Consider the following 140,665-nt stretch of genomic DNA (forward strand, 5'->3'; position numbering starts at 1 on the left):
GGCCAGGCCCGGAGACGCCGCCGCATGCAACACAGGCTCCCCAACACACACACACGCACACGGGCGCAAGAAGTTACCTTAAAATTAATCTCTTTACTGATAGAATTAAATTTGAAATCCTGAGAAGAAAACAGAGAAGGGAGGACGGCGCTGGGTGTCTGGCCACCAGCCCCCACCCACACCCCAGCTGACACGCCCACCCTGCCTGGCGCGGCCCAACCCTGGCTTCCTGCACCTTGCGGGGGGCGGGGGGGGGGGGGGGAGCAGACCAGCGCTCCCAGAGCCTCTGCCTGGGGGACAGCAAAGGGCTGGCAGCCAGCCCGAAGGGCAGGGCTTGTGTCCCAGCCACAGAGCAGCATGCCCTGGACCCCAGGATGGACGCCAGGACAGAGCAACGCCTGGCACGCCGACTGGCCTCCAGCACTAGCTCCGCGGGAGGGTGAGCAACGTGGCTGCCTCCCCAGGAGGACTCAGGCTCGACCCTCAGAGTTACTGCATATTCCCTGTACGCCACCGCACGGCCAGGGGCGCGGGCCGCCTGCAGAGACGGACGCCACTGTGTGCCCTGGCACCCCAGGGGAAGCCCGAGGCTCCCAGCTGCCCCATGCGGCCACTCAGCATGTGGTGACCTTGTGGACATTCCGCAAACAAGTCAGCAGTCGGTGATACGGGTTTCCTGGTGCCGCGACCACCTCGAACACAGACTGAAAGGCCCGGCGGTCCAGCTCCTCCTCTATCTGGTGTCTGTAAAAGTCTGTGGCGACCAGGCAGAAGAGGTTAACATCCACGTGTTCCAGCCTGCCCATCCTGCTGACGACGTGGGGAAGGCTGGCAGAGGAGTTAAGGGAGCAAGGCTACAAGGGAGGGGGGAACTGCCCCAGGAGTGTGTTGCTGGCGCCAACCTAGGAAGCCCTACTAGTCCCCACGCAGACCTCAGCACGGCTGCCAGGACGCAGTGCTCCCAGCTGGCTAGGGACAAGGGCAGGTTGGGCCAGGCAAGCTGGCCAAAGGAGCCGAAGCCCCGTAGGGATGCCGCCGTGCCGGGCGGCACTTACCTGGCCTGACTCCTCACACGGTGCTGGTGGCTGGTGCTTCCGCTGGCCCGGCTCCCAGGGACTGAGGGCAGAGCCATGGCCGCCCTGCCTAGGCATGCGGGGCGAGGCCTGCCGTCCGCACCAGGACGGCCATCTGCCCAAAGGCTCTGGGATGTGTTGTGGGGAAAGGCTACCAAGAGGGAACATCCCCTTTTGGCAGTTAGTGTTTCGGGGTGGGAACTGGCCTTTATGAAGTCTTTTACTCCAGACAATGGACAGGCACAATGGCGAGGGCTAATTAGAAGCAGCACTGGTGGAAAGCCCGGCTGCACAGAGCACAGAGCCCAGCCCCGGCCTCGAGTGAAATCCCAGACCAGCCTCTCAGGTGGGCCTGGTGAGGTACGTTTTCGGTTTCCTCTCTTGGGGTCTTGCCACCCAGGGCCCTCTGTGCAGAGCAGGGTCTTCAAACACTGACCCAGGACCAGCCCAGAGGTGACAGGGGAGCAGCAGGTGGAGCCTGGCCCCCGGAAGGATACATCGCCGACACCCAGGGGCTGGTGGAAGCACTGACAAAGAAGCAGGACAGGCTCCACACGGCCATGGCCACGGGGGTCCTCTGTGTGAAGTTGGAGAGGGACAGCATGACCCAGTCACGGACCATGGACGACTGCCCTGTGCTGTGCAGAGTCTGGAAAACCTGTGGAGAAGAGCTGTGTGTTGCAGGGAGCCTGGGGTCCCTAGCAAACCCCGCGGCTGATGGCCCAGGTGCCAGGGCCCCACCCACCTGGTACACGACGGTGGCCATGAACTGTGGGTATGGCTGCTGGTTGGACAGAAACTCCCCGATGACTTTGTTCATGACGTCCTGCGGTGGGAAGAAGTCGTCTAAAAACTGAGGAAGGATCCGCGCCACCACTCTGGCTTCACAGGGAAACCCTTTTCGGATCCTGAAAGGAAGGAGCCCCATGAGAGCTGCCTGACTCCCCTGGAGGCCTCTTGTCTGAATCAGCCTGATGTGAGACCTGGGCTGGAGGGGTCTCAACATTTAGGCTTTGCAAGCTGGCCACAGGCTGGATCCCCCACTTTGGGGGGGTGTGGGACAAACAACCCCAAGTCGTGAGAGTAAGGAGCAGAAGTGGTGAGGGTGGTGACGGCAGAGAAAAGAAACGCCTAACACCCTGTCCACATGCAGACACTGACCCCAGCCACACCATCCTCGGCAGGCGCCCCAGGCTGTTGCTCCTCCTGCCATAGACCCACCGCCTGCCCCTCGAGGAATGTTCCTCAGATGCTGCGCCAGCCCCGACTGTACCCTGTAGGGCACACGTACGTGCTTCATGTGGTGAGAAGCACCATGTGACCCAGCCCCCGCCCAGTGTGCCCGCCCACCCCAGCAGACGGCATCTGCTGCCCAGCACACCAAGGCTGGGGCTCTGGATGCCACCCACAACCCAAGTCCTCTTCTGTCAAACCCGCTCGGCAGGGCGCAGCCGCATGTGATGGCAGGGCCTGTAGCCCATTGCCGACCACAGGGAGGACTGCCCGCACTCACTTTACAGGTCACATGCAAATGGCATAGACTTGCAGACATCTTCTGCCAGCAGAGGAGGGCCCGCAGCGTGGGGGGCACTGAGCGGGACCCCCGAAGCTGTACGTTTTGCTAGTTGAGACCACCCTGGTCTCCGGAAGCTTAACGCTGCTCCAGGTCAGGCCCTGGCCCAGTGGGGGTGTGCCACTTTACCCCTGGGGCGCCTCTGGCCAAAGGCCCCAGGTCAGAGCAGGGCTCCCACCAGCCGGGGCAAGAGCCGGAGCAGAGCCCAGGTTGGGCAGGGCGAGCCCTGCGGCGGAGCGGAGGCAGGCGCTAGTGCTGTCAGCCCTCACCTGTCAAAGAGCACAGACACACGCTCCATGGCCACAATCACCGACTCGCTGTCAGGGGCAGTGGGATTGGGATCTGAGGTTCTGCCGGGGCTGATTTTCTCTTTTCCTGAAATAGAATCATGCAGCGCTGTCACTGGACGGGCTTTTTGCAAACGCCCTCAGGGAGGTTAAGGAAGCCCTCGAGATGGCCTGAAACTGGGGAATGAGAGCCCCCACCAGCCACAAGTGCCACCCAGACTCTGCCCCACAGGGTGCAGTGGCTGGTCTGCTCGGTCTAGACCCTGAGCCGTCACCCCAGCTCTCGGCGCTAGAATCTCGAGCGCCACAGAGCCCTGTGGCCAGTGTCTGTGAACAAGCACGCTTCTGTCCACCTGTCAGTGTGGAGCTTGGTGGCAGTGGCCGGCTGGGGCATAGGCAGGCCAGGGACGCCACAGGCCCCAGTACTCACCTGTGTACATGCAGGTGAGCATCAGGCCCAAGGCTGCCATGGAGCGGTGCGGGCTGTGCACATTCACCCTGTCCACACTCAGCTTGACCAGGGACTCTGTATCCAGCCGGGAGAGCTGCTCAGACAGCAGGAGGCGCTCCAGGCCTCTCAGGACGCAGTGGTAGATAATGGAAGGTGTGGCCTCCTCGCTGCCCGACAGCATCACACCACACATCTGCACAAGGAGGGAGGCTTCCAGGTCAGGTGCCATCTCGGTGCCCCATGGCTCCCAAGCCAGGGCCGGGAGCAGCGGCGCCTGCTCACCTGTATGACCGACGCCGAGAACTCCGGCCCCACGTCCAGAGGGTAGTTCTCTATCAGGTAGAAGGCAGTGGCGCACATCACCAGCACATGCTGCTGACTGTGGACGTTCACACAGCTGAAAACACCAACAAGGGCCTGCTGAGCGGCCAGCCACGCCATTGTCTCAGTGACCCTGGTCACCGTCCCGTGAGAAGGGCACCTGCCCACACCAGTGCCCTTCGGTGGGGTCAGCCAGGACCCAATGCACCCTGAGGTGGGCGAGCCCCCTGTCCCAAGGACCAGCCCGAGAGCCCCACTCACTGGGCCATCCCTTTGAGACTGGACAGGAGATAGTCGCTGAGCACGGGGATGAGCTGCTTGGCCGTGTCATCCAGCAGGTCGCACTCGAGCACGTAGAGTGCGCCATGCAGTGCCCCGATCTTGCTGGGCAGGTGGCCACTCCGCAGCGTGCTTTCCAGCAGTCGGCTGACCGGCTCGGCCACAGCTTTGTCCTAGAACAGGCGGGTGCGGAGACTTGTCCCTACGGGGCACCGGGCTGGGGCGCTGTCCACTGACGGGAACCCGGCCTGTCTGTGTGCATTGTGGGGCCTGCACAGACCTGCCCCCAACCCGGGGGACCTGCAGGCCGGGACGTACCAGGCAGAGGACAGTGTGACCAGCCCTAGGAGAGCCTGGATACGGTCCAGGGGCCCCCATGGACAGCACCTCACAGGGGGTCACATGGGACGTCCCAGAGCTGGCACTGGCTCCTCTCGACCCCGCCATGGGTGCTGTTTTGTGTCCTCTCACTGCGCCGCATCACAGCTGTGAGCTCGACTGTATGTGAGCCCGAACGCCCTCCAGGCAGAGTCCCAAGGAGGCCCACACTGGCATCTGCTGACCAGGGTCAAAGTGTCATCAGCTCATTTAACTCCTGTACCAGTGGGGCTGAGTGGGAACCTGCACTCTCAGCACCATGCTCTCATTTACTAGGGAGGAGGCCCCCCAAGAGCACAGTGGAGGAAGGGGCCTCCAAAAAGTCCATGAGAGGCTGCCCGCCACATGGGCAACGGCTCCTAAGGCCACTGCCCACGCCTCCAGGGTCTGCCAGGGGGTGGGCCAGCGAAGAAATCTCTCAAAAGGAAAAGACAAGTGTGGTCCGCAGACAGGCCCGGGCGCTCAGGCGGGGGGCAAACGCGGAGGCGCAAGGGCACATGGGGACAGGGTGCATCCCTGAGCCCTGCCTACCCGGGGAGCTTTATAAAAACTCTCCTTACTTAGTTGACTCACTGACAACACAACAGCCGCCTGCGGGGTCTGGGCCGAGTGGAAAAACAATGACAATGAACATCAACCCGGCAGCAGGAGCTGCCCACAGAGAAGAAAGGGGCCCTTCAAGTCTCGCTGTGGCAGCCAGAGGCAGAGCACTTTGAAGGGGTGGGTTCAGGAGAACACCCGCGTCCTCACTGTGCCTGTCCCTGGAAGACGGCAGCAGGGTGAGGACCACCCAGAATGGACGGGACCTGCTCTGGCTTGGAGGGACAGTTCTACACGGAACATGGGGGAAGGGGCGGGAGCCACACCCCACCTCCGCCACACCCTGGGTGACCTGGAGCAAGTGGCTTAACCTGTGGCCTCAGCCTCCTTGGGGGCAGACAGATTGAGAGGGGCCTGACTCCCAGCAGAGGGAGGTGGGTGATGAGGGGAGGGCCCAGCCGACATCAGTGGCTGTGGCAGGACGGGTTGGAACATGGCAGGCACCCATGGTTACGGCTGTCCCCGGCCCCAAGAGCCCGGCACATAGCAGCCATTTGCGGTTTGCTGAACATAGGACTCTGGACCATTACAAGGGCTCCAGGGACATGGAGGCAAGCAACACACCCCCGACTTGAGTGGTGCAGGCACGGGCACAGCCGTGCACACCAGAGCCCAGAGCATCCTCTAGCTTGCAGGCCACACGCAAGCACCCTCATGTGTCTGTGGTGACGTTTTAGAAAGGGAACGCCACGCAGCATGGCACTGCTCTGACCCAGGGGTTGCTGAGCAGGAGGAATTCGCAGAGGAACTATCTGGCCCCTATATTCAACAAAGACACGGTGTCCAGACCCCCAGGTAGAGGCCGGGTGGCTCAGGGTCTGGAACACTCGGCAGGCAGGCAGGGAGGAAGGCTGAGCCTGTGGAGGGCTCAGCCCACACTGCACACACCTGCCTTGGTCGGGAGGGGCTGCCGCGGGACCTGAGGCTCTAGGCGCCCCACTCCAGGCTCATAGCTGCTACAAAGACCAGGTAGACCTGCCAAACTGGGCTGCTCCCACACCCCAACAGCAGCAGCGCCAGCCTGAGGGGGTCTCGTGGCGCCGGGCCCACCCCTCCTTACCATGCCAAGGACAGCAGCTGCCTTGCAGGTGGCGGGCACCAGGTACTGAAGGAGAATCTCGTCCTCTGAAGGGTGCACCCGCCGCAGCTCTGTCAGCGTGAGGTACATCATCTCAAACTGGTTGCGCTCAGTGAACAAGTCTGAGACCACGAGAAGCTGGAGGCACAGACACAGGACGGGGAGGGGAATGTCACACGTGGGGACAGCAAGGCCCCCCTGAGGTGCAGGCAAACACCTGCGATGCAGGAGGGCGAACACGCAGCACCCTGACTGGGCGGAAACCTGCTGCCACCGGGAACCAAGACATGGCGTGAACATGGAGAGGGTGGGCCACCCGGTCTTCTCCAAAACGGCGCATGCACCGCAGGCTGGGGGGATCAGCTTGGCCGAAGCCCGTGTGGGGATTGGGGTAGAGTCATGCCGTGTGGGGAGCTGCAGCCACCGACAGGGCTGGAGCCGCTAGAAGGCCAGGCCACCCCTAGCGTGGAAGCCCCGGCACAGACGAGCCGCCGAGGGCCACAGAAACGACTGCTTTGGTGAAGATTTTTTGGCCTCCCCAAGATGTTCAGGCGTCCGTGATCTTCACACCACCCCGCAGAGCAAACGTCACGGGGGCGCACGCATGTCCGCGGAGGCCAGAGCAGGTGGAGTCCGGCGGGCCAGCACGGGGCCCAGTGAGCAGCTCTGCAGGGGCCAAGGTGCTTCCGCAGTGACACAGAGCCCGGGTTTGTGCACCCTCCTCCCCAGAGCTGGCTGGCTGGACACAGGGGCGTCCAGCTGTCCTCTCAAGAGCAAGTGACTGAAGAAATGGGCAGCAAAATTCATGCAAGGCTCTTTCCACCGGTTAAAGAAAATGCTACTTTAAAAAAAAAAAAAAGTGCTATCACTTATTTTTAAATGGACTAATGAGTAACCTTTTTCAGAAACACTAAGACTTTCCTGAAAAAACAAGACAGCTAAAACTTTCAACTGAAAATGAGGTTTTTACAAGCCTCAACTTACCAGATATGAAACAACTTAAAAAGCCTTAAAGGCATGTTGAGAAAAACCAAGTTAAAAGGAACAGAACAAGTCGTCCTTGCCAGAGGAGATGCCTTCAGGTAAAGAGAAAGGCCCGGGCTGCGGAGGCGGCGCCGCGCTCCCGGGTCCGCGCACAGGCAGGCCCGTGTCCCACGACCCTAGCCGCCGGGCAGGCGGCAGGGGTGGCGCAATGGCACTCAGTAAGCAGTGACTGAGAGTGCTCGGGCTCGGGCTGCCTGTCACGGCCCCTGAGGACAGAGACGGGGATGGGGAGGGGTACCCAGAAGGCAGAGAGCGCTGGGACTCCCACGATGCTGCCCTGGACCCGAGCGGAGCGCCGGCAGGGCGGGAGAGGACCCGCTGGCTTGAGAGACGGGTCTCTGCGTCCTCTGACCCCCAGAGCTTGCTCGCTCACTGGAAGGCCCTAGGGGGGTGTGTGCGCACGTGCACCTGGGCACGGCTCCCCGCCCCAGCCCCCGCCCCGGCACGAGGGGCAGGCGGATGGACTCACAGACCGCACGACTTCGCTGATCAGGATGACGGGCATCCTCCGGGCTGGGCCCGACGGCAGGACCCAGCGGCTGTACAGCTCAAGCAGAAACTGCGAACAGGAGTGGATGTCAACGCCGGCCCGGTGTTTCCTGCAGAGCATGTGGGACGGTGACCCCTGGCATAAGGTCGTGTGAGAGGCCCCCGGACCCATCACGTGAAAGGAAGACATTTCAGATGCTTTAAACAGAGCCCGGCGGCGACCTGGAATTGACTGGAGACGTGGGCGGTGACGACGGCGCGGGCGCGTCGGCCTCCTCCTCCTCCTCCTCATCCCACTCCTCCTCGCGCAGGGGGGTGATGCTGTTCCCCAGCCACACGGAGTGGATGGACACCTTGGACAGACGTACACGCGGTTTCACACTCGGGGCCCAGCAGGCTGCTTCAGAGCTGCCAGCCCACAGGCAGAAGCGCAGGACCCCGAGCCCGGACACAGAAAACCCCAGCTTTCGGGCCAAAGCCAGGAGTGAGGGGTGGTCAACTAGCGGGGGGCAGCTGAGGGGGGAATTGAAGGGCCCCTCGATAGGACTTGAGGTCCCAGGGCAAATTTCTTTTCAAAACGGGTCATTTGTGCTGAGTCCCTGGATTACTTGAAAATGCAAGAGAGGGTCTGCGCGTGTTCTGAAGCTCTGCCAGGGGCGGCGGGGAGCTGGAGGGTGCCTCCCGTGGAGGCAGTTAACCCACTGTCCCGCCATCCCCCAGAGCCCCAAGACGCCCTTCCTTGGCGGCCTGTCCATGGGAAACGCGGCGAGTCAACAGGGCTGTGCAGCTGTGCCCTCCAGCAAGCAGCTCGGCCCTCCTCCCTCTGCACAAACACCCGGCCTCGGCTGCAGTGGGCAGGCAGGGGGAGCGGCCCTGGATCTGCTGGACTGCAGAGAAATGGACTCCCTATTTGCTACCCTCAGGCCCTGCAGGAGTGACACCCCACTCCCTGTTTCAACCCCCTCCCCAAACCCAGTGGTGGCTTAGCACAGAGGGGATCCCCGACAGGGCAGGGGTGGCGCCCTAGCTCAGCCCTGTCAAAACCCTCTACGCGCAGATCTCACAGCTAGTGGGAGCGCGGACCGGCAAAGGCCAGCAGTCCCCAGAACAGGAACCGTGGTCCCAGCCAGCCCCAGGCTCCTCCCTCAGCCTGCCCCTCAAAAACACACGTCCGTAAGACGGCATCCGATTCTCCCAGTGCACTGGCTCTCGCACAGGTGGAGAGCTCGCTGAGGGACCAAGAACGGGGGCGTCCATCTGTGGCGTGGCGCTCACAGGGGACGACGTGGGAGGACAGACTGTGACACGCGGTCCCCAGACTTCGAGGGGGCGCGGCCTGTGCTGCTCGCGGTGGCCTCAAGCTAATCCCGACACTGCTCTGATCAGCTTCTTCCTGGAAGGCCCATGTGGCCGCGTCTAAGTAACCAGCACCACGGGCAGAGAGGGCACAAGGCAACAGTGCGGCCCAGCCCGGCCCACGCCACCGCATCGCGGCTGTCCCGGGGCTGCGTGGTGGGTGCGTTCCTGGCGTCAGAGCGGGAGGTCTGGACCTGGTCGCCCCGCCATCTCCCCTAAGTCTAATTCACACAACTCGCATCAGGGTGTGTGTGCTGGGAGAACACAAGCAGATGAACAAAAGGGAAGGTCCTCTCCCACAGACGGTGCGTTCAGCTCTCATGGGGGGTGGGGGGCAGCTGTGGGGAGGGCAGGCAGTGGAGGCGGACGGGGCGGGCTCACCTGGCCCAGCTTGTAGCTCACGTCGCCCAGCTCCCGCTCGGGGTTGACCTGCAGCAGCAGCCTGTCGTGGCTGATGAGGGCGCCTGCAAGGACAGCGAGTGACTCACCTCCGGAGCTGCCTGGGCGTCACCCGCGGGCCTCGGGGCCCCTCTGTCACTATCGGCCCCCACGGGGCCGGCCGGCAGGGTGGAGTGGGATGAGGGCGAAGGCCACGGTGCTCTAGGCCCTCCCTCAGCTTCTGCGGCTACCAGGAGCCGGGGTGGGCTGAGCCAAAGAAGTGCTCAGGCCGGCCGCCGCGGGCCGGGCAGCAGGCAAGCCTCCGGGGCTCAGGAGACCACTTCGGCGGGCAGTGCCTCCCAGGACCCTGACTTGGCGGCTGCTCGTCCATTGTGCCAACGAGGCCCCAGTCCACCACCTTCCCCAACCCCCCGATTTTCACCCCTCCCACTCTTCCGCCCAGCACCCCTCTCCCTGCAGGGGTCAGCCCCTGGGCAGGTCTAGTGGCAACACACCCTCTTGGCAGAAGTCCCCCGAGTCCCTGGAAGCACCTGCTCCCCTCAGCTCCCGGAGGAGCGCTGGGTGCCTCTCTGGCCTACTCGCCCCTGCTCTGCGGCATCTTTCATGTCTCCAACTGGCCGTGAGCTCCCTGAGGGACCGGGCACCCATGCTCACAGCCCTCGTTTCACGCCAACAGCCTGGACGCGCCCGGGTGTGCAGCACACCGCACTCCACACAGAACCGTGCGCGGGCCAAGCTTTCAAGACACTGGTGTTCATAGGATCTCACAAAGTCTAAAACCCAAGGAATCAAGAAAAAGCTCTGGGCTGAAAGTAAACCAAACCTTTTTAACCCCTCTCTCATAGAAAACCAAGGGAAAAAAGAAATTGAAAAAATATATAATAAAGTAGAAAGAAAAAAGGAAAAAAGACACAAACTTTCGCAACACGACAATTCAGTCTGCAAACGCAATGTAACTGTACACATTTCCTACCTGTGTGGCTTGTCCCACAAAAACATGCACAATTAAAAAACCAAAACCCTTCCTTTAACCTGGGTGATGCCCTCCAGGCGCTCTGGGCCAGCAGCCGCGGCCAGTGTGCTGTGGGCCCTGCCCCACTGACACGCCCCACAGAGCCAGGGGGCTCCGCTGGCTCTCAACACAGGCACTGGGAAAGCTTCTGGAATCCCTCAGGCCTGCCAGCCTGGCTGAGGACCCCAGCGCCACAGACAGAGCCAGCTCAGCTCTGGACTGGACTGCTCAAGGCCTTTAGTCTCCCCGCCCCACGTGACTCAGCTTAGAATTCAGGGGGCACGGTCAGTGCCGCAGTCTCTGAAAAAAGCCCTGACTCAGGTCCTCTGCCACGCCCCTAGGCACACGTGGTTCGGGCCCAGGGACAGAAGGCCGTGCCCCACACGCACCTGTAGTGGCCGGAGACAGAGAGGGGACGGGGTCCCACGCCTGGTATGGGTGGTGGGAGGCGATGTTCTCTCTCTTTGACACCATGGCTTGGATCTCCTGCTCCACGATCCCTCTGATGATGCTCAACTTCCGCCCGAACCTGAAATTCAGAACAAATGAAATATTAAAAAACAATTTGCTTTCTTCAACACCATCCAAGCGAAGCACACCAGACGCGCCCGGGTTTTCTCAAGAGATACAGGCTCCCGCGCCAGCTCACCGCGCACGCTCTAGGGCCACGCCGCTGCCCACCTGGCCCGTGCAGGGGTTAAATCAGCCCAGCTCTCCCGCCAGGCTCCACGCACTCGTGGGCCTCGCCACTCTGCGCCTCACTGCAACTTGCCACGGGGTGGGGGTGGGGGGGGCCGGCAAGGTCCCTGCCGGATTTGTACCTCTCGCAGCCACGCAAGGCACATGGTGTTCTATTCAATTTTTGGCAACAAAGGGGAGGGTCCTGCTGAAGCTGTTGTCACCTGCCCAGGTGGGGTGAGGGTACCTCGCCGTTCCCTCCCCGCCATGTACGCTGGGAACTCAGGCCCACCTGGTGTCGAGAGCTTTCAGGGGCTTGTTCCGAGGCTGCTGCTCCAGGCAGCTCACAGCGGGGTTGCCTGCCACAGGCACGGTCATGGCACTCAGCACCAGAGAGGTGATGGCCTGCACGGCCAGGACATTGATCTGCGTCCGCTCCGTGTCCTCCTGCAAGAGCCCACATGTGCTCAGTCACAGGCAGCCAGGTATTGGCCACCAACCCTGCCTGGCACACAGCACCCCCACCCCCAGGGCCACCGCAGCCCACACGCAGTGGGATGGGCGGGCGGAGTGAAGGCGAGTATCTGCCCTCCCGAGCATGGCTCCTGCAGGCACAAACTCCAGACAGGAGTGGCTTTCTGAGCAGCCGTCCAAGAAAATCTCCCCAAGTTTAAGGCCTGAGCATATGACAACACGTTCGCTCCCAAGGGTGACCTGCGTGCGGTTCTGCACGTTCACACCGCAACTTCAATCAGAGCCAAGGACTTGCAGCCTGTGGTTTTCGCTCTGCCAGGCCTCACTAAGTCACCAGAGCACGGTGTGGTCGACATGGTTAACATGGCTGAGCACTTCAGGAGGCCTGATGAAATCCCGGCAAGACAACCAAGAGCAGGGGCGTGGAGCACAGGCGGGGCCACTTCACTGGGTCAGGCCTGCAACACGCCCGGAATGGACCCACAGCTGGAGCACGCCCTCAGGACCGGGGCGGCCCTGGATTGCTGGCATCCACTGACCGGAAAACGCACTCCAGCCCCAGCACCAGGATGCCCAGACCTGGGCCTGTGCTCCTGCTCTGGAACACCAGTCGGAACTCAGGTGGCTGCTGCCACAACTGGGCTGAGACAGGCCGCCATGATCTGCTGCCTCCTGCCTGCACGGGGGTCTTACTTCTGGCGGGCTCTCCTCCTGCTCCATCACCAGGGGCTGAGTCACCAGGACACCAAGGAGAGTGGCCCATGTCTCCTCAAACTGGGTCCGGCTGGTCCACCCTAGGAAGCACAGGGGAATGAGACAGGGTCCCTACTCAAACCCCCCACACAGTGGCCACCCAGAGAAGGGATGGGAACTGCCCAGGGGTACCAGCGCAGCCACACCAGGTCCATCAGGCGGCCACAGTGGCAGCCTCAGGTCGCCGGTGAGGACACAAAGCCCCCACGGCAGTGACGCAGGCGGTGGCGGAGCTGGCGGCGTTGGCACAGCAGAGAGTAGTCCAGTGGCAGCTCCTGCACGAGCGCAGAGCCGCAGCCACTTCTCTCCAGGGGCGCCCGTCCTCTGGAGGCCGTGACGTATACCCCACGGAGAAGCACAGCCCACCGACGGGCACCCTGAGTGGGTGTGGTGTGTGAACACTCCCCAACAGAGCAGGTCCAGACACAGGGAAAGCAATGCTTCCCCTGACCCCCTCTAGAAGCAAACCTATGAAAAACAGAGCTGTAAGCAGGAAGCACTGGGGACGGGCCGCTCCCCTGACAGCCAAGTCCAGGCTGTGCCGTGTCCACTCATGACCGTGGGCGTGGGGAGTGCGAGTCGTGCCCCTTGCACTACGACTCCAGGTGACAGGAGGGGGTTCAAGGACAGGAAAACCAAAGCACCAGGATCGCCTTGGTGAACGGGACAGAGGCAGAGAGACCAAGGGGCCCAGGCTGGGCGAAGCACCCGACACAGAGGGTCTGTAAGCGAGATCCAGGCGGACACGTGTGGCCATTTCCACGGGGAAGGAGAACGAGCACAGACAAGGGGGCACAGCAAAGGCAAACACGAGACAATGAACACTGTCTTGGCACCCAGGTTCGACCGACAATTCAAACAAGGAGCCCGCAGTCAGAGGCGGGGGCACGGCAGGGAGGAGCAGGCGCCGCGGGCAGACGCAGCGTGACCCTTCCCAGATGCGTGGGCTAGTGAGGCGTCAGCTGCCTGAGCCTCCCTTGGGCCCTCAGCACCTGCACTTGGCTGGGCGGGAGAGGGGCAGAGAGCGGCGCCATGCTGCTCTCACATGCAAGCCATGCCGGAACGCCCTGGGAGGCAAAGCCACGGGGATTTGCAAGAACAATCCTGCCACCTCCTCAGGCCTCCGGTCACGAGTGGGAAGAGACAGGGCCCCCGCAGGGGGGCCTCTGCAGGGACAGAGGCGAGTCCTGGGGAGAGACAGGCCTGCCGCGTCAGGGACCTGGTGCTGACACTTGGGGCTGCGTGTGCAGCATCCATGAGACAGGGCCCAACACTGAGGTCCAGAGGCTGAAAGGACCCGTGGGTTCTCCTGTGGAGTCACCCCTCGCCCCAAATGCCTGCTCTGGTCGGAGGAGAGGGGCGGCAGTGAGGGTTAGACACAGGTCCACTCCACCAGGTGTGTGCATTGCACGCAGCAAAGGCTGGACCGGCTTCACAGGGCCCACTGCAGGGGCACCTGCCCTGACCTTGGCCGACACTCAACCAGCCCCACCTGGGGCCGAGACTGGACACTGTGTGCACCTGGGCCTGAATCCACGTCGAGCCCCACAGTAATGGCTTCATGGACACTGCAGAACACACTCATGCACAGCTGCACCGTGCCCACACCCTCCATGACATGCGATTAGCGCCCGTGAGCACCACGAGGAGCCCCATCTGGCTGCGAGGGCCTGAGGAGTTGCACAGGGTCCAGTACCTAGAGTATTGATGCGGCAAATGAACTCCTTGAAGACTTCCTTCTCCTGCAGGAACTCCACAGGGATCTCGGGGAACACAGTGCCAAAGTCCCCTCCTGGCTTGGGTGACCATCCAAGCCTCCACACCTGAGAGGATGAGAAGAAAGTGTCCTCAGGTCAGCATGGCAGCTCGGCGAGGCCCAAGAGCACCGGCCTCTGCGGGGCAGGGACCAGCAGCACTTCCTGTCCTGGGAGTCTCTTCCAGGCAGCCAGCCCTGCGGCGTGGCACACCATCCAGTTTCTGATTTTGGGCCCTGGGGAGGGGACAGGTCAGTCCACCCTCCGTCCCCACCCCACCCCACACTCTCAGCAAACCTGCTTTGTGAGCTCCCAGTGCTGACGGACATGGCCTGCTGGAGGCCACAGGGGCTCTCCTGGAGCCCAGGCCCAAAGACACGGCAGAGGCCTCTGCAGACACCCTGTGCAACTGCACAACCACGCCTGCTAGAAGGGTGCGGTCGACTGTGATGCCAGTTCCTACTGGAGCCATCCCACAGTAAGATCTGCAGTGGATGGGGCATCTGACGCAATACAAAGCCTTGTCCGTTTTAGACATTCCCAGCCGTAGCCGGGCATCACGTCCAGAAGCCAAGCAGGTGCTAGGTCCTCCTGTGCAGATGCTGCCAGGGCCCGCCAGGCACCTGGCTTTCCTGATCCTCTGCAGAAGCGCGGTCAGACTCACCAGTGGGGGGATGCGTGTGTAGCTATTGACGAAGGGCAGGCGGGCCAGGCTGACCACGATGTTCCTGAGCACGGGCGTGAGGAAGGCGGGCATGCTGCTGTTCCTCTGATGGCCCAGAGCCAACACTGAGGGCAGGGCCTCCACCATCTCCGCCACCATCCCACAGGCTGCAGCCAGGTACTTGGGGGCTAAACGAGCACGTGGGTAAGGGAGGATTGCTTGGTCCAATCGTACCCAAACCCAGCACCTCTGGGCCTGTTCCCCCTGCCCGCCAGGTACAGAGGACACCCCTGGAGTTGGTGGCTCCAGTCTGAAACGTGGAGCCTCCACATCCACCTGCCAGGAAGGCAGCCATCCTCCTGGACCTAGTCTCCTGGCTCTGGTGCCAGCCCCAGCCACCTGCATGATGCAGTATTACCCGGGAGCCCCAAACCCCCCACAGGATGCCTGCCCCGCCCTCCCAACCACAGCCCATGCCTGGACTTTCTCTGGTTCTCCCAGGGCCTGTGCTTGGCTCTAAGTTGCACACAAAGAACCACGTTGCCACCCCACGGTTCACTCTTTCCCCAAGATCAGGGCTTCTGAGCTGGCTGAGTCCCCCAAACGTGGTTCTGGCAAAGGTGAGAAAAGGCACAGGCTGCAGGGTTGGACGGCTGCTAAGTCCCCAGAGTCTGGCATGGAGAAGGCCCAGGGAAGTGCTCGCAGGGCGGCCAGTATAACAATGATCAGCAAGCCTGGCCGGCCTGCATGTCCCCAGTACAAGGAGGCGCCCCCACTGGATTCAAGGCATCATGTCCCAAGCGGAGAGAGATGGAACTGTGTTTAATAATATTTACTGGACAATCTCGAAGTGGTAGTGAAACGATATTAAAAAAAGCAAGCTTCTTCCCTGCCCAGGACGAATCACCCTGCTAAGGGGAACGCCAGGGCAAACAAGCACAGTGGCACCAGCCTGCCAGCACGTGCCGCACAGGCCTCCCGCTCACTCTCCGGGGGGGCGGGGGGATGGCATGGGACGGGACGACACAACTGGCAACAAGGCTCCTTGCCAGGTGGGGCTGGTTCCAGGCCTTTGAGGGGGTGACTTTAGCCTCCTTCACCTACCCCAGCCCTCTCGGGACTGTTCTCCTCCCTGCGGAAGCACAGGGCGGAGGGGTGCGCCTGCCACCCCCACCAGAAAGTGGCTGCATGGGGAAGTGGGGATTGCACGGCCTCAGGGACCAACAACAGTCGGGAAACCACACACTCACACCACACGCACCGTCAAAAGAAACACTCAGCGGAGCTGGGACACTCTGGGCGGTCATGCAACTATCAAGCCCTGGGCAGGTTAACAAGAAAAAACTGCTATGCTGGCTTGATACTGAGGACAGGAAAACTCCACCCTTAACCGAACTGCAGAAAAGCTAGCCCCAAGCCCCAAAGCAGCTGTGTGCTTGTTACGGAAAAGGCATGCTTCTCAAGCCAGGCACACGGACAGCACTCGTGTTTCGGGTGAGAGAGTTCCCGAGGACTGGGGGGGCGGGGTGCTGGCTTCTGTCCATGGTTCGGGCCGTGGGCTGGCATCAGCAGGCGTGGCCGGGGGGCCCCGAGGCCCTGGTACAAAGTCACAGCCCACGGACCTCCCCCCACCCTGCCTCACCGCCCCCCCGCCATTAATGCACGAGAGCTGAAGCGGGAGAAGGACATAAAAATTAGGGTGCGTGTCTCAGTCCAGGAGAGGCCTGGGTGGGAGGTGGGCTGGGTTTTTTTGTACAAAGAGTAGGAATTTTCATTTAGAAATCCACCCAAAATAGATGGCACAAGCAGACACTGAGGGTGCCTATCATCACGTGGGGTGACCCCCAACGCTGAGTCCCAGCAGCTCCAGAGCATCTGCAGACACTCATCACGGCAGGAGATGGAGAGGGGCCCTCTCCACCTCCCCCGCGGCCCCCCAGCTCTCAGGGGAGGAACAGCAGGGAGCTCTGTGGGGCACGCCGGTGGCCAGGCAGGAGAGGGCACAGGGGCTGAGACCCACTGCTCTGAGACTGGGCGGGCAGAGCGCAGTACGCAGGCGAGGGAGGCGGACTCGCCCTGACCTCGGGGCAGGTCGTGGGAGGCAGCCAGGGCACAGCCCGCTGCCCAGCGTGCGTGCTTCCAACCTCTCTCTCTTGTGAGCGACTCTCTGCCCCCAGAGAGAGAAGGCAGAGAAGCTGACACTTACTCTGAGTGTTTGAATCTGCTCGGTTGTCCCTGGAGGCCTTTGGGGTATCTGTCCTTCTTTCCGGACTGAGCAACTGGTCCCCGGGCTGCACTACAACTAAAGGCATGTGGAGCAAAGAAAAGAAATCGCAAATGCTTTTACCCTCCCTTTTAACTCAGATCTTCACATCTGTCAAAGTGACAGACTGCCAAATGAGACCTAGATGTCCCAGAACCACCTTCAGACAGCAGGAGAAACAAGACAGGGCCCGATAGGGACCGAGGCTCTGGGTTGGTCCTGAGCACACAGGGCCAGGGCGCCGACTCCCCGAGGGCCAGTCCTCCCAGCTTGTGTGGCGCCTGCCCGCAGGCCCTGGACAGCGACGCCCCCTCCCGGCTCAAGGCGCGGCGCCCCAGCAGTCTGCTCAGAGACCGCTCCCCGGGTCCTCGTTCTTAAGCTGGCCACAAATGCACAGATGAAAACAATTTAAACAATGAGACTTCAAAACACCCCTCTATGTTTAATTTAAAAATACAAAACTTCCAAACACCCTCTAACATGTAACCTAAAATGTCCAACTTGAAAAAAAAATTGGCTCATGACCCTCGTTGAGGACACCATCCGTGAAAAGAACGTCACGTCGGCATTACAATGCATGAGTCTTACGACGAGGTATAGAAACAGTCGTCTCGGCTATAATAGAAAACAAGTAATCTTTTGATCGTAACCTTAGTAATCTTAAGGTCATTAAGGACTAAAAGCATGAAACAGCCAAGTAGGAGCAGAGCTCAAAGGAATATAAAACCCTAAGCACTGCTATGAGAGCGGAGCACCAAAATCTAAACAAAATGGCTACAAAAGCAAATTCCAACGAACGCGAATGTAGACTCCAAGGTACTGGAGGTGAAGGCAAAGCCCATATTTTATCCACCTTTTCTCCCCGGATTCCTCACTCAGCACCCAGCAAACAGAGGGCACAAAATCAAACAGCAACAAAACCCGTGACCTAGGTGTGTGCTGACGGCTGGGCAGGGCAGGGCAGTGGGCATGGACTCACTGGCTTCCAGGAGGAAGCGGACGCAGTGGATGAGGGAGCAGGCCTGGGTCACCAGTGCCGGGGAGGACAGTGTGCTCCAGAGGCCGGGCAGCTGCAGGGCCAGGCAGCAGCAGTCCAGGCCCGCCTGCAGGTCCAGACTCAGCGGGATTTGCTCGTGGACCAGACGCCACGCCAGCGCCTGTGGGGAAAGCCAGGTCTCAGGTGCTTCTGGGGCAGCCCCACGCCTGGTCGCTGCGGCCCTGCTCTCACAGTAATGACTCACCACCCACTCCCAGACGCCTGCTCCCCTCCGCTCTCGCTGCTCCCGATCTCAGCTCCTTGGGCTCCGCTAGAACCCTTCCTGCAACCCAACCCCAGGCCCTCCCGGGGCTCCCGAAGCACAGGCCTGGTGGCTTTCACTGCGCTCAGAGGCTGATTCTGTGGTTCCCGATGGCCAGAGGGACTACGTCCTAGTTGGGCGAGCCTGGGAAAGCAGCAAAGCCCTAAACCCCTTCCTCCTCAGCTGTTAGGTGGGGACAACAGCCCACTGGGCAGGGATGAAGCAGTACCACGTGTGTCCCGTGCATGGCAGGCACCCAAGGGAGCCATAACCACACGCTCTGCAGCTGCTTCCACCACCCTGGACCCCAACGGCCAGGCCCGAGAGCAATCTGCCTCGGCCCAGCCTCTGCTCACAAGTGGCTCCTGGCAGCTCCTCCCTCTCTCTGCTGCAGTGGGCCACGGCTCACTGCATCCCGGAGCTGGCCAGGGTACCAGTTCAGCTTTTTGGCGTTCAGGATGCAGACCAGACACTATTTTCCAGAAGATTTATATAGAAAGCCAGTGCGCCACAATGCCACAATCAGCTTTCAGGTTTATGCTCAATTTAAATATAATGAATTTCCCAGGTGTCTTAAGTATCCCAAATTGTAATTGTAATTGTGTTGCTTCTTTTTTTCTGGACAAAAATTTAAGGTGCTCTGTCCTAAAATCAAAGGCATCTCCGCATGAAGGGAACAGATGCCCACATCACGACGTGCCCCCCGACATGGCTCTCGCTTCTCAGGGGGAACCTCCTTCCTCGCACACAGAAACACTGGGTTCCGAGCTGCCTCTTACCTCCAGGGTCATGACCACAAACTGGACAGTGTCCTTTTCCTTGTCAGGAGGAAGGTGCAAATAGCTGGGCACTTTGGACAAGGCCAGCAGGTACTGGGCCAGGGCCCGGGCCAGTGTGGTCAGGGACCGATACAGCACAGCATCTCCTGAAAGAGAGTGGTGGTGGGCACAAGGCTAGCAGGGGCCGGGCAACTGAAGTCAACTCTCGGAACTTCTCCCAGAAGCTGAAAGCAGGCTCCTCAGAAGCACATCGGCACGTACCCCAAGCTGCCGCTCCTGAGGTCCGGCCCCAGCTTTCTCCAGGGCCTGGGACCCAGACTACCGCAACCGTGGCAGAGAGGCACACACACCCCACAGACATTAGACCTGAGAGCCCAGCTACCGGGAAACACTTTCCACTGATCAGAGCAACAGCGTTCGCTGCGCTTCGCTCAGCGCAAAGCACTGTGCTGGCTCCGCCGGATTTTAAAAGAGTAACAGCAGCTTTTGTTTTAATTACCAAACAGATGGCTCAGCTTGCTCCAGTAGGCAGTGGGCTCGGCAGGCAGGCCGGGCTGGAAAACCTGATGGGCGGCGGGGAGCTGCTGCACCGTGCCGCTCACGCGCTCCAGGGTCACCAGGCGCGCCGCCTCAAAAAGGGGGCTCTTCTGGCCGCCAGAAATTTCACGCAGGCCCAGGCCCAGGCACGGGGTTAACAGGCTGAGGTTGAACTCCTGAGTCAGGGCATTAAAGGCCCAACAACAATCGTCAGTTTTCAGTCGGGGAGAAGATCACAAAAGCAGGAAGGATAATGCAAACCTTTCTAAGAAAACACAGATTAGTAGCCCACAAAAATGTATTTTAGAATAAATCCCACTTCGGTTACAAATAATTGAGCAATGCCACTTGACGTATGCTTGGTGAAGAGATATTCCTGGTCTTTTGGGGGTTCTGTAATTTGAATTGAGTATTGTGATTTTTTTTTTTTTTTACATCTTCAGATTTGTTTGAAAATGTAACAAGGAAATTTTAATTGATGAAAACATAAAATTGAGCTGACAGGCCATGCAAGAAATCAGCGAATCACCAAACATTGCTGAAATTTGAAAAAGCTAAGTTATGTTCAGAAGCAGCTAAAATAAAACTGTGACAAAATGCCGAAGTGCTGGATGGAAGAGTACATTCTGCAGGATGTTTCAGTTAGTTTGCTTTGCCAACATTTGAAAAACCTCTGGAGGATTTTTTTGGGGTCAGCATCTCAGGTAGTTAATAGTTAACTTCATTTAGGTAATGGAAATGGCTGTTTCGCTGGCAGAGACTAAAATTGGAACTTTCGGTTACAGTCAGAGCCTTTAAAGCCTTAAAAGTCCAATTAAAGTCAATTTGGAAAATGCAATCAATGGGTCATTAAGCAAATCAGCTCCCCCTGAACGGGTTTTAAAATGGTTCGGCAAAGTGACTCAGGCCTCTGTTGTTCCCAAAGGAGCGCCTGTTTTCGGAGCGATGAAGACTCAGTCTGCGGAGCAGGCTCTGCAGGGCTGTCTTCGCCCACTCCGGAAGGCGCTCTCAACCGCTCGCTTTGCTCCCTGGCCCTGAACGTGGCCTCATAGGGAGGCGGGACCCCAAGCACGTCTGTGTCTTCATTTCCACCAGAAGTGGGCGGCCTCCTCGTGGGGGTGTGGGGGGTCGAGAGCACACCCTTGGCGCTAGCGGCTCACTGCTCCAGGCCTGCAGGGGAGGCCGGGGCAGGGCACCTCGCCAGCCTCACAGGGAAGAGGGCTCACCGCCTCCAGAGAGGGGGCTCGTTAAAGATCACTTTCCAGAATGCCACCGAGACAGCCGCGCGGCCCTCCCCAATGCCTTCCCTCCTCACCACGGCAAGAGGCCACTTCCCTGATGGCCACGCAAGGAGACATTTTCTTAAATGCATGAAAAATTGAATGAACAGAGCTTGCCTCCTTGGATTCTAATGTGGCTGAAAAGAACCTGTCCCCTCTGTTCTGGAGCCCCCACCACTAAAGCAGAAAGGGGAGCGGACCCCGGAGCAAGGCTGCATGACAGTGACCCCGCGCTGCGGCGTCAGCCACGGATCAAGGAGGGTCCCAGCGCCGCCTACCGAGTCCAGCATGAACGCACTCATGTCCCCGGAGGGGAGGCGGCTCAGCAGCTCCGCACCTTCCAGCAGCGCGGAGTCCGACCTGGTCCAGCACTGGGATCTGACCAGACGTAAGTACCAGTCCTGGGAAGGAGGAGAGGTGACCATGGAGGGCAGGCTCCCTACTGGACGTGACTGTTCCTCAGCCCTGTCCCTGAGGCCCAAAGTGCCAGACCCAAGCAAGAGGCGCCCCTGGACTTGGAACGCAGCTGTCATGAGGACTTTGGGGAGGCCACTCACCTCACCACATGCCCCTTCCCACCGGGCTTGGCACCGGCTGGCACAGGCCGGAGGGATACCCTGTCCTCCCTTCATGGGGCCAACGTCCGCCTGTCTTTCGAACTCAGCTGGAAGCACCAAGGGTCACGGGCCACGGGCCACCCTCCAGCCCAGCCCTCTCCTCTCCCTGTACTTGGCGTGACACTGCCTGCCCCCCGCCAGTGTCAGGGGCTGGTCTCCGCCCGGGAACAGTGCAGCGCAGGCGCCTAACGCAGGGAGCCTGAGAAGAGGCTGTAGTCTACACCTGGGGCGCTGGCTTTTGAGACCCCAGCTCATATTTAAGTGGAACTCACTCCAGAAAATTAGTGTACTAAGGCCTGCGGGGTCTCTTGGGCTGGGAGGTGAGTGGTGTGACTCAATAGAAAGCAACACCAGGACCCTTGGGGGGGCCTTTAGCAGAAGGTCGGCAGACACAGGAGAGGGAGATGGCCGGGCGATGTGCCCTCGAAGGTGACGGCAGCGGAAGCCCACAGGCCCAGGCCATCTCCTGACTTGCCCAGCACCTGTCCTGACCTTCCCGGCCAGCCACCAGTGCCCCAAGCCAGCATGTCCCTTGTCACGCCACACCCTGCCTAAAGCTGCTAACAACCTCAGGCCTCTGATCAGGGAGGTGGCCCTGCCCAGGCCAAAAACCAGGTCACCCTGCCGCCTGAGCCACCCAGCCACGCACTCTGGGTCTGCTGTGGAAGGAAAGAGGGGCTCAGTGCACAGTGGGCCCCACACAACACCTGTGGACACTTACTTTGTCCGGAGTCACTGTCTCCAGTGCCAGGGGCCCATCCCCGTCCAGCGGGTGGGACGTGAGTGGAGGAGAGGGGCCGCGTGACCCTGGCGCAGCAGCCAGACGAAGCCTGTCCAGCAGGGAGTAGAGCCGCTGGTGTCTGCAAGGCAAGCGCGGTGGGGTCAGAGCTGAGGGCAGAGCAGGAGGGCGGACTTCCTCTTCAGAGTTCCTCCTCACCCGCCTCGAAGCCAGTCAGAGGCAGCTTTAGACCCTGCTTTACTTTTAATGACCAGAGTCTGCACGCCATAAACATCTCTCAGAAGTTTCATCTACGCTCGAACACGACCACAGGCAGTCATGGTGCAACAGCTCACAAAAGCATCTTCATACACACAGGACAGATCATCTCCTCTAAGAGCCGAGTGCATGAAATGTCCTATTTAATCTCCCAACAAGACAATTTATACTAATTTATGTTCATTTCATGGAAGAATCACCTCGTCTGGCACAAGATAGTTATAATCTTCCCCATCTGGGCTGAATACTAAGCCGAGGGTCAAAAAATAATAGTTTGACCTCCCACCATCTGCTGCGCGAGTGACTACTTTACAATGCAAATGACAGGGCGCGCGCCGAGCCCGCAGCCCAAAGCACATGCGCTTGCCCACCACGCGCCTGCTGACGCCGCCGGCGGCTCTGGGAGCGGAGTCACAGCACCACAGGCCGGCTCCCGTCCCCCACGAAGGAGAGACGGCGACACCCTGTTTACTTTGTGGTCCTGGAACGACACTCACATAAGGTGTCGGTTTCCGACGAAGGCCTCTGAGAGGCTCTGAACCAGAGTGAGGTGCTAACTGGCTAGAAGACAGTGGCGACAGGAGGCAGAGAAAGCTCGCGTGCCGAGAACTGGGGCGCTCATCTCAGACTGGCCCACCAGTATTCAGCAACTGGACTGTAGGCGCCAAGATCTTGCTAAGATAAAGCTAGTAATTCCCGTTCCGCGCGATCACAGGATGAGAACAGAGCCTCACTGAACTGGCAGGCGTGCGGCACCCCCACACCCGGCGCCCCACCGCCCGAGGCCGCAGGTGGTACTGCCAGCGTGCTCCAGCGTTTTATACGGCAAGAGCTGACATTTTCATTTAAGAAGGCTTTCGACTCGCGCCTCCCTGCAGTAAAACCACTACCCAGCAGCCAGGCCCCTGTCCCGAATTCACCCCTAGAGACAGGCGGTCATCCCCACCCAGGAGCCGCGGCCCCCGTGTCACCTCTGGGCGAGCCCGCTGCTCTGCAGGTGCTCCTGGACCCTGCTCAGCTCCTCCACTGGCAACTGCGCCGCGCTGCTCTGGAGCGGAAGAGAGCGTGTTAGGGGCTGTAGGGATGGCCCGGCCAACCCCACGCTCAGCGACGCAGGGCAGGCACGAGGACGGCGGGGCCGCCTGGCCAGCACATAGGCGAGCCAGTGAGGATGGCCCTGCTCGGCCTGCCCTGCTAAGTTTTCAGTGAGAAGCAGCACCAGTGTATTTTCAGTACCTGTAAATTTGCGGCCAAAAGCATTTCTACCCGGCGACAAGCCAGGGTGTCCACCATGCGGGCCAACACACGGAAGGGGGTGCACAAGAGCTTGTCCACATACAACGTCAGCACGGCCCCCGACTGGCTGAGGTGGATCCCTTCCAGGCACTGCAGTGTCTTCTTCAGGATGGTGGGCTGATGAGTGAGGAAGGAAGGACAAGAGTAGGGCATTGTGCCAACCGGAGGCCAGCAGTTCAAAGATGCTAATTCTCCATTCTTAAGGCCGAGGGGACCGGCAAAAAGCGGCAGAGGGAGACTTACAGCCGAGAGGTTCTCACAACGAGATTGAATTGCCTGGATGAAAAGGCCGCTGGCAGCAGAATTGCGATGCACTGCGCTGATGAAGTCCTGCACGGGCGGCTCGTGGGACAGGCTGATCAGGTCCTGAATGTGATTCACGATGAGCCACGTCAAGTGCTCAGAGTCGTGCAGGTTCTGACACTGAGGAGGAGGAGGAGGAGGCGCGGACTCACCCTCCCGCAGACGGAGAGACCAGACATTGGTGCCACAGGAAGGCCGCGGTTGGGAGGAAAACAAGCTCCCAAGCACGCCCCTGCCGTACCGAGCCCCTGAACCCCATAACTGAGCAGCTGGGACGCTCACTTCATGGGGCCGACACCTCGCCCAGGTACTGTGGCCGGGGACTCCAGAAATCAGTCCTCACAAGGAAATGCGACACAGCTCAGAGGACATCAGCTATGGGCCAAAGACTAGAGCACAGGGCCCAGGGTCGTGACGCTCGGGCCTGCGCGCTGGCTCTCCCGGCGACAACCTGGCCTCCCCACAGGCGTTCTCCAGCACGCTCCTCCCACCCCGGCCTGCCTCCGGCAGTGGAGAAAAAAGCATTCCCCGTCACTGTCGGTTTTGATAGAATTCCTGAATCCAAAATATGAACGGATGCCACATATTAAATGGACAGAAGTATGAAAATTTTCAGATCAGTGAGCGAGTGGGAAATGCCGTTTAAGAGTAAGCAGCCCTCCATCTAACCCTACTCCTGCGCGGAAACCGTGACGTGTGCTCAATTCCGTGACCTCTGGTTCATGATTAATATTTTTTGTGTAAGATTATTTCACAGTATTAACTTATAAAATTACCTTTTCTTCTAATTTTGTGAAAATCAGCATATAGAATTAAATTACTCCTCAAAAGTGGAACAAGATAGAAGTACTATTTCACCATCAAGGCTATAAAGCAAAAACTGAGTGTTAATAAATCACTATCACAACAAAAAAATCTGCGATAACATCTAATTTAAAGAAGTTCACTTCTTTTTGATTCAGAAAGTTTAACAAACCATTATGGTGTAGAAGGCTTTATGCTAACACTGTTGTGTCCACTATGTCATAATAAAACTGGAAAAATAGGGCCTCCCCGGTGGCGCAGCGGTTGAGCGCTGGGTTGCAAAGCTGCCCGCGGCCTCTGCGACGCAGGTTCGATCCCTGGCTGCTCCCCGGCCACCAGAGGAGGGTCCCACATGGCGCGCAGACCTCTCCTGCCGCCCGCGGCTCCCCTCAGCAGTGTCCTTCGGTCCTTCTGCCTGCTCTGCTCCCCGCTCTGGCTCTGGTGAATTCTCTCACCCTCCCGCGCTTCTGACTGTACCCAGTGCATGTATAAACAAACAAACAAACAAACAAATAAATAAATAAATAAGCCTCTATTTAAAAAAAAAATAAATAAAACTGGAAAAATAAAGAGCGCAAGCCACAGCCACAGGCCAGGTGCTCCATGGCACACGCCGCGAAGCAGGGTGCAGGGGGCACCTGCCTGTGCCGGAGAAGGGCTGACCCAAGGACAGCAGGCAACACCACCGCAGGAGGTTTTCCTCTCTCCCCTTGCTTGTCTGGCTTTGTGGTTTTGACAGTTAGTATGTGATGCTAACTTCATGGTCAAAAACGCCACAAGTTATTTTTTAAAAAGAATGGCACTCAGTCAGGAACCCATCTCAAATGCAGCCACATGCAGCTAACCCTTCTCCACAGATTAAATTCTTAAAATCAGAGCCTGCTCCAGGCCGCACTTGGCTGGCTTTGGACCTCTGTCCCAAAGCCAGTGTGACGAAGGGACGGCTGCCACCGCCGACCTGCGACACATGGCAGCCACAAGCCTCCCACGGGCAGACTGACACCCGGCGGCCAGCGCTGGCTTCCAATCCCTTGTCAGGTCAGGACAGTGCCCTGCCTTTGGTTTTCCTTCTGACAGAGTGGCAGGAAGGCCAGGGCTGGGCAACAGAGTCTGCAGGAGCTCAAGCTCCTGGGTTGGCAAACTCACCACATAATCGCAGAAGAGAATGAGCGCCCCTCTCCGCACAATCTCTCTGTTGCACATCCCGAGTTTGGAGACCAAGGCAGCGTCCTCCTGCTCTCCAGACAGCTGGGGACTCAGGGACTTCGTGCTGGACAGACTGCGTCTTCTAGAAGGGGCAGCAGACACACAAAGTTTCTGGGATGGCAGAGACCTTATTTCAAAACACACAGGTTATGTTTAGTTCCAGTTCTAAGCAGACCATTATCTTAGATTCTGCTGCATCAGAAAGATGTGTGTGCATTACACTTAGTCATCTATCCCTGAGCTACGATAAAGTACATATGGAAAACCAAAGAAAACAGATTTTCCAGGCAGAAAATTACCACACTGAACCAAAGGGCAAATCCACAATGAGGTGAACACCCAGCGGCTCCCCACCTCAGAGCTCTCCCCGGTGACCGCCAGCAGGGCAGTGGCGGCACAGTGCCAGGCACACCAGCCGCGGACGCTGTCTACTGCCACAAAGAACACCTTCCCGCTGGCCGACAAGTTTACCATCCGGTGACCAAAGAAAGGCTGGTCCTCAGGCCACAGGCTGCGTAGGGACCCCACCTCAGAGGACCCACCTGCGCTGGACACGGCTCAGGCCACTCACTGTCCCCACTCATGCTGCCCTTCCTACGAAGCGGGCATTAGCCTCGGAGCCACGACCAAGCCACACAGCACCCTACACAACTGCCGCTCCTGGCAAACCACCCCGCTGGCATCAGTTCTGTCCCACAGCACGCCCTCCTGGCTGGGGGGCTGTGCCCCCGTGAACAGGTGTGGGGATGGTGGAAGGGCCCCGTCATCTCAACTCCTCACGCGACACCGCAGGGTCTACAAGAGGAACTGATAAAAAAATGCTACAGATATAGCAAGTTTTTAAACTGCCATTTGTTTATTTTCAATAGGTGAGTGTCTGGCCACTGCTCAGAGGTCGCTGGGCCCCACACTGGCCACAGCAACCAGCTGAACTCCAAAGAGGCGGTGCTGAAGGACGCCCACAGGCACCGTGCGGTGGGCGGGGGCCTGTAAAGGGACCGCAGGGAATTGGGAAGTGGCGGGTATCTGTATGTGGAGGGTGCTGGCGGTCACCTGAGTGTGCTGGCATCAAAGGGTGCATTCTCCTATACCACGGCCATTTTCAATGACAACACTAACGCTCTGTGAGCGCCTGCGCTCCCAGGGCGCATTCGTTCGTGCTGCAGTTTGGTTTTGCAATAGCACATCTTGGGGAAAGAGCCTCTGAAGGACAAGAGGTGCGCTTGCACCTGAGGGTTGGCAGTAGGCCCCACGAAGGGCCACCTCAATTCAGATTCAGTCCCGATGTGCAGCTGGACAAGCCCCCAAGCCAGAGGACGGATGCTAGCAGGTAACGATGGCAAATGGACATCCAGACGCAGGACGTGCGCCCACACGGGCCTGGGGAGAAGGCCGCGACCTCCACCCATGCCCAGCGCTGTGGCAGCAGCAGACCCTCCGGCCACCGAGAGCTGAGAAAGCCCCAGGCCAGTCACAGCCTGGAAGGCACAGTCCCCAGCTAAGAGAAAAGCGCTTCCTGGTGGTGGTGCCCGGAGCGTGGCCTAGGCCCAGCCTGCAACCAGCTGGTCTCCTGCAACAGCGTCACCGAAGAGGCCTGTGCCTGCTGCACCCACAAATCAAAGAGGGACTGTGTCCTGTAGTTCACCCTCCCAGAGCTCCTTTAAATTGTCCTTTGGAAAGAGCCCTCAGCCGCCATGACAGGCAGCTGGAGGAGCCTGTGCCAGGGCAGGGGCCAGCCTGGAGGTGCACTGCTCTAGGCGTCCTGACCCGCCTGTACCGGGGTGCCCTGGCACCTAAGTCCTCTCCACACACACCATTTTCCTCCCACACCACCTTTACGTTACCAGCAGACAACACAAGCTTATGAAATTTAAGTAGAGAGAGGCTGCACAGTCCACAGTGTCCTTCCAGGACAACAGAGGGGGCGAAACAAACGTCACAGAGAAGGAAAATGAGTCGGGGTCAAGAAAAACTGAGAGTGAACCACTCGAATTTATGGAAAACTGCAGTTTGCCTCCAACAGCTGGCCGGGGACACCTGCCGCAGCCAGACCGCTTCCTCGGGGTGGTCTGGAACGGCTCTTCCCTCCACCTTTTCCTCTTATTGCACATTGAAACCTTTCAAACCAATAGAAAAACTGACAGAATAATACGACGACAGTGATACGCTCTTCACGGAGATCCAACTACCGGCTGTGTCACGCACTCTGCTCACACACACACACACACACACACACACACACATACACACACACGCCACTCGCACCCTCTGCACGCTTTCCTAGCTTGCACCGTTTGAGTGGGCCGAGACCCTGTGCCCCTAAATGCCTCAGCAGGCAGCTCCAAAGACCTGCTCAGAATCACAAGCCCCACAGGCCGCCTGGAGCTCAGACCCCACACAGTGGAGACCAACCACCTGCGTCTGCTCTCATGGCTCCTTTGTTTCTTTTTATCCAAGCAGCTCTACCCAGTGGCTCAGACCTGGGGGGCGTCTGTTGGGGTCTCTGCAGAGGGGCCTGCGTTGAGTGAGCGGCAGCTTCCTCAGACTGCGCTAGCCCTCCCACTTTTCTTGAGCCACCCCAGGTGCCTCCTGCCCTCACCACCTCGGTCTGTCAGGAGAGGAGGAGGCAGCAGTGGACAGAGATGGGGGAGGAAGAGACAGGAGATGGGAGAAGAGGAGGAGGAGCTGAGTGAGACTCACTGGGGTGGTGGCGCCTTTAGCTCCCCATCGCCCTCCCAAATACTTGCTGGCACTGAAGCTAACTCGAGTCCCACCCACCATCCTGCCTGTCCAACTCGACTCCGGTGTCCCTGGGGGTATTCCAGGAGTTTGGAAAGACACAAGATCCCAGGACCCCAACTCCTAAAATGCCTGGTCACTGGCCTGAGGCTGGGCAGCCCTTGTCCTGAGGCCCACTCCGCCGGGCTCAGGGCCTGCTGCTCGCAGTACACCATGGAGCCAGAGCTTCAGGGCCCAGCGCTGGCACCCACGGAGCCTTGCAGAGAGACCAAGCTCCAGGCTCACGGCTGCTTGCTCAGCACTGACCCTGACTTCAGCGATTTCCCAGCTGATGCACCTTTCAGAAACATAAGATGAAAGGTGCTGCCCTATGCTGCACCCCCACCGCAAGCTCATCAAGCACTTCTGGTCTGAGCACCCCACCCTGACGGCGAGCACTCTAGGGCAGGAACCCACCAGCGCGAGCGCAGCACACGTCCAATAATGCCTACTGCCATGGTGCTCCCGGCCCTGCACGGTACGATCTGTTCTCACTGGTGGGGGGCACCGGCTTCACACCAGTCTGCCAAGAGCTACACCCAGGATGCGCCTGGGAGGCAAGTTAGGGTGCTGAGCACCACACACATGCAGACAGCTCTGCAGAGAGCACCTGAGAAGTGAGGCCCAAGCCTGCACACATGCTACAGAGAGGCCGCCTGCAATCGCACCCTGTATGAGCCTCGAGCGTGGTGACTGTGAGGTATTTCCCAGCCACTTGGAAATGTCACTAAACAAGTACTTCATCATCTAAGAATAACCAGAACCACATTTAACTTATAATGAAATCAAGACATTGCGACATGTCTGGCTCTGGAACCATTTAAGGACGAGACCTAGCAGGAGGGACACGGGTGAGGAGGCGGCCCGCGGCAGGGACCTTCTCAGGTAAGTCACACGGCAGTGGCCGTGGCTGAGCCGGGGCCCAGAAGGGGACATAGCAGTGACGCCTCGCAGAGCCGGGGAGGGAGGTCGCCGAGGGACAGACTCCGCAGGGGCCGAAGCATGAGCTGCAGGTCTGAGCACGCACATGGGGGGGCCCTGGCCGGGGAGCCCTGGACATACTTGGGGGTCTGCTGCACCTCTGACCACCAGCGGTAGTCGGTGTGGCTGACGAGCAGCAGGATCTGGCACCAGAGCAGCACCAAGGCAGGGTGTGTGGGGGCCATGGAGCACACCCGCGCGTTCAGGCTCTCTAGCCCATAGAAGCTGCTGTCAGCGGCCTCAGCCGTGAACAGTCTCGTGGCGGCGGCTGTGATTCTCCGGAACATTCCTAGAAACAAACCAAAGTAAAACAGATTAGCAAAAATGTCTCTGCTGATCATCGAGGTCCAGCATCTTGCAGTTCGGGAACATTTTACATGAAGACGCATGCCCGGCCTCTCCTACGCTTGCATACTCAAAGTGTTTGGCACTTCGGAAATGTCAACTTTTCTAAGCAAAAAAGACATTCCGCATAGTTATTGGAACAGCCAAGGAAGCTAACAACCCTGCCCCCACCCCCCTTCTGGTGGCTCAGGAGACATGCCCCCCCCACAGCTGGGCAGCAAGAAACAGGGCCCTCACTGCTCCTTACTCTTGCCTTACAAGCCCAGGGGCACACACTACAAGGGTCAGCTGGAACAGGACAAGTGCCCAGCACCCATGCCAGCCAGGCTTGCTCCTGCAGAGCACGGACAGCTGAGGGCAGGTGGTCCTGTGTCCACCACGGGCTGCTCGCCACCACACTTAGCGCTGGCCCGCAGCAGCAGACGCATCTGATGGCCCACATCTCCACGGCATCCCCCCGCCCGCGGATGAAATGACTCCATCCCATCCCCTCCTCTGGAAGCACAGGAAGGGCTCCAGTAGGCCTCTCCGCCCCATGGACACAGAGAAAGGCACTGGGAGATGGGACAAGAATTTGCCAAAGGCTTTCTGTCCCCCAAATTTCAGTAGATCCATCTGTTCTGCTCCCCGCTCTGTCTCTGGTGAATACTCTTACCTCCTCCCCCCACGCCTCTGGCCTGCACCCCAGCTCTTGTATGCATAAATAAATAAACTAAATCTTTAAAAAAAAAAAAAGTCACCAACTTTATATGCCAAACGCACCTTATTTATATCAGGACAAGATGACTTACCTCAATTCTATCTGAAAACCAGCACAGTAATTCTGCCCCCTAGTGTCTTTAAAAGAAATGCAGTCTAAACAAACCAAGAAGCAGAAACACTGCGCAGCCACACGCCCAGTCACGCTCACACACCCACACAGACACACACTCAGTCCCAAGCACACACATGCCTCACTTATGATCGCTGACCAAGTGATATATGCCCAAAGACGTCAGCAGCAAACCCCCAGTGCCCAAAGGCAGGCGCAGCTGCCTAACAGTGTGGCCTCTAATGTGCCCGTCTGCCTCTCAGCTGGGGGTCCTTGGCCATGACTTGTGAGCCAGGCAGGGGGCACCCCTGTAAGTCAAGGGTTCCCTCCAGCCGATTGCGGAGAAGCCGGCCACACTCTGGTCAGCCTCGTATCTGGGCCAACTTCCTGGGCGTCTGTTGCTCTTGCTCTTGCTGAAGCAAGGGAGAGAGGTATGCACGCTACACCTAAGTCTTCCAGCCCCTCACCCACCCTGTCCGAAAGGCAGGCGCTCTCGAAGACACTCACTCCTTTCAGAAAACGCTGCCTGCCTACCAAGGACCTACAACTTCAGAGCTATGACTGTGGAATGTTGGCATCTCTCAACTTTCTTGGGTTCACAACCCTTTATGGTTCACAGTCACGGGCAGGCAACAGAAGCACCTGGCCTCCCACGTCGGCACACCAGGAGGAAGCCCTAGGTCTTCTGCCCCACCAGGCACCCAGTACAGAGCGGCGTGGGCCCGAGCACACAGTATGGATAGCTCTGCCTGCAGCTGCCAGCCCCCCCAGCCACCTACCCGACTTGAAGATGTGGATGAGACACATCAGCAGCGTGCCCAGCTCCTGGCAATAGAAGGTGTGCTGCTGCTCGCTCATGTCCACTTTTAATTGCTTCGTGACAATGTCCTCTAAAAGAATGCCGACCAGTTGCAACAGAAACCTTCAAAGACAAGGAGAAAGGTAGGGTGACGAGGAGACCCCGGCAGAGCGCCACGGGAGGAGCGGCAGCAGAGCGAGCGTGAGTAAGCAGAGGAGCGAGCACGGTGCAGTGCCAGCTCTTCGGACAAAGTCACTTTCCCTGTCTGCATCTCACTTTCCTCGGTGGGGGATGGCTGTCACGGTGCCACCTTCAAAGGACTGTCAGCAGGATGAAATGACAGCTAGTGACTCTTTAAACACCGCAAACCGTAATCATCCAGCTGATGACCCAGCACTGGGATTTCAAGTGTCAGCCACCTGCTTAAGCGGAACAGGGGGCTCCCTGGGCTGTCCTGCTGAACCCAGAAACACAGAGTGCCATGCAGGGTAGAGATTCCTCTCTGCAAGCACAGCTCTAGGGAAGGGTGTCCACGCCACTGCCCACATCTGTCCCGGCAGCTCCAAATCCAGCACGGGGGCCGCTGAGCAACAAGCGCCCTCAGACTGGGGCAAGCCACTGCCTCCTGCCCTGGAGGAGGCCGCCCCATAAGGAGGGCAGGCAAGGGGTCAGCAGTCTCCTGAGGGTGGCCAAGGTGGGTGGCCGCCCCATAGGACCAGGAATTCATCTGCCAGTCCCGGGACCAGCACACAGGAAAAGCAGCTAAGGCAGACTTCAGTGGGCTTTCCCAGGGCCTCCGTCCCCTGCAGGAAAAGCAGCCTGCAGCCGCCCCCACCCACGCAGAGCCAATGTGTTGCTTCTAAACAGGACACAGAAGTGTGACAAGGCGCAGTGGACCCCGCAGCTGCGAAGCAGAAGGACCAGCACCACCAGGCTCGGGAGGCGGGGAACGACACAGCCCTGAGAGGCGCAGAGGAGGACGGGGCTTGCACGCGCGCACCTTGAAAACGTTTCTTCTGGCAAATTCTTCACTTGTCTCCCGTCACTGTGTTCCTCTGGCGCAGGACTGCTGTCCCCTTCTCTCAGCCTGTTTATTACTGGGCAGGATATCAAATATGGAGAGAGGGCGAGCTCTTGAATGCGAGAGAGAACAATGTCTTCGGTTGACTGGGAGATCAGGACCCGCAGGATGGCAAGGATTCCTGACACCCACAGCTGAACAGAGCTCACAGATGCCTAAGAGGAAACAGAAGTTGCAGCTAAAGAAAAAAAAGACGACGTCATTCCCCGGTGCCAGCTTCATAAGCGAAAACCGCCGCGCCAAGCACAGCCCCAACTGCCAGCCCCCTCGGCCACCCCAACAGCACAGCCCCAAGCACAGCCCCAACAGGCGCTGTAAGCGCCACGGCGGAACCCTCCAAATGGAATTTTTAGGTCCAGCCCTGCAGGGTCCGCAGGTGCCTCCCAGGGACCACCGCTCTGCAGGGGAGAATGAGGCGCCGCCACGGGAGACACTCACCATCGTGTCCGGAGTGACGAACATGCTCCGCAAAAGCATGTCCACGGGCCGCAGAGAGGACGGGGCCAAAATCTCAAACAAAGTATTTAACACTCCAAGGGCTTCGTGAGAGTCGATGTGCATCTGTCACCACGAAACACCAGGACACCTCTCGGTGAGCAGGTACAAGGCCAAGGCCCACACCCGCCCAGCTCCACTGTCAGTGCAGCCTAACTTGGGGAGTGAGCCCAGCCAAGAGGCTTCAGGGCACGGAGCTCTCTTCCTCAGCCGCTGGTCGTGCCAACAACGTGCGCTTTCTGTAAATGACTCAAGCACATAGAAGTATGAAAACAGCCCCTGGGATGGCCCTGTGGGCCCAGGGGATGGTCCCGTGGCCCCTGTGGGCGGCCTATCCACACATGTATAGCAGTTTTTAAGTTGTTTAGAAAAGTCGTGTTACAAATGCCAACTTTCCTAGAAGAAACAGGTTCTAAAATGTAACACTTTCAAGGTGCAAACTCTGCCCAGGCTGTCTCTCCAGATACACGCCCCCCCCACCCCTGTGCTGAGCACTCCCCGCTCCCTTTGGCCTTTTCGGGTGAGGATGTGCATATGCTGCAGACGTGGCAATGCCCAGATAGGGCGATCCAGGCGCAGGTGGAAAGCCAGGGGTGAGAAGCACAGACCCGCTGCCCTGCCAACTGCCCCTGGCCAGGCCCCCAAGAGCTGCCACTGCAGCCCAGCACCGCCCAGCGCCCAGGCCCTCCCCATGCCTCCCTTCTCCGGCTGCCGCCCTCCCGCTCTCACCACCACAGGCCACCCAACGGCTCCCAAGACCGCCCAGCGCCCTGAGCCCCAACCTGGTCCCAGCAGCCCGCAGCTGACACCCCCTTGTGGAAGAACAGCACCCCTGCCTGCCTGCCCCATGTGGGCAGCTCCTTGTCTCCCTCGGGGGCCTCCCTCACCACACTGGCTGCTCAGCTGGGGCAGCTCCCAGCTCAGAGTTTGGTTCCCTCCCTTTGCAGCTGTGCCGGGTCCTTTGACAGTGGCCATGGCCAGTGTTGGGCAGCCACAGCCTGCCCAGTGTACACAAGCACTCACTCTCTCTCCAGCACCAGACCAACCCCCCCGGGAACCTGCTGTGCCCACAGTCTTCTTCCCGGCGGTGGAGGGCAGCCTCGTGCTGCCTGGAGTCACCCCACTTTTCTCGTCCTCACGTCCAGGACACCAGAGCACCCAGATGGGCACCTGAGCTGTGCCGGCCCTGTCCACAGCAGCTCTCCTTCAGTGGGCGTCCTGCACACCCCCACCTCCAATCTCAACATTCAAGTCACACTTCACCACTCCTTTGTCCCTGCCTCTCTGCCCACCAGACTTCCCTAAGCACTCAGGCAGGCCCAAGAGGCCCCCACATCCTTCCCTGACCCCGCGCAGGCTCCTGCTCTTCTTTCACCCCACGGGGATGCACCCCCGGGAAATCTCCTCCCAACCCTGTCGATGCAACCTTTCCTTCAAGGCCCACCCACTGCCCACAGCCAGCTTCCTCCCTTCGCTGTCACACACCGCCACAGGGCCATTTCCTGTGCACTAGGCTCCCACCAGCCCCTCCGCAGCACAGGCTAAGCTGGAGCATGGCCGCGGGCATCTTGCCAGGAGCCAGGCCCCAGCCCCACCGGCGGGGCTCCAGGAAACAAGCCAGTGAGGAAACCAGACGCGATAAAGCAGCCACCATGCGGGTGCTTGTGCTCCCAGGATGCCCAGGACACACGACCAGACGCACGCAGGTCAGGGGGCCAGGACGGACCTGCGCCTTGGCTGCTGCACTCCACGGCCGGGCACCAGAGCTGGTAGCAGGCGTTTCCCCAGGGACCCTCTTCCTGGCCCTGCCCTGATCACAAACTGTGGCCCCTGGGGGAGGCGCAGAGGGGCCCAGAGCACACAGGCACCGGCAGGTAGCTCTTCCCCACCTGGAGAAGCCCTGGAGCGCGCCGCCTGATTCCAGAAGTTGAACTCAGCATTTTGCCGGCGCTAGGTGAGCACCGTCACCTATACACACCAACTCAGCAGAACCGGGGGCACGTGTGATGAGGGCCCGGCACCTCCAGCACCACCTCTGGGAGCCCGGGAGACAGCTCTGCGCCTCAGTCTCCACACTTGCAAGAAGGGACAGGAGCAACCCAAAAGGGTGACTGAGAAGGCAGGAGAGGCCCCTGCCCTGAGGGCCTGGTAATTGCTAAAAGAACTCATATCCCTCACACTTGACGGGGCGATGCCGGCACCCACTGGCAGCCTCTCGGCAACACAGAGTGCTGCCTTGACCCCCACAGGGACAGACCTGCTGCCTGGCCAACATGGGCAGGATGATGTCAGCGATCTGTCGCGACAGCCGTTTCCACTTGTCCTCGTTCTCCTTGTGGCACTGCTGCAGGACCAGGATGAACATCTCCACCACCTGCAAGAGATGGGCACAGTCCCTCGCCGTCCCACCGCATGCCAGCTCCCACGCACCCCAGGTCGGCCTCCCCGTGCGGTCCAAAGGTCCCCCCCACACCCCGCCCCAACCCAGCCGTGACCTGCACCATCACCTCCGTGAGGACGAGGCTGCACAAGCAGAGAGCAGGCACCAAAGGCCAGTTAGGCTGACCCTGGCCCGGCAGAGCACAGCCCCTGGCCACGCCGTCTGTAGCCCCTTCATCTCGCATCTGCTCTCTGCACAGGCCCCGCCCACGGAGGCCAACTCACTTCCAGAAGCGTCACACACAGAGGTGTACCAGCTTATTAGCAGTCATTTCTAACAGAGGCGTCGTCAGCCCACTGCTGTAAATAAAGTCTGGCTGGCTCACAGCCCTGTATGCACGCCCGCCAGGATGGCTCTGACCATTTCCCGCAATGCTGAAAGCACGATTACCTACTTGTTGACAGAAAAAGTGTGCTAGCCTGGACGGAGGACACCACCACCAAGACACAGCAGTGCGAGCTCCCACAAGCCGGCCCGTCCACACCGCCGAGGGCTGCCTGTTCCCCGGAGCCTGGGCAGCACCAGGAAACCCCACCACTTCTGACCTGCCCCGAAAGACCAGCTGACCCCGTCTGCCCTCCCACCACACAGCCAGCCTGCTGCCAGGAGTCAGCACCATGTTTGCAAGCCGCTGCCCGGAGGGTGTCCCCTCGCAGGAGGTGTGGGGGTTAAGGAAATACTGCAGGGGCAGCCGAATGCGAAGGGACAGACAGACGCACACGGCTTGATAAAGCTTCCAAAACAAGCTTCCAAAACAAACTGGACTTCTACAAATTCTACAGAAAATGACCAAATCAAGAGGCTGGACCCCTGACCAGCTACAAGGAGGAGCCAGGCGGCCAGGTCCATACTCAGGCTGTCCCAGCCCCACTCGAAGCAAAGAAACCAGAAATCAGCCCCCAAAGAGAGTGTGGCACTAGTGAAAACAGAGGTGAATAAATGTATGACTAAAGTCTTCAAATTATTTCAGATTTGAGATTTTTAAAAATTATTTTCAGAATTTTATCATTTTGATCCATGCTGCCAATGATGGGCGCCGGTCTTCACTTTGGGGGGGTGGGACTCGTGACAGTCACCTGGGTTCCCCCAGGGCTGGGCTGCTTGAAGGCAGGGTAGGGCCGAGTCTCCACCTCCCCGGGTGACTCCCCGTGAGCTGGCCCAGGGCCAGGCCAGGCCTCCCCCGCACCTCCCCCCGGGACGGCAGGGCAGCGCTGCAGGGACCAGCGCCCACCTGGTGGTACTGGATGAGTCGCAGCAACATGGACACCACCACCTCTTTTTGGGTCTCGAGCTCTTTTCCTGCATCGGCTTTGTTGGTTCCTCGTAACACGAAGAGGTCGTGGACAATAGGCTGCAGAGCCGGGATGGCTGCGGGCAGAAGGCACGCTCAGAGGCACTCAGGACTACCACACTCAGGGACGGCACTGACACCTCCAGAAAGCGTCCGACAAACGAGAACGCCTCCCCCCCGGCAGGTTCACGGCCATCGACGGGCGCAGAGATGCTACCGCCACACCACCGCAGCAGCCCTGGGCTCCTGACACCGCGATGACTTTGTGAGCTCCTAAAAACTAAGTCAGGGGAGAGGCCACGCATTTCATCCGGAAGCATCTTTGAGCTCACCAAGGAGACACCGTGAACAAAGCTCACCCCACTGAGGTGAAAATAAAAGTGGAGACAAAAAGGGACCAGCTACCCAAGCAGGCCACACACACCCAAAGTAAAGGATGGCCGGCCTTGCCAGCCAGCCGGCACTCTGGACGCGCGCACGTGTGCACACGCAGAGCCGGGCTGGCACAGCTGCAGCAGGCGGGCTGGGAGAGGCACCGCCACACCTGCCGCATCACACGTGGCCCCAGGGACACCCCGCCCCATTACCATGAGTCACAGCCTTCCTCCCGCTGGCCATGATGCCATCGCAGAGCTGAATGATCTTGGGGATTCCGATGATCTGCTTCGAATGGTAGCGTTCATAAGACAGCAACACCAGGAAGAAGAAGATGTTTGGAATGATTGCCTCCGATTCCCTAGAAACAAAAACATCATTTAAGTGCTTCTTATAAAATCTGGCCACATGCCAACACATATACACATCATCCATGGAGACAGCATGAAGTTACTCATGATGCAGAGCTGAGAGAGCACGCATGTGAGCTGGGGGGTGCATACTCGGCACCTCACGTCAGCCCACCTAAGACACCCTGCTTTCTGTGCAGCACACGGGCTGCAGCCTGCTGAGCATGTGCATCACCCGAAGGCCAAAGCCCCGCGCCCACGGGACAGGCTTTTCCACCCTCCTGTGCCCCATCCTCTTCCGCTGAAGAAACGGAGCCTCAAAGGCAAAGCAGGCGTCAGCAAGGTCACTGTCGGGGCGCGTGCTCAGGAGAAAGTGACCTCTGGGCCAAGCACCTGTCAGGGCGCGCTCTCCTCACTGCTCCCTTCTCTTTAGCAAGCAGTGCAGGAACTAAAGAAGCTTAATTTTCAGTGAGTACATACCTATAACCGGCACAGAAGTATTAAAACCTTACTGTCCAGCAAAGAAAACTTCAATAAATTAGTAAAGTGCATAATAATTACCTTTATTAAAGATAACCATGTCTAGAAAATGCTTTCTCTAAGATTTTGAAAGACCAGCATTCCGTCAGAAGATTTCACTGAACAATCTATTATCACACTTGAAAGCTTTGAAATGTGAAGTAAGACTGAGGAGACGTGCCATCACCAGACGCTAAACTACTGTTACACAAGCCTAACACACTCACTTACTTCTAAGAGAAACAAAAATATACCATAGTAATCAGATTTCCATTAACAAGCCAGCAAAATTGCCTAAGAATCCTTTAAAGTAAACATTCATCTTAATATTAGTAATTTATTCTATGTAAGTGCAAAGTGAGGGTAAGAAATCTGAAACGCTGCCCGCGGTTACCTGAACTGGCCCACTTCGATGTATTCAAACTGCTTCAGCACAAACCCGATGAACACCTGCAGGCAGGCAAGGAAAGGCCCCATGTCAATAATTAAACTATAATCGACATCACTTCTCACTCACACGTGCCAATTCTTAGCAAGTTTCCTAACACTACATAAATCTGCTTGTATGTGAGACTCAAGTGGATTCTACTGTCAGACTGGATCATTCCGGAACACCTCCAGAAATCCCATTCAACACACTCAAGGCTGGACACCTGCTGAAACCCGCGTGGAAGAGGGTGAATTCCAGGGGCCATTAAGCACCCCAACGCCACAGCGAGGGGGCTCGGTCACTGCAGTTCTGGGCAAAGCTGGCAGCAGAGTCCCTGAAGCTGGGTCAGTAACGAGAGGCTCCACTTAGTCCACCTCGCCTCCACGACCTGCCGTCCAGACTCCCATAGGAGGGGTGCTGGAGTAAGGGGCACATCAGGACTGGGGGACAGCAGCCGTCCCCTCCACCAGGCATGAGCATCAGGCACAGCTTCCTCTCAGCCCTGGACATGGGCCGGGCCCGGGGTCTCAACACAGCGCCGGGAACAGCGCTACCTCATCCAATCTCCTGGGTGTGCGCACACACGCTGTCGGAGCTGAATCCTCAGGCCGGGAGGGAGGCCAGAGCGGCAAAGCAGGTCAGCAAAGTGAGGCCGGCATTCATGACAAGGTGGAACTAATGCTGCCTGTTTACCAGATGCTAAACTACTGTTACACAAATCACAGGAATTCAATTTGCTAGAGGGAGGCAGAGGCTGGTCGAGGGAGCACTAGGGGTGAGGAAGGGGGAATGGGCTTCATGTGCCCTCCCCCATGGGGAAGCTGGTAACTTGGCTGTGTTTCCTCGCTTCTCCTGAGGAATCAAAGCCTTTAAGGCACTTAAGTTGGAGTCCGCGTCTCTTCATAATCATTCTAGTCAGCTGTGGACGGGTCTGGCCAATGGAGGGGAAGTGACTGACACACCTGATCCGAGTCCAGGAGACAGTAGTTCACCCTCAGCTGAACCAGCTGTGCCAGCAGGTCCAGCACCTGCTTCTGTAGCTGCACGGACGTGGTGGTCGTGTACTGCTTCAGAGCCTTTATGACGAGTGGCTCAAATAAGCGGATGTGATTATGAATCGCGTTCTAGAAGAAAGGAAAAAAAGCATCCCCAAGTGAGTCTTCAACAAAAAAACTTCAACAAGCGAACTGTGAAGTCTCAGCCCGAAGTTCATTTTCTGCGCCCAGGACATCCTGCCCCTACTGATCCTCTACCTTATCCGCACGGTTCTTGGCGACGCTCGAGAGGTTTGTCTTCAGCTGGGTAGACACTTTCTGGAGGACGTCAAACCACCTGGTGAACAGAGACAAAGGTGAGCGAAGGAGACACAGAAGACCCTTCTTGGAATTCAGCTGCTCTCCAGCCCCAACGGTTGCAGAGTCACAGAATCTGAACATGCCACGCAGCAAGAACTGGAGCATGGCTCCGGGTGACGGCACCACACTCTTGGTGTGGTGAAGTAATGGGGAGTCCCATCTGACTGACACCAGCAAGCCTGTCTGCACAGGCAACTTTCTCTGCTGTGGAACTCCCTGCTAGGCCCGACTGCAGTGGGGCGAGAGAGAAAGGCGACGTGCAAGTGAAAGGCCAAGTAATTTAGAAAATAGCACTTGGTCGTCGCAGAAAATATTTTTACACATATCAACTAGTCCCTTTTCTTTTTAATAAATACATGCAATGAAAGAAAATGACTCTCTCTCTCTCTCTCACACGCTTGTAACGTGCCCCGTGTCATCACGTTAAGCACGGGGAGACGCTCGAGACAGAGTGCGCGGGCGTGCAGTGAGCACCCGCCACAGCTAGCAGGCATGGGCTATTGTCCTTAGTTCCTGAACCTGAGGTTTTCACTGCAGCTATTTGATCACTGCATCTATAAGAGGAAAGTCACAGAATTTACTGTCACCCCAAAGAGCAGTAATTCAACCCCGTGCTAATGAGTACGGGGCTTTAAGAAATGATGTACAGGGCCTCCCCGGTGGCGCAGCGGTTGAGTGCTGGGTTGCGAAGCTGCCCGCAGCCTCTGCAGCGCCGGTTCGATCCCCGGCTGCTCCCCGGCCACCGGAGGAGGGTCCCACATGGCACGCAGACCTCTCCTGCCGCCCGCTGCTCCCCTCAGCAGTGTACTTCGGTCCTTCTGCCTGCTCTGCTCCCCGCACTGGCTCTGGTGAATTCCCTCACCCTCCCGCGCTTCTGACTGTACCCAGTGCTTGTATAAATAAATAATTAATAAATAAATAGATATTAAAAAAAAAAAAAAAGAAATGATGTACAGATTTCAGGCATCAAAAACACAAACAAAAAGTTAAGTGATGAGACTTCTAGCCATAAAGCGACAAGACCCAAAGTAATAACATCCAAGGCTGCTCCGCAAGCCCCCCTAAACGCAAGCACGCTGAGCCATGGGGCCGCCCCTCACCCCATCCGAGGCCAGCACCTCCATCAGCACCGAGATGCCCCGTGACCCCAGGAATGACAGCACGCTCCCAAGCATGGCTGTCACCACTCTGGTCGGCCCACATCTCTGGGCCCTGAGGTCAGCTGCCGCTCACACGGAGTCCATGCCTCTGAGCAAGGTAGCTCCCACGCACTCACAGAACCACACACTGCTCTGAGGCAGGGCTGTGCCGCCTGCTGCACCTCAGTAACCACCTTATCTCCCAGAGGGCTCTGAACACGGCCGACTGTTAAAAGATGCTGCCTAATTCACTTCTACAGCTCACAAGCCATTCGCTGCTGGCTCTTCTGTGCCTCCACCCGAAGCGCTCCAGGCCACGAGGCCGGGACAGAACAGGAGACTTACCCAGAGGGGTCACGGTCCTGCTCGGCCTGCACCATGTTCCTCAGGCTGGCGTCCGCCAAGGCCTGGGTGAAGTGGGTGTACGGGGCCATGAAGCAGTAGTGGTACAAGCCGGGCCGCACGCTGGAGGAGCCAAGGCGCTGTGCGCGGCCTTGTGACTTGCTGGGGTTGGAAGATAAGCCGTCAAACTGGGAAGCCAGGTTTGTCCCAAATAGAGTCTTCAGCAGCTGTAGAGAAGGGACGGATGCGCCAACACGCAAATCAGCGGCGCACAAGAAGCACTTCAAGGATGTCCCACAGACTCAAACCCACCCAGAAGGAGCTGGCCAAGCAAAAACCCGACAGCACAACCTTGAGGACCGTCGTGATGGAAGCCCTAAAGAGGCTGCTGCCTGGCACAAACAGCGCCGAGGCACTGAGGGTTCTGAGTTCTCTGAACAAAGATGGGGGCCAGCTGGGTGCCTAAGACCCACCGCTCTATGCTGATGGGCCTTCCCTCTAGGACACACAGGCACGGGACTCCCTGGCCCAATACCGAGGGAGTAAGGGGCTGACAGGTGTGCTGCGGGACACACCGCTGGCACCACCTTCTACGTGACGAGAGGTACAACGCCTCACGGACAGACAACACGCCCTCACCTGCTGGACACAGACTGTTGCCATCATGGGCTCCCGACTGAAGCAGGACCTCAGGTAACCAAGGATCTCCTCGACACACTGTAGAAAGGGCAAATGGCAAGACATGGAGTGAATTCCAGACAGAAGCCAGAGACACAAGCTCGTGGCCCTGACCTTGCATGTTAGGAAACGTCAGAAGAGATGCAGAGCAGGTTTTCATTTTACCATCGTGGACGCAGAAAGTCGGTAAAAAAAGTAGGGAAATGCCAGCGGCACAGCTCACCGCGTCTGCCCTCGTCTGCCGGCTCGTTCAGTGATTGCACGCCCAGAGGGCTCTGCAGGGCCGCCTGCGCCCTGTTCTCGTGCGGGAACCCAGGACCCGCAGCGGGGTGTGCACACCCCGCACACAACCCCAGCACCTCACACACCAAGTGCTCGTCATCGGAAATGCCATCGCGTCACCCAGTGTCCTCGCGAAGAACAGGAGGAAGACACGGAGTCTCAGGACGCCCAGCCCGGCATCTGCTCACCGTCGGCCCCCGCCGTCACCGACCGGCCCATGCAGCCAAGAGTCACGGGCTGAATGGCCCTCTCACGTCGCAGGTGAGACACTACTCCCTGCGCTTAGAAGCAACTGAGTCTGGTTGGCTTCAAATACTCCAGACCACAGACTGCCGACATCCGGATGTACTGAAATCAGCCAGCATGCTAGGCAGGGGAGGCGCTGGGCAGCTGAACTTGCCCGGCGTCCCCGCGGTCTTCCTAGCTCACGGCAGGTGGCTGCTACGTGAGGGGCCGCAGTGCAGCCTCAAATCGCCACCTGTCTGACGAAGGCGCACGCCCCCGCCACGTGCAGGATGCCCTCCAGGCAAGCACAGGGGAGGAACAGGTGTTGGGTGGCCACCGAGAGCACCTGGGCCAAGGGAGACACCCGGCACAACACCCACACACAACACATGAAGGAGAGACGCCACTCACGGCTAGAATGGGCAGAGGAGCCCGGGTCACCCTTGGCCAGGCAACAGCAGACTGGAAGCCAGGGCTCCAGCCACTGACACTCACGCCCGAAGGACCATGGTCCCTGAGAGCCGGAGAGCAGAGCAGCAGCGCCACAGTGACCTGGCTCATCGCCCCGCACTTTCAGTCACGGGACACAAGACGGGACAGAGTGTGGACAGGCAGTGCTGCCCCTCCCCAAATCTGAGGCGAAGGCCAGACTCGAGCAGGAGCTCCCCCCGGCTGGTGGGCAGGGCGGCACCCCAGGGCCCGCAGCCGGGGACACGCACAGATGTGCCGTCGGCAGCTCAGCGAGAAGAAACGAGACACAAACCTTCCCGATGTCCTGGAGGGTGGCCAGCTCCAGAATCTGAGAGAGCACGTCCAAGGCAGCGCGCAGAAACCCCCCAAACTTCTCAGTGCTGTTCTGAAGATCCAACGTGACCTTGGGAAGACGGCGGGAGAGAATACACGATTAATGGCCCGGGTCCACTGGCCATGCTGAATCTGACACACGTGATCCACTGCAGTGTACAGAGCCTGCCAAGCACCCCGACATGCTTGCCTTTTGGGGTGCTTCAGTTTGTCTGTAGCACTGAGGAAACACCCTGGGAAAGAAATTACTCTTCCAGATCGCATCTAAAATTTATCTTTCAAAGACATCTGACTTACACTGACCCTGCTCGAATAATTCCCGACTTTGACCAAGATGGAAACACCCACCACAACCACCACCTGCCGGGAACATGAGACACGTGCCCTGCTCCCAGGACACTGCATCTTTGTCAAGTTCAGACAAGCCTTCCAGTCTGGCAGCAGCAAAGTATCCATCTCAGGTAGTGTCAGATCAAGATTCTGAAGACTCTGCTTCACCCTTTAACAGACAGACAGAGTGGGCAAGACTGAAGGCAAGACGCGATGTCAGAATGGGGGGTGGGGGGGACACACACAGGCAACACATGAGTGGAAAGAATCTGCTCAGTGAAACAAAACCAGACTCCCGTCGTGAAAGAGAAAACATGCTGCTGGTGAGAGGAGAAGAAAAGCAGGCAAGAAACAGCCAAGACAGTGACAAGGTGAGGGCTGAGATACTGCGGCTGCTCTTCTGTCAACCTGTTGGTGCTTTCCACGGGCCCAGAAGGAAGGGAGCTCCAGCGCGAGACTCTGATGACCCAGCGTCCCAGGGGCAGGTGCCCGACATGTCCGGTCCAACTCGGGGACACAGGACAGGGCCCAGCTCAGCAGCAGCTGCTGTTGATGGGGGAAGCGGGGGGCAGAGGAAGCGGCAAGGGGACGCCTGCCTGAACAATCAGAGGACGAACGGAGAATTTCCATCAAAGGCTCTGAGGAGCTCTGAAGAGGGACTTGGAGACTCGGAGGTGGGCAGTGAGCCCAGGAAGAGCCAAAGGCTCGCTGGGGCCAGAGGGCCACGGCCACAACAGTAGGGCCCAGTGGCTCTGCAGAGCAACAGAGAGATGGGCAGGTGTGACCGGAGACTCGGGACAGGCTCACACATTCCAAACACAACCAAGGGTGGCTGCCAACAAGACGCTAACCAGGCACTGGCCCTCAGGAGGTGGAGACCAAGGCAGCAGGGAGGGTCCCGGGCAAGACATTTGGGGAAGAAAGCAACGAGGCAGCAAGCACCAGGGCGGGAGGGCAGAATCAGAGAGCTGGAGAGAGGCGGGAAGGAGGCCTGCCAGGCAGCCCTGAGACGAGCCTCCCCGGGGGGGCAGGGGGGGGGTTTTGCCGTGAGAAGCGGCAAACTAGCTGAGCCTCCCAATTCTTTCCTAAAATGTGGTTAAGATTTTTAATCTTTCAAAATGATCGCTACCCTTCACGACAGCAGCCAGCGAGCTGGTCGATGGTTTTTCAAGAAACTGATTAGAACCTATTAGTAACAAAAACAGGGGGCTGCGTGGGCGGCACATTTATCAAGAGACAGGGGAGACCTATGTGAGCGGAGTTTGACAAGTCCTTACATGCGCCTGCGCGCACGTGCTCTCGGGCGCATGGCGGGAGTCTGTGGAAAGCAATGGCGCGGCCGGCGCTCTGCTCTGGCCCACATTGCAACAGAGACCTCCGCGCCCCCTAAACTAACCCACACATGTAACAGGACCCCTGCAACAAGACACGCTTATGCCAGCGCTCACAGGCAAGCGTGATCGAGTGGGAGCACGCGGGAGAGTCAAGAGAGACTCCAGGGCTGCCCTGGAATCTCCCAAGCGCCACAATAACCAGAAGTGTGTTTCCGGCAGATGGACAGACAGACGGAGCAGTATGGCAGAACAGAACCCGGAACTGGAGAAGAACATGAGTTTAGGGTTTTGTGAAGACAGGACTTCAAGACATTTAGTACAGGAAAAACATATTCAGGAAACAGCGGTGGGGACAACTGATTAGGCAGCTGGAAAAAAGCCAAGTTAGATCCATACTTTATTGATGAAACAAACTGCAGTGGGAGAAGCTTAAAGTAAAAAAATAAAAGCAAAAAGCAAAAATCCCTCGACGCGAGCACAGGAGATTTTCCCGATGAAGGCAGAATGAATGGTCTGAAAGCCCAGAGCAGCATGGCCCACGCTGTCTTCCGGAGCCAGCAGCAGGCTGGTCCCGGGTGTCTGGGAAGGTGGCCAGACCGCAGTCCCCACGGCAGAAAACCCCTCCGACGGGGTGGCTCCCCGTGCCAGGACGCCGACTAGACCGCACAGTGGCTGCTGAGTGCCGCCTCCTGTGAGGCCTGGGGTCCCGTGTAGGGAGCAGGCCGGGGAGGGAGAACGCAGGGCCGCAGGCGAGGGCTCTCCCTCTGGCCTGGCTGCGTCCCGGCCTCACTGGCGCAACACATCTCAGGGTGGCTGTGCCCAGCGGTCCCCGCGAGCCTCCGGTCACTGTGTCTATTGGGAAGCCACATGACACCAATAAACAGTGAAGATGTCATTTCTCCGACAACAATCGGATGTTTTCACGATGGAAGCTACCCTAGACACAGCTGAAAGGGAAACCTAAACACTGGCCCCAAGGACTTAACTTAAAGGTAAGGACATGTCTGTGCACACATCACAGAGCATGGAGGCAAGAGCCCCGGGGAAGGGAAGCATGTCTTTACGGAGGAAGCAGCACCTTGTAGTTGGCGTGCGTGGCCTTCAGCACATCGTGCAGCTTGAGGTACGAGGGAAGGTGACAGAAACTCCCCAGCGACGAGGACTTGTTTGCCGTGACAGGCCCTGAGGTCTCGGACTGTCGAGACGCTTTCAAAACAAACACACATAATGAAATTTTAGAAGCAATTACTAGCAATAAGGATTTTTAAAAGTACCGTAGTGAAATTTTTCTTTTTTTTTTATTAGATACAAGTAAACAAAATCTGAGCACCTCCCCCAGAATAAAATTTTAAAAAAGCAAAGTAGCAGAAGCTGTCACACACTGGTCTCACTGCCTAGTTTTAAATCCAAGGAACGATGGATTCCAGGACGCTCAGCCAATCACGCAACCTCTTGGTCGCACCCTCACCAAGAGCAGCTTTTAGAAAGGCCGACCGAGTTGCCAAGTAAGTAGGATGGACGGGAGGCACGGGAAACAGGACCAGCGCAGGCACGGGAAACAGAGCAAAGGCTGGGGCCCCTGCTAGGCCTGGCTTCTTGGCTCTGGCAGACCAGAAGGGACAGCTGCACAGCCGCTGTATCCTCTCCTCCCAGGCCCCCGGGCACGGCCACCCCTCCGGCTCCTCTCCCTCAGCTGATCTTGTCTCTACTTTGCCTCAGGCTCAGCTATTTCAAACGTAAACTGCATTTCCTGCCTCAGCATTCTCTCCATACCAGAACCAAATACCGCATCTGCTCCAACCCACCTACACGCCCCCCCCCCCCCCAGAACAGGAGTCCTGTCCAGCCTCTTCCGCAGTGAAGAGTCGGAAAGGCCAGGAAGGAGAGTTAGCAGTGGTGAGGCGGCCCACCCAGGGCTACCGCCGGCTGGTGGTCGGCGCCAGCGTTAGCAGCGAAGCCTCCAGACATGGCCCGAGTGAGTTCTGCCTGCAACAGCATCTGCAGACACCACTTCTCTGGCTTCACCACTGTGTACCTCGGAAAGCCTCCGAGCTGCCAGAGCAGCTCTGATGTGAATGCAAGCGTGAGTCCCGAGTGTCTGTTATCCAGACGGTGCCCCCACCAAGCCTCCAGCCTGGCCTACCTGGACTGGCCTCGTTGCCTTTCTTGGGACTTGATGGCACAGATGTCTGCTCCCCAGGCTCCCTCTCCTTCCCCTTCCGTCGGATGGGACTTAGAGAAGGGGGGTTTGTTAATGACGGCAAGGCTGCCTACAATAAAACACAGAAAGTGGAAACTAAAGTCGACAGCAGCCATTTACTGGACAGAGGCCACCCACGCCGTGCTCCCCACACGCACAGAGCCCAGAAGCAGCCCACACACCCACAACACAGGGCATGACCCAAGACCTCCTGCGGGCGCAGTAAGAGGCCTGGGAGGAGGAGCCCCAGGGACTCAGGGGGGCCTAAGGCAGGGCCCTCGAAGAGCTGGGCCAAGAAAAGATCCAAAGCAGCATTTTAACTTCTGCATTCCAAAGGAGGAGCCACGCCCGGAGACGAAGAGGCTTATTCAAGATTACAGCCAAGCAGCAGCAGAGCCAGCAGCCAGCCAACCGACTGCCCACACGGCGCGCGCTGTCCAGGGCTCGAGGCAGGTGGCAGGCCTCCCGGCTCCCACCAGCAAGGCAAAGAGCTGACACAAACAGAGCATCCCGGTCCCTGCTCTCCTCACTCACTGACTCAGAGAAGCCTTCTCTGAGAGAGAGCCAAGGGGACAAGGGGCTATGATGGGGAGCAGGGCCCAGGGACAGCAGGAAGGGACTGGAGACCACGGAAGAGCTGCCGCCCCTGGAAACGGAGCAAGGGCCAGGCCACAAATCGCAGGGGCCGTGCGCTCCGTTGCTGCCAGCAGTCGGAAGAGGCAGACAGACGGGACTGAGAGGAGCTGCCGGAGCTGGGAGCGCGGGAAGGTGGGGAGGCAATAAAGGGCACAGCGTTCATTTTCTGCTGGTAAAGGCAGGACAACTCTGTGGATACACTAAAACAGAACCGAGCCCTTTGGACCAGCGGGATGCTGGTGCGGGCATCATGCTACAGGGGAAGACCTTGCCAGTCACGCCGTCTCAGGACAACGAGGCAGCACACAGTGGGCAGCTGCATCCACCTGGACCAGAACAGCGGCGGGCTAGAGAAGGAACGTGTGTGTACACACGCGGCCATGTGTGCATGCACGTGTACACAAAGGCATGGGGTGGGGGGGAGCGTCAGGATAGCTCGTAGGGGGAACCAAGGACCCTGTGAGTGGAAACAAGGGGTTGCACCGACCTCATATCCCTGCGCAGTGGCACAAAGGAGGAAACAGGGCAGGGGTGAGCAGGAAGGGTCGGTGTGAGGGCCACACAGGACTGGCACGCCACACAGTGTTGGGTTCTCTGCTGGTCAGACTCCAGGAGCAGCAGAGACCGCAGAGGGGCCCCTTCCCACGTGTAGCTATGGGATGTCCACGTAATAACACTCCCTCTGTGGCACTGGGCACACTTCAAGTGCCACTGGTCACATATGATTGGTGGCCACAGCCGTGGCTGGCATGGCTATGGAAGGCTTCCCCATTACAGAGCTGCAGAGGATGGCACTGAGTCTAGAAAGTGCCCAGGCAGCAGACGGATGGTGGAGAAAAGCAAGAGAGAAGTTTCAGGACAGGAGTGTGTGGGGGAGCAGACAGGACCAGAGAAGCGCCTGTGAGAGGGAGACTGACCGGCAGGAAGAGCGGCTGCGGCAGTGACAGCAACAGCGACAGCAGAGAGCAGATGGGCAGGGGCTGAGGAATCACTGGCAAAAGCAATGGGCAGAGTCCAGGGCCAAAGGGGCCAGGCACAGATGGCCAGCACCAGAGAGTGGGAAAGGCTGGGGTGTGACGGGGAACAGGACCGTTAGTATGAGGGGGACGGAGCAGCTACCAAGGGGCAGCTGAAGTTAAAGGGGAATTCTTTCAGGAGACTTGAGGGGAAGACACAGGGAAGAGTAACCAGATAGAAGTGACCCAGTCTCCCCTGCATGCACTGTGCCAGCAGCGTGCCATCTGCCCTGAAGTCTATTCACCTAACATTACTTCACTGAAAAGCAAAAGTGTGTGCCAGCATTCCAAGAGCAACCAAATCAGTTCTGTGAACCGGCAGGTTCAATGCTGAGCTTGCTCAGCCAATGCTGACAGCCCAGGAGGGAGGCTGGCAACAGCCTGAGGGCTACGGTTGGGGGATCACACTTGGCGCTGAGCTTAGTGTCTTGGTCAAAGGAGCTTTGTTCATGTGAACCGAGAGAGCACACAGAAGGGACCGGTGAGTCAGGGAAGGCACATCCTGGCCATGAGAATGAACTCGACCGCGACCCAGGAGGAAGTTACCTTGAGTGCTGGTCCCGGGGTCACATCATCCAAGACATGGGCACAGATGTTGATCACCTTCAGCAGGTGGGAGAAGAGCTGCTCCACCATGGGCACCAGGCTCCGGTCGCCCAGGGCTGGCCAAACCTCCTCCTGCTTGGTGGTGGCTGGGTTGGTCTCATCTTCAGAGGTCCAGGGACTTCTCAGCGATTTTGGGGCACTGGCTGTGAAAAGGCACACGCGTTACTGCGTCAGCTCCATGGTGTGGGGAGAGCACGCGGCACTCAGACCCACCGACTTGAGGGTCTGCTGGACAGTTCCACCTGGTGGTCAACAGAAAACCTGCGTTCTCAGGTCCATATAGGTCACCGTCATTCACCATCCCCAGGAGTCGAGGGCATCCAAGCACCATCTTGAGCTGTACACCTGCCCTATCTCCTTCGTGCCGCGCAGCTGGAGTCTCTCCCCCAGCTCTGCCAGAGTTGCCTGGTGCGGACGGGTTCCACCTCTTGCCTTAACTACACTATCAAGCTCCTAAAGAAATGGGCCTTAAACAGCCAGAGGCTAAGGGCGAGCATACTTGCAAGAGACCTTGGGCTCCAGGAACAGCAGCCATGGGGTTTGCTTTACAAAGAGGGAGAACAAAGAGCCAACTGTGGCCACAAGTGGCAGCTTCCTCACCCCAGGTCCACCAGAAGTACAAGCAGCATGCCGGTCACTTGTCAACAGAACTGGACAGCACTGGGCAGTAGTGATGGTCACCAATGGCCCCTCCAGAGGCCGTGTCAGAGACACCCAATATGAACAGCTCTCTGTGAGTGGCCGCACAACAGCTCTTTGCGACCCTAGGCCCAGGGCCTTTGGTAATCCTATCAGGAGATGTCAGAGACAGGATGGAGGCCCGGCCTCTGGCTTCTCTTCTTTCCTCGGAGGTCAGCTGCCTGATGCTTCTTCCTCCTCTCAAGATCGGCTGCTGGTCCTTCTTCTCCCTTCCTCCAGAGATCAGGAATGGCGTCTTCTCCTAGGAGGCTTCCTTCTTCGGAGCGTCCCCTCAGCCCCCTCTGGCCCTGCCTTACATCCTCTTTCAGGGTCCCCCACCCGCAAGTCTGATTGGACCACGTTTCAATCCTATGGCTGACGGGACCACTTAGAACCTGACTGGTCCACTCAACGACCCTGGCACCTAATATGAAAGGAGGCTGAGCCAGAGGCGGCCTGTGGTGCAGCCACCACCGCTGCCAGCTCCCGCTGCTGAGGGGGACTCCAGCAGCACTGAATCTCCCTACCTCTGCTGCCAGCCTGCATGCAGGCCAGCTGAGTGAGCTTCCCAAAATGCTGACTGATGGTTCGTGCCTCTCGCAGCTCTTCAAGGAGTCTGCAAGAGCGACTCCTCCAAAATGGAAACTGACAACACCCCACACCCACCTAGTAATGCTCCCACCTTCCTCGACAGCCACAGCCTCCCTTTCTCACGCAACACCAGGTCCATGCAGAGTCCCCAGCTGTCACACAGCTTCTCCCGCCGCATGTCCTGGATGTGCCACGCCCTGACTGTTGTGTCCTTCCCTGCCAGTCTACACACGTGACACTCAGTGCTGCTTTACTTTACCTCTCTATGCCCGAGGCTCTACAGTCCAAGACTGAGTTCACACATCACGCCTCCTTATTATCCTGGCGCCTGAGGCCATACCTGGCATTCGAGATAGTCAGCGACTCTGCCTCTAGCTAGCTGAGACCAGCTGCTGGCAGCATACTCTTCTGCCAGTCGATAACATCTGGAATTCCCACCAAAGGAACAAACTATGGCCACACACCGCCCTCCTTCACATACTCACCACCCACCCGGCAACGTGAAAGAACCGAAGCCCCTTCGAGCTCACAACCAATACCTGCAAGCAAGTTTCCAGCTAAAATCAGAGCATCTTGGTGGGCTGAGAGATCCAGCGGGAACCAGGCGGACGAGAGTAGGGTGAGGATCATGGTGGCCATCCCAACGGTGCAGCTCTTTCTGGATTCATCTGAGGCACTCAGGGGGGGCACTCTGGGACAGAAGCACAAGGTCAAATTATAGAAAAATTTTAAAGAAAGCAGTCTTGTTCTCTCTTATGACCTCAAAAAGCAGACCCTTCACAGAATATTCAGCTGTTCAGACTGCTTTTACTGTTGTCAACTAGCATCTTTCCTGTATACCAGAGCTCCATAAATTCACTGGAAAAATGAAATCAGATCACATTAAAAGCATTGGGACTGCTTATTCTGAGAACTTTTTCATTTTCTTTAACTGTGATATAGCATGTTTTGTTCCAGCACCAAAGTTCTTATTAGTTGAGTCTAGTGCCAGAGCTGACTATCTGTTGTTCGAGAAGGGTCTGCTGACAAGAGGGAGCAATCACTCCAGGCCAGAGAATGCTCCACCTTCAAGCAAATCTTCACTGGCCATTAGCTGACACATGGGAACGCCACAGATTTACTGCCACATGTGGTGACTGAGTCACCAAAATTTTCTTCAATACTTGGTACACAAATGCAAGGTTCCTCCTTAAAGCTCGGGAAGCTAAAAATTACTTCACAGATGCTACTAGAGCCATCTATTGCAAGAAAGTCATTTTTAAATGAAAACTGCTAATGTTGGGACATTAGTTTTGAAATTAGATCCTGTAGTTCATCACATGAGCAAACCAGGGACTCAGTCCCAGAAAGTACCGAGGACGAGCCTCTCACACTCATAGGGACCCCTGGCAGGTGCCCGCCTCGGGCTCCCCACAAGACCAACAGGGCAGAGCGAGAATTCCATAAGCTAGTTTTCCAAAAGGTCAAAAGACTTAACAAGGTAGAAAAAAAAGATCTCAATAACCACACCTGTATCATGTAGCGACGGATGACACTTACCCACAGTGCCAACCTAAGCTCCAAATGCAAACCGGGAAGGCCGTCGAAAGCAGACACAAAGCTTCACAGCATCCAAACTAAAGAAGAAAGGAACAATAAAATCACACCAAACACCAAAGAGGTTTGTTTCATCAGGCCTCCTTTTATCTTTTATAAAAAGCGCAAATAAGATGTGCAAATGGCTTCTGAGGACAGGCTGGCCATTCTAACTCGATAAAAAGTCATTCCTTAAAGGATTCCACTAGACAACTGAAATTCTCAGAAATACCCACGATGGCATGGTGGGGAGGCCAGCACCGGCAGCTGCTGCAGCCTGGACCGGCGCCTGCTCTGTGTGCCCCTCTGCCTTGGACACACCACCCCTGCACACTCAAGACCTCAGGACGGCCGATTACGGCCCTCTCCCGACCAGCCTGCAAGACGCTCAGGGCAGGGTGCCTCTTCACACATCCCGAGTCTAAAACAGTGCTGGACTTGTGGGCACGGTGCCAACAATAAGCAGCGTTCACGGTCCCTTGAATCAATCAAGGAGAGACCAAAGTAGAGTGAGCCCAGACAATATGGGGGTTTGCAAGGCACTTATACACTGAGGGAGGGAACCTCATCGTAACTGCTGAGTTTTCTACAACACGCAAGCATCTCTTCTGCCACATAAAATGAAGGGAAAGATTTGAGCTGGTAATCAGCAAATTAATGCTACTTAGGTATATTTTGTTTCTGATTATAAAAACTACATTTGTTCATTTAGAAAATTTTGCAAGTATTTGAAAAACAGAAACAAAACCATTCACAACCCTAAATTCATTTTGGCAATTTTCTATCAGTTGTTTTTCTGACTACATGAGGCATATTCATCTGCGTGAAGATTATTTTCCGCAACTGAGATCTAATTGTACACCAGTACGTTCTGTGTTGGGTGCTTTTCATTCAATATTATAATTCAGATTATATTTCACTGTATCATTAAAAATTCTCTAAAGCATCATATTATTAGGGATATACCAAACTACTATACGTAGAACTTAGCTATAATCTGAACTTAATCTCTCTTGGATTTTGGGCATCGTGGTTCTCTTCTACTTCAGTATCGCAGGCAACGACACGGATAACTGCGTGACACGGTAGCCCTTGTTGGCATTCCGACCGCCCCCTTCCCATGGGGCACAGTGACCGAGTCAGCTGTCTCAGAGAGATGTTAAACTTCTGCTATACTGCCAGTCAGATGATGGTGCTTTTCATTTTCTTGTCTCCCTACACAACTGAATTTGTTGAAAATGAGCAGGTACTGCTTTAACAATCATAAAAAAAAAATGCTGTTTACATTCATATTGAATCAACCAAGATTTTGTCCACAGCAGCACAATTTCTTAGTAAGCCCCACATCAGGTGAGCACGCCACCATGAGCGCCTTGCCACGAAGAGCCCCCCCACGCGCCACGGCAGGTGATGTCACCACGACCAAACAGGAGACTTACTGTGAGTGCACGCGTGGTTGATGTGATTAGTTCATGAGAAACCGCAGCAATCACTCTCGAAAGGTTATTTTCCATAGTGACATCTGTTATGCTGGGTAGTAAGTTATAACCTCTATATATTCTAATAAGAAAAATACAGAGACTTAGAAACTACTATTAAAGCTATACTTTTGAATATAAAATGGCATATAAAGTTCAAGATTAAAGGCGGCTACAAGAAGTGACAGCGGTCCTGACTTTCAATTTAGAGAGAGACTGGAAACCCAATTGGTCATTATTCCAATTTGGAACAATCCAAACGCCCACCCTTCCTTCCAGCCCGTCCCAAACACCCTCACAGAGCACGGAGTAGTGCCCCTCACGCGGGGCCGTGCCAGCGATATCTCTACAAGTCTCAAATCACCCATCTCTCACTTAAAAAAGAATTTTAAAAAAAGCTGATTAATACCAAGAGATCCTTCAGGAAGCGTCTCCTGGTTCCAAGACGGAAGGTGGTACTTTTCCGAGATGCGCTGCAGGCGCTCACCGACGAGCAGCCACAGCCAGGCGGCGGGGCCCGGGCAGACCCACGTCTGACTCACCCTCGGCCCCCTCCATGTCCTGCCCACAGACACCCCAGCCCCGACAGGCACCTGCCCTCCAGAAAGGCAGCAGGCAAAGACGTGCGGCCGTACCTGGTGATGGTGCTGACGGAGAAGTGGGAGGGGGGCGGCGTCTCGTGCATGAGGAGCTTCAGGTAAACGCTGCTCTGATCTCGCGCCACGGCCACCACGGGGTCAGCTTGTCCTTGGTCACATTTATAAAACAGCTTTGGGATAAGCCTAGCAGAAAGTGAGGCTTGTTTACTTAAGAAAGGATAGGACACTCACCCATGATGAGCCCAGCCCCGGAGGCTTAACCTCAAACACCAGCGGACACCGCCTCCCTTTCTCAGCAGGGGCGGGGTCTCCACGCACCTGCGCGAAAGTGAGGCAGCCCACACTCGGTCATGGAAGTAAGCCCCTTCCTCATCAGTAAATGCTCTGATTAAAAAACAACCCTAGCATCCTCCTGCCAGTGCTCTTGCGTGACACCCGCCAGCACAACGAGCCCTGTCCACGCAAGTCCTAAGCACTAGGGGCTGGCTCTGGCTCATTCTTGGCATTCTGTCTGCAGATCACAGGCAGGTGCACAGCTTTTACAAAGGACTGGCCTTTGTTACATTGGTCTGCAAACTCCAGTATCTTGACTCTCTAAAATCTCTTCCGCGACACTTGGTATAAGCACACTTTTCCCAGGGATATAAGAAATTGCTATCGCTTGCAAGAAGGTAAAGATGCAAACTCTTTGATCAGTCAAGTCACACAAACTTGGTGAAGGTGGGTCTCGGGAGCACACAGAGAAAATGCAGACACCACAAACACTGAAAGCAAATGCATCAAAATGCAGCTTTGGTTCTGAGTAGTTTGAGTATAAAAATCTTTATTTTGATTTTTATATGTTCCCCAAATTTTGTTCATTAAACATGTATTACTTTTTAAACTAGATGAAATTCAATTTTAAAGAGACACCAATTTCTGCCTAGATATCTGTCTCTGGAGTATCTGTTTTGGTGAGAAGACTGGGGTGCAAATGCCAACCAGCCCGTAGGAACGTAAACTGGCAGGTCTCTGGAGAGCAACTTCCTAAGCAGTATCAAACCCATAAAAACCCCACTTTCAGGTGTCTACCCAAAAGAAACAAAAATGTGCCCACACAAAGCCTTGTAGACAAGTGTTCCCAGCTGCATGGCCAGCCAGATGAAAAGTTACAGCAGCAGTCACCAGCGAGGGGGGAGGGCGGCTGACACAGCGTCAACTGGCCCTACTGCAGCACGGACAAACCTCAGGACAAAGTGGAAGAAGCCAAGTGCAAAAGTCCACCGGCTCCTGGCCCATTCGTATAAAACGTCCAGAAAAGGCAAATCTCTAAAGACAGGAGACTCTCGGTTGCCTGGACTGGGGGTAGGAAGTGGGAATTACTGCAAATGGGCACAGGGATCTTTTGGGGGAGAGGGACATGCACTAAGGGTACAGTGTGGTGACTGTCACCCAACTGTATTACAGACCACCTCCTTGTACAAGTACAGTGGGGAAATTCTGAGGTATGCAGATTGTTCTTCAATAAAGCTATTAGAAGCAGCTTGGCCTAGTAGCTAGCTTTCAGGAGTTAATGCTAAAGAAAAAAATATGTAATCATTTATGTATAACAAAGTTCATGGGGTGTTTAGTCATTTAAATCAAAGAGAATTTAATCTCTGTCAAAGTAATATTTATATAAAAATTGCTCACAACCAAAATGAAAATATGGCATTGACTAAAATTTTTTTCTAGAAGGTTACTTGGTAACAGGCAGACGCTAGCTATAATATTACATGTACATTTTGTCCCAAATTTGAAAAAAAAACCTCATACTCAAGATACACAGCGACACATCACCAGCGATCACCTCCAAGGGAGGGATGGAAATTTTTCTTTCCTTCCCAGCCTCCTCGCTCCCCACATTCTGAGACCTGAACAGTGGAGGGTGAGTGTGCTCCTCTGTCACTTGACTCCTGACGGTGGAGAACCTTCTTTCCTCACAGCTGGCGTCATGAATGCCTGCCATGTCGTCTGAGCGTTGCCCTCCCCCTCCACACACCACTACTGGCTTACTCAAGAAAGCGCGCACAGGTGTGGGGTGAGTACCTGGCCAAGGAGGCTGCGGCCACGTGACGCACCCTGGGGTCTTCGTCCCCAAGCAGATAGATGACAACGTCATGGAGCACTCGTTCCTGCAGCTTTAGGAGCTGCAGAGACAAGGGAAGAAGAGCAGATGTAACCTCCTATCGGGCTAAACTGTAAGTAAGGTATTCTGGAAAACCACTGAGGAAGAACTCAAGTGTTAAATTCCCACCTTTCCTGACAGAAGCTGTGGGAAGACCTACAGAGAATGCCCCCAGAGAAATCCACGGTCCTAAGAAGGTGCAATTCCTGAAGTTAAAACACGGCCTCCTCATAACCAGCGGCTTACCCCAGTATAATGATGGGCTCCTCTGTGTAAATTTTCGGCTTTGGCTTCCAAAAAGCTCACCAACCTAACGGGAGGGCAGATTTAAAGCGCAGTCATTTTACTCACACACACCCACTGTCCGACCTGCGGGGGTCAGTCCAGACCTTAGGAGGCAGCTCTTACAGAAAGGACAGGGGGACTTTCACGCCTTTTGTGGCCCATGCAGTAAGATGCCCATAGGAAAGGCCACATTCAGGGGCTCAAACACCTGCCCCAGGGGAAAGGGAGTGGGGGCAGAGGTGGGAAGGGGAGTGAAGCAGGCACTTCCTGCCCCCAGGCCCTGCTCCGGGGGCTCCCTGTCTGAGGTGGGGGTGAGAACAAACCACAATCCCTGACTTGTTCTGAGGATGAAGGAAAACCACCCCACAGAGGGCACCTCACAGCGCCCCAGCACAAAACCAGTGAGCACTTCCAAAGCTGCTTATAAAGGAAAATGTCCCTCCTGAAACTGTAACACTCAAATACCTCAAAAGGTCTCTGTTAGGGGCACAGGGTACAGGGCAGCTGTCCTTCAGCATCCCGTAATGTCAGCACATTCCCGGGCACCCCAGTCCAGGCTCTTACCCCACTGTCCAGGACACTGCATGACTGAGGCTTCCAGAAAACCCACTCACCAGCCTATCTTTTTAACACCCAAGGGCAACACTGCGGTGGAGAAGTTGTCAGCTGCCAGAGCACTCAGATTCGGGGTGCACAGGCGCCCTGGGACCTTCCCTGCCAGGAGCTGCTGCCCTGCTTTCATCCTCCGCTCGCACTTCCGAGAGGCAGCGCTCAGTGACCATGGCACAGGGACGCACTCACCTAAAGTCAATCTCCGCCAGGGTCTCCAACAGCTCTGTCCTCACCAGCCAGTAAGAGCTGTTCCTGAGGGTCAGCACGTCGGTGATTAGCTGCACCCCCAAGTCGCTGTAGCTGCTACTGCAGAGACTCGTGACACAGTGCTGGAAGACAAGTGCACACGTAGCCCCGCGGCCGCAGCGTTAGGACAGCGTCCCACACTGACTGCTATGTTGTATTTTGTTTTTAATGGCAACATGGATGGGGCACTTTTTCCACACCTCTCAGAAATCTCTATAACGTACATGTTGTCTCAGCAAACTCAAGTTTGAAAATATGACCTTGCACGTAACATTGCTTCTCTCTTCCTCCTGCTCTGTCATACCCTTAACTCCAGGCTGCAATTTCCCAAACATGTGTCAGTGGTAAGAGGGTGACTGTGTGACCAGCTTACTGCTAAATCAACCTTAGGCCCAGGGTTACGACCAGGACCCACGCCCTGCTGACGCTACTGTCCAGGAGATGGAGGGACTCTGCACCCTGACCACACTCGGGGCTGGTGTGCTGACTCCGTCACATGGCCAACACACTTCCCTCTGCCCCACGGAAGACAGACGGACTGAAACTTGGCAAACATTTGGAACTGGGAGCAGGCCAGGCTGTGAAAATGATAAACGGGGAAGTATCGCACATTTTGACAGCTGCAGGTTTTTTTGTTTAGATGTTTCCCAGTTAATATCCTTTGGCCAGCTGTGACCCAGAGGCCAACTGAGGCGCGAAAGTTGGACAAGGCCACCATGGAAGAAGAGGCTATGCGACCGACACAAACACAGAGGGTGCTCCAGGGACCCTGGGTTCACTTCGACTCTGACATTCTACAGCCTAACAGAGCCGGTTTTAATGCAGCAGGTTTTACAGTTAATGTTAGCAAGATTTTTAAATACCCTCAACAAAAAGGTGTATTTCAAGCAAATATGCGGAGAATTAAAACGGACTTTTTTTTATCACTTCCTTTCTAAAGCTAGATGATGAATACAAAGATGTTTATTATTGTTTACAGCTTTAGAATGCCTGGAAATATTTCATATTAACCTCCAATTTTAATTGTCACAATGGTGGTATTTCCAATAATGGAAGAAATGATTTCCATAAGAAGATCATGCTCACCCTCACAGCAGTACATGCCAATTTGCAAGTAACAGAAGACTCATCCTTCAAACTTTTCTGCAGCAAAGGGATGCAATCCGCGAGAGAAAACGTATTTCCTGACCGGAAGAACAAGCACAACTGCAGTCATGTAAACTTGAACCTGGGAGTAGGATCTGGAAAGCACACTGATAACGAAGCTACTGTTACCTGTCAGAGACCTGACGGGGCCGATCCAGTCTGCCACCTGGAAACGGGACTTGCTGAGGATGGAGTAGACCAGGGTACCGCAGAGAATGGCTGTGGCTCCTCGGACCTGCGGGTCCCCGTGGTCAATGTAATTCAGGACGTCCGAGACGTACTGCTCCTCTGTGGAAACAAAGCCCCTAGCCACTGGGCAAGCCCTACATCAACCGCCCGACAAGACAAATGCTGAGCTTCAGAAAAGGGGAAAAAGGCCAAGCAGCCCCACCGAGTAAGCCCTGCCAGGAGTAACCACGAGCACTCGCCAAAAATGTCTGGGGCTTTAAAATTCTAGCGTCACTAGAGCTGTGACAGCACTAGGACACAACCCAACAGATTTCCTGGATAATTCCAGGATGCCAGACAACAGTCAACATTCCGAAATTTCATTTCAAAAAAAAAAAAAAAAAAAATGATGAGAGAAACTAGAGTCACTGCACACTTCCCTAGTGTAAACTGAAAAACACACATCCATCCCCCTCCCAAAGAGAGGACAAAAGAAAGAGAAGGCGGCAGGAGAGTACGGCCCCCTCCCCACCTGCTCCAGAAGGGCAGGCTGGGCGCGTGCACCGGGCCTGTGCCTGCTGCCGCCTCGGCTCCAAGCCGGAAGCAGCGGCCCAGAGGCTGCGCCCCGAAGCCCTGTGGATCGTGCGCTCTGCACTTTCAGGAGAAACACACACATTTGTCAACGGGCAATTGTCCCCAGACTTCTACTGCTCTCCTCTGGGTGTTTCAAATCTCATCCCATCTAAGGTTAGCCCAAGAAGCTAAAAATATTAATGTTATCGTTTTCGGGCAAGTTACAACACAGGCCAAATGCCACAGATTAACGGAGAAAACTTACTGCTCTAAAATAAAAATAGCCAAGATGGCTTGAAATAGCTTTCCAAACAATGATTAAATACAGGTAGTAATACTGAGCTTTCAACCTACCAGGGAATTCGGTGGCGTCAAGGGGAACCTTGTACAGTTTGCTGAAGAAAGACTCGGGATGAAGGGCCACGGCTGCCCCCACACAGCTGAGCGCCAGGGCCTTCACACTGACCCGCACCTCCCTGTCCGGAACCAGCGCTGCAACGAAACCACCAGGGTTGCCGCTGGCATCAAAGCAGCGACGTTCACTTTCCAAATGAACAGAACTAGCCCCCTCACCCCACTGACCCCGCCAATCCTCCTCCCTGCCTCGTCCGTCGGTGAGAACTAAAGCTCGCCCCAACGTTTCCCTCCCTCACTGCACAGCTGCGCCCACATTCGCCGTCACGCTGCCCTCTGACACGTAAAGCCACTTCCTCCAAGTCCGCGCCCGCCTCGCCGCGCGTACCGTTCCTCTGTCCCGTGAGCAGAAAGGAGGCAGACAGGAGGCGGACACAGTGGGTGAGAGGCGCAGCGCCCGCGTCGGCAGCCTGGCCTATGTCCCCCTTGATCCGGCGAGGCTGCAACGGACAAAGCGGTTTGTCTCCCAGCCCAGAGCGGTCCACAGAGGGTCGGGGTCGGGGCCGCGGCGGCCCGGGCGCAGGTGGGCGGGGGGCTGGGGTCGCCCCTGCCCGCACACGTGCCTGAGCTCGGAGCTCAGCGGATGCCGTCAGAGGGGTCCGAGGCGGCCGGGACGGCCCCCGGCTGCGGCGAGGAGGGCAGCTGAGACCTGCACGCAGGCGAGGCCACCAACTATAGGACGGGGTGTCACTTTCCCGGGAAGGGCCAACGCCAAGGGGCGTGAGGGGAGAAGGAAGTGTGGAGGCTTGATCCGGGTCTGAGCGTCCCGGTGGACCGAGGACAAAGCACAGTTTCTACCCTCAAAGGACTGAAAATGAACTGGAAAGACAGGAACCTCCCTTGGACCCAGGTAGACAATACAGAGATAGTTTTTAAACAGCTCAGTGAACAACTCATCAACCAGAAAACCCAAACCACCTCATGAAACAACGGGCCAAGGCATTAAGTAGACATTTCTCCAAGGAGACACACCGATGGCCAGCAGGCACAGCAAGGACTGTCACTGACCTCTCGGGAAATGCAAGCCCAGCCCCCACGGGCCGCCACGCCTGCCTGGAGGCGGCTACTGCGGAGGCCAGAACACAGGTGCTGGCGAGGACGCCGGTGGGACTGTGAAGGGGCCTGGCTGCGGCAGAGACTACGGAGGGGCGGGCCTGCTAACCTAAGCGGCCAGTCCGGCCACCACCTTTGTTACCTGTGGTCTGCATTCCCATGCAAGGTCAGAAGCGCCCGGCCCATCAGTGATAGGAGCCCAACCCCGCAAGGTGTCTTTTAAGTCCACTGAGCAGAAAGCCCTGTCACCCTGGGGGGCCGTTGGCTGATGTATTGACAAGGGACCCCAGAAGATGACCAGTGGACGCCTGTGGATAAGACTGAAACCCTGGCTGGGATGGATACTGAGTCATCAAGCAGATGAGACATGCCGGGGGCGGGGGCAGATTTCGACCCCCAATACTAGAGCTGACAGAGCACATTTTCTAGTCTCACCCCTCCCTCTCTGTCTCCTTCCCCAAGCAACTGATGCTGAGGACTATTCTACCAACACAGAGGCCAGGGCAGCTTGCTCCACGACTCCCGCTCCTCAGTGCAGTGCTGTCAACACAACATGGAGGGTCCTTGAAAAATTAAGAACTGTAATTCTCATAGGACCCTGCAACTCCTCTGCGGGTACACCCGCAAGAATGGGACACAGCGTTGAAAGACACGTGTACACCCGTGTTCACGACAGTATTCACAACCCGTGTAACCAAAAGGCAGAAGCACCCGAGTCCACTGCAGGGTGAACAGACAACAAATGGGGTTCACCCCCACAAAAACCGGTCATCCAGCCTAGAGAAGGAAGGAAACCCACGCCATGGCACGCCGGGTCTTCAGGAAATCACGCTGGGTGAGATGAGCCAGACACACAGGGACGGCACGGTAGGAACAGTCAGACCCAGAGACAGAGGACAGAGAAGATGGGTAAGTGTCTCATGGAAAGACAATTTCAGTTAGGGAAGATGAGGAGCATCCTGAGGAGGGGCTGATGAGCAGGACAAGGCCACTGCCCACTTGGGAATGCTATGCGGTCCACCTCATGCCACGCGCATTTACCACAGCGCATAAGCAAAGAGGTCCAATGGAACAAAACAAAGAAGTGGCGCCAGACCAAGCACAACCACGGAACGGATGGTCCAAGAACTCCAGCAAGGCTGCACCAGGTAGGGCGACTCGCCTGGGAAGGCCTCTGGAGGAGGAGCAAGGCTTCAGGCAGTGCTCAGAGCAGGGCGGTACATTGGGGGGTAGGGGGAAGTGATGGGAAGAGGCCTTAGAAGGCACCAATATTTAAAGGGGAAATAGCTGAGCAGAAGGCGGGGTGACAAGCCTGACTTCCAACACCCCTAGGCACTCAGGAACGCTGAGGTCACATGTCCGAACAGCTCACCTTGTTCTCCTGATCACCTGGCTCAGCAGCCTCCTCCCTTGAGACAAACTTGTCCAGGCTGCTGTCAGAGGCCTGCCTGCTGTGACCAGTGCTCTCCAACAAATGTGCCTGCTGAAGGGCTTCAAAACAAACAGATTAAGTGGCGAGTCACCAATGACAACACAGATGCACGCACCCGAGCACACGTCCAAGCAGCACGGAGGACAGGGCAAGAGGCAGCGCCCCGCAGCGATCGCCACAGCCGCTACGCGCTCAGGAGACAAAGACAGAAAGTCTCTTCGTGGAAGCAAACAAGAAACTGAGATGTTGGGTGGAAACCACCACCGCTTGGGTCCATGGCCTGAGCTCAACATACCGACGGAAGAGCTGAGAGCCTCCGCGGCCTCGTCCGGATGGATGGCGGCCGCCTCCTCGTCCTCCTCGTCCTCCTCGTCCTCCTCGTCCTGCGGCTGTCCAATCCCCGAAAACTGGCTGTCGGCACCATCTAACACCTGAGCGGTTCAAGGGGGGTTCTGAGTGCTGGAGTGGGACACCAGGGACAACCCCCACAGGGGCCGCAAAGTCCACAAGCTCGGGGCCCCGCACGCACGCACGCACGCGGACAGGCCCTCCCAAGCTGCGTTATCAGAAACTGTATAAACGAAAACTTGCAAACAAGTTCTGCATTTCCAATCTGGCAATTTCGCTTTCTGACACAGATGCATATAAATAAAATGGGCGTCTTCACAAGCTAAGGTCACAATAAGTCAGGGGCACGGAGAATCTCTGTGACAAAACCTAAGACACAACTCGAGGACGGAGCCGGCGAGGCGGCGGGCACAGCAGCACATGCCCCTGAGACGGGCCTGGGCTGTGGCCACACCGCAGGACTTCCTCCAGGCACCCGAAACCCCCGGTGTAATTTACCTGGGAAAGTGAGAGACGGACCCTCAAGCCAACAGTCAATTCTCTCATTGCTACCTCACTTTTAAAGAATCTTTCCAAGTCCTTCCAATTAGAAGAAAAAAAGAACAAGCTACATGATCAAAACGAGAGAAATTAATTCCTCACACTCCAGACTAGTTTGCAAAAACCGCACCTTAGCTTTAAAAAACAAACAAACAAAAAAAACCACCCAGGTTAAGGTGAGATGCCCCAGGGGTGAGCAGCGCCTACTGTGGCGTCTGGCACTTCCCACGCGGCACCGCCACCCTTGCCCACCAATCAGCAGAGGGTCTGGCCAGCTGAGGCAGAGCCCACGTTCTCCTGGGGTTCCCGGCACCCCAGCCGCACATCAGCAAGTTCGCTCTGGCCTCTCTTGCTCATCTCCCCGGTGGCGCTCACGCGAGCTGCCGTGTTTGCTGAGCTCAATTCCTCTGGCGGGTGAACCCCCCGCACGCGCACCCTCTGGGATGGGCGCAGGTGCCGAGGCCATCCCGCTGCCCTGAGCCCAGCCGGGGGGAAACGCACGCTCCCTCGCCCTGCTCTGGCTGTGCCACGACAGAGCCCGGCCGTCCTGGCGGAGGCCCGCGGCCTGAAAGCCAAGTCGGTGGTGCTCCGGCTCCTCACAGGAGGAGCTGCTGACTTCTGTCAGCCCACGTGAGCACAAGTTTTGTAGATGTGCCCTGACACCCTCCCTGAGATGCAGGAGCACCCCACGTTTGTTTAGTAACTGCTGGTCACACAAAGGCCACGGGAGGCTGCACAGGCTAGAGGGACCACACCCGTGAGAAACGCCAAGGGCAGGTGTTCCCATCCACACGGGTCCTTGGCTGAAGCCACCTGCCACCTGCTAATCCCAAGTTTCAGGCGCAGCATGGTGGGGGCACAGGCGTGGCAGGGCCAGATCACCTCCCCCAGCACTACCAGACATGAGCACACCCTGAGAGAAGCCAAGAGCAAGGCAGAGGGGGCCTCCCCGGTGGCGCAGCGGTTGAGCACTGGGTTGCGAAACCGCGCGGCCTCTGCGGCACTGGTTCGATCCCCAGCTGCTCCCCGGCCACCGGAGGAGGGTCCCACATGGCGTGCAGACCTCTCCTGCCGCCCGCTGCTCCCCTCAGCAGTGTACTTCGTTCCTTCTGCCTGCTCTGCTCCCCGCTCTGGCTCCGGTGAATTCTCTCACCCTCCTGCACTTCTGACTGTACCCAGTGCATGTATAAACAAAAACAAACAAACAAAACCAGCAAACAAATAAATAAAGCATGCCTCTATTAAAAAAAAAAAAAAAAAAAAAAAAAAGAGCAAGGCAGAGGGAGAGGAGGGACCTGCAGCCCACAGGCAGCAAAAGATGAGGTCAAGTCACCCGGAAGCCTCACCCGAAGAGTAAACTGGAATTAGGAATAGAGCGCGGAGCCCACCTCTCTCAATGCGCAATAATGACAAATAAAGTTCTCAAGAAACATCAGGGGCTGGTTTCAGCAAAAACCATCGAGACGAGGGCCAGGCCGCGTCCACAGAAGCCGGCAAGGCCCTGCCTCGCAGGGGAGCGCCCAACACGCCGAAGACGGGGCTTCCTCATTCCCTGTGGCCACGCTCCCGTTTCTGACACACCTGTCCAGAAATCACCCGACATCAAGCAGCAGTACGCTCGTGGGAGCGGCACAATAACTGGACAACAGCAACTCCACCGCCTGCTCCACACGCGAGGGCAGCCTTCCTTGGCCCTGGTGCTGGCCAACACCCACGTGCTCTGCCCCATGACCCCCCTCCACGGCCCCAGCCTACCCTGCCCTCCCACAGGCCGCAGAGCCACTAGAATCCACGTCCACACGGCAACCAGGCAGCTCAGAGGGTCACGCAGGCAGGCACTTTATCCTGTGTTCGTCCGCCAACGCTTATGGATTTATTCAAGTTAAAAAAAAAATCCAATCCGGGCCTCCCCGGTGGCGCAGCGGTTGAGTGCTGGGTTGCGAAGCTGCCCGCAGCCTCTGCAGCGCCGGTTCGATCCCCGGCTGCTCCCCGGCCACCGGAGGAGGGTCCCGCATGGCGCGCAGACCTCTCCTGCCGCCCGCTGCTCCCCTCAGCAGTGTCCTTCGGTCCTTCTGCCTGCTCTGCTGCCCGCTCTGGCTCTGGTGAATTCTCTCACCCTCCCGCGCTTCTGACTGTACCCAGTGCTTGTATAAACAAAACAAACAAACAAACAAATAAATAAATAAAATAAAACATGCCTCTATTAAAAAAAAAAATTAAAAAAAAAAAATCCAATCCATATTCTAACAACGTATATTCAAAAGCAGCAAAAGGCTTCAACGGTTTTATATCTATACATACACACATACGTATATGTATACACACACACATTTAACACAATCTGGGGTGTAAACTCAGCGCACACTGGCACACACTTCCCAGGCTGCACCTTGGGCTCAAAGGTACATAAATCCACACTACAGAAAAAGGAGCATTTGTAAGAGATCCGGAGACGTCAGAAAGTATTAAAATAACAGATGGTACCCCTGTTACTGACTGTACCCCATCAGGACAGAGTGGGCTCCTGAAGGACTTTGCAGTGATCGAGTCTGTGCCCAGCAGGGTCCTGTGTACCCCTTGGATACCACGAACACCTCAGCCTCAGCAGAGCTCACGTCACCAACCCACCCAACTCTCGCCCTCCCTGTCCAAGGGACACTCGGCCTCTGCCATCCTTGGAGGGCTCGGGTGGGGTCAAGCCCCCGCTGAGCCCCTCGGTGGGTCGGAGGGAAGAGCGGAAACGGATGACAGGCCCGCCGCAGCCACTCACGATTTCAGAGCCGTCGGACGGGGTCACGGCCGAATCGGGGCCCTCGGTGGTGGTCTGGGAGCTGTCACTGATGGGCGAGGAGGCCTGGGTGCCGTCATCCAGGTCCATAGCGGGGTCGGACGGGACGGCGCTGACCTGGCTGGAGCTGTGGCTCAAGATGTCCTCCTCGTCCCCGGCGGTGGCCGCGCTCACCAGGTCGCAGCCAGTGGGAGCCCCGGCATCCGGCTGTAGCGTGTGCTGCGGCCGGGGCTGCTCAGTGATGATGTCCTGGCCCGCGGGGCCCAAGCCAGTGCAGCCGGGGGCAGAGAGCCCAGGAGCAGGGGCCAGCTCGCCCTTGACTGAGGCTGAAGACAAAGAAATCTTCATTCCTTAAAGAGCCAGGAAAAGCACCCACTAGGGAATCAAATGTTTGCAAAACACCGCACAGTCACCACCACCAAATGTTTTAACTACAAACCCCCTAAGACACAGTCATCTCTGAACTAGTAGATTTCAAAAGCAAGACAACAGGCACCCTTCAAACATGCCTTAGATTGCCCTTACTGTATCATTTACTTACCTTTTACTGTATTTCTTTTTTTTCTAAAATTTTATTTATTTTTATTTATTTATGCATACAATAACCTGGGTGCAGGCAAGAGGCGGGGGGGGGGGGTGAGAGGAGTCACCAGAGACAGATCTACTGAAACACACTGCTGAGGGGAGCAGCGGGGAGACAGGAGGGGTCTGGGGCGCCATGTGGGTTGCTCTGTGGCCGGGGATAGGCCACAGTGGCTGGTGACAGCGTGATAGTGCTGAGACTGTAACCCCTGCGCCACCAGGGAGGCCCACCTTTTACTATATTTCTATATCATTAAAAAAAATAAGGCTCAGTGGCAGATATTTTCCAGACACTGATATTCTTGAATGATAGCTCACTGGAAAACTGAAGCATGACAGTAAGCTCGCCACTGGGCGCCCAGAGATGTCCCTCAAGGGGCAGGGAGTTGGGGGAGCTGGGGGCTGGGGGGCTGTCTGCCTAGTGTTCTGAACTGGGAGCTCAGGCTGTCTGAAGTGTGCTCTCCAACTTGCAAGACATCAGCAAGGGCTCCGCGCCAGCGCTGTTCTGCTGCGCACATCTGCTCCCTGCCTTTGTAGCTGACTGCCTAATGTGCGACTTAAAACACCACCACCCAAAACTACCAGGAGAGAAACCGTGGTATGAGACCCATGCCCAGGTGCCGCAGGTGTCACTCCCCGAGGCCAATGGAGCAGGGAGCAGGCTTTTTATCGTACCCCGAGAGAAGTAATGTTTTGTTTTAACTTTTTGATTTGCAATGAGGAAAAAATTGTTTTCTATTTTATAAAATAACTGAATAAGTAAATAATCACCCCTGGAATTATTAAAACATTCCTTCCCAAATACGGAAGCCTTATTTTTGGTTATCAAAAATTACTCTTTGGGGTAGGATTCAAACCACTCTCACTTAATCCAATTATCAGTACCTCAGTCAATGCTCACCTTGTGTAAGGTGAATAAAGAATCTAATCGCTGTAGCTCTTTGATCAAACAAATGTAGATCTTTGAAACTTAAATTATGCACAATTTTTAATCCCATTTTCCCCCATGAGCCACCATGCCCTACTCAAAAAGACATTCTCAGGGAGTAAAAACCTCAATTTAAAACAGCCAATACCCGGCCTCCCTGGTGGCTCAAGGGATTAAGATGCAACCTATGAAGCTGTCCGCAGCCTTTGCAGCACGAGTTCCATCCCCGGCCAGGGAGCTACCCACATGGCGCAGCAGACCTCTCCTGTCTCCCCTGCAGCTCCCCGCAGCAGTGTTTTCAGTCAGTCTGCCTGTTCTGTTCCCCGCTCTGCCTCTGGTGAATCCTCTCACATACACACCCCCCACACACACACCTCTGGCCTATACCCCACCTGCGAAGGTGGGGAGGGGGTGAGGGGCCCACTGCCTTTGGCCCGGGACTCAGGGTCGCCCTCCAGGGCTGTGGCCTCTCTGAGATGGCTTTCCCTAGGCCACGACGCAGCCAGAGCGCCTTTCAGGGATGCATGAGCAGACACACACTCAACGCCACCAGCCCCCTTGGCTGTCGCGGTGCACACGCAACGCCAACCAGCTAGCCCTGAACACAGAGCGCGCAGGGGGAGAGAGGTTGACAGCCGTGTCGACGTAAGCCTATATGGAAAAATAGTTAAAAGCAATGATTTTCCAACTGTACCACAGTTAACAATTAATACTATTTACCTAGATTACTGTTAATGTTAAATAATTTATATAACTACTTACTCTTTGAAATGGCGCTATGAAAATAAATAAATAAAATGGTAAGTTATGGCTGGAACCAATTCTACTAACCCTTTAGATACTCATGTCACATCTTCAACGGGACAACATTAGTACACAAAACTTTCATACCCAAACGTCACTTTTATTTTATTATCTTTGAATTTGCTAGGCTCTATCAGGGGTGAAAATAAGAACTCAAGTACCGCATGATCTGAAAAGATGGCGTAATTCTTCATCTCCTGCAAAGTTCTGAAAATGAATTTTATCGTTCATAGTTTCTAATAAGAAAAAAAAAAAAACTGACGGCTGACCATGATTTAACTGGACTCGTCAAATCACTATGGCCACATTACATGTACATGCCATTAAATGACGCTACCAGAATCATTATTAGTCACTTCCAAGTTCTAATTTCATGGCTCTTCAAAGAGGGGTCAGAGTGTGATACTTCCAGAAATCGACATTGACGCGACATCAAGGCAAGAAAGAAGAAAGTACAAGGAAGCCCAAGATCTAGAAGAAACTAACGCAGCAACTCATGTGCCAAGTAACAGCGTCATGGATCCCAAAACAAGTCACTCTCCGGCCCCAGAACCAGCAGCTGGCGCAGCTCTCCAGGGCCCGGGGGCAGGGCCGCCACCAGTGGAGGGACAGGTCGCACCCACGCTCTCCCTCCCGACATCCAATACATCTGCTCACACCTCATCTATTGGTAGATTTCATTTGGAAAAAAATTTTGCAATTAAAACTGCAAAAACCCTAACTGTCGGAAAAAAACCTACTGGGAAAAATTGTTTTAAGTGTCCCAGCCAGAAGACAAGACAACCTGTGTGAACCTGTCACCGTTTTCATCATTACTGGAAAGACTGACCCCAAAACAAACATCAAACAATGTGGCGACAAGTCTGAAAATCTCTCCTGCTCAGGACAGAATTCAGCGCACAGAACCTTCCCAAGCACTGGTGACCACCGTGGCTGCTCCTGCCTGGGGGCTCCGTCTACTGCAGCCACAGGCTCACCAAAAACACCAACAGTTTCAGAAACCCTGGCAGAGAGCAACTGAGAAAGCTGATGAAGCCTCTATAAGGAATATGAAGAAGGTTCTTCACTGTAGGGAAAAAGCACAGCAGCCTGCAGTCGTGTTTCACAGAAGCTTTGCAAGCAGCAGCCTGCGTTAGTCCACTGAGAGAGGTGCCATCTTACCACTCACTCAAAATCTACCTGGGATTAGTCTTTTAAGATTTCAAAATAGAGTATGACAGAAATGTTATCCTGTGGAAATCTAGAGTGGGGAAAAAAAGTTACTGGTGCTGCAAAGTGGTAACGCTTACCATACATTACAGGTTATATTGGAAACACTTTGACTTCATTGTATTAATTTTATCAGAACACTTTGGTGCACACAAAGCTAAACATAAATATGGCTGAAAAATGATAACTAGGCCCAAACTAAAAAAAGAATTAAACATTATTCCTAACAGTAAACAAAATTCATGAGGAAGAGAAATCACCTGTTTCATAAATAAAGTTTCCTCAGGGCGTGGCCACATCATTAGCCTAGTATTGGGTGGGTATCCCCCGTCCCCCGCCCTCCGCACACTCGTGGCACACACACACACACACACACACACGTGTGTACACACACACACACCCCCCACCCCACCCCCGTCACAGGCGGAGCTGGAGGGGAGCAAGAGCCAGCAAGGCTCCTGAGGGGAACGTGTGCCAGCTGGCCCTTCACACAACATTAAAAGTTTATGACAAACCAGTTCTGGTACACAGCAAACTTTCAAAAGGCATCCTACAGAACTATCCAGGCCTAGTCATCAGATTCCAACAATACTCACACACACAACCTCGCTATGGAGAGGAGGTACAGGCACAGTCACCAGCTTTACAGAAATAAAGAAAAAGCAGGAAGATTTTCAACAGTAAGACTTTGATTTCTGAAATAATCACCTTTTTGTTTTCTTGAAAGGACAGGGCTGCAGGAAGAACCCCCTCCAGCTGTGAATCACAGAAATGACAGGTGAAAGAAGGTAACAAGCTGCTGAAATCTGGAAGGAATTTGAAAAGCTTTAAAAAGCTTGATTCAACTTTAAAACTGGAGACTACATGGACACAGCTCCACAGGAGGCGCGTAACCCCACACTGCAACACTTTAATTTCCATGACACGGAAGTCACATCAACACGCAAACACAGTTCTAAAAACATGACTGAACATGTCAGAAGAGTACACTAAATTGCATTTAAAAAACCAAATTGAAAACTTGAGAAATCTCAGATTATTGGGTTAGTAATCACAGGTAAATTTTCAACTATACAACTTCACTAGAAACAAGTTCTCTACCCATTACGTGCAGGGAATGCCATCACTGGTGTCCAGCGAGGAAGCAATCAGACTTCCAGGAGAACCCTGTCCAGTGTGGAGCAGAGGAGACTGTGCACACAAGGCACCGATGGGCCCGACACCACAGGGGCCGCGGTCAGAAAAGCTACAGAAGCCTCCTCATGCAGGCCTGCCTCCAGAGCTTCAGGGGTCCCGTCTTGCTGGATGCCAAAGGGCAACTCCATCTCAGACAGGGCCCACTGAGGGTGGAAGCAAATCTGTGGTCACCCTGTCAGGCAGTGCCCCGTGGCAGGATCAGGACCTGAACCTGACAGTGCAGGGGAGCATGGCAGCAGCCGGCAGGAGGTGCCCACAGGTAGGCACCAGGGGTTGCTAAAGTCAGGGCGGAGACTTGAAGAGCCCATCTCCAGCAACATGACTCAGGATTCTGGAAAGTCCCCCAAAGTTTTCACACCATGACCCCTGACGTGCCAAGGAGGAAGGTGCCGTCAGAAAGCTGGGGCCAGGCTGCCAGGGTCGTCATGGCTGACCCCCTCACCTCCCAGTGCCAGCCTTTGCTGCGGGCAGCAGCAGCTGCTCTGCACGGTGCGGGCACACCCCCTGGTGAGGCCGCACCCACTCACCTAGGAGCTCCACAATACTCCCGCTGCGGCTCCGGGCCCTCGGTTCCTCCTTGGCGGCCGTGAGCTGCGCGATGCCGCCGGCCGCAGTCAGGGTCTGCAGGAGCTCGGGCGGAGGTGTGCGGAGAAGCTGCTGTAAGAGCTCCAGGGCCCCGGTCACCACGTTGTGGTCCTGGTGCTGAGTGTAGTGCAGGGTCAATTCGTAAATCTAGAAACAGACACGCTGTTACTGGCATGGTTTTCAGACATGCCTGTGCTCCTTCCGCTTGTTGCTAGCGCATGCTGGCAAAACCTGTGCCTTAACTTATACCCCGTGAGTTCTCCGCCACGTCCACCGGAGAGATCATTAGCGTCCACACTGCTTTCTAAATCTCCAGTTACACACACTCCTGGGAGACAGCACGTCCACAAAGCAGTGGCACGCTAACGTGAGGCTCGCCGCTTCTCCAGGCTGGCGACTAGGAAGGCAGACGGGCCCGCTGTCCACACCCATCTAGCAAGCAAGACACTGAGAGCAGTGCCCCAGATATGCACCCAATGTTAAATGCCACGTGTGCCCCCTGATGCTGGGCCACATTCTATTGACAAAATGGACCTGCTCCTTTCCTTCTAAGTGAGTTGCCAGATAAAACACACCATGCCCAGTGAAATTTGAGATTCCAGTAAACATTAAATAACTTTATAGTATAACTACGCCCACGCAATTTGGAGCATACAGATACCATGGTTACTCATGACTTATATGATGTTCAAACTTCAATGACATGTTCATATGCTTAGTCAAGCAGCTACCTTTGAGACCCTAGGATACACGTATTTAAAATGAAAACAGACACCACAGCGGAGCACGCGTGGCCCCGAGCCGGGGGGTCACTAAAGGCTCCGCCCCGCTAGTCTGTCCACCGCTGTACGTCCCGAGCCTCCCCCATATAAAAGCAAAGAAACACAAGTAAAGAAGAAACTGTTCCTACACGTGTCTCCCACCACCATTACACCCTCTCCAGCCACTACCACGCCGTGAAACAGCTTTTCTGCAGGCCGCACAGCTGGGGAGCCACCACCGCTGGAGGCGTGAGCAGGGAGCTGTCTCCGGGTTGCCTCGTGCTGGCGAATTCACACACCTCCAGGGCCTCGCGCTGGGCCAGAAAGGCTTCTAAGCACTTTACAAACAATGCCAAACTCAACACTTAAATCTTCACTGTTCTCTTCCACATGTAATTTCTAGCAATAATCATTGTAACGCACTTAGACCCGGTACCGACAAAATTTAAGTAAAGGACACCACCCACAAATCCAGTTGACCAAATTCCAGAAGCAAACACTTGAGTCAGGCACCGCCCCCAGGCCAAGAGTGCATGCCCGTCTACCTCACAGGAGGGCCAGGCCAGTGCACACCCAGCACATGAGTGCAGCACAGGCCACAGAGTAAATTGCCGCTCCCGAACCCAACTGCTTAAGGAATGGCCGCGCAGTCGCACAGCTGACAAACACTCACGGGCGACAGCTGAAGCCACCTTGGTCCCAAAATATCAGCGTTATCGCTGGTCCCCCCCCCCCCACCTCATCCCATCCCCGGCTGTGGGACTCCTGCCCACACTGGGCTCCACAGGGCAGGGAAGGCGGCACAGTGCTGTGCGGCGCCCCCAGCTGTCCTGGGTCCAGATAGCGTGGGGCCCGCAGAGCGGTCACTGAACAGATAAACACACGTCACGAGCTCTGGTTTTTGAAAGAAGGCGCCCACTGGAAACAAGGGCCTGGGGCCTGTGTGATGCTCGCAGCAGCCTCATGACGGACCTTCACTCAGAGGCCAACGCCACGTGGCAGGTCACGTGGCTAAGGGCCATGACCTAGGGCCGAACAGAGAGCCCAAGGCCAGAGCCCACAGTCCTTTTTTTTTTAAACACCATTTTGTTTTTACTAAAGACCTACATCAGTGCCTATTTTTGCTAAGTGAAAGAAATCCAGAGTATTTTTCAATGTTAAGACAATCTGAAGAGTGAAACGAATTCCCCGAGCGTGTGGCTGCCGTTGTTTCCAAAGGCAGCGACGCTGTCACTGCTCCTTCCCTGGGCCTGCTTTTATTATTAAGCGATTTAAAATGCTGTAGCCTCTAATGCTTCTAAAATCAAGATACATTAAATTGCTAAATATTCATCACAACTAGATCTTACATTTCATGGGAGATAAATGAACTGAACCGTTTTTTAAATGAACAGTCAGCACGGTCATCTCACGCTCTGGCAAATGTTCTCAAGAGGTACCGCTCACTCACGTGCGCAGCAGAGTCCACATCTTTAACCCACTGTGCTGCCACTTTTCTTCCAAACCACCTGATCTGAATGCAGTCAATTAGGTACAGGCGCTCGAGTGTGCCCACGGTCCTACCTGGACAAGGTGCTCTGTCGAGGGGGAGACTTCCATTTCTTTCCGTGTCACCCCAAAGCTGCCCTTCAGGCTCGTGTCCTTGACCTGCTGCTGGAGCAAGGGCACCAAATACCTCAATGTGAGGAGCACCCCGAGAATCAGCAGAGTGGAGTGTTCGTCCTCAACGGGAACTAGCAGACCTGTAAGGGAAGCAACGAGACCTCCTCACATCTGCGCTGCAGCTTGAAGAGTCTCGGCCTCACTGCTTAAAAGCAGAGTGCCATGGAAGGACCCTCCGACGAGGCTGGCAATGGGGGAGAAGACAGCACCGACATCTGTGAAGCACGCTTTAAATGTTTGGCTTCTGGGTCCATGGCAGTGATCTGCTGCTCGGGAACGTCAGGGGGTTCCTTCACATCTCAACCCCCCGAGCTGCTCACACCCCCACATGCAGCCGGACAGAGCTGCACCTGCAGGGACCTGAGGCCACCTGCATCCGCGGGCAGCGGCGCTACATGACAGCGACAGGGCCCACGAGGCAGGGCGGGGCTACGTAAACCTTTCTGCAGAGAGGAGGGGCTGATCCCTGCTCCTCACACAGACCCCACATGGGCTCACGGCCACCCAACCCAGTTCAGGCAGACCAGTCAGTCAGTGCCATGGGCCTGGTTGAAGGTGAGGCACCGCCTGATTTCAGAGCATTTCAAAGACCTGCCTGGAGTAAATGCTGGAGACTCCAGCACAAATGCGCTTGCTCCTTACCTAGAAGCACGTTTAACAGCCAGCTATAAAAATACTGCGTCCTTCTCGAGTGCTGACAGATGCTGACTGCTGAACTGGCTGCTGTCCGCCGAATGGTAGGGGAGCTTGACTTCAGATTTGCTATGAACGCCTTCAACAGAACCTATGGAAGCAGAAATCCCCGCACAAGGGGATTATGAAGCTCATCAAGACATTTTTGTAAAATTTAACATACTTCAAATTCTTGCAATCTCCAAAGAATGAAAAGGAGTGACCATGTGGTGGCCGTCACTTGGGAAGCCCACTCCCACTGTACTAACTCACATTGGAGCAGCGACCAGGCGCGGGGCGCCATGCAGCGTGCTCTGTGCATCACTGAACACGTCGGGCACTGTCGGGCCCTCGCCCGGATTGTGACCCCAGGCAAACAGGCAGCAAATCCACAGGCTAGACTCTAACCTATACATACACAGTGGCCAGCATACGGTGAGCCAGCGATGGCTGCGTCTCAGTGAACATGCCACTCAGACCCTTGGGCCACAGGGACCCCTGTGGTCTGTGGCTTCTAGTTCCTCCCACGGAAACCCCACCCGGGCAACCCAATCAACTTCTCTCTGATAAATCTTCCTTGCTCCAAGTGGAGATGTCGGCATCTTAAAAACTACTCTGAGTGAAGACATACTCAGACACGACTCTGCTGTGAGCTCAAATTATAAGCACAGTGGAAGCTGAGCATCAAGATGAAGAGCCAGCCCGCGCTGAACTTGAGCAATTAGCAATAATAAGCAATAAACTGAATCTGAGAGCCTGAGGGGCCCTGCCGCCTGCAGGCGGGCGTGCAGAGCACCCCAAGTGACTGTCTCCCACTGCCGCGGTGTTTCCTCAGCTATCTCAGGAAGACAAGGTCATGCCCTGGAAAGAAGCCTCTGAACCTGCATCTAGAACCACCTCCTAGTCAACTCTTCACCACACAGTAGGAAAGCAGAAGGGTGACTCAAAATAACTCAAGATTTTAATCTAGATTGCGAAGCAAACATAACTCAGAAGTACCCTCAAGGCCCTCATCACAAGAGTAAAGTGTTCTGCCACAACGTCAGGTGATGTAACTAGATTTTCATGATGACCACTTCGCAATGCATGCATGACACAAGCTGCGTGATACCGGCCACCTAGCACTGACAGGTCATGCTGTTTAGCTACCAGGAGAAAGTGAACAATGGAAAGGCAGCCTGCTCAAACTTGGCCCCGAGACTCAGTCAACAAGTCTGTGACTTGAGAAGACCATACCTTAATTTCATTGTCGTTTGCAAAATTGCCAAAAGCAGCCATAATTTTGGGTATAGCTGCAGCCAAGGTCTCCTGAACAGATTCCTCAGGTCTCTTGCTCGTTCGTGTCAGACAAGGTAAAAGGTTTACCAAGTAAGGCCTGTGTGGGTGAACAGATGGAATTATCTCCAGGTGTACTTTCATGAACAACATAAGCAATTACTTTAGTGCCTGCTGGGGAAAGTCACTTTTTATCTGCAACTCACTCATGAACAGAAAGTCAACCAGCCTACGCTAACAGAACAGGAGGTGAAATGCAGGTGGCATTCAAATGTTGGGAGACACTCTTCCTTCATTTCTCTTATAACCACAGAGGACTCCGAAAAGCCGGGCTTAAAATTATGTGCAGGAAAATGTGTAAGTTATTAAAATATACTGTAGGGCCTCCCCTGGTGGTGTAGCGGTCGAGCGCTAGGCTGCGAAGCTGCCCGCAGCCTCTGCAGCGCCGGTTGGATCCCCGGCCGCCGGCGAGGGTCCCACATGGCGCACAGACCTCTCCTGCCGCGCCCGCTGCTCCCCTCAGCAATGCATTTAACAGAACAGTCTGCCTGTTCTGTTCCCTGCTCTGGCTCTGGTGAATTCTCTCACCCTCCCGTGCTTCTGACTGTACCCAGTGCTTGTATAAATAAATAAATCTTTAAAAAATAAATAAAATATACTGTAAATTAAAAATAAATATAATGCCAGGCCTTCCTGGTGGCCCAGGTGGTTGAGTGCTGCACTGTGAAGCTGTCCCCAGCCTCGGCAGCGTGGGTTCGATCCCAGCTGGCCGGCGAGAATCCCACATGGCGCGGCAGACCTCTCCTGTCTCCCCGCTGCTCCCCTCAGCAGTGTATTTCATCAGTCTGCCTGTTCCGTTCCCCACTGTCTCTGGTGAATCCTCTCACCCTCCCGTGTATCCAGCCCCACACCCTGGCTCTTGTATAAATAAAAATAAATAAATAAATATAATGCCATTTAAAAGAAAAGTTTTAAGAATGAAGTTTTCTTTTTTTAAGATTTATTTTATTTATAGAAGAACCGGGGTACAGGCCAGATGTGCAGGAGCGTGAGAGAACTCACCAGAGCCAGAGCGGGGAACAGAACAGGCAGACTGACTGAAACACTGCTGAGGGGAGCAGCGGGTGCGACAGGAGAGGTCTGTTGTGCCATGTGAGTTGCTTCCCGACCGAGGGGATCGAAGCAGCAGTGCAGAGGCTGCAGACAGGTTCATAGAGCTGCACTCAACCACTTACGCCACCAGGGAGGCCCTAAAGTTTTCTTGAAAAAGAAACACTACCAAGAAAAATTTTTCAGTGTTTGCGCTGTTACGTCTTACAGACAAGATGCCGAAGACGAGAGAAGCATCAGGCACAACCAGAACACATGAGCTAAGTGTGGAGGCGCCCTCTGTGGGCAGAGATGGGCACGAGCCGGTCAACACCTATGACTGTGGGGAGACTTTCCAACAAGAAACAGATACCCCCATGAGGAGAAAAATAAAACAGGCCATCGAATCCATGGAGAGTGTCTGAGGAGCCGGCGGGGCTAGGAAGGAGCCCCGGCTTGTCTGAATGGCTCCAGGAGACGAGTGAAGACCCCAAGGGAATGAAATGGCCTGCTCCTATTTTTAGGCGACTTTGGCTCTGTGAAGAGCTCAGGAGGATGTATTGCTTCAGAACTATAAAAAATTGTTCGAAAAAAGGAGAATAAAAGAGACTACGTATCAAGAAATTTCTTGGAGGGCCTCCCCGGTGGCGCAGCGGTTGAGCGCTGGGTTGCAAAGCTGCCCGCGGCCTCTGCAGTGCCGGTTCAATCCCCGGCTGCTCCCCGGCCACCGGAGGAGGGTCCCACTTGGCGCGCAGACCTCTCCTGCCGCCCGCTGCTCCCCTCAGCAGTGTACTTCGGTCCTTCTGCCTGCTCTGCTCCCCGCTCTGGCTCTGGTGAATTCTCTCACCCTCCCGCGCTTCTGACTGTACCCAGTGCTTGCATAAATAAATAATCTTAATAAATAAATAAATAAATAAAAATAAATTTCTTGGAACTTAACTGGACTTATTTTGATTATTTCACAAAATACACAAATATCAAATCATTACATTGTATATACGAAACTAATGATGCTATCTGTCAACTATCCCTCCACTTCCTTACTGACTGTATCTCTGCGGCTATGTAAGATTCTTAGTAAACTCCAACTCACAGGAATATATCCCTGTCTCACACGAATAGTGAGGGTTTCGGCTACTCATCCAGTTCCTGTGGAGAGACGTAAGTGTCCCTGGGACATCAACCTGGTTTTTTCCAGGAAGGATAGAAGGAAGGTTGACGGGAGCCCTGGTTCCACTTTCACTTCTCAATCCATTAAGTCAGAACTGTTTCGACTTCTCACACTTCTTCGTCACTGAACATTCCCATTCTTAACCCGCAGACTAGACAAATGCACAGTTTTCAGTAACCCTGAGAGCACGCCAACGAGGTTGGACTTGGCCTTCAGCCACTTGACAAGGATCTCTTCAGCAACTACCATGTGTGGACACTCAGCAGTGCTGGGCAGCAGCAGAGAGCAGGAGCAAGGCCCCTGCTGACCTGGGGTGTGCATCTTGGAAGTCTCTTGGGGGGGTGATTATGGAAAATAAACAAGCACACTGATAAAGTGTGAGAGATTATTCCTGAGAGTTGCAAGTGCTACAGAAGAAAGATAAACTAAACCATGTCAACTGCAATTCTGAGGGGCAGAGGGAACAGGGAAGACCTCTGGGGACGGGACATCTGAACAGAGATGTGGAGGATCCACAGGAGACAAAACAAAACCAAGCACAACTCACCTGCACTTCTGTGGCCGAACCAGGTGAGCCAGCTCAGCAAACCTCCAGAGGGCAGCGCGCAGGCTCCGAAACGCGCCGTTCTGCATGGGTGAAATGAGCCAGCAGGTGTTACACTTAACACCAAGAGAACTTCACATAAACAAAAGCATTTTTTTTACCATTAATTTCCAAGTTTACAGAAAAGGCCACGGAAATGTATAACTACTTTATAAATATTAATGTCTAGTGGGCTTCAATTATAGATATAAAAAATAAATTCCCATCTAATAAATAATGAAGCGTAACCACTTCAAGAGATAAAGTCTACTTTATCAAACAGCATATCCTTTTAACATTTTTACTTACTGAATGATAAAATTTCAGAAATACTGGTCAAGATAGTGAAACACTGCCATTTTTCCAACCATGTAAATGAAAGGCCTACCTTTTTAATTTCCTTATAGAGTTCTAACTGTAGCCTGGGAAGGTTGGAATCCATCAAAGCCTACAACAAAACACATGAGGTCTGTTCGAGGAAGACAGGTATCAGCAGTTCTCAAGAAAGCTACAAGACAACTAAAATTTCAACTTGGGGGCAAAGTGAAAAAGCAACTAGGCTTAGGCCCTATTTATTAAGGAAGAAAGAAGCATACATAAGCAGGAAGTTACCAAAAAACTGGATACATTCGTGGGGAGAGGAAAGGCAAGTGATGACAATCAAGTTCTACATAATATCAAAATAAAACGGTAGATGGCACAGATCCATCCTACAGCTGTCCTACCAACCCTTGACCCCGCAGTCCTCATTAAGTGAGACTGGCTGGAGCCCGCAACGTCAGTGATACGTGTGAGCCCTGTAGGGTAAGTAAAGTGTCAGGCTTTTCTGTCCTCCCGCCATTGGGATTGATGATGGAACCCTGCGGTCCTGAATGCACGCCTGATGGAGGGCACCTGGAGTAGGTGTGGAGTAAGCTCACTAGACTGAGCTTACAAGGGCGGCATCACGGGGACGCCAGCAGAGCGAAAGATGACCAGAGGAGCACCAGCAGAGAAGCAGAGGCTATGAGAGAACACCAGGGAGCCCAGGAAGAGTGAAGACTCACTGGGGGTTAGGAGGCCTGCCAGCCTCCTGGCCCCCCGGCACTGCTGCCTGCCGTGTACCTGGTAATCCCAATAAAAGCCTGAAAAGCCCCCGAGGGCTCCAGGATTCCTCCTTTACACCATCTGCTCAGGTCATAGAGATCCTGCTCTAGACCTTCCTGCCGCTACTGCCACCAGAGCCAGAGGGGCGGCAGAGCTCTGGGAGGTCAGAGCAGCTGGTGGCACAGAGCCCACACCCTTCCTAAGAATCTACTCTTTCTGGGCTGCATGGGCGCCCCCAAGCCCAGGGTTCCAGTGACCCTGGGAAGCCCCAGCAGGAGCCTCACATTCCTCACTGCCTCCCAGCTCGTCCAGCCTGAATCAAAACTAGCGGCCATGGGGCAAACCTCATCCCAGAAAAATGGCAGGCAGGAGCCAATGGCCCCAAGTCCACACAGGAGGCGGCTCCTCAAGGTGGAAGGAAGAGAGGAAAGATCTCTGGGCCCCGTTCATGCTTGTGGGAACCCTGGCTTCCAAAATAGTATTGCCAGTGGCTTGTCAACCAAGGACAGAGGCAAAATGTGACTAAGACGCCATCAAAAAGCCTTTCTCTGTGTGCTAACAGGGCACCTGAGGCCTACGGCTGAGCTGGCGTTAGTAACCCTGGGCTCACACCCTGGTCGACAAGCTTGAACCGCGAGGGCAGTGTCACATTTTAGGAGGGTCTGAAGAATAATACCTCAGAAACTTTTAAATCCTAATTCTGTTGCTTTAATTTGACTAAAAATCCTTCATTAAGCAAACCTAAGAGGACTTATATTAAAACACTACTTTTCAAATAAAACCTGAAGCCATGTCATGATTTAGCTTTATGAATGTTTTATAAACCATTATCAACTCATTTTGTAACAAGAGACAACTAATCCCCAACCCCCAATAACAGCAGAGAGTCAGTTCTCACAATCCTGGGTCACCTAACACCCTCCTGGGTCTCCCCTCCTCCTGAGCCTGCTCCCACCCCGGCACTGACAGGCTCTTCAGTCGTCAGACTCAGCCCTGCGGCCCCTCACGGCCCAGGCCCTGAGCCATCCAGCCTCAGACTCGCTCCTTTCCTTGGCCTGCCTGGCCCACTGCGTGGAGCCTCAGCTCTGGCCGCAGGCGGTCACCCGGGTGCTGCCCTATGAAAGCTGTCGGCAGGCTGCGTCCATCTCCCGCACATCTCATTCTCGCCCAAATAAAGCGCAACCCCGGGAACTACCTCAGCACCTCTGTTCTCTGGCAGCATCCTCAGCCACGGCCCTCCACAGAAGCAACCCAGCACACCCTCCAGACAGGATGCTGGGAGGCAAGGAAGGTCCCCATCTCCGGCTTCACCTGCTCACTGTCACCTCCAGGAAGCCTTCTCAGCATCCCCAGACGGAAATCACTTTAGCCTGCCGACTAGTGGTGAGCTGCCAAAGCTCTGAAGACAAGAGCAACAGCCATGCCTGAAGTAACACGCACGTGGCCCCACAGGAAGGGTCACCTCCTGTAAGCAAGAGCTGAATCAGGCTGAATCAGATCCTGGTGTGTTTTCCTATGCTAATAAAAAGCTAACTGTGGGGCCTCCCCAGTGGCGAAGCGGTTGAGCGCTGGGTTGCGAAGCTGCCCGCAGCCTCTGCAGCGCCAGTTCGATCCCCGGCCACCAGGGGAGGGTCCCACATGGCGCGCAGACCTCTCCTGCTGCCCGCTGCTCCCCTCAGCAGCGTACTTCATCAGTCTGCCTGCTCTGCTCCCCGCTCTGGCTCCGGTGAATTCTCTCACCCTCCCACACTTCTGACTGTACCCAGGGCTTGTATAAATAAATAAATAAATCTTTGAAAAAAAAAAAAAAAAAAAAAAAAGCTAACTGTGCTGCGTGGCCTTGCAGTGCAGAGTCTGGGCCCCGACACCAGTCAGCAGCAGTGTTCATCAGCGGACAGACAGCAGGGACATACGCAGCCGACTCCCGAGTGGCCACCCCTGCATTCTGCCCAACTCATCCAGTTACCCAGCCAATGCATCCTCTGCCACAGGGAGAGCAGACCTGGCCAAACACCCACTCCCAGCTCCCGGATGAAGCAGAAAGCATTCAAGGAAGCAGGCTTCTGGTTGCAGTCAAGTCCCAGGAGGCGCAACTTTCAGCAGAAAGAAAGGCTGAAAGAGACTGACCACCTCTGAGATTCAGGGCATGAGAAACTGGGATCTGCCCTGGCAGATTAGAAAAAGAGGGAACGGGGAACGGTCAGGCAATGACCAGGATGAGAGGCCAGGACCTAGTACCACAGCCCTTGGCCCCAGGCCCCCGTACACCATCAACCCGGCCAGCAGGCCTGGAACAGATCCTGGCGAAGACACGATGAAGTGCAGTACAGGGCAAGGCGTGACGTGATTAGCACCTCCACCGCGCTGGTCACACTGTTCTGCCGGCCTCCTCCACTTCCCTCCTGCCAGGACAAAGCAGCCTGTAACGGCCTCATCAGGTAAACTGATCCTAAGGATCAAAAGTCAGAATTTTGTCAGAAAAAGCCAACCTGGTCCTGCAGTGGGAATAATAAAGCAAACAAGGATATTCAGGCCTCAAGAGAAATTTAACTAAAAATAGGCCACCTGCGCAGCGGTTGAGCGCTGGGTTGCGAAGCTGCCCGCAGCCTCTGCAGCGCCGGTTCAATCCCCGGCTGCTCCCCGGCCACCGGAGGAGGGTCCCGCATGGCGCGCAGACCTCTCCTGCCGCCCGCTGCTCCCCTCAGCAGTGTCCTTCGGTCCTTCTGCCTGCTCTGCTCCCCGCTCCGGCTCTGGTGAATTCTCTCGCCCTCCCGCGCTTCTGACTTTACCCAGTGCTTGTATAAATAAATAAATAAAAATAAAAATAAATCTTAAAAACAAAAAAAAAAGGCCACCTGCCAGTGTGCCGTGGTCCCACACACCGGAGTGTCACCACGGGCCACCTCGTGTGGAGAACAAGGTAAATAGCCACCGGCCACTATCTCTGAGGCAGGAGGCAAGCAGAGGCATGCAAAGCAGCAGACTAGACAACCTCCTAGAGACAAAGAGGGTCCCCCTCATAGGCCACTCCAACAGAAGGAGTCTGAGCTTGTGAAGTTAGTGTCCTGGGAACAGGGTACCAGGATCCACAGGGCAGCACACAGAGCAGCTGAGGCTCTTGCGGGCCCCCCAATCTCTCAGTAAGATGTAAAGAACCTTATTAACAAGAATACCCTCACCACTCAGAGGCCCAGTGGAGGCAGGAGGCCGCCGTGCAGGTCACCTGCATTACCATCTTTGACCCTCGTCTGGTGGCCTCTTGCGGTTAAGGACGCACTCATGGGATGACATTTCCCAAGGTCCTTGAGCTGGCAGGGGCAGAAAGAGATCCACCCCACGTCTCCGCATCTCTCCCTGCCTGGCGATGGACGCAATCTCCTCAACGCGGGGCTAAAGGCTGACACTCCTCCTGCAGGAAGCTGGGCCCGCAGAGGCCACAGGAAGGGCGGTCTCCACAGAAAGACCTGGGAAGACTCCGGAAGACAGTGTTTTTCTTTTTCAAGACCCTACTGAAAAGGGAAATAATCCCCCTCACCTGCGGCAAGTTGGCGCTCTCGGTTCACCTGGCCAAAAAAGCAGCACTAAGAGTCTTCAAGGAAAATGAAGACATGGAGCCTCTTACCCAGAATCAGAGGTGGGACTCTCCTCAGACGCTGGAGGAGAGAAAACTGGAAAGGTCCAAAAAACACGGACCGTGCAGAGAGGGGACGTGGGAGACTGTCACCTCAACCGCTACCATGGGACAGCCGTGTGAGAGCATGGAGACTGTATCAGACACTCCTCCACAGCGTCAGCTGCAGTGAGAAGGAGATCAAAGCCTGCATACCCACTCCAAGGCCAGTCACCCGGCTATAGAAGGAGGAGGGTGGGCTGGGGACTCATGCAGTGGGGCAGGTGAGTCCCCCAGCACACTAGGAGGGTCTCTCTTCAATGGTGGCCGGAGAGAGGAGGTTAAAGCCTTGGCGGCAGTGGGCACCAACTCTGCAGCGGCAACAGGAGGAGACACGAGCAGAAGAAAGGCTCCCCCTTCGCACTCCTCCCTGCACCATCATCCCAGTGGCCTCTGGCTTCATCATCCTTTTCGGGGATCCCCCTTCTCCCCAGTCACATCACACGAGCCCAGCTAACCCACTCACTGCAGAAGTCACATCTCCACCTGCAAAGACGACGACTTGACCAGGTCTTAGGAGTGACGGGGAAGGAGACACCCAAGACAATCCACTCACACCCCCACAGCCCGCTCTCAGGACACCGCGTCTCTCTGGTTTCCACGCCAGAACGAATGTTGGCGTCTGCACAGACAGTGCCCACGAGCACCACTGGCCGCTGCCATGGCCCATGCCCGAGCTGCACTGGGCGGGCACGGGGCAAACAGCTCCTCCGCACAGCTTATGTACGAGCACGCTGGCGACACCAGAGCACCCCAAACCACACGCCATAAGCGAGAGCCATGCAGACGTCCCCGCGACATTGCCCTGACGCAAGGGGAAGCCCGTCGTGGCCTGTGCCCACAGCCCACAGGCCTTGCCTTGATGACTCTGTTGAGGCACTCGTCAGCCACCATCCTGACGTCCGACTCCGCATCGTCGCTGCACAGCAGGAAGAGTTCCATGGCAATGCCCAGAAGCTTCTGGAACTCTGGAGAATTTCTAAGTAAAAAAAGAAAAGAAACTATCACAGTCAAGAGGGGTTCCAGAATTCATGACGACCAAGAGAGTGTGTGTGTGCGTGTGTGTGTGTGTGAGAGAGAGAGAGAGAGAGAGAGAGAGAGAGAGAGAGAGATCATCTTCTGCCTTTCTACACATTACAGACTCTGTGACTGCATTGCATTTAGAGTCCATCAGGATAATATTTCATCTCAAGATTCTTAACCACATCGGTATCTAACTTTTTTCTCATTCCACATTTTTCCACAGGAAATATGATATAGGTGTTAGCGCTTATGTTTATAAGCCCCATCATATTTCTTGTCTTCTGAACTACCTACTTCTTGGTCTTCGCCTTCGTCCTACTAGGATCATGGTCTTCTTAACGATGGATAAAGACCTTTGCTATATGTCTGTCAACACTTTCTCCAAGTTGAATTTCTTTTGAGTTTATGGATTTTGACATACAGAACTATATTCCAGTCAAAACAAGTTTATTCTTTATATTGTTAGCCTTCCCCCTCGGTCTAAGATTAAGCGTTCTTTTGATAGCAATAATTTCAGTTTTGTTCCAGTAGTAAATTAATCTGACATTTAAGTTTGTTTGCAGTATGAGGCAGACAGCACTCTCCCCCTGGCTGGCTGGTTCAAAGATCCCTCATTTTCCTGCTACTACAAAATGTTGCCTTCATCCTAAGTTCCCCAACACAGATACATAGAGTCTGTCTCTCTCTTTTAAAAAGATTTATTTATACAAGAACCAGGGTACAGACCAGATGTGCAGGAGGGTGAGAGGATTCACCAGAGACAGAGTGGGGAACAGAACAGGCAGACTGAAATACTGAAATACACTGCTGAGGGGAGCAGTGGGCGCAACAGGAGAGGTCTGCCGTGCCATGTGGGATTCTCACCAGCTGGTCGGGATCGAACCTGCGCTGCGGAGGCGCAAACAACTTCACAGTGCAGCGCTCAATTGCCTGTGCCACCAGGGAGGCCCAAGTCTCTTTCTCTTTACTAATTTCATTCCATACCTTCTAGAATATCAACTGCTATTCACTGTCATGTACACCAGCTCTCACCATATTGCTGATGGTTTCTGATTTTCTTTGGAACGCTTATTCTTGCAAGATGAACAAGTTCAAAAATAACCCTACTACAATTTAAAATTATGAGTTATGTTAGAGAAAAATTCAACTTTAGGCTAAAAAGCTTTTCCTATAGGAAGGAATTAGTCATCTATCTCTTTTAGGAAAGCCAATAGCAATCTTTATATAGTTCCTGAATTTTTTTTTAAGCAAAAATAAATATATTTGCTACTTTTTCTCAATATGCATAGAGATTGGTGGAGAAAATACTATCCAGGAAAGTTGCAAATATGAAACAAAACAAAAAAGAACAAAGCAAAAATGAATAACAAAGAAATGAATAAGATCCATAAGAAGGGGAATATAAAAAGTTATTCTGAGAAAAATATTAACAAATAATGGAGGGGTATAATATATCCCTGGACTGGAAAACTTTTAAAATTTACGTTTTACAATGTAAATTATTAAATATATATATTTTAAAGATTTATCTTTTTTATTTTATTTAAATTTTTTTTATATTCCCCATACAATTACAACCCCCTTATTTTGACCCCAACCCCTGCTTTCCCCACCCCCCACCCCCCAAAGAGTGTGTCTGGTTCGTAGTAGTTTGTTGATTTTGATTTTTTTCTTTCTTATAGTTATTCTTTTCCCTGGTCCCTTATTTAGGTTTTCTAGATCCCTGCTATGAGTGAGACCATCCGGTATTTTTCTTTTTCTTTCTGGCTTACTTCGCTGAGCACGATCCCTTCCAGCGCCATCCATGTTGCTGCAAATGGCATGTGTTTATCTTTTTTGACTGCTGAGTAATATTCCATGGTGTATATGGACCACATCTTCTTGATCTAGTTCCTGAATTTTTCTGTTAGTTCTTAGAATTTTATACTTTGGGGCTACTATGCACTGGCTCTTGAACCATTTCATCTTCTGCATTATGCTAACATAATACATAGGAAATCTACTGGTTGCTGTGTATTTCCTCCCCCCCACACACACACCAAGGCAGACTTGCTTAGACAAAGGTCCCCAGGATTTCACAAAAGGATACTTGTTAACAACAAATTCCCCAGATTCTACACAAACAGAAGGTGTAAGTGTGTTTGGAAGAGAGGGTGGCGAGTTATCTTCCTTAGTAAAGTTTTGACAAATTTCCGAGATGATTTTTGACACTCCTATTTACGGACCAGCAGCTTAGACCGCACCAAAATGAGAGCACACGTGCTAACAGTCACACCGAAGGGAAGCTTCAGATTAACGACTCTAGACACTGCATTAAATGACCTCGCTGGAGGCAAAGTGAGTATATCACAGGAGCTACAGAAATGAACCCAAAAGTTACTAAAATTCAAGAAGTTACAGGAAACACCAGCCATCGAGGTTTTATCAAACACTGCATGTAATAAAACATCTCAGGTCTATACTCTGAAATTCCTACAAAGAAAAGAATGTCTTACAACAAACTCCTTCTCTGATCTGATGAGACCCAAGAGAACCTCTCTGGGTCCATAAAAAACCCTAGGAACACCCTCCTCTCAGAGCCGACCAGCAGCACTAGCCCATGAAAACCAGAGACACACTGATGTGGAAACTGCCCCCAGCTTGATGTTTGGCTGAAGATGGCAAACTGAACCACCCATCAATCTTAAGGTAGCTCACCGGGCGCTACTATTTGCGGGTCTAAGTCAACATCCCATCAATTCCACTGAGAATCACAAGAAACAAAGAGCATGAGGTGGGTTGGAAGAGCCCCATGAACTGGCAGTCCTGGAGGCCAGGACCACGCCCACGGCCAGCGCGCAAGAAGCGATGACAACTCACAGCCGTGGGCAGCGTGTGTCAGGACAGGCCTTTCTCCCTCTCAGCCAGCGGACGAGCCATCTTCGCCGCTCTCCACAGCGTTCCGCATGTATTCCTGGCTCCCCGGTGTAAATCAGGTTTACATTTCATAAGCGAGGCAAGAAGCTTAAAGTTAAACTCGCCTAAAACCCTCTAGCTCTGACGAACAGATGGAATTCCAGTCTTCACCCCCCACTCTCAATATCGTGCTGCTGTTTATCACAGCACGCTACCTCAGAGCGCCTGTCCTTTCACTGTGGCACGTGCTCTCATGGTTATTTCATTTTCTTCCCATGGCATTTCTACAAATTAGACAAAACAAATCATCCACCATATTTCACAAATGATGGAATGAGTTCAACGGAGATGAAATACCGTGTGTGAAATCACTTTGAAAGCATAAAATACAAATGTGTTAAGAATAAGTGAGTCATCAAGTTTCTGTCAGTAGTAAAGTCAAGGTTACTTTTCTCAGAGTTTTCTCTAGCAGATTAGAAAGAGCTCTTTGCAGCTTTCAGCAGAACACGGGGAAAGAGAAGCAAGGAGAGTAGTATCGCACACATGCGCGCCCCTCCGGATAGATCCAGGGTGTGCACAGATTCATCTGCCTCCCGCTCAGCTGTTACACACAGGCCCAAACTACCTGCCCCCACCGCAGCCAGGAGCAGCCGTCGGAGAGGCTGTCAAACGCAGAATGAGAATTAGCCGAGAAGCTAGAGAAGAAGGTGGCGCTCGTTCACCCCAGAAGGAAGAACAAGCAAAGGATCCCACCACGCCCAGAGCACAGAAGGGCAGCAGCAGGCACCCTGGGAGGCCGGCCCCGCAGGGCGACAGGAAGCAGGCTGCCCCAGAAAAGCCAGAAAAGGGAGAGCCTGGACAGTCCAATTACTGGAACAGTCCATGTTGTTCCAGTTACTGCAACAAATAGCAAACAAAAGTGATTCTGTAGTAATCACATGACCGACGGTGCTAATTAAATATAAACAAGCAGTTCAATCATGACTGCGACTGCGCAGGAGTTTACCAAGAGCAAACGTTACTTGTAGTGGGGCTTGGGGGGAAAGGTCCTCCTTTTAAGCAGATTTCTCCGGCGGCTAAGCCCGCGGGGACCACGAGGACTGCGAGCAGAAAGTCCTCGCTGCCAGAAAGCGCGCGCACAGTTACCTGAGCGACTGGGCCACTATGTTCTCACATATGGTCAGGCAGTGGTTCACGCGGTCTTTCTTGGTGGCCGAAAGCTCTTTCTTTCTAGAAGAAAAGAAGGGAAGGACGTGAACACATGCTGAACTGTCTGTCTGGCCTGCTTATCCCTACACATCGCTCACCCAGCGCTGGGAGACTACCGGAGCGGCGGTCAGGTGGGGGGGGGGGGGGCGCGCTCAGCCAAGGCCTCCCTAACCTACGCTGCTCCTTAGAGTCAGGGACATGACCGAAGGACCAGACCCCCCCACCCTAGAGGACTCATGGGGCGGACAGGCCTGCCCAGGCCCAGGCCTGCACCCATGAGGCGCACTGCAGCACACCCTGGCACCGCGGCCTCCCACACACCTCACGCTCTCTACTCAGAACCAAGCCAGGCATACAAACAGCTACTTGCTCCTGTATCTCCCAGCAGCTAGAAAAACTCCCCCTGCTCAGAGCCTTTCTCAATCCAGAGTCTGAAGAATTCTCAAAAGAGGCGGCAAACAGCCAGGTCAAGAGGGTCAGACTTAAGGGGGGGGTCGTCAGGGGCCGGGGAGGCTGCAGGCTCCCTGCCCCACCCAAGGGCGGTGGAGCTGAGCAGGGAGGAGGGGAAGCGGGAGGAGACCCAAGGAGGAAGGAAGGAGGAGCCTGGAGGAGGCGGGGCAGAGACGGGTGGAGAATGGGCGAGCCCGGCGGGGAAGTGACAGCGGCCGCATCGATCTGGATTCCGATTCTGCTCCTTCCGCCCCAGACGCGCTGGGCCCGTCTGCCCCTTCCCAGGGGTCCCCACCAGGAGGTGCCTGAGACGCGTGGCAGGTTTTCGGGCCTCGGTGCTTGGCTGGGCATTTACCCAAGGGGGGGCGGGTGACTCGGGAGCTTGATCTGGAACCTGTATTCTGCGCCTCTTCCCGCGCACTGCGGGCGCCGAAGCTCCTTCCCGTCGACGGGCTCGGGCGCTGGAGCGTGTTCTGTCTCGACGCGGGGGAACGGCAGGTCCTATTCAGAGCGGGCAGGTTTGGGGGCCCAGGGGTGCCCACTCCCTGCCCGGGAACAAGACTAAAGGTGTTTGCTTCCAGGTAGGTACCATCAAACTCAGGTAGAGAGGCTTCAAGGAGGAAGCCAAAAAGTACGGCAAGTTTAAGAACCACACCCAGAGAAGTCGGTGGGCACAGGGCACCCCGGTGACTCGGCAGACCCCGGAGACGACCGCAGCCCTGCGGGAATTCCACTGTGCAGGAAATGAAAAGCCTAAGCTGCAAACATCCGTGATCAACTTTAATCCCCAATAAACCCTCAGACTCAAAGCGTCTCTGAAGTACCAGGCTCCCACGGCCGCAAATCCCACGAGGGCACGCTCCCCACAGGGCATCACGGAGGCGGCCAGGGAGAAAAGGAGGAGCCTTCACCGAGTAGGGGAGGGGCAGGGCAAGGAGCCAGAAAGGCCAGACCACCGGAGAGAGGACGCCAGAGAAAAAGGGTCAAGATGTGTGGGGCGCTGTGCCTCCCAGCCCTCCCACGCCCTCCCCGCCAGGCCAGCCTCCCTGCCTGGGGCACCTGTGTGCCTGGTCCCCTGACAGCATTAGGGCCGGCGAAACCCACCGCGGGCTTCCAACGCTCCTTTATCTGTCTGCCCGAGTCCACAGTGAACCTGCCCTGCGCTCGCCCCTGCACCATTCATCTGACATTCCGCAAGAGACGAGGTTATGACCTGACCGAGTCAATTTCGCTAGATGTTCAGAAAGCCAAGACTGAACAAAGAATTTCCACAAAGGAAGTTTTTTATTCGGGCAGCGCTGCCACGGGAGCACTCCACAGCCACTCACAGAGCGTCTCCCCGGCCCCGCCGGAGAAGGCGCCAAGGGGGAAGAGAGAGGGCCTCTCGCACACTGCGGGTGTTGGGACTGGCCAGCTGGTCTGGCCAACTGACAGCTATCGATGCTTTCGCTCAGGAGCACATACCTGTCCTTAAACCAGGCCTTACAACCGCCAGATGATCTCTACGAGGCACGTGCAGTGCTGGGAGTGGGGACACGGTCAGCAGCCCCACCTTTGATGTTACAACAAAATTACAAGAACGGAAAATGGCCAGTAGCCCCCAGGGGCTACAGGGGGAGCTGATAGCAAAGAGGCATGGGGACCTCTGGGGGGCTAACGGACCTGTTCTAAATCTCAGGCGTGTCGTGATTCCACGGCCTTAAGGGCTGATCAAACCTCATGGGCCTGTACAGTGGAAAGGGCACGTTTTACTACGTGGAATCACACCTCCACTGGAAGCAGCCAGTGCAGCGAGAATTAAAAAACCCCCTCCCTTAGCTTTCCCCACCAAGATGGCCAGAGAGAAAATCAAAATCAAAGCGTGTAGGGAGCAAACCGCCTCACCTGTCCACTGCCCTTTGATTTCCACGGCAAGCCCCTGCCCAGCGTGTCTTCCCCGGACTGCAGCCAATCGCCCCCTGCTACCTAGGTGTGGCCCCTCGGCACGACAGTCTGTCACGCCTCCAGGAATGACTCCTCAGGGATGTGGAAATGAGAGCAGGGTTACTAACGAACACAACTTGGTGGCTGTCAGAACAGAAGTACTCAAGGCCTGAGGTCTCCAGCAGAGCTGGAGTCAAAGCAGGAGCTCTCCCGAGGAGTTGTCAGGGCAGACCCTGGTCAGTTGGTCATAGCTGTCAGAGCGCAGGAGGGGAGTCCCCAGGCCTCACCTGTGTTCAACACAAAGCTGGCCAGGACTTGACCTGGGAATGAGGGAGCCCAAACCAGGCAACTCTCACGCCCTCTAGTGGTCAGGAAACGTGCTTAGCAGCGAGTCAACAAGCCGCCATCTCTGTGGTGACGAGTGACAGCGTGGGATTTCAGTGTGTGCTTCTCTGGGTAGAACCACCAGGCCCCAGAGAACTGTAAAGACAGCGCCACCATGCTCATCACCCACATGCCCAACGGCCAGACAGAGAGCCCCAGGGAACACTTATATTTTAAAAGTAACAGAGGCACGACAGACCTCTCCTGCCGCGCCCGCTGCTCCCCTCAGCAATGTATTTCGTCAGTCTGCCTGTTCCGTTCCCAGCTCTGGCTCTAGTGAATTCTCTCACCCTCCCGTGCTTCTGACTGTCCCCAGTGCTTGTATAAATAAATAGATAAATCTTTAAAAATAAATAAATAAATAAAAGTAACAGGCACAAATGAGTTTTATTTTTAAAAAAAAAGATTTATTTATTTATTTATGCAAGCACTGGGGACAGTCAGAAGCGCGGGAGGGTGAGAGAATTCACCAGAGCCAGAGCGGGGAGCAGAGCAGGCAGAAGGACCGAAGGACACTGCTGAGGGGAGCAGCGGGCGGCAGGAGAGGTCTGCGCGCCATGCGGGACCCTCCTCCGGTGGCCGGGGAGCAGCCGGGGATCGAACCGGCACTGCAGAGGCCGCGGGCAGCTTCGCAACCCAGCGCTCAACCGCTGCGCCACCGGGGAGGCCCACAAATATGAGTTTTACAAAGAACTTTGTCTTCTGCTCATATACGAGATCGAGCAAAAGCATACAGTTAGCAATAAAGAATTCAGCACCAGGGGCCTCCCTCGTGGTGCAAGGGGCTAAGATGCAGCGCTATGAAGCTATGCACAGTCACTGCAGCACAAGTTCAATCCCCAGCCAGGGAGCTACCCACATGGTGCAGCAGACCTCTCCTGACTCACCTGCTGCTCCCCTCAGCAGTGTATTTCAGTCAGTCTGCCTGTTTTGCTCCCCACTCCGTCTCTGGTGAATTCTCTCACCCTCAACCCCTCTGGCCTGTACCCCAGCTCTTGTATGCATAAATAAATCTTAAAAAAAAAAAAAAAAAAAAGAATTCAGCACCAGGCCCAAGGCCCACGCCCACCATGTCTAAGACCTGTTTGCACGGCTCCCTGTGCCAGAGCTTGAACAAGGACAGGCCAGCCTCATCCAACAAAATGAAAGAAAGCTCTGCTTTGTCCGTGTCACCTAGTGTCCCTTCGTGTACCTTGTGGGGAAGGGCCTGCCAGCCAGGACCTCACCACACTCCTTGGGAGTAACTGTCCCCACGTTATCTCCCCAGGGATGCCGGACTCACAGAGAGTGAGATGCCTCTGCGAGCAGCACCAGCACAACTACACTTGACAGGCGTCTCACAGAAGCCAGTAAAGGGGAGGAGAGAATCTTCTGCAGAACAGGCTAAATACACACCAACACTGACTCAAAAGTTCCTGAGTCAGCCTTACAAATAGGATTCAGAAGATAAAGGATAACTACTTTAAACCTGAGTTTCTAGAAGCAAGAGTTAAGAGAAAAGTTGAAACAGCAAAGCTTAAAAAAGAAAATAACTATGGGGCCTCCCCTGGTGGTGCAGGCGGTTGAGCGCCGTGCTGTGAAGCTGTCCACAGCCACTGCAGCATGAATTTGATCCCTGGCCAGCCAGCGAGCTATCCACATGGTGCAGCAGACCTCTCCTGTCACACCCGCTGCTCCCCTCAGCAGTGTATTTCGTCAGTCTGCCTGTTCTGTTCCCCACTCTGTCTCTGGTGAATCCTCTCACCCTCCCGCATCTCCGGCCTGTGCCCCAGCTCTTGTATAAATAAATAAATCTTAACAAAAAAATAAAAAATAAAAGACACCAAAAAGCCTCTCCTTTTTATCACACCTGAGAATGTCCACATTTTAAAATGTGAGGTTCAGACTTTCTCAGATACCCTCACAAAACGACATTAACCAAAATTATTAGAAAAAAAATTTTTTAAGATTTTTATTTATTTTGCATAGAACTGGGTGCAGACTAGAGGTGGGGCCTCTCAGGGGAAAGGAAAAAAAAAAATTTTAAACCTTCCCAGCACCACCCAGTGCAGGTAAAAGAGCAACACTGTGACCAGTACACAGAACAGACCCCCTGTGCAAACCTCCCACCAGACTGCAGGTCCGAGACAATCTGGCCTCAGGCTGCCTCTCCACCACCCAACCGTCAGGAAACTCTGGCCACAAGGAAGAAGCCCAGTTTGGGTGGCACACTTCACACTCCTGTCTCATGTTTAAATGGGCTCGCCGGAAACACCTGCCTCTTGCCTGCAGCCCAGCAAGCACACAGGGGCCGACCCACACAGCCATGGCGGAACACCGTTAGCCGCTCAGAGGTGAGCGAGCTGACCAGCCTGTTCTACAAGAAGAGCAAGTATGGAGCCTCAAGAGAAAAGGGGCCGCCTTGCTCTGGGCAGCAGCTAGAGGAGCAGGGCAGAGCAGCCCAGACAGCTCAGCCCTTCCTGGGGACGCCACCTGCCCTTCACCAGGAGACCCCGCAGACCCACAACCCACTGGCAGGAGGGGCCGGAGCGCACGCTGGGCCAGCTCCAGAAATAGGAATTCCAGCTCTCTCATCAAATTTCTTATTTTGAGTTATGTTATTGTAAGATAATGTAAGAAAAACGGGACACTAAGTTCAGAGTGGGCAAGAGGGAGGTCGGGGCCCCCCAAGAAATGGAAAGCCAACGCTCCTCTTGGGCCTGGGGTGCGGGGCGCACCTGCCAGGACCTGGATGTGCAAACTCGGAGCCAGGGCCCCCCACTCGGCGCGCAGAGATGGGGTCCCGGGCAGCATCGCCCGCGCAACCAGGACTGAAGGGCAGGGGCAAGGATCAGGGGCTGCCTAATGTCCACCAAGTGCTGTACTATTTGCTGAGACAGTTCTAGAAAGCTAGGGCTCTTTCAGAGAGATTTAAGAAGAAATGGGACACCAAAAGTCATTTTGGAATTATTTTTCATAGTTTCTCGGTAAAGATGGTTTGGAAAAACATGCTTAGTTTAAAGCTGAGCATGTTTACACATATATGCACACATACATTTAAGTATGACTGTACAATATGTGCATATATAATATATAAATTATGATTTCATGGTCAAAATGCAGTCTTTTTTTTAAAGATTTTATTTATTTTTACGTAGAAGAACTGGGGTACAGGCCAGAGGTGGGGGGGAGGTGAGAGGATTCACCAGAGACAGAGTGGGGAATACAACAGGGGGATCCACTGAAATCCACTGCTGAGGGGAGCAGCGGGGAGACAGGAGAGGTCTGCCGCGCCATGTGGGTAGCTCCCTGGCAGGGGATGGAACTTGTGCTGCAGAGGCTGCGGACAGCTTCATCGTGCTGAGACTTAACCCCTGCGCCAACAGAAAGGCCCCAAAGTCCAGTCATTTAAATAGACCATCCTGCTGTCTTGTGAATGACGCTTGACTTGGGTGAGATTTTACTCCCGCCCATCACCATGAAGAGGTCTGCCATCTCTGGCAGACCGAGGACAGTCAGCTAAATTATATTAAAATTTCTATAAAAACAGACTGATAGGGGGCCTCCCCTGGCAGCGCAGCAGTTGAGCGCTGGGCTGCGAGGCTGCCCGCAGCCTCTGCAGCGCCGGTTCGTTCCCTGGCCACCAGCGAGGGTCCCACAAAAAAAAAAAAAAAAAAAAAAACAGACTGATAGGTCTGAAAATGCAAATTAAGATTTTGTTAAAAAGTGAAATTGCCGTTTGGCGAGGGGAACCAAGCCTAAGATGTCCGCCCCCCCGCCGCCCACAGTCTGCACCCCACAGAACAGGGCCGCGGAGCCGTCTCGCCAGGAGCGTGCTGCACACGGCAACGGGCACTGACGGAGTGCGGCAGAAAACCAATCTGCTATGCTCAGTGAAAAAAGTCTGACATAAAAGACCCCATTCTTATGAAATGTCCAGAATAGGCAAAACCATAGAGAAGCAGCTGAGTGGGTGCCAGGACTCGGGAAGGGAAAAGGAGAAGGGACTGCTAATGGGGAGCAGCTTTGAGTGACTGAAATGTTCTGGAAATTAGATAAAAGCGATGGTGGCAGAACCCTGTGAATGTACTAAACACCACTAAAGTGTACACTTTGAAGTGGTGAATTTCAGGGTATGAGTCATAATCTCCACTTTTAAAAATCTGTCTGCAAATTCTGCCAGCTCTTCCTCCCAAGAGCTCCAGAATCTGATCATTGTAACCACAGCATGGCTGCAACCGGCCTGGCACAGGCCACCAGTGCCCCCAGCCACCAGCACTGGCAGCCACCCATCTGCTCCCCATTCCTAAAACAGCACCATTTCAAGGCCTCTACAGAAGTAGAGGGTACAGGCAGGGATTACGCAGCCTCTGGGGACTAGCTTTTTCACTGGCATCATTTCCTCATTCATCGAGCTATTCCTTTATATTGCTGAGCAGGTACCCACTCACCTGTTGAAGGATGGCTAAGCAGTTTTTATTCTGAACAAAGCTGCTGTCAACACTGTGCACAGGTTTTTATGCAAAGCACAGCTTTCATCTCCCTGGGACTAATGCCCAGGCCTCAATGGCTAGGTCGGTTCTCTAAGAAAGTGTCCAGCTGTTTCCAGAGCAGCCATAACATCTATGTTCCCACCAGGAAAAAGAGAGAGACCCAGTTTCCTCACCACCAGCACTGGGTGTTCTCAAAGTGGTTTTAAAAAAAAAAAAAAAAAAAAAAAGATTTATTTCTACAAGCACTGGGTACAGTCAGAAGCGCGGGGAGAGTGAGAGAATTCACCAGAGCCAGAGCAGGGAGCAGAGCAGGCAGAAGGACCGAAGGACACTGCTGAGGGGAGCAGCGGGCGGCAGGAGAGGTCTGTGCGCCATGTGGGACCCTCGCCCGGCGGCCGGGGATCGAACTTCGCAGCCCAGCGCTCCACCGCTGCACCACCAGGGGAGGCCCCAAAGTGGTTTTTAAAAAAACAAAGTAGGCAACTGTTTTGGTATAAACATGCCTCTGGTCAGTAAAATCTAAAGTCCTTCTATTGGGGTCCAAGGCCCTATAAGTGGCCCTCCACCCTTCTGACCTCACCTCCCACTCTGCCTTCATCTCTCTTCAGAACTTTCCTTACTAGGCCGCAAGCACAAAGCCCACCCTTCCTTCCTTTCCTGGCCCCTCTACCTGGGTGGAAATCTCTTGTTGCAAACTTTTTATGTAAAAAGTTTGGGCATCCAAACCGGGCATCCCTGGTAGCGCAAGGGGTTAAATCTCAGCACTGTGAAGCTGTCTGCAGCCACTGCAGCACGAGTTGGATCCTGGCCAGGGCGCTGCCCACAGGGCGCAGCAGACCTCTCCTGTCTCCCCGCTGCTCCCCTCAGCAGTGGGTTTCAGTAGATCTGCCTGTTCTGCTCCCTGCTCTGTCTCTGGCGAATCCTCTCACCTCCCACACCTCGGGCCTACACCCCTGCTCTTGTATGCATAAAGAAATTTTTTTCTAAAAATTAAGTGCATCTGATTGGTGTGAGTCTACACTTCTAAATCATACACAATATTGTAAACCAATGTTATCATAACAAATTAACTAATTTAAAAAGTTTGCCAACCAAGGCAAGGAAGTGTACACCTGAAACCTATACAGTATACTAAACTGTGTTCTCAACTAAAAGTAAAATACTATTATATTGTGTGTGGACATGGGTGTGCGAGTGCGCGTGTGTATGTATACATACATACATACATACATATACACACACACACACACACACCCTCTCACTCTTGCCAATGTCCATGACTCTAATTAGGGACGTAACACTGTTTAGATCCCCAAATGATATACAGATTCAAAACAATCCCTATCAGAATCCCATCTGGCTTCTCTGTAGAAACTGACAATCTGATCTGATGATTCACATGGAAAAAACGATCTTGGAAAAGAACAAAATCAGAGGACCCACATTTCACAATCTGAAACTGTGACACAAAACTACAGTCATCAGAACTTCCTGATGGGGTAGAGGACAGACATATAGACCAACAGAAGAGGATTAAGAACCTAGAAATGGGGCCTCCCTGGTGGCGCAGAGGGGTTAAGCACTGCACTATGAAGCAGTCCACAGCCTCTGCAGCATGAGTTCGATCCCCCGGCCAGCCAGGGAGTTACCCACATGGCGCAGCAGACCTCTCCTGTCTTGCGAGCTGCCCCCCTCAGCAGTGTACTTCAGTCAGTCTGCCTGTTCTGTTCCCCACTCTGTCTCTGGTGAGTCCTCTCACCACCCCCACCATACCTCTGGCCTGTACCCCAGTTCTTGTATGCATAAATAAATCAATCTTCAAAAAAAAGAATCTAGAAATAAATCTACACACTTGTGGCAACAGGGTTGCTGAGACAATTCAATGGGGATAGTCAATAATCCTTCCAACAAATGACACCAGGATACTGGATAGTCACACGTAAAAGAATGAAGTTGGACCCTTACCTCACACCATATATAAAAAGACCCAAATCTGAGAGCAAAAACTCTGAATTTTATTTTAAAATATAGGAGTAACAAATCTTTTTGACCGTGAATGAAGCACGCAACAGTTTCTCAGATATAAGCCCTAGAGCACAGCACCAAAGACAAATAGAAAATTGGACTTCATCAAAATTAAAAACTTTTGTGCTTTAAAGGAGCCTATGAATAAAGTGAAGAGACAATCTACAGAAAAGGAAAATGTGTTTTCCTTTGTAAAAAATTTGTAAAAAAATTATTTTTACAAATCGTATATCTGATAAGGATCTACTATCCAAAATGTATAAAAAGCTGTTTAATTCAAGAATTAAAAAAAAAACTGAAACTAGGGGAAGAATGAGAACAAGAGCTACTACGCTAAGTCTCAGAAAGAGGCTGGGTCGCTCATCGTACAGCTGAACTTTCTCAGACACATCCTACCTGATTAAGCTACTATAGCAGCATTTTCTGTTATCTGCGACCAAAGACAATCCTAATCCGTAACACCAAAAGGAACTGAGTAGGTCATGTTAGCAGAGGACAACAAATCCTGATGGCTCTCGCGTCAAAATTCAGTCACTTCTTACCTGGCCACGGCTGCCATCCTGACAGAGTACCCCGTCGTTGCTCACCTAATGGAACACAGCATCCTCCCAGGGTCCCCTTCACTCTTCCCAGCCAGTGTCGAATCCTGCCAGTCCTCCCACAGCAGTCGGAGGACTTGCCCTAGCAGAATAAACGCCCCTGTCTTCATCCCACTTTCAGGAAGGTCGTCTTGGTCTGGTGTGGCTCCACCTCTCTAACCTCCCATCACGAATTCAAACAGGCCAACTGACCTTGCCGCTCCTCCCCCGGGGGCTCTGGCCCTACCCCACTGCCTGCACGCTCCCCTTCCACACGCCCTCCTGGCCCTACCCTGGCCTCTCCTCAGGTCTTTATTCAAAAGCCATTTCCCCCTCCATGGACCTCCCCTGGACACCTGATGCATAAAACCAGCACCTCATTGGCCCAGATAGCTGCACGTCCCCTTCCCTGCTTGGCGGTTCCTCCTCCACTTTTGCTTCTTCATCTGTTTGAGTGTCTGTGCCCCCCCAGCACGAAGGCGCCACGAGAGCAGCTCTGCCTGCTCACGCGCTGGCCCCGCACCGCAGGCCCCCTGGCCGCAGGCCCCCCGGCGCACAGCTCAGTCGCCAGCACCGACGCATGAATAATTAAAGCCGGGGAAGGTGCGGATCTGCGGGAGAGGAGCGCGGCCCGAGACCGTGGCTGCGAGGGCTCTCCCGGCCCGGCCCTTCCCCGCGCGGCCGCCCGGCTGGCTCGGAGCGGCGCCACCAGAGGCCGGCCCCTCGGCGCGGGTGGAGCGCGGACGCCCGGACGCCCGGACACCGCGGCCGACGGCTCCAGGGCCGCCGCGAGCAGCGCAAGAACAACAGATGCCTCCACCGTGCGGGGGCCGGTCCCGGGCCGGGAAACGGATTTTCTGCCGAGGCGTCTGCACGGACGCGCGTTCGCGCCTCCGACTCCCAACCACCAACTCGGCCTCCGGCTTCGGGGCGCGGGGCCTCTCCCCGGCCGGCTGCGGCTCCTCCGCTTCGGAACCGCGCGCTGTCCCGACCCGGCGCGGCGCCCGGGAGGCCGGAGGGCGCAGCCGACGCCCGGGAACGCGGGTCGGCGGCTCGGGTCGGCGAGACGGACGCGGCGTCCTCCGGGGACGCGGGGCCGCGCCTCGCGTGGGGACTCGGGCCGCGCCGCGGGCTCCGAACCGCCGAACCCGCGCCGGCCCCGCCGCGCAGCGACTCCGGGCCCGGCCGGCCGGGCGCGCGCCTCCCCCCGGCCGGGTTTCCCTGGTCCTCCCGCGGCTCTCGCGGTCGGGAGGAGGCGGCCCCCGCGCCCTCGCGGCCCCCCGCAAGGCCCCGCCGCTCCCCAAACCCGCGGCTTCCCGTTAGGCTCTCGGGACGCGGCCGGCGGGGCGGGCGGGCGCGGGGCCGAGCGCGGAGGGGCCCGCGCCCGGCCGCCTCCCCAGGCGCCGCGCCGGCTCCCGCACGAGCGAGCCCCGCCGGCGCCCCCGCCGCGCGGCCGGGGCCCGGGGCCGGCTCCGCGCAGGGGCCCGTCCCGTCCCGACGTCGTGTCCGCCACGGCCAGGCCGGGCCGCGCCGCGAGCGCGCAGGGCGAGGGCGGCGAGGGCCGGGCCGGGCCGGGCCGGGCCGGGCCGGGGCGCGGCGGGCAGGAGGGGAGGGGAGGGGAGGGGAGGGGGGGGAGGGGAGGGGAGGGGGGGGAGGGCCCGCCCCCCGCACTCACGGTCGAGGCAGCGGCTCGTCGGGCGCGGCCAGGCCGGGCGGCGGCGGGGGCGGCTGAGGCGGCTGAGGCGGCTGAGGCGGCTGAGGCGGCGGCGGCGGCGGCTGAGGCGGCTGAGGCGGCTGCTGCTGCTGCTGCTGGAAGGACTTGAGGGACTCGAAGGCCTTCATCAGCTTCTCCAGGGTCGCCATGGCGGCGCCCCGCCCCGCAGGGGCAGCCCGGGGCCGCGGGCCGGCGGGCGGCGGCGCTCAGCAGCGGGGCAATGAATGGGGCTCGGGGCCGCGGGCGCAAGCCGCTCGCAGGCGCCAGGCCATCTTGGGCCCGTCCCGGCAGCCCCCGCGGCCGTGCGTCCCCCGACGCTCCGCCGGCGGGGCGGGGCCAGGCGGCGGAGTGATTGACAGACAGAGGCGGCGGCCTCTGCCAATGGCCGGCCGAGACGTCAGCCCACCCCCCGAGCTGTCTCGCCGCGCGGAGTCCCGGCGGCGGTCGAGATTACAGCTCCCCTCTCACGAGAGCGAGCCGGGCGCGGCGGCGGGGGCGGGACGGGGCGGGGCGGGGCGGGGGCCTGGGGGCGGGGCGGGATGAAGCCACGCCCCGGAGGGGCGGGCGGCTCTGCGGCACCTGCCCTGGCCCGGGAGGCCGCGGCGGGGCGGGCGCCCGCCCGGGAGCTCCGTCGGGAAGGCGGCGGCACAGGAAAGGCGCCCGACGAGGACTCCGGGGCCACTGGCCCCGCGGAGGCAGGGAAGGAGGGCCCCCCAGTCCTGCGGGCAGCACCCCAGCGTGCAGGGGGCGCGGGGCGGGGGCTGGCAGGCTGCTGCACGGTGACAAGCTCGGGGTCAGCTCCTGCTGCCCCCAGAGGCGGCTGCAAGCCAGAGCTACCCGAGGGCCCCCTTGCGTGGGAGGGGACTCCCGCCCTGGCCGCTGCTCGGCAGCAGCCCGCGAGGATGGTGGGCACCCGGTGGGCGAGCCCTGGGAGGGTGGCTCCCAGCGTCTGCCAGAGGCAGGCGAGCGAGACAGGGGTCCGAGGACGGAGGCGTCCGGGGCGGCTGTCCCCCAGCAAGCCGCAGGAAGCGGGTCCGCCTGGGCGAGGCTGCGGGCTCCGCCACAGCCCCCTTCCTCTCAGAGCCCCTCCCTCGCCCCAGTGGTCAAGTCAAGGGACCCCGGCCCCACCACGTTGTCCCCAAAGGGAGAGCAACGTTCCCGGAAAGGAGGAACCCCTGAGAAACAGGTCCCCCACCTGGGGCTCCTGGCCCCCTGCCAGCCACGGCCACACAGGCAGGGCAGGCCCTCTGGCCCTCCGGAGGCCCTGGCTGGGAGCAAGGCCGCAGCGGCCAATGCTGGTATTAAGTGGCGGGAAGATGCGGCTTCCTTCTGGCTGAATCTGCGTTTCCCTGATGACGCCAGCGCGGCCGCCTGTCGGTCACTCTCCTGGCTCGCCTCAACAGCAGCAGCTCTCGCCGTGAACTCTGCTGGAGTTGGCTGGGCTTTGGAGGAATAGGCTGACGACGTCCATGCCTTTGAACTCTCGCTCATTATCTCAAAATGTTCTCCCTCTCCCTGGCGCTCAGGAAAACCAAGATGAGACACCCCCACTTTCTCCTACCTGCAGCTTGCTTGTCCTGTGTTTTGGCCCCTCCGGGTTTCACTCTGGATAACATCATCTGACTTGTTCTTTTTTTTTTTTTTTAAAGATTTATTCATACATACAAGAACCAGGATACAGGGCGGACGCGCGGGAGGGTGAGAGGACTCACCGGAGGCAGAGCAGGGAGCAGAACAGGCAGAAGGACCGAAGACACCGCTGAGGGGAGCGGCGGGAGACAGGAGAGGTCTGCGCGCCCTGTGGGTTGCTTCCCGGTGGGGGATCGAACCCGCGCTGCAGAGGCTGCTGACAGCTTCAGGGCGCGCGCTCCACCGCCTGCACCACCAGGGGAGGCCCGGCAGAACCTATTTGCAACAGGCAGGTTTGTGGGGTCTGGGGTGCCCTCTCCCTGCCCTGTAACAAAAATGGTGCCTGTGGTGGCCCCCACACGGCCCCTCCCGCTGCCCCTGCTGCTGCTTTGCGTCATCCTCTAGATGCTCGTAAATCAAAGACGTCACAGTCCACTTCACCTTTATTGCTGCTCAAGTTGCCCCCAGTCCAGTGGAAGCCTGTTTGGGGCAGCCCCTGGGTACTTCCAGGCGCCCCACCGTTTCTCACAGGCCTCACCAGACGCCCCGCCCGCCGCCCTCTGTCCCGAGCGCCAGGGGAGCCGAGGGGCGCGTGGCCACGCCATGGTGGAAAGCCGCGGGGAGGGCGGGGGCGGGCTGACCTCCAAGGAGGGGCCACGCTAGTGCCCCCAGGCCTGGCCTCACCCTTGTGTCTGCTCAGGGGAGTGAGTTCCCGCCCCGCGCTCCCCTCTGCTCCTGCTGTCTCCTGTTGTCCCTTCTGCTTTTGGATGGGGGCTGCTTTTGGATGGGGGCTGCATTCTTGGGCCCGTGTGAGGACCCTCCCCTGCAGCAAGGCAGTTCCCCAGGCTTGCTGCATCCCACAGCTGGCTCGCCAGGGCGCCTCAAGCAAAGCGCAGGCCAGTGAGGGGAGCTGTTTGACCCCCGCCCGGCCTGGAACCCGGGACGCCCCGCGGGGTCTCCGCAGTCAGGGCAGCAGCTCAGGGAAACTGCGTGGGCAACTGATGACAACGCGGTCATGATTCAGCAAGAACATGAGAAAACTCGGTGAAGGCTAAAGGGAGTTCTCACCAAGACTGGCAAGGACCCCCAGGAGCAAGGGCTTCCAAAAGCTTCTAATTGTAATAATTCCTCACCACTTTTCTGGAGCGCTTTGGCAATGTCCATCACAAGGTTTGAGTATGGGAAACGTCGGCTCGCTATCTCCTGACAGAGCATCGTGATAAACACTCAGAGCTGAACATCAGAGACGAGGCCCAGGGATGCTAACTAAGTTAAGCAGCGTCAGCGGGAACATAACAAGATTTGAAATAATGTAAAATTCCAGCAGTAAGAGATTGGCAGGAACAGCCACCTTCTAAGTGTCAAGATAATGTCAAAGACCCACTGAAACGTCCAGGAGGCGGCAGAGAAATCGGGGTCTCGTGCCGTTGACGGGGTGCAGATGCTGCACAGTGCAGAAGACGGCACATGCATTCCTCAAAAGTTAAAAACAAGGACCGCCTGACTCAGTGATTCCACTTCTGGCCTAACACCCCCAAGAATTGAAAGCGGGGTCTTGAAGAGGTATTTGTGCACCAGCACTAGTCGCAGCAGCAAGAACGCCCGCGCAGCGGAGTGTCGTCAGCCTTAAAAGGGGAGGAAATTCTAGAGCGCCCATAACACGGATGACCCTTGTCACACCGAGTGCGACAAGCCAAGCCAGTCCCCAAAGGGCAAGTGCCAGGCAGCCCCTACACACGGAGCCCTGGGGGGCCTGGCTGGGGAGCCCGGAGGCAGCACGTGGTGCCTGGGCCGGGTTGGGCGCCGGTGGGCAGGGATGGCTTCGTAGGGAGAGTCCCAGACAGCGAGATGGAGAGCTGGGGGGGCGGGGTGAGCTGCACACTTGAACTGGCTGAGAGGGTAAGTGTTGTTTGTGTATTTTACCATAATTCGAAACAGTTTCTGGTGAAACAGTTCAGCAAAAGAAAAACCTGCTGGGCTGCTGAAAAGGGGTCTCCTCAACACACTGGTGCCGGCGGCCTTCGGGCAGCGGCCTGGGCACAGCTGGGACAGCGCGTTGCGGACCCAAGCTGGGTCCACGAGGCCAGGCTCAAAGCTGGAGTCCTCCCAGCGGCCCGCACCTGTCAGGTGCTGTGCTGGCCCCAGGAGCACTGGCTGGAGCCACGCCCACGGGCACGGGAGGACAAGGCACATCCTGCCCCTCGAGTCCAGTGTCCAGGCACCGGCGTGTCCAGCCCCGGCAGCCTCTGTGGCAGAGCCTGGCTCTCTACTTCCCAGCTCCCCTGTCACCTCCCTGAGAAGTCAGGGTGTCTTTGGAACCCATCACACCCTTCCTGAGACAGCCCCTCACCTAGGCTGCAAATGTCCCCGACCAGGTGCAGAGCCTGCCGTCCACCTCAGCCCAGCGCACCACCTCCTCTGCAACAAGTTATTGGCTTTGGAACTCTGATATTTCTTAATCTGTTCAGGGAGCCCCTAAGGGGTGGGGTCCACCCTCCCACCCCAACAGCCAAAGGACCCCTTCTCCTGAGACCTAAGCCTGACCTGCGCCCACTCGCCGAGGTCCTGCCCCAGGCTGCTCTGCCAGAAACCCCTCTGACACCCCAGACAGCCAAGCCTCACCGCAGGCTCCTGGCAATGCCCTCTCTCCAGGGGGGACAGCAGTGTCCAGGCAAGTAGCCACAAAGACGGGCACTCAGGCCAGAGCACGAGGTGAGGCGGACACAGGAGCAAAGACATCCAACCCCTCCGGGGGGCATGTGGACCCCAGGCCAGGAGAAGGGCCCATTCCCCACACTGCTGGGAGGAGGCCCAGGCCCCACCCCATCCTCATCCACCTTGGGGCATCAAGCGCCCTCGAGTGGCTGGCCCATCCATCCGGCTTTCACGGAAAGACAGCTCTTGCGCAGGAGACGCAGATCACACGCAGGCGCATCTTACACGTTTATTGCAAGTCCGGGGGGCAGGGCTGCAGCTCCCGACGCGGGCTGCATGTGCGCTCACCGCCTGGTGGACAGCTCTTCCTTCTGGCCGGGGCAGTCTTTGAGGCAGCCCTGCAACACAGCAGCAGGCCGGCCAGTCAGCCCAGCCTAGCCGCCTGGCCCCCTGCCGCCAGCCACACTTGGGCCGCGCACATGCAGGTCACAGGCAGCGTACACACCCTCTCTCCCCCACCACGGCGGCTCGACCCCAGGGGCGGGCCCGGATCTGCGCCCCTGCACAGACCACAGCCCGTGGCACGCTCACTCCCACGGACACGGCAGGGCGGGTGGGGGCCAGGGCTCCTCTGTGAGCCCCCGGAGCCTTCCTGTCCACGAACGCCCAGCTGGCCACCCTGCCGAAAGCAGCCCGTGCCCAGGGACCGTGGTCACGCCCAGGACCTGCACGCCCCAGGGGCTTCCTCTTCACAAACAAGGTGGCGAGGATGCTAGTGGACAACCTCGAAGCAAATTGCTCGGGGAGGAACGCTAGCTGTCCGCCCGTCCAGGAGAAAAGGCCCCTGGGAAGAAAAGTCCTAAACGTCGCTGCAGACACCGTCCCTCCAGGGCAGTCTCGCCGGAGAAGCAACTCTCGCTGTGAAAACCGGCCGGCGAGCAGACACCCGAGGGGCGGCCCGCAACGCCGAGGCAAGTGGCGCGTGACTCCATGACCGTCTGAGAAGGTGCTGGCGTCTGAGCCCAGCGGGACGTGGCGTTGGAGGGGCACCTGCTGCTGGCCATGGGCCCTGGGCCAGGACAGCCTGGCCCCGCGGCAGAGGCCAGCCAGCTCTGGGGCCAGCAGAGCCTAACGGCTGCTCAGCGGCGCGTGGTGTCGAACACAGGGGCCTTGCCAACAGAGAAGGCCTCTGTCGTGCGGGAACCGTCATGTCACAAACAAGCCGCCGACGTCCGCTCTGCTCACCCCTCCGCTGAAGAGCCTAGAGAAGAAGCCCTTCTTTGGCCTGGAAACTAGAGGCTTCATCTCTTCTGCACTGAGCGTCGTATTTTCCTCATTCATCGTTTCATTGATGTCCTTGAAACATTCGGATTCGATCATCTGCAGAAGAGCAGAGGAGTGGAGAGGCACAGGGCAGCCCGTCCCGCCGCCGCGTCCCTGCCCAGCGCTCCGGCCCTGCAGTTCCCGGCCTGGACGCCACTTCCGCTGCTTCCCAACTGCTTCCAGAGGCCAGTAACCTCTGCAAGGCCACCCCCTCCTCCTTTCTGAGTGTGCCCCCAAAGCAGCTGGCCACAGCGGAGCTGGCTGCCAGCCCTCCTGGGGAGTGGGACTGGGGACCAGGAAGCCCGCGTCAGCACGGCCTGCGTAGGGAGCGGAGGCTGCTGCCACCCAGACCCACTCACACACGCCCACATGGAACTTTTGCTTTTGTCATCACCGTGACCAGCGTCCACTGCTGTGCTGAGCAGGCGGTACCTCATTCTGCCAGGGGATGGAGACACAGCCGGTGGCAAACTCAGCGTAGAATTCCTCATCTGAAGTGTCTAGGAAGACCCCCTTCACCGTGGAGAACTGATCAATGTCCAAGATGTCCTTACAGTACACCGCCTGAGGCTGCACCAAGAACAAGGACAGCCACTGGAGGCCTGCTCGGTGTCTCTCTCTCTCTCTCTTTCACGCGCGCGCGCGCACACACACACACACACACACACAGAGTCATGTGAGGACGCCCCACGCTCCCGTCTGCCCCCTGAAGCACTTCCTAGCCCCACGCAGTCTCTCTCCCGGCTCGTCCTCTAGTGGCATTCCTGTGTTCAGAGGCCAGGAGTGGGGCGAGCAGGCAGGTAGTCTAGGCCTGGGCCACCTCCTCCAAAGTGGCTGCCTGGACTTCTGAGGCCCAGGCACAAAATGCACAGGAGGAGACCCCGACCAGGCCACCCGGATCAAGAGGCACCCTGGTTCTGAGCAGCAGGCAGGCACTGCCCTCAGGACAGTCAGGGAGGCAGGCTAGGAGGGGGCCTGGGGGAAGGCCAGCACCCCAGACCGCTGGACAGGCTGAGAAAGGCCCGAAGCACCTGGCGAACATCTGGCCTATCCGGTGGGAAACAGCTCTCTGAAGGCCCGCAGAACTGGCTCGCTGCCACCGTGGCCCCCTCAGCCTGGTTTCACTGCCGTCTTCCCAGGCCGCCACGGCTCCCCACCCATGCCCACCCAGGCCCTGATGCCCGGAGCCTTGTGCAGTCGCAGGGAAGCCCGCGGCCTGCGTGTGCGAGGAGAGTGCTCTAGTTTTTGTTTTTAAACTCTTCTTCCCTGCCCCTTTGCAAGGAGAATAATCATCCAACTTCCGCACATCCCACAGGAGCGTCTCGGAGGGCTTTCTAGAACATGCTGGTGGATGTTTTCATTTGCACGTGCCCCTCCAGGGTTAGGCCTGTGGTCTCCGCACGGCCCCAGCACTGGCCTGTGGACGACATGGCCTCCCTGGGCCACAGCCCACTCCGGCTCCCGGCCCGCTGCAGGCCCAGCTGCAGAGCCGCCCACAGGGAGGTGCGGACCCTGGGAACATGGGGGCCCGGCAGGGCCCAGCACAGAGGCACTCCAGCAGAGGGGCCTGGGAGGCTGGGGAGCCACGTGGGGCTTGGGGGAGAAGCAGCAGTTCCCAGGGGCTCTGGCATAAGAAGCTGCAAGGCAGGTGGCCACAACCCTCACGCCCCAGAGGAACTCACATCAGGGCAGAAAGGGGGCTCGAGCATATTTGCTTCCAGTCGCTTGAAGTTGATGTCCTTGAACACAGGGTGCTCCTTCACCCTGGCTGCCCCGTCACCCGTGCACCCCAGGCGCTGCTTGGGGTTCTTGGTGAGTAGCTGTGGGAGGCAGAAAGGAGCCAATTTCAGGGCCTCCCTGATGGCGCAGGGATTAAAGACAGTGCTACCCAGCTATCCGCAGCCTCTGCAGCACAGGTTTGATCCCTGGCCAGGGAGCAACCCACAGGGCGCAGTAGACCTCTCCTGTCTCCCCGCTGCTCCCCTCGGCAGTATGTTTCAGTGGATCCGCCTGTTCTGCTCCCCACTGTCTCTGGAGAATCCTCTCACCCCCACACCTCTGGCCTGCACCCCAGTTCTTGTATGCATAAATACATCTTTTAAAAAAATCACTGAGGACCTTAGTAAAAATTTCCCAAACGCAGGTCTAGATGCTGTGTATTCTTAAAATTAATGCAAGGTGTTTATTTTATCCTATGAACAGAAAGCGTCTCTCTGAAAGACACAGGCATTTTTGTCATTGTCACACACTGAATCAGGCCTTCCCCACGGTGAGCGTCAAGCACAGCCAAGCGGTCCCCAGCCCAGGCAGGAGACCTGGCGCCACTCCCCGGGGGAACCTCACCAGCCCTGCAGCGCCCCCGCCCCCACTGCCTCCCCAGGCCGGAGCCGGGCTCAGCTCCCAGCGCCCCGAACCTGACCCACCATCCTGCAGATGGATTTGGCGTCCTCAGAAAACTTCTCGGAGTACTGCTCGGGGTCCCGCCTCACCCTGCGGTCCACCTCTTCCCGCCTGACCTTCTCCTTGAAGCGCTTGAAGGGAGCGTGTCCCTCGATCATCTCATACAGCAGGCAGCCGAGTCCCCACCAGTCAGGGCTGAAGGTGTAGCTCTCGTTGCTGATGACTTCGGGGGCTACGGGACGGACACCGGAAATGGGATCAGATGTCTGACTCTGGGTGCACGTCCCTGGAGCGCCCCGCGGCACACGCGTGATCACTGGCACGTGCTCCTGCAGCACAGACACCACAGCCCTGCACTGGAACGCGCGTCACAAACGCGTGAACTGTGAAGTCATGTCAAGCCAACAAAGCCAGACACAAAACCATAGTGTGTGACCCCCCTTAACCGGAGGGGGCGGGACAGCCAGGCCTGGGCACAGAGTGGCCTGGAGGCTGCGGGGCAGGGGAGGCCGGCGATCCTCGTGAGTGTGCGGGCCGGGCTCTGACTGGAACTGGCACAGAGCTGCCACCGCAGGCGGGATTCCTGGGCCGCGCTACCCGTCCGCACAGCTGCAGTTAGAAGAGGGCGCTATGTCCGTTGAGGATGAAGCGGGTCAGCACAGAGTAGCTAGCGCGGGATCACGCCTCCAGGGAAGGCCTGTCTCCCAAGGGTGCTCCCCCACGCTCAGGGCGCCCTCTACTCCCAGGCATCAAGAGTGGGGCACAGGGACCACCATGGGGCTCTGCAGAGGCAGCCAGGGACCTCTGTCCAAGGCCACCTGGGTCAGGAGCCACTGCAGCTGTGCGGCCACGCCTCCGGAGCTGACCACGGCCCCCTGCCCCCGCCGGGAGATGGAGGCCTCACACAGAGGGCGAGGCCAGCAGGCAAGGGTGGGCAGCGGCCGGCGGAGACGATCCCGAGTCTGCCTTCTCCTGGCTGTGTGGCATCTGGGCCTCAGTCCCCACGTGCAGGCGAGGAGGGCGGCCCAGAGGGCCCACGCCCTGGCACCAGGGCAGGCTTGACCACCCACGGCATCACTAGCGCTCGCGGGCTCACGCGGTCCCACCTCAGCCTCTCTGTGCCCTGAGGGCGTGGCCTCCGGAGCTGGAGGGTCTTCACATACCCATGTAGCCCACCGTTCCGACTCTTCCTCGAACCGTCTCCCCTTCGGGGACCACCAGGGCTAGCCCGAGATCTGAAATCCGGATGTGCCCTGTGTGTTCAAACACAGGACTCAAGTCACAGGGGCCCGCGGCACTTTAACAACAATGAAAAATGGGGGCTTCATGGGGGACCAGGGGTTAATCTCAGCACTATGAAGCTGTCCGCAGCCACTGCAGCCTGAGTTTGATCCCCAGCCAGGGAGCTACCCACAGGGCACAGCAGACCTCTCCTGTCTCCCCGCTGCTCCCCTCAGCAGTGGATTTCAGTGGATCCGCTTGTTCTGCTCCCCGCTCTGTCTCTGGTGAATCCTCTCACTCCCCCCCCCTCTGGCCTGCACCCCAGCTTTGTGTGCATAAATAAAAATAAATCTTTAAAAACAGTGAAAATGGGGGAAGCACATCTGCAAAGCCATGGATGGAAATGGAAGCATCTCACACTCAGAGTCCCTTCATCTGACATCCCAGAGAACTCCCCGCGCTCGTGAGGCCCCACTCTGGGCAGCAGCACCATGCACAGCAGGGAGTGGGGCTTCAGATGTTAGGGGGAAGTGATGTCCTGAGTTAATCCCATACAGGCTTTGTGGACTCCACCCCCACTCCAGACTAAAACCATTAGGACATTGGGGAAGACAAATCCCATCACCACCAAGGGGAGGGTGGCTGGGACCTGAGGGTGGAGTTGGGCAGCCAGGTTGGATATAAAAAACCAAACACGTGGGCCTAGGGCTCTTTTTGGCTCGCGATCGCTCGCCTCCCGGCTTCACCGCTCCTGGCTGGCGGCCAGCTCTCAGAGCGCCATTTTGGGGTTCCAGATCGGCGGATCGGGTAGGACTCATTTAAAACTTTGTCTCCCGCTTTTCTCCCAGAGCTGTATATTTTCTCATTTCCCCTTCCCTTGTAAATAAACCTTTTATTAACCTTTCACGTGTGCCTGCAGTAGAGCATTGATAAGTCCTTTTAAGTGCGCGGGTGAGGACCCACAGTCAGGCACCCCGTTTTGTATCGGGGTTGCTCTACAACAGTTTGGCGATTCCTATTGATGGAACTGTTGAGAGTAAAACTTTTCTACTAAGGACTGAATAGACTTGGACATACGCCTCATATTTACTAAGTTTTCCTTTACATAATAATACTGATTATTTTTTTGCATTTTGCTCTAAATCCACAAAGTTTTCTTGTTTTGGTGACCAGGATCTACAGCAAGGTTGTAATTTTTTTTTTTCCAACAAAGCTAACTTGTATTTGCATTTTCTCTCCCCTTGATACCAACACAGCATAAAAATAGTGGTAGTAATCTTTTACTACTTATCTCAGAGTCTGTTTTTGTATAACTTCCATAGGGATTTTGTTTAAACTGAAAAAAAATTGCACATAAGTTTCATTGTGTGGCTTTGTGTGGAGTTCTTCCAGAAAGTTGAAACAGAGCTGAACCAAGAAGAGGAGAACCTGTTTGCCTTGTTTGTAGGGTTCCAGAGACCTCCAAAGAAGGTGAGGAAGCTTGCCTCCATTGGCAGGACTGGACAACCCGGCCAACGAAAATGCCCTGGTACCCTCGAGAAGAGGAAAGCCCAGGTGGAGTCTGATGAGACTAACTTTGTACCTAAAGCCTACATCGACCGAATGCCAATGGTTCGCTCTGATCCTATATGGAGTATTTCAACAAAGCCAGCTAAAATTGCTGCTTAGTTATTCTGCCCTGTGATTTTATGCAAAAATAGGCAAAATGGTTTAAAAGTAAACTTAATTACAAACTTTTACTATGCTGTTAAAGTTTGGGATCAAGGTTGAGAGAATTCATTTTTGCATAAGTTGAACCATTTTAACATTTTTTTTCCTGTGATCTTGACATATCTGCTGTCTTGTTCTGGCTAATGCCTCCACATGTTTTCTTTCGGCTGGGACTGATGAACTGTTTTTCCAGGAATGGAGGACTTTTTGCTTTCCACAATGGACAATACCTGGAGGAATTCGTTTTCTTTCAGACTGGAACCCTGGAAAACTTTCATCTGAGACTGTATCCCAACATCCATATGTTTGATCTTCATCACCATGGAAATGGTGGCAAAAAGTGAAAGGGGAGAATTGTTAGGGGGAAGTGATGTCCTGAGTTAATCCCATACAGGCTTTGTGGACTCCACCCCCACTCCAGACTAAAACCATCAGGACATTGGGGAAGACAAATCCCATCACCACCAAGGGGAGGGTGGCTGGGACCTGAGGGTGGAGTTGGGCAGCCAGGTTGGATATAAAAAACCAAACACGTGGGCCTAGGGCTCTCTCTGGCTCGCGATCGCTCGCCTCCCGGCTTCACCGCTCCTGGCTGGCGGCCAGCTCTCAGAGCGCCATTTTGGGGTTCCAGATCGGCGGATCGGGTAGGACTCATTTAAAACTTTGTCTCCCGCTTTTCTCCCAGAGCTGTATATTTCCTCATTTCCCCTTCCCTTGTAAATAAACCTTTTATTAACCTTTCACGTGTGCCTGCAGTAGAGCATTGATAAGTCCTTTTAAGCGCGCGGGTGAGGACCCACAGTCAGGCACCCCGTTTTGTATCGGGGTTGCTCTACAACACAGAGACCACCATTCCCCTGGGAAACCCGCCAGCTGGTGAGAGGCAGGGCCTGTGCTCTGACCTCTGGGCACGACAGGCCTGCGGGGCTGCAGGGGAGATGACCGTCTGAGCAGGCTTCTCCGCAGAGACCACAGACGGCGGGGGTGGGGCAGGGGAGGAGCTGTCTCCCAGGACAGATGAGTTAGGGAAACAGCAAATAAAATCAAAGAACTCACATTTAAAACTGCATTATGTGGTAATACATAGGAGGATTAAGAGAGTTTCAAAATTCCTTACAAAAACAACAAATCATGGAAAACATTCTTTTGGAAGTCTCGGGCGGGAGGCCGCCTGAGGCAGGAGCCAGGTCCGAGGCTGGCAGCCTCCTGCGTGCACGGAGACTGGGGGTGGGGGTGGGGGGAGGTGGTCAGTGAGCATAAGCCAGCAGGAGGGCGCTGGCCTCCTCTATGCACCCTGGAGAGCAGCGTGGAGAAGCGCCTGAGGGCTCATGGCCGCGCCCTAGCAGGGAGCAAAGGTCAAGCACAGCGAGAGGGCGCAGTGACCTGAGCCCAGGGGCTCCCTGGGCCGGCAGGATGGGGTCTGATATCTGGAGGAGCGTGGTCTGCCTCGGAGCCCTGTCTTTGGAACCACAGGCCTGTTTTACTCAATCACAAGACAAAACTTAGACAATTGAAAGCACCACGGAGAAGATGCAGCGCAGAGCAAGGCTGGCCGCCCAGCAGGGGGCCACACAGCCGAGCAGCCGCCCTCCCGCGTCAGAGCTGCGCCGGCCGCGCAGTCTCGTGCTAACACGCGAACACCAGCGTGGCTCCAAAGCTCTCTTACGTCTACGGTGGGTGAAGCAGATAGATGATTAGGAACTAGAATTTTCAGAAAAATACAAATGTGAACCAAGAATTGGAAACAGTGATAGGAATCCACGACCAGCATTTTCTTCAAAAAATTCAGAACAAAGTGTCCCTCTGTCCACAGCAGGGGCCAGCACAATGACCGGCGCAGCAGTGGCCCCACAGCCAGGTACCAGGTGCTTGGGAGAAGAGGCCGATGCCCGCACAGTCCCCGACTTCATGACGGCGGGAGACCAGAAGATCGTCCAAGACAACAGCCTGCCTGGCCGGAGAAGGGACAGCCCGGCCAGCAGGAAGGACAGTGAGGCTGTTAGGGGGAAAAGGCTGTCCTAAAGCTGATCCCATACGGGCTTTGTGGACTCCACCCCCACCCCAGGCCAAAGCCAAAGACACTGGGGACTCCACATCCCATCCCCACCCAAGGGAAGGGGGCTGGGACCTGAGGGTGGGGGTTCAGCAGCCAGGTGGGTATAAAGCCAGACACGTGGGCTTTGGGGGGGGTCCCCCATGTTGGCTCCCCGCCAGCTCGCAGCGTCCGGCCAGCTCGGAGAGGGCCTTTGGGTTTCCAGGTCGGCGGATCGGGTAGGACGCATTAGACTTTATTTCCCTATTTTCTCTCTGAGTTGTACATTTTCCTTATTTCCTTTTCCCTCGTCAATAAACCTTTCATGAACCTTCTGTGTGTGCCTGCAGTGGAGTATTCATAAGTCCCTTTCCCTTGTAAGCGCGCGGGTGAGGACCCACAGCCAGGAACCCGTTCAATATCGAGGCTGTCCTATAACAAGGCCACTGGCTGAGCATCCAGACGGCCAAGATCCTCGTGGCCACAATTGTTGTAGAGCAACCCCGATGGTGATGGGATTTGTCTTTCCCAATGTCCTGATGGCTTTAGTCTGGAGTGGGGGTGGAGTCCACAAAGCCTGTATGAGATTATCTCAGGACATCCTTTCCCCCTAACACAATGTCCCAGGACAGACGCCTCGTGGGCGGTCTTGACGCATGACACAGCACCGCAGCTCTGGACAGTGGCGGTGAGGGGGGCCACGCCCCACCTGCTCCTCCGTCTGTGCGGCTCAGAGCCAACAGGCAGCTGCAGGAGTGGCGGGATCCAGCATGTCCTTCCCTTCCGGAGGAGCCATGCGTCCCCACACTGGCCCACAAGACAGGCTGGTGGGGACGGGGTGAAGGCCGGATCACCACCAGGCAAGCTGGACCTCGAGCAAAGAGCCACTCGGGCCCTCATGCCTCCTGTGCAGTTAACAGCCGTGCCCACGGGGTAGGCCCACAGCAACCGAACACATCCAACCCAGCCAGCCCAGAGCCAGGGTGAGCCGGCGGAACAACGTCTGTGCGGGGCAGCCACAGCAAAGCGCTCTGGGGCAGGGGCAGTGCCGGGGAGCAGCACAGCCGTGGAGCACAGGAGGGGGTCAGCAGAGAGAAAACATTCTCACCCTGAGTTTACTGCACACGCATCTATCTGAGTTTGTGAACACAGTTAGCCGGGAGCAGGGACCTTCCGCTGCGGGCGCACGGGACGACAGCGTGCCTGGGCGTCATCCTCTGAGGGACTCATGCCGGAGAATTCCTTTGCTGCTGGCTCTATTCTGCATTAACTGGCAGCCCCATGTTAACTGTTTCCAAGTCCCTGTTAACACAGCCTACAAGGCCTCCACTTACCCCGGTCGTCCAGCAGAATATTCTCCGGCTTTAAGTCTCTACGAGGAAAGAAAAAACACAGGAGCTCGGTTACACAGAAGCCCGCACGATCCCAGCCACAGCCCCAGCCCTGGGCTCTGCGCCTGCACCCCCAGAGCCCGCGGCGAGCCTGGCCTGTGGGCACAAGGAGGGACGGGGTCCACAAAGGGCTGGTGGCCGCCGACCTGGTCTGACCCAGGAAGACTGCCAAGCGCACGTCCAGCCCCCTCAGGGCCAGGGCGGCCGGAAGGGCTGGCTGGCCCTCGGGTGCCCGGCCTCAGCCATCTCCGGGGACAGACACCGCGAGAACCGGGCGTGGTGGGCGCCACACAACACAGCCCTGCTCCCCGAGGGAGCAGGAGGCCGGGGCAGCTTTCAACCGTTCACAGCTTAAAATAAATTCTCCCCCAAAGCGGCTGATCACAATGACTCACGTGCGCGCCCTCCTCACTGCCTCGTGGCCTCTTTCAGGGCAAAAAATTGCTTCCTGACCCTCAAGAAGCTGCCTGTCAGGGCCTCCCCGGTGGCGCAGCGGTTGAGCGCTGGGTTGCGAAGCTGCCCGCAGCCTCTGAGGCGCCGGTTCCATCCCCGGCTGCTCCCCGGCCCCCGGAGGAGGGTCCCGCATGGCGCGCAGACCTCTCCTGCCGCCCGCTGCTCCCCTCAGCAGTGTCCTTCGGTCCTTCTGCCTGCTCTGCTCCCCGCTCTGGCTCTGGTGAATTCTCTCACCCTCCCACGCTTCTGACTGTACCCAGTGCTTGTATAAATAAATAAATAAAAATAAATCTTTAAAAAAAAAAAAAAAAGAAGCAGCAGCTACCTGTCAGCGCACTCCTAGCTCCCAGGAGTGGAGTCAAGCACCCAGGCCCCTCAGAACCTCAAGAGTATGGGGCAGGCCCTGGGGCCGGGATACCCTGCCCCTGGGCGGCGGCCTCAGCCTGGGGGTTGATCTGCGAAGGGCTCGGTACAGCTGTGGCTGCTGAGAAAGGACCTCGGCGTTCTGGCCTAGACCTTTATTTCCCACCAAGACAAAGCAAAATAATTGATCTAATGGTTAATAAAAGCAGCAAAATTGAACTCCCAGTCTGATAAGGGGACTTGGAACCCCGAGAATCCACAGGAGAAATAGCAGACCCAAGCAGACAGCGGGCGAGCACCGCACCCGGAACCGCGGCCTGCACGCCCCCCACGCACACGCAGGCGCCTCTGCCTGCCGCTGCGCTGCCCGACGAGCCGGGAGCTGCCCACGTAAGTGAGCCCGAGGGCAAGACGCCCCCTCCCTCGGCTGCGGGGAATCCTGGGTCACGTGGTGTTTCTCTTTTCGGTTGAGAAACCTCCACACAGTTTCCATAGAGGCAAAACGGGAACATTTCTTTTGAAATGAGAACATTTTAGACGTTCATCTTTCCTATTTTCTATTCTCTGCCACACACGTCTGCACATGCAGCAAACATCGCTATGAAGACAGTGACTCCTGCACTGAGGGGACACCCTCAACGCAACAAAGCAACACACAGCACCCCGAGAACCGGCTGTGGTCCTCCAAGTGCAGCCCCCCGGTAGCCCTTCCCTCGCCACAGGCCGGTCTGGACTTGCCCCCAAGCTCGGGTACCCAGATGCCTTCAGACGGAGGTCAGACTCCCGGAAGCCTGTCCCCGGGCTGATTCTAAGACATCAGACACTCGGCCGGTCCCGCGTGCCCCTGTGCCCTTGAGTGGTTTGCTCGTGTTTCGGGCACTTTAACTGAACAAGCAGCCCGGCTGCAGAGAAAACGCATAAGAGAGGGCCTCAGGGACGGGGCTTTCTCACCCTCTTAACCTTCTCTCCAAACAACTAGCAGCTGCAGCAGGCACAGCCTCAGGCCTGACAGGCAAGGGAATGCCAGGCTGCCCTGCGCGCCCGGGGTTTGCTGCTCTGATAAGAAAGAAAAGGCGAGGGCAGGCCTCTGGAGCCTCAGGGCAGGGCAGCCGCAGGACCCGACAGCCCGGACGTGTCCACAGAGAAGAAAGGGCCAGACTGCCCGCCATGCCCAGCAGAAACCCAACCAATGGCAGCCTGGCACACTCCCCACCGCCTGGCCTGCGCTGCCTGCGGGTACACCCTTGCAGGTGCAGCCCTGCCCGGTGGCCCGCAGCCTCTGCCCCCGGGGCTTCCTGCCCCTGTGCCCAGCGGGAAATAGGCGCCAGTGGCCAATGAGGCAGTGGAAGGCATGTCCCCAAGATGCGGCCTCTGCTTCTCACCCCGCTCCTGTCTCGGTGTCTTCCAGCGGCTACCTCCCTCCACCAGGAGGCCTTTGTGGTCAGCCTGGACCTGCTGAGTTGCTGGTCCTAGAGGGGACTCTGGGCTCCCTTTCACGGACTTGCAAACAAGCGCGGTTGCTCCCGGCCCGGCGCCCGGCCCTCAGCTCAGTGGCGACACGCTGTTCCCTCAGGACAGCTCAAGCCCAGGGGAGAGCTACCCAGGTGAGGAAGGCGTTTGTGTTCTGCTGTCTCTTTACCAAAAGGGAGCCCACCTTTGTGGTGTCTGGTGTGACAGCAGCTAGGGGCGCTCCCTGGTGACAGAAGTGAGGACAAAAGCCTCCCGCAAGGGTGCTCCAGAGGCTCAAAGGGAGGACGGCGCGCACACCCTTAGGGGCCCACCAGTGGCAGGCGCTGTGGTAACTGCGGAGGAGACGACACGGTCCAGTTTCCATGCATGTGGCTGCCGCAGTGCGGGCCCAGTGAGGGACAGGGAGAACCTTCTGGCCTCCAGCAGACCTCGGAGCCCCGGGGCGAGCATGGCCCTGGACAAGCTCCGCTCCCGTGCCTCCTCCCAGAGAAAGCGCAGCGCTTGTCCGTGCCCAGCACTGCCACCCAGCAGGCCAGCAGTGGTGACAAGGCAGCACACCCTGGCAGCCACCGCAGTGTGGGGCGTCGAGGGCCGCTGTTCGCCCTTGCTCTGCGCTGGCGGTTCGAGCATGTCAGCCCAAGGAGGCAGGCGTCTGTCCTTGGCAGAAGGGACAGAGAGGACTGAGGTCAGAGGTCACCAGAACAGGAGGAATGAGATGCGGCCTTCCTAGTTGCTCAGGCGCGAGGGGCCTGCTGGGCGTGAGGGCAGGCTTGCTTGCGCAGGCGGCCGGCCTTGACTGAGGGAGGGGCCGGGGTGGGGAAAGACACCCCCAAACGCATGGAGCCCAAGGGGCGCCCAGGCATAGGGTGCCCCAAGAGCTCCCAGGCCAGGCAGGGCTGGCAGTGAGGGCAGAGGCCCCCCTTGGGGCGCAGCAGGAAGGACAGGGCCGGAGAAGTCAGAGGGGAGTGGGCTGTGGGGCCCCAGTGGGGCCAGCACCGACTCAAAGCCAGAGAGCAGGCTCGTGCGGGCTGTGGAGAGGGACGGGCATGGCCGGGGGCAGCTCGTGCACCGAGTGTGGCCCGGGTGACATTGAGGGGAGATTTGGTGACCACCTAGTCAGGGACGATGAGGCGAGGACCCCAGACCCTGCGGGAACGGAGCACGTGAGGCTGCCAGCGCCGCGAGCACGGGGAGGGGCTGCTTTCCCCACAGCTAGGTCCACAGACGTGCTGGACTGGCCCTGACCGTCACGTGGGCTTCATTTTCTTTACTGAATTCCGAGGCAAAATTTTTTTAATTTTAAGGCATTTGTTGTGTTATCTTGTTAGAACAAAGTTATTAGCAGAACTGTCGAGGCAGCTGAGGGCCTTGCAGTGGGCCCTTCTCTTGCCTGCACCGGCCGTGCAACCTCTATCAACTGCTCATTGGAAACTAAAGAGAACTGAAAAGAAAACGAGGGTCCACCTCTGACTGGCCAAATTTCCAATAGTGTGCGTGGCCGACCTCTAGGAACCAACCCAGGGCTCCCCAGCTGCCCTCAGGCCCAGGCACCTAAGCCGGGAGCCGGGGCTGGGGAGCAGCCGGCCCCGAGGCCCACGGGTGAGTGCCCATCGTACCTGTACACAATTCTCTCCCTCTGCAGGTCCTCCAGGCCACAGCACAGCTCCGCGGCGTAGAAAAGAGCTCGCCGCTCCTCAAAGCCGGGGCTGCCCAGGTTGTAGATGTGAAACTTGAGGTCCCCTCCATTCATGATGGTCAGCACCAAGCACAGGCAGTCTTTGGTCTCATAAGCGTAGGCCAGACTGACCTGTGGGTGACACAGCACAGAAGCCCACAGTCACCGGAGACACTCGATTCCTGCCACAAGCAGACAGCGTCCAAGTAGCCCACACTAGAGTCATCACCGGGCACCGGTGCCGTGGCAGGGAGGGCCAGCATCGGGCGCATCTCAGCCCTTTACCCATCCAGGGCCTCCCAGCAGTGCTGTGGCAAAAGGAGAGACCTTTCTATGCCAAGCGGGCAGCTGGCAAGACTTCCTCTAGACTCTGGGAAGCCGTGCTCTGCCGCGCAGCCCCCCACATGCCCTACTTCCGGAGCAACAGCTGTCAGCACCTGCAGAGAGGCTCTGCCTGGGCCCACGTTTATCATGGGGGAGAAGCGGCATCTTCACATGGAAGTGACACCCTTGATTGCCAAGGCCCCTGTAATTTGCTGTGATGGCTTTTAGCATTTCTCAGTCTTGCAGTTTTGTTAGATTTTTGCCTTGAGTTTTACATTTCTTTTTTTTTTTTAATGCGTAATTTCACAATTAGGTTTTTTCAGAGAAAAGAAAAGTTATATGCACCCCTAGAAAAATTCTATACCATTGACAAGTCCTTGAGTGTTTTAAGCGTCAAGGATTTAAGCAACCACTGTAGAGAACGGCAGTTCAATGCAATAAAAATTTTGATATGGAATTAAAAAAAAAATTAAAAAAAGATTTCTTTCTATTTTTTTTTTTTTTTTTTAGAGATTGATTGATTTATTTATACAAGAACCGGAGTACAAGCCAGATGTGTGGGAGGGTGAGAGGACTCACCAGAGACAGAGCGGGGAACAGAACAGGCAGACTGACTGAATACACTGCTGAGGGGAGCAGCAGGAGAGACAGGAGAGGTCTGCTGCGCCATGTGGGATTCTCACCGGCTGGCTGGGATCCAACGCGCACTGCAGAGGGTGCAGACAGCTTCACAGTGGGGTGCTCAACCACCTGCGCCACCAGAAAGACTCCAAGATTTATTTATTTATGCACACAAGAGCTGGGGTGCAGGCCAGAGGTGCAGGGGACGAGAGTATTCTCCAGAGAGAGAGCGGGGAGCAGAACAGGCGGATCGACTGAAGTACACTGCTGAGGGGAGCAGCGGGCGAGTCAGGAGAGGTCGGCTGTGCCATGCGGGTAGCTCCCTGGCCAGCCGGGGATGGAACTCGTGCTGCAGAGGCTGCAGACAGCTTCATACTGCTGTGCTTAACCTTGTACCACCAGGGAGGCCCCTGAGTTTTACATTTCTTGATATCTTTCTAAGTGGAGTCAATTAAAGCTCCTCACTTCTATGGTCTGCGGCGGTGTCAGGTCTGGGAGCGTGGTTCAGTTCTTGGTTACCCAGAAAGCTGTGGCTGCCACACATGGCTCTGGGAGACAGCATCCTTGCCTCCCCTGGCCCTTGGTTCTGAGCTCGCCCTGCTCATGTGGGCCCGCTTGGCCTGGCCTGCCCGTGTCTGTCCAGTGCTTGTCCACAGCCTGCCCCCACCCCGTTCAACACAGAAACCAAAGTGCCTCATCTCAATAGAATAGACCATAACTGCTACTTGTGTCACTCTCACCAAGCCGACGTGGAGGTCCATGTTTCAAGCAGTCACATACATGTGTTCCAAATGCTAAAAGCCGTCACAGCAAATCAAAGAGGCCTTAGCAATCGCGGGGTGTCGCTTCCGCATGAAGACACCACTTCTCCCCGCGTGGTAAATGCGGTCCTGGTCAGAGGCTCACGGGGGGGTGTGTACTTGGACACAGGAAACAGGCACTTCCCCACAAAGCTTCCAGATGGGCGGGCGGTACCTATGTGGACAGTGAGGCAGGCGCCCCCGTGTCTGCTCATGTAGAGAAGCAGGTGGACCCCGCACAAGCCGAGTCATCTCAGCACTTGGTCATGCTCCGTGCACACCAGCCCGTGCACGCGGGCCCTGACTGTTACAGCCGAAGAGGCCGGGAGGCTGCCCGTGTGCGGCCTTGGCCAAGCACAGAGCAGCTGACATCAGCACCGGGAATGAGCCGACCGCGGGGCATTTTCTGCACGCCTGTCTCCACCGACCCTTTGTGGCGCAAGAGGTAGAGAGAAAGCCACACTGAATGCCCCACCTGGAGCCCGGCCTCAGTCCTGCCCCTGCCCCAGCACCCCCACCCCTGTCTAGCCCTCCCCCGAGTCTGTGACGGCGGGGCCTGGGCTCCATCCAGCCGCTCCTGCTGGTCGAGGGCCAGTCAGTGGGTGGCCAGGTCAGAAAGAGGCCCTGGGGGAGAGGGCTAGAGGAGGCACGTCAGCCAGGGTGCCCCGTAGCCCGGCGCCCACCCAGACCACGGGCCCCGACGGCTCAAGCGCTGCCAGCAGCAGCAGGGGGAGGGCACCGGCAGGCAGAAGAGCCACAGCGGCCGGTGCAGTTCAGGCGGTCACCCTGCTGCTGTGCCCTGCCAGGGGGCCTGGTGGGAAGCAGGCATCACCCCCGCAGAGCCCTCCAGGCCCGTCACCTGCTGCAGCACAGCGCGGTGCCCCGGATGCTGACCCCGAGCCCACCCGCTGGCCAGCCCGGACACTGGGGGCAGGGAGCACTCACCACAAACCTGCTGTGTACTTTCTCTAGGAGCCGCTTTTCGTTCAGAGCCATGGCTTCGCCTCTCCTCCTCTTGATTCTCTTCTTCTCCAGCTTCTTGCAGGCGTACATCTTCCCCGTGGCGCGCACTTGGCAGGCGCAGACCTAGCGCGCAGAGAGAGGGTTCACTGTCCCCGACCTTTCTTGCGCTTGGCCCAGGCCAGTCAGTGGAAGGGACCCTGGGCCTGCTCAGCCCTCTCTCCCCAACGGTGCCCCCAGCACGGGCCCCAGACCCAGAAGGAGAAGCGCCGGTACCCCCAGAGCTCTAGCTGCCCCACAAGTCGCGCCTCACACCAGCCCCTGTGGGGTGCCCGGCCTGCGGTGAAGGAAGGCACAGAGGGCCTGCCTTTGTGCCCTGGATGCCCCGGGCACCGCGCCGGCCCTAGACGGGGGGGGGGGGGGGCGTGAGTGGGAGGACCACCACGGGCCTACAGCCTCCTGCAGACAGGCCTTGGCCCCATCGCCAGAACCGTCTGGTCTGGGACACGCCAGGCCCCTGCCCACAGTGGAAGCTGGTGCTGCTGGGGGTGGGGGGCGGTGCCTCCCCTGGGGCGACTTCAGGCTGGCCCAGGGTCAGGGTGCTGAGAACGCCAAGCCCAGGCTGCGACCATGGCCTCCGTGGGAGCGAGCTGCTCTAGACGCGGTGTGGCCTCCCACGAGACTGTTCTGACCTCCAGGCTGCTGACCACGAACGGTCTGGACTCACACAAAAGCGCCCCCCACCTCCCCCGCAGACACAGCGGATGGCCCGGCGCCAACATTGAGTCCCCAGTCGCCCGCCAAAGTTGCGGGTTCTCCGGGAAGCCCAAGGAGCCGTGCAGGACAAGCATGAGAAGCCCTCCCGCCCGGGGAGAGGCAAGCGCAGCCCTGACTCGGCCGGCGGTCCCCGGCCTGGCTGGGAGGACGCACGATGGCCGTGCGGGCTGCCCCTCGGCCGCCTCCGCTACCTCAAAGCTCCACGTCCCCTTTCCCTTATATTTTGGAAGACACATGCTGTGTGTTTCTTGAGCTGTTTTCACAGGAGCTCTCTCCTCCCTGTGAAACAGCTCCCCCATGAAACATGGGCCCCCAAGCCGTGAAGGTGGCGGTGGGACCCAACAGTCACATCGGCGAGACTGCAGTCCAGCGGGGGATCCACTTTTGTTTCCAAAATTAAATTAATCCTGAGTAAGAGCTGGTTCTTTTTTTCCCTAGAAGTTAGTCCTTGACCACGAACTTGGTTGGCACTGCCGTTTTGGGTGCAGGCCTGCACCCAAAGTCCCTGCACTCACAGGAACTTGTGAGCGCTTGTGACAGAATAAACTGCTTTTCTACGAAGTGCATAAACACCGAGCCGCTCGCACAGATGACGCCCGATTCTCTCCGCCACCCAGGGGCCCGTCCGGGAGCGCCGTCCCGTTCCTCAACCAGCTCACGGACTTGTGGGCAGTTTCCTTAGGACTTGCCCGAATTTACACAACCTCTAACACCTTTAGATGTAGGAGTGAGGCACATAAAGGCCCAGAGTTGAGTGAAAGAAGCGCATTTGCTAATACATGCCCTGACCTTCTAGGCTGATCCGAAGTTACAGGAATAGAGTGACAAACGTCCCCATGGTGACAGGTGGTGTTTTCAAGCAGGACAAACCGTGCCGGGCCACCAAGCACAGAGACACATTCTTCGAGAAATGCGAAGTGAAAGGTAAAATCACACAGATGGAATTTTTTTCCTGGATTCCCCAAATTTTTAAAACGTTTGCAGCAAAGTTCCTTTTGCTCAAAATTCAATCTTAATTCTCAGAGTTGGCTAAATTAAATCCCCAAATAGGCAGTAAGGAAGTAAATGTGTCAGTCAAGCTGATGCTTGATCCTAAGACCAAGCCTCTCCCGGTGGGGGAGGAGCCAGCTGGCCCCTGCGCGCAGCACTCACCTCCCCAAAGCCACCTTTCCCCAGGACTCTGTAATGGCGGAAGGTGTTCTTCGTCACCGGGCGCCTGTGAATCCAACAGAAAAGCTTCAGATCCCCATTGCTTGTGAGCAGGACAGCCAGGTGGCCACCAGCTGCAGGAGAGCAGCAAGCCTGGGGGCCTTCAGGAGGCACTGACCACAGGGAACCAGGAAGACAGGAAGCAGCCCCAGTTCCCCTCTGACTGGGGACGGTCTACCTCACCCACCGGGCCCCGGACAGCCGCCAGGCAGCTCCTCAAGCCCACCCGGGAGTTGTTGGGGGAAAATGACACGCTGACTGCACACCCTCTTGAAAGAGGACCTTGGAGGAGGTCAGACCCGTTGCCGCAGGGAGACGTGCAGAGCCGGGCAGCGGGGGCCACAGGCCAGTGGTTGGCGGGGCCCCGGGGCAGCCGCCCATCCAGAGCAACCCGCGCTGTGCCCGCGCGAGCTGCGCCTCGGGCCCCACCCGCCTCTGGTGACCCTGTGCCCACAGGGTAGAGTTGCCACTGCCTCTGCCTGGCAGAAGAAGGGCCAGGAGCTCAGAGAAGCCGAGGACCTGACCCGAGCCACGCAGCTAGAATGAGGGCGAGCAGGGCGAGCAGGGCGAGCAGGGCGAGCAGGGCGAGCAGGGCGAGCAGGGCTTCGCCGTGAAGACACAGCCGCCCAGGGCCACACTCCCGAGTCCAGGGCACAAGACCCCCTGGCTTCCACGCCCCGGGGACACCTGCGCTTTCACAAGCCAGAACACAGCTGAGTGGAGCATACCTTTCCAGCCATTTCCACTGTAAAAACCGAGAAAAATATGTGCTTTCTTGGTATTCTTTAAATGGTTCTCCACTTAAATAGTTATGGACAATTCTAGAAAAAAATTATGCAATTATATACATTTGTTGCATTATAACATGAAAACAGCTGTGCTTCAGTGCACTAATGAGCACTGGTTACGGTAAAATCAGCACACACCACTCGACATACTGAATGTTGGCAGTTAGAGAACCCCACACAGTGCCTACTGTTGTCAGGGAAAATAGGAAGGCAAGGCCTCAAAAGAAATGAAAAAATGTTACCCTTCCAAAACCCAACGTTCTTGGTATGCACATGAACAGCAGAGAAGCTGTTGCGTCATAAAGACGATCCAATAGCGGCGAGATATCAGAAATTAAAGGGTGCGTCATGTGTGCGCGTGTGCGCACGGGCATGCAGGCGGGTGTGTTCCGGAATAGAATGAGAACATTCTGTGCGCAGGGCTGGAGTGGCCGCCTGGATGAGAACAGCTCCACGGCAGAAAACGTTAACATGCGACACCCCCCGGCACCTGTCATCGTTCCCTTACACGCTCCCTGGAGAAACGTTGTGCAGTTAGCCACGACTTAGGTTTTCTTTAAAATTTTGTCACAGAGGAAGGAAGATGCACGCTCGGGGGTGGATGAGGGACAGAAGGCAGCCTGCTGTTCCAATCGTTCCTCGTCAGGGAGCGCCTGCTGGGCGGGTGCTGGGCTCCAGGGCACGGCAGGCAGCTTCCCGGCGAGGAGGCGGTAGGCGGCTGAAGGGACACCTCTGTCCTAGGCCGAGTGTCCCAGGTAAAGAAAGAAGGGGGCCCAAGCCCAGGCCACGCTCCAGGCGAGAAGAGATGAAGCTGTGTGAGGACTTGCCAGACTCAGAGGCTTTGGGGGATCCCATCGTCCCCACTGATACTCAGGATCATGGAACAATGATCCTCAAAATGTGCTCTGAGGGTCTCTAGGTCCTGAGCCCCCTCAGGGAGCTCAGCGACAAAGCTGCGTTGGTAACAGCCCCGGGCCTTCACTGCCTTTGCAGCCTGAGCCCCATGGGCGCGGCTGCCGGGACTGTGGGCCGGGGCCACCGTGGGTCGGGACTCCTGTGTCCGCTGTTATCTGAAATGAGCAACAGCCTCACCACAGGCCGGGGTGAGGAAGAAGCAGACCAGAGGGGAAAAACACAAATGAGCTGTGAACAGGAAACAGCCCGGGCCGGGCGGGTGGAGGGAGACGGCGGGAACTAAAGATGCTCTTCCAGGCAGGAAGAGGAGTCACGGACACGGCTGAAGCTGAGTGACCCCGAGGCCAACCGCAGACAAGGGGGCGAGGGGCTGGGGAGCCGTGGGCTGGGGAAGAGAGCCTCAGGCCGGTCCCACCAACTGGGGCTGCGCCCCCCACCCCCAGCCCGGAGACAGTGCAGAGTCTGGCTTTTAGGAGCTGGGGCTCGGGCGGGCGTGGAGCCCTGGACAGCAGGCCCCGCTCCAGAACCCGCAGCAATGTGCGCTGGCGCTTCGCCACGCTGGCCATGCAGACATGCCAGAGAAGGCAGGCGGGGGAGCGCAGAGGTGGGCCCCGGCCTGCACTGACCCCTGGCGCCGCCCCCAGCAGGCCCGCTCCCCAGTGCCAAGGGAGCTGGGCCGGCCAGTCTCTGAGGGACGGCGTCTTCCATACTGCAGGGATCCAGAGGGGAAACAGTTTCTCGCAAGCGCCTGGTCTGAATGAAACCTCTGCGGGAAGGCCTGGCGCCCTAGACAGGCGCGGCCGGGGGCTGGGTGGGCCGGGCTGTTGCTCTTCCTCTGCCTCATCCCCTGGAACGACCACTTTGTTTTGGAATACGCTCTACTAGGAGCTGGCCCTGGCCAGGGGAGCCCCTGCAGGCCACACCCGAGGGCCACTGACCTGGTGCACTCCTCAAAGATGTCCTTGGAGGGGTCCTTCCGCACTCGGCCTTCCAGCACGCCTCGGGGCGGGAGTTTTGATAACGGGGCTTCCCGCTCCTTAATAAACCAAACCAACAACGGGTGACTTCATAATTCCCAAGGGGGAGAACTCACAGTCACTGCAAAAAAGCTAAAAATGCAAGGTGGAAATGCTGAGCCTGCCTCACGTCCAAGGTAGAGTGGCCGCCACCCCCTCGCACACCATCCTACACTGTCAGAACAGGGTCCCCAGACTCGCAGCCATGGTCACCGGCAGCAGAGACACAGTGGCCGAGCGAGCCAGCACCAGGGAGGGAGTGAAGACCAGGGGGCAGCGCCCCTTCTGTTAATCCTCATCCTGAGGACTGGATGGAGACACAAAACCGCTGTCCAGGGCTCTGGGGAGTGCCCACGGCCCGTTCCGTGTGGGCCTGGCATGACCGGACCGGCCAGCGTCCCGCAGGCGTTTGCTGAAGGCTGTGGGGGCACCCTCCCCCCCCCCCCCAGAGCTCTGGCGTTGCCAGTGCAGCACTGCACTTCTGTTACTATTTCACGCCTTCTGACGCTATTGTCATGGAATTTCTTTCCTAGTCTCATTTTGGGGTTTCAGTTGCTAGTTTCAGTTGCTAGTGAGCAGAAGCGTGTTTCAGGTTCCAGTCAGGCTCTTCCATCCTGCGACTTGCTGACTCAAGTCCCTCAGACTTTCCATGTACACGTGTGTCCCCCAAAATTCAAACACTGAAATCCCAATCCCCAAAGTGACACTGCAGGGGTCCTGGGGCAGCGCCCTCCCCGTGGGATTCCGTGCCTGGGGAAGCAGACCCTGGCCTCTGGCACCAAGGTCAGCTGTGTGGGCACCTCGGGCTCAGACTTCCGGCCTCCAGACCTGGGAGCAGCAAGTTCCGGCTTTGGACAAGCTGCCTTCTGGCGCGCTCTCCCTGAGCAGCCTGAGCGACGGGGGTAGTCAGGTCACGCGGTCTGCAAGCAGCTTTCTTCTCCCTTTCCTACCTGGGTATGTTTTATTCACTTTTCTCGCCTAGTTGTCCTGGTCAGAGCTCCCAGCACAACGCGAGGCGGGCGGCAGGAGCCGGGCGCTGGTCTGTCCCTCCCGCGTCGCCCACACGGCGCGAGATGTGTCCCGTCCTTAGTGGGATGAGCCTGACCAAGAAGAAGTCTTGGGGCCTAAACTACAGAAGGACACCCCGTGTCCACGGGTGAGACTGACTCTACAGGACGGGCGCTGTCCGAGGTGATGGACAGAGAAACAGCCCCTGTCAAGACCCGAGCTGCCTTCGCTGCCAAGTGCTTCGTCACGCGGAGCTGGTGAGGGCGCCCGCCGCGACGGCGTCCTCGGGTTTTGTGAAAGCCTTTTCTGCCTCTACTGTCATGACGATCGGGGCTTTCTGTCGTTTATTAATACGATGTTTTTATATTAATTGCTTATCAGATGCTGCCCCAACTCGGTTTTGGTCATTTTTCACATTATAAATAAAATTTGGCTGAACTTTAACATCTGGGAGTCCTGAGGAAACAACAACTCAGAAGGAGCAAAGATACGCAGGTGCACATGCCCCCTTCGCCTCCCTCCCGGCCATGACAGCCGCGGGGGTGCTCCCTTTCCGTGCCATCTCCGCTCTGCTGCCGTCCCCCCGCAATGGCTGAGCCCGGCGGCCGACAGGAGAGCCTTGGACTTGGGACTGAGGCTGGGTGACACGAGCGTGGACTCACGACTGTGCGGTCACACCTCCACCACCGCTGCCGCGGCCCGGCCGCTCTCAGCCCCTCGCTGGTGAGGAGACCCTCCGCCTCCCCTGCAGCGAGGCCCCAAGTATGAGCACCCTGGCCGGTTCTCCCTGCACTGCTCGTCAGCTCTGCCCCACGCGCCTGGCTCCCGGCTCCTGTGCTTACTAGCTTGTAAAACCTCCAGGGAGCTCCGAACCAGCCTGGTTTCGGCCTCACCACATGAGAACGAGATCTGGGCCTGGAGTGGTGCCTACTCCCAGGTCTGCTGTGGGGTCGCGCGTTCACAAGGAAACTTGGGGTGGCGTTGCTAAGTGTCAGCTATGTCGCTGTGACTGTTCTGTGACCCTACAACAGGCTCTTCCCAGTGTGGGGGCTTCTGATGGCCCTCAAAAGGAGATCACATGAAGGGAAGCAGGTGACTTCTAACGTCAGTGCCAAATCTCATGACTCGGAAAGTAAAAACTAAGATCCGATGGTACTTTTAGGGGGGAAAATATTATTTCCCATTCAAGAGAGGCAAATGCAATCCTCTTTGCCCATGTTCTGTTGGCGGAAACATGGAAACTTCCACATTCTTGGAATCAAATTTTTAAGAAATTCAATTGAGCCTCCCTGGTGGCGCAAAGGGTGAAGACGCAACCTATGAAGCTGTCCGCAGTCTCTGCAGCGCAAGTTCCCTCCCCGGCCAGGGAGCTCCCCACAGGGCACAGCAGACCTCTCCTGGCTCCCCGCTGCTCCCCGCAGCAGTGTATTTCTGTGGTCTGCCTGTTCTGCTCCCCACTCTGTCTCTGGTGAGTCCTCTCACCCCCCACACCTCTGGCCTGTACCCCAGCTCTTGTGTGCATAAATAAATAAATCTTTTTTATTTTATTTTATTTTTTTTAATTTTTTTTTTTTTAATAGAGGCATGTTTTATTTATTTATTTATTTATTTATTTATGCAAGCACTGGGTACAGTCAGAAGCGCGGGAGGGTGAGAGAATTCACCAGAGTCAGAGCGGGGACCAGAGCAGGCAGAAGGACCGAAGGACACTGCTGAGGGGAGCAGCGGGCGGCAGGAGAGGTCTGTGCGCCATGCGGGACCCTCCTCTGGTGGCCGGGGAGCAGCCGGGGATCGAACCGGCGCGGCAGAGGTCGCCAGCAGCTTCGCAACCCAGCGCTCAACCACTGCGCCACTGGGGAGGCCCCTAAGTAAATCTTTTTTAAACATTCAGCTAATGTCCTTACTGCATTGAAAGGAGCTGCACAAGAGGAGCCCTGATAGGAAATTAAAGATCTTAACTTGCCACGGTTTATCCAACTAAGCAAACGTGGCTTCGGTACACTACAGACCTTTATACCTGAAGAAGAAAACACACCTTGTTACTGAGGAATTTCTCTAAGAGGAACAATCCACAGTCTCTCCGGTCTTCATCAGCGGCCACTTCGTATTCTGCCTGATGACAGAGACGGGAGACATCTGGATTCCTCCGGCTGACCGGACAGGATTGGGGCGGGCACAGGGCAGGATCAGCACTGCAGGCCATTGTCTATAGCTCTGGGGCGTTAGTCAGGTGGAGGCGGCTTTCCCAAGGCTCCTGAGGGAGCAGAGCAGCGCCCCAGGGGACTGTGAGGTCAGAGGCCAGCCCAGACGGCTGCAGGGGGATGATGGCGTTCAGGAGGGTGCGAGTGGAAGTCCCAGGTGGGCAACACAGGCGGCTCCCACGCTGCCGCTGCCGGGGAGGGGCTGCCGAGGGGGAGACACCCCACAGGCCAGGAAACAGAAGACAGGTCAGAAGTGGACCTGAGCCACACCCAACCCCTTCCAGGGGATGAGCCCAGAAGAGACGGAAAAGAAGACCAGAGGGGAAGGCTGGAGGCCCTGAAGCCCGGAGAGGGCTTCCGGATGAGGTGCCTCCACGCTGTCCCTGGTCGCGGAGACTCGTGGGAGGGCCTGTGGCACCCAGGTCTTTGTGAGCGGGAGGCCCTGGAAGAGCAGGGAGGCGCTGAAGGCCCTGGGCCCTCCCAGGCCTAGCACGGGGGGCGACCACCAGCGGGCACCGGGCAGACCACCTCCCCGCCCCCGGGGTTCAAGGACATCGCGTGGGTCCTGACTGCAACTGGCCACCGTTCACTGAAACTTTAGATGTGGGTTCTGGCGTCCTGAGCCCGGGGTGGCAAGTGTTGTAGAAAGCACAGCGCTGCGACCCTGGGCTCGCACTGAGCGCCCACACTCAGTCGCCCTGAGACCCTCCTCAACAACCCGGGTGGGCCAGAGCAGAGCTGAGGCTTCCTTGGAAAAATTCTGCCAGGGGACAACAGCTCACCCCACTGCTGGAGAGTTCCAGCTGCCCCTGCCGACGGCCCCCTACAGACCTCAGACTTTCTAGTCGGCTTCACAAACGCGTGAGTCAATCCCTTGCAGTAAATCTCTTCCTCACTCTAATAACTAGGGAGCGCCCACACATTTAGGATACGGTAGGCATCTCGGGAAAGAGCCCCCCATCAGTGCGCTCTCTAATAATTGAGAACACAGTTTCCTGCCTAGAAGGATATCACAGTACCTACTGCCCAGGACGCGGGAGGATGCGGGAAGACGTGTCGCTCACAGTAACCGCCCTCACGTGCTAGCCCTGGGGACACTGGCCTCACGGGGCTGCGCCTAAGTGTGCAGCACACAGGGTCTGCTGGGGAGAGCGGGAGGACGCGCTTCAGGCGGCCAAACAAACACTTCCCATAAACAGGCCAGCCAGCCAGGGCGCCTCTGCGTGAAGGCCCCGTGCCCCGCGGGGCCTCTGCGGGGACAAAACAGCGCTGACACACAAGCGTGTCCGCTCCAACACCGTCCAACCAACCATCGGGGCCTCGTCTTAGCTTTCAATTTTCAGAACAGGGTGCCCAGCGCCGAGTGAGCCACTTACCACCGCGTCCAGGAAGGCAACGCACACCCTCAGCTCCGGCCTGGTGTCGCAGAACTGCCGGAACAGGAGCCGCCCTATTGGCTGCTTGTCACAAAGACTGCCGTAGTCCCTCTCTGGGGGGAGAGGGAGGCAGTCAGTCTAGTTGCTGCAACTCGGAAGGGACTTTTCCGGGCCCTCCTGTTCTGCCCCACGCAGTGCCAGCTAGAAACTGCATTAATCTGCCGTCTACTCAGACCGGGCCACTGTGGACATCTACAAGACCGAGGCAGAGCCCCGGACTCAGAGGAAGCGTCGGGAAGGGCCTGCCGCCGCCAGGAGGGCACCACGCACCGGTGGACTTCCTCAGCTCACTGCACTGGCTGACGGGCGGCAGCTTCAGCATCTCCTTCCACTTCTTACTACGGCCACTTTTTCTGCCATAGCCTCCTGCAGTTGGGGGGAGAAGGCACTTTGTAAAGGCACCAAAAATATCCAATTACAAAAATTACTTTTCTGGAGTGCCCCGCCACGGACTAACATCACCGCGCGGTGACACTGGTGAGAACAGATGCCCGGGCCAGGCTGGGTGTGACTGAGGCTCCGAGGATCCCGGCTCCAGCGTCCAAGAGCCAGGACCGCTCGAGAGGCCCGCGCACCCGGAGGGGCCAGCGCCGGCGGACACGGAGGCTGTGGGCGCTGGAGAGGTGGCAGGCGCAGTCCCAGGGTGAAGGGTGCCGGGCCAGCCTCGCACCTCACTCGCCTCTCATTGCGCTGTGTCCACTGTCCTCGCCCCACCTGAGGCCCTGAACCAGCTGCCCCAGGAAAACTGCAGCCCCAGCCACAGAGCGCCTGCGTTGGTCCTCCAAACCGCCCTGTCCACACGGCCGTCCTCCTGCCCCGCTGGCCAGCTGCTTCCCCAGGCCAGCCAGTCCCTTCTCCCGCGGCACTGAGGTGCCTTTAGGAAGGACACGGTCCGGCAGCACCAGCAGACAGGCCGCAAGCAGGAGGGGCCCCCGGGGCAGGCTCCGGCCAGGCTGCAGGCGCCGTGGAGGTGGGGCCCGGATGCAAGTGAGGGGGCCTCTGGCCCCAGGCCCGCGTCCTGGCAGGAGCAGCGAGGGCCCTGCCAGGTGGCCTCTCCCTGCGCGCACAGGGAAGGTGGCGCTGCCGCTCCGGGACCAGACTTGGCCAGAGGGAACCGCCTCGCTTGTCAGCCTCGTGAGACGGCCGCCGACTCGGACCTCGGCGGAGTCTCGCCGCTCACTGCTCACTGATTTATAGGCGATCGAGTGAGCGAAGTGCCAATGATTTACCTTAGACTCTGATTTACCTTAAAGTCTTTGGAAGAAAAATAAAGTCGTGTCACATCAAAAAACTAGGCGTTGTGCCCACCTAGCACCTCCCCGGGTGGGCTCCCGCCGCGCTCCCCGAGCTGTGGATGGCAGCAGACGGGCGATGGCCGTGTCACTGACCCTCTGCCCCCAGGGGTGGCCAAATGCAGCGCTGCCTTGCGCCGCGCCTGGGAGCTGACCACGGCCTCGCGCGCACATGAAGTGAAACATGCTCCGTGCTCTCTGGATGTGATTTTAACTTTCTCTGGAACCATCTTTTAATCCTCCTTGGTCCTGGCCAAGCTGCCTCAACCCGCCGCCTGGCCCAGCGGCAGCGCAGACCCCGCTTCTGGGTGGGTGGGGCTCGGGCGCACAGCCCAGCAGAGGCAAGGAGGGAGCACTCGCCCCGCGGACCAGCTGTGTGCCTCCTCAGCCCAGGGAGCGCGGGCCTAGCTGCGTGCTTCACAAACACAGCTTTCCAGAAAATCTAGTTAGTGCTTTGTCCTTCTGTGCAGCCCCACATTTTGTCAAGAACGTCAAACAGGGGCCTCCCTGGTGGCGCAGCAGTTGAGCGCTGGGTTGCGAAGCTGCCCCCCCCCTCCGCCACCGGGGGAGGGTCCCACATGGCGCGCAGACCTCTCCTGCCGCCCGCTGCTCCCCTCAGCAGTGTCCTTCGGTCCCTCTGCCTGCTCTGCTCCCCGCTCTGGCTCTGGTGAATCCTCTCACCCTCCCGCGCTTCTGACTGTGCCCAGTGCTTGCATAAATAAATAAATAAACCTTAAAAAAAAAAAAAGAAGTGGCTCCCGAGGGCGGAGCCTGGGCCATGATGGAGGAAGGATAGGAGGTTGGGCGTCCACCCAGAGGGCAGAACCGGGTTCCCACCGAGGCGCGGGACTCCACTCCCAGGGCCCACTGAGGGGCCTCCATCCTCCCCCTTCCTAGAAGGGGGTCTTGCAGGTCCCCTGCTCGGCTGCCAGGCCCTCCATAGCACACCCAGGGAAGGCCGTCTGCAGCTTAAGGAAAGCCGCCGGCCCTCGAGGAGAAACCCAGCCCCAGGCTATTCTCTGGCTTCTGACCCTGTGCAGAAGTCGCTGACTTAAGCTTTGCCCGCCGGGCCGCAAGGCTGGTGGTCTCAAGCAGACGCACCACCAGCCTCACGGCTGGGTAGAGCCCGGCTCCCCTCACCCCCACTTTGCTTAACACAGATGGCTGGCGCCCCGGCGGCCGGTTTGTTTCCTCTCCCTGTGCTTCAAAGCCTCACACTTCGGTTTTTAATTCACCTGTAAAGAGTGAGCCTGGGACACTGCAGGCCCCACGGCCCCCAGGCCTGCGCTTACTGAGCAGCCAGCACGCGCCAGGCGCTGCTCCGGCGCAGAAGACTCAACGGCGAAAGACAGACTACACGTCCATCCTCTTTTAAGCGGCATTTCAGGCAAGACCAGGGAACAAAAATAAGCAAAGCGCACAGCACAGTAGGTAAGTGCTCCAGAAACCAGGAAGGAAATCAGGCAGTGAAAGGGGCACCATTTCCAGTCAACTTTATTTCTTAAGTAAGTTTTAGACTTAGAGAAATTAAGGGGAAAGCAGAGCCCTACACGCCCTCCCACATGCACAGCCCCCACCCTCAGCACCCCCTGCCGCGGAGCAGCACAGCAGGAGACGATGAGGCCACCTCAGGGTTGAGAGAAGCGCGCAGGGTGGTCAGGGCGTCGGCGAAAGAAATGACACACAGACACACTTCAAGAGTGAAAATCTGAGTGTGATTCTCTTTGAGTGGGTGACCAGTAGATATATGTTCTCTAAAGGCATAGGAACGGCGAGCATCAGTGAAGAAACCAGCTTGCGTGTAGGTTTAGCTTACCTCTGACAGGGCAGTGATCTACATCTGGACCCAGGCGCAGTCCTAAGTAGTTAGGCTATTCATTTTTCTTTTTATTTTATGTGATTACTTTTTGTTTAAACTACTCACTACCATTAAATTACTATTAATTAGCACGGGTGAGTTTTACTTTTCACAATGTAATATTTTTTTTTTTTTTTTTGTATAGAGGCATGCTTTATTTATTTGTTTGCTGGTCTGTTTGTTTGTTTTGTTTATACAAGCACTGGGTACAGTCAGAAGCGCGGGAGGGCGAGAGAATTCACCAGAGCCAGAGCGGGGAGCAGAGCAGGCAGAAGGACCGAAGGACACTGCTGAGGGGAGCAGCGGGCGGCAGGAGAGGTCTGCGCGCCATGTGGGACCCTCCTGTGGTGGCCGGGGAGCAGCCGGGGATCGAACCGGCGCCGCAGAGGCCGCGGGCAGCTTCGCAACCCAGGGCTCAACCGCTGCGCCACCGGGGAGGCCCCTCACAATGTAATATTTTTATCATTAAGATTAATGCTAACAAGGCTAAGCATACAACAGAGAGATTATTAAGCTAACAGTTCTATTAATACGCAGAGTTTAGGACCTCCCCTGATGGCGCAGGCGGTTGAGCACTGCACTGCGAAGCTGTCTGCAGCCTCTGCAGAGCCGGTTCGATCCCGGCCGGCCGGTGATGGTCCCGCATGGCGTGGCAGACCTCTCCTGTCGTGCCTGCTGCTCCCCTCAGCAGTGTGTTTCATCAGCCTGCTTGTTCTGTTCCGCGCTCTGTCTCTGGTGAATCCTCTCACCCTCCCGTGCATCTGGCCTGCACCCCAGTTCTTGAATAAATATTTTTTTTTATTTATTTTTTTTTTTAATTTTTTTTTTTTATAGAGGCATGTTTTATTTATTTATTTGTTTGTTTGTTTGTTTATACATGCACTGGGTACAGTCAGAAGCGCGGGAGGGTGAGAGAATTCACCAGAGCCAGAGCGGGGAGCAGAGCAGGCAGAAGGACCGAAGTACACTGCTGAGGGGAGCAGCGGGCGGCAGGAGAGGTCTGCGCGCCATGTGGGACCCTCCTCCGGTGGCCGGGGAGCAGCCGGGGATCGAACCGGCGCCGCAGAGGCCGCGGGCAGCTTCGCAACCCAGGGCTCAACCGCTGCGCCACCGGGGAGGCCCCTCACAATGTAATATTTTTATCATTAAGATTAATGCTAACAAGGCTAAGCATACAACAGAGAGATTATTAAGCTAACAGTTCTATTAATACGCAGAGTTTAGGGCCTCCCCTGATGGCGCAGGCGGTTGAGCACTGCACTGCGAAGCTGTCTGCAGCCTCTGCAGAGCCGGTTCGATCCCGGCCGGCCGGTGATGGTCCCGCATGGCGTGGCAGACCTCTCCTGTCGTGCCTGCTGCTCCCCTCAGCAGTGTGTTTCATCAGCCTGCTTGTTCTGTTCCGCGCTCTGTCTCTGGTGAATCCTCTCACCCTCCCGTGCATCTGGCCTGCACCCCAGTTCTTGAATAAATAAATAAATCTTTAAAAAAAAATACGCAGAGTTTAGTAACGTTTCATTTGAATTAGCCTAGTTATTAGATTTTGTATGTTTTTTTTTAATCAGCAACCAGTGACCTTTTTAGACAGAGAAAGAGAAAAGATTTTAGAGAGGCAGTTGTAGTAGAATAAAGTTTGTGGGCCTTGAGTAGGCGAGATAAGGTTCCGTGTGGTCAGCATTCCTGTAGTGGCTCCTGGGGGTCGTTATCTTTTAACAGGCTTCCGTCTTATCTATGTCTTTGCTGTTCTCCCCCTGCGCGCTGGTTCCTTGCCCAGCCGGACCTAGGGACCGTGGCGAAAGCCATTAGCCCTAAAGGTCACTGCAGGGGGAGGTGCAGCACCCCCACAGCAGCGGTCCCTTTATTGTGCCCGATGAGTCTGCAGAGGGCAAACATCAACCAAAGTCCCAGGGCCTCCTGCAGTTGGCACATCGGGTGGTCGAGGGTTGGGTGAACGCAGACAGCAGGCATCCTCTGCCGCAGGACCACAGAAGCCACAGACCCCAGATGCTCTTCGCCTTTTCAACTCTCCCTCTCTCCCAAGTCCTGGCAGCCACGTCTTGGTTGCCGCAAGTTTTGGGAATAACAAACCACCACTGGAAAGCTTGGGTTTTTATGTGGACAGAGACTGTCCACTCCTTTGGGTAAACACTAGGGAGCGTGACTGCTCAGCTGTGCAGTGTTTCATTTTCCCTCTGAAACCAACCGTCCCAAGTGGCTGCACCACTTCTGACAGCGTGAAGGGGCCTTCCTGGGATGCCATGCCCTTGTCAGCATTCATGGTTGTTTCGATTTTGACCATCAGAACAGGCACATGGTGGCCTCTTGCATCTCCCTGGCACGCCATCCTCTTCCGTCGTCTCTCTGGCCAGGTCTCACTGCATTTGTTAAGTGTCTGTTCAGATCTTGCCTTTTTTTTTTTTTTTTAAAGATTCATTCATGCACACAAGAACTGGGGTACAGGCCAGAGGTGCAGGGGAGGGGTGAGAGGCTTCACCAGACAGAGTGGGGAGCAGAACAGGCAGATTGACCTAAGTACACTGCTGAGGGGAGCAGCGGGAAGACAAGAGAGGTTTGCTGCGCCATGTGGATCAGCTCCCTGGCAGGGCTGCAGGGGCTGACGACAGCTCCATAGTGCTGAGGCTTAAACCCTGCGCCCCCAGGGAGGCCCGCTTTGTGTTTTATGTGCTTTTTCTAAACATGTGGATACCCAGTTGCTCCAGCGCCATTTTGTTGAAAAGCCTATCTTTGTTCCATTGTAGTAACTTCGCTCTTTCATCAAATCCAAATGACTCTATTTGAGTCCATTTTGGACTCCATTCTGTTCCACTAATCTATTCCTTATCACTGTAACATCATAGCAAATTTTGAATTTGACTAATTGAAGTTTTTTTTGGTTCCCACAAAGCATTAGAATCAATCTGCTGATATCTATGAAATAACTTGCTGGAACTATGAGTGGGGGTTACGCTGTCCACAGACCAAGTCTTGATCTTTCTTGACATTGTGGAGTTTTTCGATCCATGGACACTGAATTTTCCACTTAGTCTCTCTTTGGTATCTCTCATCAGAATTTTGGAGTCACAGGGCCTCCCCTGGTGGGGCAGGCGGTTGAGCGCTGCCCTGTGAAGCTGTCCGCAGCCTCGGCACCGCGGGTCCAATCCCGGCCAGCTGGCGAGGGTCTCACATGGCGCGGCAGACCTCGCCTGTCTCGCCCGCTGCTCCCCTCAGGAGTGTGTTTCAGTCTGCCTGTTCTGCTCCCCACTCTGTCTCTGGTGAATCCTCTCACCCTCCTGCGAATCTGGCCTGTACCCCGGTTCTTGTATAAATAAATAGACAAATAAATCTTTAAAAAAATAAAATAGATTAAATTAAAAAAAAGAATTTTGGAATTACAAAGCTCTTGTGCATATTGTTAGATTTTAAGTATCTCAGTTGGAAGGAGAGGTGCTAAGGTAAATGGTAATATTCTTAGTTTCAAATTTCAATTGCTCATTGCTGGAATCTAAGAGACTTTACATTACCTTGTGCCTTTCAACTTGGCTGTAACTACTTCGTTTTGTTGATTCTTTCAGATTTTCTACAGAATCATATCACCTGTGAGCAGTTTTATTTCCTTCCCAATCTGTACACCTTTTACTTCCTCTTGAGTCATGCCACACAAGCCAGGATTCCCAGCACGGTGGGAACAAGCAGTGACAAGAGGGAACATCCCTGGCGTGTCCTGCCTACCAGCATGCTGCGTTTCTATTAAGTACAATGATGGCTGCAAGTTCCTCAAATTGAGGAAATTCCCCTCAGTTACTAGTTGCTAATTCTTTCATGAATGGTCGCATTTTGTCAAGTGCTCTTCCTGCATCCATTGATATGACATGATGTTTCCTTAGCCTGTTGATGTCATGGTTTAACTGATTTTCAACTGTGGAGCTGACCTTGCATACCCGGGGAAACTGCCCAGTGACTGCAGCACGTAACTCTCCGTACACAATCTTGCACTTGACTTGCTAGTCCTCTGTTGAGAATTTCTGCATCTGTATTCACGAGGTATCACTCTATGCTTTTCTTGTAATGTCTTATCCTGGTTTTGGTATTATGGTAACGCTGGCCTCGTAATGAGGCAGGAAGCAGTCCCTCTGCCTCTACAGGTGCAACTTCTTACCTAATGTTTGGTACTATTTACCAGTTAACCCATCTAGGCCTGGTGTGCTTGCTTTGAAAGGTTAATTACTGACTCAATTTTTTTTTTTTTTAAAGATTTTTTTTTTTATTGATTTATTTTATTTGTTTGTTTTGTTTTTACATGCACTGGGTACAGTCAGAAGCGCGGGAGGGTGAGAGAATTCACCAGAACCAGAGCGGGGAGCAGAGCAGGCAGAAGGACCGAAGGACACTGCTGAGGGGAGCAGCGGGCGGCAGGAGAGGTCTGCGCGCCATGTGGGACCCTCCTGTGGTGGCCGGGGAGCAGCCGGGGATCGAACCGGCGCCGCAGAGGCCGCGGGCAGCTTCGCAACCCAGGGCTCAACCGCTGCGCCACCGGGGAGGCCCTCAATTTATTTTTTTTAAAAGGTTTATTTATGCATGCAAGAGCTGGGGTGCAGGCCAGAGATGCGGGGCCAAGGGGTGGGGGGAATGAGAGGATTCACCAGAGACAGAGTGGGGAACAGAACAGGCAGATCCACTGAAATCCACTGCTGAGTGGATCAGTGGGCGAGACAGGAGAGGTCTGCTGCGCCCTGTGGGTAGCTCCCTGGCCGGGGATCAAACTCATGCTGCAGTGTCTGGAGATAGCTTCATAGTGCAGTCTTAACCCCTTGTGCCACCAGGGAGGCCCTGACTCAATTTATTTCAACTGGACAATTTATCTTATCCTCTTTGTGCAAGTCTTGATCATTTTCTCTTTCAAGGAATTCATTCATTTCATCTAATAAACAAAACTGCATTCAGTTGTTCATAACATTCCTTTATCCTTTTAACGTCCGTAGGGTCTGTAGTGCTGGCCCCTCTCATATCTGATATTAGTGATGTCTTTTTTCAGTGACCTTCGCAACAATGTTCTAGACTTTATCAATTTCTCAAGAAATTTTTGATTTCCTGCTGTTTCTGCTTTATTACTGCTTTTCTTCTACTCTGAATTTGCTTTTTCTATTTACCTAAAGCAGAAGTGTAGATTCAGAGTCTCCTCTAATAGCTGCAGTCAAGGCTATACACATCCCTCCAAGCACTGCTCATTTGTCTTGATGTTTCATTTTCATTCAGTTCCAAATATCCAATTTCTCCTGAGATGTCTCTGACCCATTTGTTAAAAAGGTGCTGTTTAATCGCCACTTAGGTGTTTTTAGCTATTGTTGATTTCTAGTTTAACTCCACTGGGCATGAGATGTTGTGACTGCTGTTCTTCTACACTGGCCAAGTGTATCGTGTGGCCCCCAAAGGGGTCTACCTTGGAGAATGTTTCATGTGTGTGAGGAAAACGTGTAGAATATTCATCTATTTCTCCTGACAGTCCTGCCAGGTCTGCCTTACGTATTCTGACGGCGTTACTAGGCTACACACACTAAGGATCGCTGTGTCTTGGGGAACTCACCGCTCTATCATTACGTAATACCCCTATTTACCCTCCACACTTTCCTTGCTACGCATAAGCTGTCTGTGTCACGCAGGCGCTCTCCCTGCTCCCGCACAATGTCTCTGCGAGGAGCGGTGACCGACGGGCACGGAATAAGGGCCGCAACCGTAAGAACGGCCCGTCCTCTCAACCGGGGAAAAGCGCACGCTCTACATTCCGAAAGAAACACGCATGCCTGGCCTGCTGCTGAGGTCATCATTTCTGGCTGACCCTGCTGCTACTGTTAGAGATGAACACACGTACATATGTGTGCGTGTACACGCGCACATACATGTATCTCGAGAAGGGGACTGCTGGATGTGTCACAAGTATGATGGAACATTTTATTAACGATTTATAATAATGACTTTATGAACAATAAAAACACTCAAACAAGCAGCGACGTGCAGGGCCCTCTAGCACTCCAGAGACGGGGTTTGCTCTTTACTTCCAGGCATTAGTCCGAATGGTCCCCGCGACCTTGCCCCCTGGTTGTTGTCGGCACCCACCGGCTTCCGGGCGTGTGCGCTCTTGTCCGCGGCCCCTGCGGAGCACCTTAGACAGGAGCACGGAGGCGGGCGCTGGTGCCACACAAGCAGGCCCGAGTGGCCCACGTGTGCCCAAGCAGCCACAGCCCACCCTGGCACCACCACGGCCCGGGGACAGAGTGACCAAGGCTCCCCAGCAGCATGCACAGCCCCCAGAAAAGATACGTGAAGTGGAACACGATGGAGAAACAAGATCGTGCCAGAGAAGAGAAATGGCCAGCGGCATGGAGCACAGAGCTGCGGGCAGGAGCCGCCGCAGGAAGGGAAAGAGCAGGCGGAGGTGATGCAGAAAAGACCTGTGTCCCAGCAGCATGAGAAATGACGCACGGAAACGACGTCTGGCAGCAGAGCCACCAGGCAGGAAACGCCAAGTTAAGTCTTCTGGGACAAAACTGAAACTCCCGTTTTGAAACTATCCCCATGGGCCTCAGCTTTGTTAGAAAAACCTGGGCTTACGTTATGTGACGTGCATGGAGTGCTGGATTTACTGTCTCATCTCTGCAGCACTGCGAGGAAGCTGGCTGGGGACACGTCCCCCATGTGCACCTCACACCAGGGGTGGGGAGCAGAGTGGGAAGGAGGCAGGTCAGCTCAGACCCAGTTTCCCTGGAAGATGAGTCACTTGACGTGGGACAAAGCGCTCCCCCCAGACAGATGTCAAGAGCACGTGTGAAGGATCCTCCCTGG

General features: G+C 56.2%; 2 protein-coding genes across 2 annotated transcripts; both read right to left on the reverse strand.

The window, feature by feature from the left end:
- Positions 1–614: 614 nt before the first annotated feature.
- HTT (huntingtin) lies at positions 615–100,512 on the reverse strand (the record flags this gene model as incomplete). Its single annotated transcript, XM_084233040.1, has 66 exons — positions 100,266–100,512; positions 88,696–88,779; positions 84,490–84,610; positions 79,264–79,323; positions 78,840–78,919; positions 75,994–76,132; positions 74,728–74,869; positions 73,987–74,165; positions 71,605–71,809; positions 70,589–70,636; positions 66,340–66,683; positions 62,977–63,112; positions 62,622–62,740; positions 60,525–60,636; positions 60,137–60,274; positions 59,171–59,329; positions 58,982–59,079; positions 57,839–57,978; positions 56,999–57,062; positions 56,674–56,774; positions 54,643–54,789; positions 53,969–54,089; positions 52,494–52,570; positions 51,494–51,645; positions 49,626–49,828; positions 47,371–47,497; positions 46,306–46,433; positions 43,523–43,633; positions 42,214–42,291; positions 41,578–41,801; positions 39,992–40,070; positions 39,701–39,862; positions 38,703–38,758; positions 37,652–37,800; positions 37,005–37,141; positions 35,591–35,707; positions 33,277–33,399; positions 32,758–32,993; positions 31,738–31,880; positions 29,884–30,091; positions 25,984–26,125; positions 23,974–24,153; positions 23,671–23,847; positions 23,406–23,482; positions 22,159–22,297; positions 21,099–21,221; positions 19,503–19,716; positions 19,004–19,149; positions 17,906–18,083; positions 16,870–16,965; positions 14,664–14,851; positions 13,942–14,068; positions 12,186–12,286; positions 11,311–11,465; positions 10,730–10,869; positions 9,311–9,393; positions 7,796–7,926; positions 7,554–7,683; positions 6,023–6,178; positions 3,967–4,157; positions 3,667–3,781; positions 3,364–3,577; positions 2,916–3,021; positions 1,819–1,981; positions 1,571–1,731; positions 615–828 (listed from the first exon to the last, which is right to left on the reverse strand). The coding sequence occupies exons 1-66, from the start codon at positions 100,451–100,453 to the stop codon at positions 615–617; spliced, it is 9,282 nt and encodes a 3,093-aa protein (XP_084089166.1). The 5' UTR covers positions 100,454–100,512.
- A 4,347-nt stretch (positions 100,513–104,859) lies between these two features.
- GRK4 (G protein-coupled receptor kinase 4) lies at positions 104,860–121,439 on the reverse strand. Its single transcript, XM_084233385.1, has 9 exons — positions 121,317–121,439; positions 118,568–118,758; positions 114,609–114,646; positions 109,475–109,564; positions 108,335–108,543; positions 107,594–107,731; positions 106,344–106,481; positions 105,834–105,968; positions 104,860–104,986 (listed from the first exon to the last, which is right to left on the reverse strand). Exons 1-9 carry the CDS (start codon positions 121,422–121,424, stop codon positions 104,933–104,935), a joined length of 1,101 nt encoding a protein of 366 aa, XP_084089511.1. The 5' UTR covers positions 121,425–121,439; the 3' UTR covers positions 104,860–104,932.
- Between the last annotated feature and the right edge of the window lie 19,226 nt (positions 121,440–140,665).

Source organism: Talpa europaea (genome assembly GCF_964194135.1).
Source record: "Talpa europaea genome assembly, chromosome: 5".
Lineage (NCBI taxonomy): Eukaryota > Metazoa > Chordata > Mammalia > Eulipotyphla > Talpidae > Talpa > Talpa europaea.

Coding starts and splice junctions, on each gene's coding strand:
- GRK4 (XM_084233385.1), bottom strand. CDS start 121,424: ATGTACGCCTGCAAGAAGCTGGAGAAGAAGAGAATCAAGAGGAGGAGA. Junction 118,759..121,316: donor AAGTACACAGCAGGTTTGTG/GTGAGTGCTCCC, acceptor TGTCACCCACAG/GTCAGTCTGGCCTACGCTTA. Junction 105,969..106,343: donor CCATCCCCTGGCAGAATGAG/GTACCGCCTGCT, acceptor GCTCTTCTGCAG/ATGATCGAATCCGAATGTTT.